The 144,179-nt window shown below is 44.2% G+C and overlaps 1 protein-coding gene across 1 annotated transcript; it reads right to left on the reverse strand.

Annotated features, from left to right (window-relative positions):
- Window positions 1-59,858: 59,858 nt before the first annotated feature.
- Window positions 59,859-119,429, reverse strand: LOC122926832 (nicotinamide N-methyltransferase-like). Its single transcript, XM_044278336.1, has 3 exons — window positions 119,232-119,429; window positions 91,425-91,632; window positions 59,859-60,302 (listed from the first exon to the last, which is right to left on the reverse strand). The coding sequence occupies exons 1-3, from the start codon at window positions 119,380-119,382 to the stop codon at window positions 59,879-59,881; spliced, it is 783 nt and encodes a 260-aa protein (XP_044134271.1). The 5' UTR covers window positions 119,383-119,429; the 3' UTR covers window positions 59,859-59,878.
- Window positions 119,430-144,179: the final 24,750 nt, after the last annotated feature.

Consider the following 144,179-nt stretch of genomic DNA (forward strand, 5'->3'; position numbering starts at 1 on the left):
TGTACACGGTGGCTCTGGATGTTTCTACTCCAGACTCAGTCCACTGCTTCCGCAGGTCCCCCAAGGTCTGGAATCGGTCCTTCTCCACAATCTTCCTCAGGGTCCGGTCACCTCTTCTCGTTGTGCAGCGTTTCTGCCACACTTTTTCCTTCCCACAGACTTCCCACTGGGGTGCCTTGATACAGCACTCTGGGAACAGCCTATTCGTTCTGAAATTTCTTTCTGTGTCTTACCCTCTTGCTTGAGGGTGTCAATGATGGCCTTCTGGACAGCAGTCAGGTCGGCAGTCTTACCCATGATTGCAGTTTTCAGTAATGAACCATGCTGGGAGTTTTTAAAAGCCTCAGGAATCTTTTGCAGGTGTTTAGAGTTAATTAGTTGATTCAGATGATTAGGTTAATAGCTCGTTTAGAGAACCTTTTCATGATATGCTAATTTTTTGAGATAGGAATTTTGGGTTTTCATGAGCTGTATGCCAAAATCATCAATATTAAAACAATAAAAGGCTTGAACTACTTCAGTTGGAGTGTAAAGAATCTAAAATATATGAAAGTCTAATGTTTATCAGTACATTACGGAAAAAAATGAACTTTATCACAATATGCTAATTTTTTTAGAAGGACCTGTATTCGTAATATTCTAAAAGACGAAGTTCGAGCAATATTACGAATTTTCGTAAAATACAAATATAGATTGTAATTTAGCTAATATAGTGCTATACTATAATCCTTTTTTTTTCTAAATTTTTTTTGTCTCTTATGAACTTAAGTTTTGTAAAATATGTACACTATTAAAAAAATTACTATATTAGTATATTAGCTAAATTACAATCTATATGTGTATTTTACAAATATTCTCAATGTTGCTCTAACTTCGTCTTTTAGAATATTCGTTTTATTGCTCTAACTTCGACTTTTAGAATATTACGAATATTCGAAAAGACGAAGTTACAGCATTAAGAATATACGTAAAAAGTTGAAATCGCAATTCGATTATTATAACTTGAATTAATCGAATTGCGATTTCAACTTAGCATAAAAGACTAAGTTAAGGTTAGAGCAATATTAAGAATATACGTAAAAAGTTGAAATTGCAATTTGCTTATTATAACGTGAATTAATCGAATTGCGATTTCAACTTATACAGTCTACCATGTTTGGTTTGTTATCGCGATAATACGTCATTTAAATAATCGTGTTTGTGCGTCCGTGCGTGCGTGCCTGTCTTTGTCTTTGGATCGCAAGGGGAGTGGAGAAAAACAGAGAACTTTAGACAGAGAACTTTATTCGAAAATGGTCAAGAGCAATTTTAATCAAGAAGAGCTGGAAGCTTTGATCACTGTAAGTAATTCTACTGAAAAAAGTATGTCACTCTTAAAGGGGCGGCCACAGTTCTAGTCACTGTTAAAGGGGCGTCCACAGTTCTAGTCACTGTTAAAGGGGCGGCCACAGTTTTAGTCACTGTTAAAGGGGCGTCCACAGTTCTAGTCACTGTTAAAGGGGCGTCCACAGTTCTAGTCACTGTTAAAGGGGCGGCCACAGTTCTAGTCACTGTTAAAGGGGCGGCCACAGTTCTAGTCACTGTTAAAGGGGCGGCCACAGTTCTAGTCACTGTTAAAGGGGCGGCCACAGTTCTAGTCACTGTTAAAGTGGCGGCCACAGTTCTAGTCACTGTTAAAGGGGCGGCCACAGTTCTAGTCACTGTTAAAGGGGCGGCCACAGTTTTAGTCACTGTTAAAGGGGCGTCCACAGTTCTAGTCACTGTTAAAGGGGCGGTTTCTATTCAAGTCACTGTTAAAGGGGCGGTCACTATTCAAGTCACTCTTAAAGGGGCGGTCACTATTCAAGTCACTCTTAAAGGGGCGGCCACAGTTCTAGTCACTTTTAAAGGGGCGGCCACAATTCTAGTCACTGTTAAAGGGGTGGTCACAGTTCTAGTCACTGTTAAAGAGGCGGCCACAGTTCTAGTCACTGTTAAAGTGGCGTCCACAGTTCTAGTCACTGTTAAAGGAGCGGCCACAGTTCCAGTCACTGTTAAAGGGGCGGCCACAGTTCTAGTCACTGTTAAAGGGGCAGCCACAGTTCTAGTCACTTTTAAAGGGGCGTCCACAGTTCTAGTCACTTTTAAAGGGGCGGTCACTATTCAACTCACTCTTAAAGGGGCGGCCACAGTTCTAGTCACTTTTAAAGGGGTGGCCACAGTTCTAGTCACTGTTAAAGGGGCGGTCACAGTTCTAGTCACTGTTTAAGGGGCGGCCACAGTTCTAGTCACTGTTAAAGGGGCGGCCACAGTTCTAGTCACTTTTAAAGGGGCGATCACTATTCAACTCTTTCTTAAAGGGGCGGCCACAGTTCTAGTAATTTTTAAAGGGGCGGCCACAGTACTAGTCACTGTTAAAGGGACGGCCACAGTTCTAGTCACTGTTAAAGGGGCGGCCACAGTTCTAGTCACTGTTAAAGGGGCGTCCACAGTTCTAGTCACTGTTAAAGGAGCGGCCACAGTTTCAGTCACTGTTAAAAGGGCGGCCACAGTTCTAGTCACTGTTAAAGGGGCGGCCACAGTTCTAGTCACTGTTAAAGGGGCGGCCACAGTTCTAGTCACTTTTAAATGGGCGGCCACAGTTCTAGTCACTTTTAAAGGGGCGGCCACAGTTCTAGTCACTGTTAAAGGGGCGGTCACAGTTCTAGTCACTGTTAAAGGGGCGGCCACAGTTCTAGTCACTGTTAAATGGGCGTCCACAGTTCTAGTCACTGTTAAATGGGCGGTTACTATTCAAGTCACTCTTAAAGGGGAGGTCACTATTCAAGTCACTCTTAAAGGGGCGGCCACAGTTCTAGTCACTTTTAAACGGGCGGCCACAATTCTAGTCACTGGTAAAGGGACGGTCACAGTTCTAGTCACTGTTAAAGGAGTGGTCACTATTTAAGTCACTGGTAAACGGGCGGTCACTATTCAAGTCACTCTTAAAGGGGCGGCCACTGTGGAGTTTATTTCTTATATTTGCCATGAATATAATTTTTTATTTTTTTTTAACTTTCATATAGTTCCATAGGGAACTATATAAATATCTACTCTTTTACCGTTTTGATATAACATTATATTTTTGATGGTTGACATGACTATAATTACTAATAATTGTATGTTACAACTTTGGGATTACATCCTTTCATTGTTATCTTGCAGACGATGTTGTCGAAGGGATATGACGACATAAAATGCCGTCTTGAAAAGCAGGCCATAGTGCGGCGAGAGGCACGCCGGCTGTGGCACATGCATGGAAGCATCCATTCAAAAAGTTCCATGCTCAAGAAATGGTCTGACCTAAAGCGCCACAGGATAGATCTCATCAAAGAGGTCCGAGACAAGAACTGTCCAGCTACGATGCTTACATTATTTTTCTATCACCCACCTATTGTTATTTATGTGTTCAGTTATGCAAATAAGTATTTATATCCCTTTACAACTGATAACTTAGTTCAGTGGTGTCGAACCGATGGGACGGGTGCTAGAGGCGGCACTCAGAGCCCTCTCTGTGGGCCGCATACCCTTGAAAAGGTCTAAGGCGTACTAATCGGCTTTAGACATTTCCTACCATACAGCTTGGCAGGTACACTATTAACAGCACAGTCAGCATATTGAATATAGGCAGGCTGTTACAGCAAAATGATAATTGTGTGGAAGACAGACTATACTGGTATTCAGGTACAATGGTAACGTTGGAAATTTGCAATAAATAATTTAGTTGGGTTTCTCTTCTGCCTAAAAGTTCTCCAGCACGGATTTGATAAATGTTGGGACACGTAGCTGATTATCCCTTTACAATATATACATACACTCACAGCGATATACAGATATATGATGTAAACCCTTATCCAATGTCAAAACAGTTGACTTGGTCCACCTCATTTCAATAACCCTGCAACAGTACCTTGCGAACCAATACCCCCTGGTACCTCATCCTAGTATTAACGTACTCAACTATAAACCATTTGAAAGACTTCATGACTTCATTCATAGTTTCATGGAACACCAAATCATGTGAAATCAAACATAGGGGTAATCATTATCCCATACAGTTCCCACCATAGATTAATTTGTGTACCATTAGCTTTTTTTTTTTTTTTGCTTTGCTTGTTTATCTTGTTATTTTAAAAAAATGTGTTCATTACAGGGGTACCTCTCCCGAAAGTGCGCCCTAAGCGCTCCAACAAGAAGAAGGTGGTGGTGGTGGTGGAAGAGGAGATGATGGAGGATGAGGAGGATGAGGAGCAGGCACAGGAGCAGGCAGGACCATCAGGGCATCAGGCCCAGAGCCCACCTGAGGCAGATAATGTCCAGGAGGATGAGGAGGAGGACGACGAGGTAGTGGCCACCCCCCGCCAGGAGGGTAAATATATTCTGTTGATGTTTTAATGTCCCCACACACATACAGGTGTCAGTTTAGTCTTCACCACAGGCAGATTTTATTCAAGAAAACAATTATAAACAAGTTCAAGTTCAACCTCTAATTGTTATTCAGACTTCAGATATTGCATAACCTAAAGTCCCACACTTTGCGTTCACTCCAAGCAGTGTAACAAAAATATTAGTATATCACCACTCTTTAGGGTCTGTCAGAGACCATGCTCATTTCTCTGCAGGTTCAGTTTTCACATCTCCTGTCCACACTTGAAAAGAACAGCATTTTTAATCAAAACTTTATTAAAAAGGCTTGATGGAGTACAGGAGTGACCTGTGCCACTATATCTGTCTGGGCACTCAGTCCAAAAACACGGACCCTAATTAATTCCACGTAAAGTTTTTTTTTACAGCTAGCTGATGTTACTGGTGTACTGATTTCCGTAAAGTATCTGAATGAGGCATACTGTTTAATATTGGATGTAACGAGCATCCAAAATATAAAAAATTTCTTAGACTAAAAAATAAAGTGCACAAAACCATATTAATATTTATCTAAAAAATGGTGTAAAAACTATGAAACTGTCAACAAAGAAGGTACAACACACAACAGTAATATAAAACATGAACACTATAAAGCAATTAATCTACATCTAAAGAATCAAATTAACTACTAAGTCCATAACCCTAAAGTCTAAAGAACTATTATTAATCCTAACTAAACCAATATATAATGGATTAACATAGTAACATAGTACATAAGGCCGAAAAAAGACATCTGTCCATCCAGTTCGGCCTGTCATCCTGCAAGTTGATCCAGAGGAAGGCAAAAAAAAAACCTGTGAGGTAGAAGCCAATTTTCCTCACTTTAGGGGAATAAAAAATTCCTTCCCGACTCCAATCAGGCAATCAGAATAACTCCCTGGATCAACGACCCCTCTCTAGTAGCTATAGCCTGTAATATTATTACGCTCCAGAAATACATCCAGGCCCCTCTTGAATTCCTTTATTGTACTCACCATCACCACCTCCTCAGGCAGAGAGTTCCATAGTCTCACTGCTCTTACCGTAAAGAATCCTCTTCTATGTTTGTGTACAAACCTTCTTTCCTCCAGACGCAGAGGATGTCCCCTCGTCACAGTCCTGGGGATAAATAGATGATGGGAGAGATCTCTGTACTGACCCCTGATATATTTATACATAGTAATTAGATCTCCCCTCAGTCGTCTTTTTTCTAAAGTGAATAACCCTAATTTTGATAATCTTTCAGGGTACTGTAGTTGCCCCATTCCAGTTATTACTTTAGTTGCCCTCCTCTGTACCCTCTCCAGCTCTGCTATGTCTGCCTTGTTCACAGGAGCCCAGAACTGTACACAGTACTCCATGTGTGGTCTGACTAGTGATTTGTAAAGTGGTAGGACTATGTTCTCATCACGGGCATCTATGCCCCTTTTGATGCAACCCATTATCTTATTGGCCTTGGCAGCAGCTGCCTGACACTGGTTTTTGCAGCTTAGTTTGCTGTTTACCAAAATTCCTAGATCCTTTTCCATGTCAGTGTTACCGAGTGTTTTACCATTTAATAAGTACGGGTGACTTGCATTATTCCTTCCCATGTGCATAACCTTACATTTGTCAGTGTTAAACCTCACCTGCCACTTATCTGCCCAAGCCTCCAATCTATCCAGATTGCTCTGTAGTAGTATACTGTCCTCTGTAGTATATATATAGTATACTGTCATCTGTAGTGTATATATATATATATATACAGTATACGGTCCTCTGTAGTATATATACAGCATACTGTCCTCTATAGTGTGTGTATATATATATATATATATATATAATATATATATAGTATACTGTCCTCTGTAGTATATATACAGTATACTGTCCTCTGTAGTATATATACAGTATGCTGTCCTCTGTAGTGTATATATATATATATATATATATATAGTATACTGTACTCTGTATATATATATATAGTATACTGTCCCTCTGTAGTGTATATATACAGTTTACTTTCCTCTTCAGTGTTAATTACTTTACACAGTTTAGTGTCATCTGCGAAAATTGATACTTTACTGTGCAAGCCTTCTACAAGATCATTAATAAATATATTGAAGAGAATAGGGCCCAGTACTGACTCCTGAGGGACCCACTAGTGACAGTGACCCAATCTGAGTGTGTACCGTTAATAACCACCCTCTGTTTTCTATCATTGAGCCAGTACTTACCCACATACAGAAATTTTTTTCCCAGTCTGAGCATTCTCATTTTATATCCTAACCTTTTATGTGGTACAGTGTCAAATGCTTTGGAGAAGTCCAGATATACGACATCCATTGATTCGCCTGCTGTCAAGTCTAGAACTTACCTCCTCATAGAAACTGATTAAATTAGTTTGACATGACCGATCCCTCACGAAGCCATGCTGATATGGCGTTATTTGCTTATTTCCGTTAAGATGCTCTAACATAGCATCCTCTCAGAAAACCTTCAAACAGTTTACCCACAACAGATGTTAAACTTACCGGCCTATAGTTTCCAGGGCTCTGTTTTTGGACCCTTTTTGAATATTGGCACCACATTTGCCATGCGCCAATCCTGTGGGACATTCCCTGTCAGTATAGAGTCTGCAAATATCAGAAATAAGGGTCTGGCTATGACATTACTTAATTCCCTTAGGATACGGGGGTGTATGCCATCCAGTCCTGGCGATTTGTCTATTTTAATCTTTTTAAGTCGCTGATGTACTTCTTCCTGGGTCAGACAGGGCTTTATCTGCTTTATACACCAAACAATGATTGTCTTTTAAAGTAGATTTAAAATGTATATTTCCTTTACTTTTACAGCAATAAACAACTTATTGACAGAAGTAAAAAAAGTGCAGCAGGAGCAGTGCGACCGAATGAAAAAATTGAGGGCGCAGCTGCTGAAAAGGGTGAGGGACGAGCTGACCCTAGAAGAGGAGGCCAACAAAAAGGCCATGGATGGACTGCTGCAAAAAATCAAAGAAATAAAAAAATTGCCTTAATATTTTTTTTTTTATTTTTTTTTTGGGGCTGTTTTTTTATTTAAAGATTGTTTTATAAAACTTTATTGTTCTATAAAATTTGTTGTGTTTTGTTTTATTGTAACCAATGGGGTTACAGTACGGGCAATTTAGTCTGGGCCAAAGTAATAATTCATTATCATTACATACAGCAGCCGTAGTTACATGGAAACAGGGTAATAGACATGGCGCCGCTTATGGTCGGAGCCCTGAATGCTAGTGTGAAAGTAGCCTTACCAGGTACCTAATGCTGTCTGTTCTGCTGTCTGTCCTCCTGACCCTGGAATAAAGGGGCCTTACAACAAATGTCTAAAATTACACCGTAACATTACATAAAAATAAAAAACAACACACGTTATCAAACTGTAAAAAATGTATTTATTAAAACAAAAATAATAAAGAGAGCCTCTATGGCAACTTTTTCAGCTCCGAAACTATTTTGTCCAGTTTTCGGAGCTGGTGGAGGTTTATTTCCTCCATTTGCCGCAACTTCCGATTAAAGCGTTGCTGAATTTTTTTTAGCTCCGCTATATTTTTTCGGAATTCTTGTTTGGTGGCCTCCAGCTCTTGTATGGCCATGTTCACAACTGGAAAAAAAAAAATATTATAATTAAAATTAGGGTTACTTATAAGACAAATAGTGCATTTTTTTTATTTTAATATAACACTAGTTTCTGTTGTCCCCTCATTGTTACCACTTTTAACCACTTCACGACCGGCCATTAAGCGTAGGCCTCAGCGAAACGTGACTTGATGCAGAGGGACAATCTATTACGGACCAACAAACACCCTGCCCCCAGGCATAATCGTTTGTAAAGCGGGGTGCAAATGCAACTCGGCTAAACAGGCAGCCATGTTAACTATGGCTACTTTCACACCTGCGTTTTTTTTCTTTTTGTTCATGATAGTGCAAACGGATCCGTCCAGACTTTGCATTGAAAGTCAATGGGGGACAGATCCGTTTGAAAATTGAGCCATATTGTGTCAACTTCAAACGGATCCGTCCCCATTGACTTACATTGTAAGTCTGGACGGATCAGTTTGCCTCCGCACGGCCAGGCGGACACCCGATCGCTACAAGCAGCGTTCAGGTGTCCACCTGCTGAGCGGAGCGGAGGCCAAACGCTGCCAGACTGATGTATTCTGAGCGGATCCGTTTCCCCTCAGAATGCATTAGGGCTGGACGGAAGCGTTCGGGGCCGCTTGCGAGAGCCTTCAAACGGAACTCACAAGCGGAGCCCCGAACGCTAGTGTGAAAGTAGCCTTAAGGGCTGCTATTAGTCAGATTCATTACACATGTGCATTACAGCTCCGGAGATGCAGGGTGTTGTGCGGATCGTGGGATGCTTGTGAATATGTTATGTATATCAAATTATAGTAATGTGTGCACATATTTACCCTCCCCGGGGGGATGGAGACCACCTCTTCCTCCTCTTCTGGAGCTGGGGGGGCCGAATCAGGTGGCTGGGAAGGTCTGGCCTCCTCCTCAGTGGCCTCTGTCTCACATACATCTTGGGGGGAAGTGGCCTCTACATTTTCCCCCTCCTCCTCTATGGCCGCCTCGACATTTGCCCTCTCCTCCTCCATGGGCGCCTCCACATTTTCTCCCTGCTTCTTGTTAACTTTTTTTTTTTGTGGTGGCGGATCGAGGGAAGGGGTTGACCTGTAATAATGACACAATGTTAAGAATTTACACAAACAACTCATAAACCATAACCAAGGTAAAGATCAAGAAATTCCTATATGGTGGAATCTGCATGGGATTATGAATTATACCAATAGTGGATTTACCTTTTTTTTTAAAAAAAAAAAAACAGTCTAAGTTACAAGGTAGGATGAGGTAACATGGGATTTGCTAGGAAGGTGCCCTATAGGGTATTGTGACTGGGTATTGGATGCTTAGGTAAAGCAAACAACAGTTCGGAATTAGATGAGGGGTTATTGGATGGTGTTATGTTGGGTATATAATTTTTTGTGGCTGCCAGCGTTATACTGTCTGCTAAGCCGCATTTTGAAGATCTGTTGATTTAGTTGTCACGGTAACTTTATAATTAGAAGGAGGCTTAAAGTCTCCCCTTTAAGTGTCACTTTGACGGTGACCGCCCTTTAACAGTGACTTTGATGGTGACCGGCCCTAATACACAGTGACTTTCACGGTGAACGCCCCTTTAACTGTGAACTCCACAGCTCCCGTCAATTGGCAGTTAGGATTTTACGCTGGGTTCACACCTGAGCGTTTTACAGTGCGTTCAAACGCGCTGTAAAATGCTCAACACATGAAAACCAATGCTTCCCTATGGCCCTGGTTCACACTTGAGCGTTTTACAGCACGTTTGAACGCGCTGAAAAACGCCCTACGCTCAAAAAAGTTCTTGAGCTTCTTTGGGGCGTTTTGTCGTGCATTCCCGTACATAGACTTTCAGGAACGCGCGACAATGGGCGTTCGCTTGTCTCTGTATGCGCGATTGTAAACGCCGGTACAATCGCGCATACAGAGTGCTCCTTTCAGAACGCTCAGGTGTGAACCCAGGGTAAGTGAAAGTCTGGCACGCTTGTATTGGATAATACAGGTCATTTTTGAGGAATCTCGTGTACGTTGTAGAGAGCCGAGACCCTGCAAGATTTATTTCCAGGTAGCAAGAGATGTGTATACTTTTTAAATCAATGGTTGCGTTTTATAGTTTTTGCGGAACACATATATATATATATATATATATATATATATAATCTATAATCCCATGCAAATTAAGTGGGGGATGTATCTAATGGTCGGGGACGTTGACCGGAATGCTGAATGATGTTTGCAGTTTATGTAGATATAAACGTGTGAAACGTATGAAATCATCCGGTGACATCATACATCGGTACCGCGCTGTGTGTATAGCAATATATATACAATCTCAGCGAGGTAGAGATGTATGATGTAACCGGAAGATTTTGTACATGTCACAACAGGTATTAAGTAATCATTTGAAAAGGGATGAAACACGGATGTAGCAGAGGTAACACACAGGCTTTATGAGACGCGTTATGTAAACTTCATGCAATTAAATGTGTTAAGATATTTTAAAAATACCTTGTGTTTCAAGATTTCGTGATAAGTTAAGAGGTTGTGTGTTAACCCTACTACATCTGTACGGATTAGCAGCATAACTGAATATATACATTACTGAGTGTTGTAGAGAGATACAAAATCATGTAAGCATTGTACCTGGGCAGTAATCGCCGACTGTACTCATCGACCTTTTCTTTGTGAAGCCGCTTCAGGTCACAAAACTTTTTTTGTATGGCCTTGGGGTCGCGCCATAAGCCGGTTTTTAATTTTAATTGGACCCGGACAGACTGCACGATGGCCTCTTTTTCGACCCTCTTGCTGGTCCATGGGTATCCCCGCTCCAGAAAGCGCTGAAGGATAAAGATGAAAGCATATCATCACAATTTTTTTATTATACAAATATTCAAAGAAATATCCACAAAAAAATAATCAAAAAGTAGTTACGCCTTTAACCCCTTCACACATTATCATGTAAAGGTATGTCATTGCGTGACAGGGGATGTATGGAGCGGGCCTCTGCAGTGAGCCGGCTATATGATACAGCCGACATCCGGCTGCACTAACAGGAAGCGGCGATCGCGCCGCCCCTGCCATTCAACCCCTCAGGTACCGCAATCAAGGCTCAGTGCGACACCTGTGACGTGATGCGCCTCCATCTTCCTTCCAATCGGAGCCCCGCAGTGAAATCGCGGGGCTCCGATCGGTTGCCATGGCAGCATGGACGCTGCTGAAGCTATTCAGGCCGGCCATGGCTTTCTCCATACTGAGCTATGCACGAGGCACAGCGCAGAATGGAGTGTGTAAGAATCCTATTCACCGTAATAGATCTCTATTATCGTGAATAGGAGACGGGATCAAAAGATCCCATGTACGAGACCCCTATGGGGGCTAATTGCTGTAAAAAAAAAAGTTAATAAAGTTTAATAAACACCACTATATTAAAAGTTTGAATCACCACCCTTTCCCAATTTTACATATAAACAATTTTTTTCTAATGCAAAACATGGTAAATTAAATGGTGGCATTAAAAAATGCATCTTGTCCCGCAAAAAAAAAGGCCTCATATAGCTATGTGAACGGAAAAAATTAAAATAAAATATTTGCATACACTCAATCTACAATGGGGATGGATCCATTTGACGTTGACACAATATGGTGCAATTTCAAACGGATCCGTCCCCCATTGACTTTCAATGTAAAATACAAATTGGACTTAGACTTTTTTTCTTAAATATAATGCAGACGGATCCGTTCTGAACGGATCCCATCGTCTGCATTATAGGAGCGGATCCGTCTGTGCAGACACCAGACGGATCCGCTCCGAACGCAAGTGTGAAAGTAGTAATAAGCTGTAGGTCAAGTGTTGCTAATGCTAAATATTGTTCTGACATGCATGCAATATGAAATAAAATACAGTGCTGTAATACAATATTACTTACAGTGAGAATAATTTCTTCTTCATCCTTTTGAAATCGAATTTTGCCCATTTTCGCCGATTTTAAGACAGAAAACTCCACAGGAAGCAATGCAAAACCAAAACCAAAACCAGGGCACATGTCACGTGACACGATTACGTCACTCATAAGAAGTTGAAATCGCAATTCGATTATTATAACTTGAATTAATCGAATTGCGATTTCAACTTAGCACTGCTATATTCCATATTAGGCTAGAATTAACGAATATGGAATATAGCAGTGTAAAGTTGAAATCTCAATTCGATTATTATAACTTTTTACGTATATTCTTAATATTGCTCTAACTTCGTCTTTTAGAATATTACGAATATTCAAAAAGACGAAGTTAGAGCAATATTACGAAATTTCGTAAAATACACATATAGAATATTTTACGAAATTTTGTAATATTGCTCTAACTTCGTCTTTTAGAATATTACGAATATTCTAAAAGACGAAGTTAGAGCAATATTAAGAATATACGTAAAAGTTGAAATCGCAATTTGATTATTTCAAGTTATAATAATCGAATTGCGATTTCAACTTAACACTGCTATATTCCATATTCGTTAATTCTAGCCTAATATGGAATATAGCAGTGTTAGGTTGAAATCGCAATTCGATTATTAAAACTTGAATTAATCGGATTGCGATTACAACTTATCACTGCTATATTACATATTAGGCTAGAATGAACGAATATGGAATATAGCAGTGTTAAGTTGAAATCGCAATTCGATTATTATAACTTGAATTAATCGAATTGCGATTTCAACGTAATTCTCAAATCCGACAGTACATTCTAGTATATGGAGACGTTCCCATGGTGATGGGGACGCTCCATGAGCACCGAAGTCGGCAGAATATTCTATTTCGTGAATATATAGAACGATATTCTAAATATTCGCGAAATCTCGAAATTGCGATATTCGAGAAAAAATTCGCAATTCGAATATTCGCGCTTAACACTACTAAATATATGACAATGGACTGTTCCAGTGTTGGGTGACGTGAAGCATGATTCTCTGCTATGACATGAAGACTGATTCTCTGCTGACATGAAGCCTGATTCTCTGTTATGGGACCTCTCTCCTCTGTCTGGGTGCCAGGGCCTAAATATATGACAAGGGACTGTTCCAGTGTTGGGTGACGTGAAGCCTGATTCTCTGCTATGATATGAAGACTGATTCTCTGCTGACATGAAGCCTGAATCTCTGTTATGGGACCTCTCTCCTCTGTCTGGGTGCCGGGGGCTAAAAATCTGACAATGGACTGTTCCAGTGTTGGGTGACGTAAAGCCTGATTGTCACGGCTGAGGATGGGGGAAATCCTCAGCCGTGCGGTGAAGGAAGATGTCCAGTCGCTACTCGCCAGGAACACAGAATTAGGGAGCAGGTCACCTCCTGTTGCGTCCCTAATAGAGTTGAACGGACACCTGGATGTTCGGGTTCGGAACTTCGTCCCGAACCCCATTGAAGTCAATGGGGACCCGAAATTTTCGGCACTAAAAAGGCTGTAAAGCAGCCCAGGAAAGAGCTAGAAGGCTGCAAAAGGCAGCAACGTGTAGGTAAATCCCCTGCAAACAAATGTGGATAGGGAAATGAATACAAATAAAAATAAAATAAATAAAAATTAACCAATATCAATTGGAGAGAGGTCCCATAGCAGAGAATCTGGCTTCACGTCACCCACCACTGTAACAGTCCATTGTCATATATTTAGGCCCAGGCACCCAGCCAGAGGAGAGAGGTCCCATAACAGAGAATCTGGCTTCATGTCAGCAGAGAATCAGTCTGCATGTCATAGCAGAGAATCAGGCTTCACGTCAGCCACCACTGCAACAGTCCATTGTCATATATTTAGGCCCAGGCACCCAGCCAGAGGAGAGAGGTCCCTTAACAGAGAATCTGGCTTCATGTCAGCAGAGAATCAGTCTGCATGTCATAGCAGAGAATCAGGCTTCATGTCACCCACCACTGTAACAGTCCATTGTCATATATTTAGGCCCAGGCACCCAGCCAGAGGAGAGAGGTCCCTTAACAGAGAATCTGGCTTCATGTCAGCAGAGAATCAGTCTGCATGTCATAGAAGAGGATCAGGCTTCACGTCAGCCACCACTGCAACAGTCCATTGTCATATATTTAGGCCCAGGCACCCAGGCAGAGGAGAGAGGTCCCATAACAGAGAATCTGGCTTCATGTCAGCAGAGAATCAGTCTGCATGTCATAGCAGAGAATCAGGCTTCACGTCACCCACCACTGTAACAGTCCATTGTCATATATTTAGGCCCAGGCACCAAGGCAGAGGAGAGAGGTCCCGTAACAGAGAATCTGGCTTCATGTCAGCAGAGAATCAGTCTGCATGTCATAGCAGAGAATCAGGCTTCACGTCACCCAACATTGGAACAGTCCATTGGCATATATTTAGACCCAGGCAGAGGAGAGAGGTCCCGTAACAGAGAATCTGGCTTCATGTCAGCAGAGAATCAGTCTGCATGTCATAGCAGAGAATCAGACTTCACGTCACCCAACATTGGAACAGTCCATTGGCATATATTTAGACCCAGGCAGAGGAGAAAGGTCCCGTAACAGAGAATCTGGCTTCATGTCAGCAGAGAATCAGTCTGCATGTCATAGCAGAGAATCAGGCTTCACGTCAATCACCACTGTAACAGTCCATTGTCATATATTTAGGCCCAGGCACCCAGGCAGAAGAGAGAGGTCCAGTAACAGAGAATCTGGCTTCATGTCAGCAGAGAATCAGTCTGCATGGCATAGCAGAGAATCAGGCTTCACACGTCACCCACCACTGTAACAGTCCATTGGCATATAATTAGGCCCAGGCACCCAGCCAGAGGAGAGAGGTCCTGTAACAGAGAATCTGGATTCATGTCAGCAGAGAATCAGTCTTTATGTCATAGCAGAGAATCATGCTTAACGTCACCCAACACTGGAACAGTCCATTGTCAGATATTTAGGCCCAGGTACCCAGGCAGAGGAGAGAGGTCCCGTAACAGAGAATCTGGCTTTATGTCAGCAGAGAATCAGTCTTCATGTCATAGCAGAGAATCATGCTTTACGTCACCCAACACTGGAACAGTCCATTGTCAGATATTTAGGCCCAGGCACCCAGGCAGAGGAGAGAGGTCCCGTAACAGAGAATCTGGCTTCATGTCAGCAGAGAATCAGTCTTCATGTCATAGCAGAGAATCATGCTTCACGTCACCCAACACTGGAACAGTCCATTGTCAGATATTTAGACCCAGGCAGAGGAGACAGGTCCCGTAACAGAGAATCTCGCTGCATGTCAGCAGAGAATCAGTCTTCATGTCATAGCAGAGAATCATGCTTTACGTCACCCAACACTGGAACAGTCCATTGTCAGATTTTTTTTTTTAACAAGTCTCTTTTTATTGAAAAGGTATGTCAGTTGACAATGAATATATGACAGTATATTGAAAGCATTATGTTATCCAACAAACCCATTATCAAAACAATGAGATCGTATGCTGAGATGTAATGAAAATCACATAGGGGGGGTAGGAAAAAGGGGGGGGGGATAAGGAGGGGGGAAATAGGAGGGGGGGGGACAAGGAGAATAATACACATTGTCATTACAATATACAATCGTAAAAGTCAAGTACGGAAATAATGCACATCAGCTGAGGTTATTGCTTATATAAATAAAGAAGTTATGGAGAATTCAGGTACTAACCAAAATGATATCAGGATAAAGGCATAAGAAGCTTACTACTGTCTCTCTACACGTTGTGTATGGTGGTCACAGGTTCAATGTCAAAACCTTGACCAAAGTTTTGGGGTTGGTGGGTCAAATGTCAGAGATCTCTTAGTTGCCCGGGGAATCTCGGAACAATTTTCATGGATTCCATAATTTATGAAACTTAGCATGCGATCTGGATGCCCAACTAGCCAGTTCCTCCATCAGGAAAATTTGGTCAATCTTTTCGTACCAGCTTTTTAGTGAAGGAGGAGAGGTATTAAGCCAATTCACTGGTATTAGTAACCGTGCTGCTTGGACTAAAAGGGTAGGTAATTCATACATCGAAGGCTTCCATGTTTTGGAAGGTAACCACAGAAGAACTGAGTGGGGTGATAATTCTATTGTAGTGCCACAAATTACATTTATTTTTTGCTCAACCTGTTCCCAAAACGAACGAATCAAGGGGCACGACCACATAATATGGCCTAGCGTACCTTTCTGGGACCTACACCTCCAGCATGTATCATTTTCCATTCAGCCCATTCTGAAGAGCTTATGGGGGTCATTGTACCACCTGGTCAGTGTTTTAAAAGAGTATTCCTGCACTTTTATACATCTGGAGAAACCATGGGATCTCAAGAAAATCTGAGGAGAAAAAGGCCGGTCAAGATCACTTTCCCAAGCTCTTATGAAGGCTGGAATACTGCTTCCTTTATTGGGTATTAAGCGCTTGTACAGAAGCGAAACACTGTGTCTTGGGAGGTTATTGTGAGAAGAGAGCTGTTCAAACCAGGTTGGGACAGGTGTGCTAATGTATTTGGTGCAGAGAGTTTGACATACATTATTAAATTCTAGCTTTGCCAGGGAATCTCCTCCTTTAGTGTATTTAGAACTTAGGGTAAGGATTTCCTCCTTTTGTTTCACTGCTGGTAGCAAATCAGTTAACGCCACTTTCTTTAGATTATTCCAGAATTGTGGAATGTCGGGAACTTCTGGTCTAATTAGGTAAGGAATAAATGTTGCTGGTAAGCCAACAGGGGGATCTGAGAGAAGGTGGACTTCAGACTGAAGATTTCGCATGATCAGGTATATACCCTTAGATAAGCCAGTGGGAGCATTACTGGGTGTAGTAATTCCCCATAACCCCACTTGTTGTTTACTGGACATAAGGTCTAGTTCTATGTCCACCCCAAGTGTTTGGTATTTGGGGACACATACTTGTAACCAACGTTTCAAGTGGATCGCTTTATAATAATACTGTATGTCCGGCAAACCCATACCTCCATTCATACGAGTTCTGATTAGTTTATCATGTGCTACCCTAGGTTTTTTATCTTTCCACAGGAATGAAGCTAATGCCTGTCTGACTTTCTTAAAGTACGAGTTAAGGATGTAAATGGGAACCATTTGAAGGAGGTACATTAATTTTGGAACAATATATATTTGGAGAAGGTTTTTGCGTCCAATCCAGGAAACCCAAGGTAATGTTAATGACTGGAGTTGAGTTTGTATCTTTTTCAGTAGGGGCAGGTAATTTATTCTGAATAGGTTAGAGGGGTCTTTTGTGAGCTAAATTCCTAGGTAGGTGAGGGAGTTTTCATTCCATTTGAACGGAAAGGACGTTTTAAGTTAGTGTACTGTCTGGGAAGTCAAAGCAACGCCCATTGCCACCGATTTTGAGTAATTTATTTTAAAATTAGATAGGGTGCCAAAAGTGGAGAATGTTTGCATGTTTGGGGTTCGTTATTAGCAGCATCAAGTCATCAGCAAAAGCTGCGCATTTATGTACAGTTTTATGTAGTGTCACCATTATGAACAGGGAAGGTGACAGGGGGCAGCCCTGCCTGGTGCCATTGGTAATGGAAAAGGATTTGGACAGGGTGCCGTTAACTCTGACTTTGGCACTAGGGTTCCGATATAGAGACATTATAGCTTTTATGAATAGATCAGGAATCCCGAATCTGTGCAAAGTGCGCTGAGTATATAGCCAACTAACCCGATCAAACGCCTTTTCCGTGTCTGTACTTAATAATACCATGGGCTTAGAGTTTTTCCTGGCCCGGAAAATAGCATTTATAAGTCGACAAGATTGGGAATTACCCTCTCTCCCTTTCACGAAGCCTGCTTGTTCTATGTTGATAATACGGGGTATTATGGAACTAAGCCTAGACGCGAGAATTTTGGCCCAGATTTTGACATCTATGTTGAGCAAAGATATGGGTCTATAACTACCACAATCCCGGGTATCTTTGCCTTCTTTCGGGATAATTGTGATTATGGCTTCTAATTAGGGATGAGCGAACCCGAACTGTATAGTTCGGGTTCGTACCGAATTTTGGGGTGTCCGTGACACGGACCCGAACCCGGACATTTTCGTAAAAGTCCGGGTTCGGGTTCGGTGTTCGTCGCTTTCTTGTCGCTTTTTGAAAGGCTGCAAAGCAGCCAATCAACAAGCGTCATAATACTTGCCCCAAGAGGCCATCACAGCCATGCCTACTATTGGCATGGCTGTGATTGGCCAGAGCACCATGTGACCCAGCCTCTATTTAAGCTGGAGTCACATAGCGCCGCCCGTCACTCTGCTCTGATCAGCATAGGGAGAGGTTGCGGCTGCGACAGTAGGGCGAGATTAGGCAGATTAACTCCTCCAAAGGACTTGATTAATTGATCGATCTGCAGCTGTGGATCATTGAGCTGCTGATACTCAATTGCTCACTGTTTTTAGACTGCCCAGACTGTTTGTCAGTCACTTTTTTCTGGGGTGATCGGCGGCCATTTTGTGTCTTGTGGTGCGCCAGCACAAGCTGCGCCTGTCACCAAGTGCATTTAACCCTCAATGGTGTGGTTGTTTTTTGGCTAAAGCCTACATCAGGGTGAAGCTGTCACACCAAGTGCATTTAACCAGCAATAGTCTGTTTATTTTTTGGCCATATACTACATCAGAGGCAAGCTGCGCCTGTCACCAAGTGCATTTAACCCTCAATGGTGTGGTTGTTTTTTGGCTAAAGCCTACATCAGGGTTAAGCTGTCACACCAAGTGCATTTAACCAGCAATAGTCTGTTTATTTTTTGGCCATATACTACATCAGGGGCAAGCTGCGCCTGTCACCAAGTGCATTTAACCCTCAATGGTGTGGTTGTTTTTTGGCTAAAGCCTACATCAGGGTGAAGCTGTCACACCAAGTGCATTTAACCAGCAATAGTCTGTTTATTTTTTGGCCATATACTACATCAGGGGCAAGCTGCGCCTGTCACCAAGTGCATTTAACCCTCAATGGTGTGGTTGTTTTTTGGCTAAAGCCTACATCAGGGTGACGCTGTCACACCAAGTGCATTTAACCAGCAATAGTCTGTTTATTTTTTGGCCATAAACTACATCAGGGGCAAGCTGCGCCTGTCACCAAGTGCATTTAACCAGCAATAGTGTGGTTATTTTTTGGCCATATCCCAGTCTAATTCTTTCAGTAAACGTATACCTGTCACCCAGCGCCTAAATACTAGGCCTCAAGTTTATATCCAGCTAAATCTGTAGTTACTGGAGCGGCTGGTCAAGTTATTTAGTGTCCGTCAAAGCACATTTTTTGTTCTGGGTTGATATACAATTCCCAATTTAGCAATTTCATAATTTAGTGGTTTCTGCTGTATCAGAGCTATTTGAAATCTATCCCTAAAAGGGTATATCATATTCAAGGTGCACATAGGGTCATTCAGAATAACTTCACACACCCGCTACTGTGCATTTCCAAGTCTAATTCTGTCAGTAAACCTATACCTATCACCCAGCGCCTAAATACTAGGCCTCAAATTTATATCTAGCTAAATCTGTCGTTACTGCTGTACTGTTGTGGCTGGGCAAGTTATTTAGTGTCCGTCAAAGCACATTTTTTGTTCTGGGTTGAAATACAATTCCCAATTTAGCAATTTCCTAATTTAGTGGTTTCTGCTGTTTCAGGCCTACTTTAAATTTATCCCTAAAAAGATATATCAGATTCAAGGTGCACATAGGGTCATTCTGAATAACTTCACACACACGCTACTGTGCATTTCCAAGTCTAATTCTGTCAGTAAACCTATACCTGTCACCCAGCGCCTAAATACTAGGCCTCAAATTTATATCTAGCTAAATCTGTCGTTACTGCTGTACTGTTGTGGCTGGGCAAGTTATTTAGTGTCCGTCAAAGCACATTTTTTGTTCTGGGTTGAAATACAATTCCCAATTTAGCAATTTACTAATTTAGTGGTTTCTGCTGTATCAGGCCTACTTTAAATTTATCCCTAAAATGGTATATCAGATTCAAGGTGCACATAGGGTCATTCTGAATAACTTCACACACACGCTACTGTGCATTTCCAAGTCTAATTCTGTCAGTTAACGTATACCTGTCACCCAGCGCCTAAATACTAGGCCTCAAATTTATATCCTGCTAAATCTGTCGTTACTGCTGTACTGTTGTGGCTGGGCAAGTTATTTAGTGTCCGTCAAAGCACATTTTTTGTTCTGGGTTGAAATACAATTCCCAATTTAGCAATTTCCTAATTTATTGGTTTCTGCTGTATCAGAGCTATTTGAAATCTATCCCTAAAAGGGTATATCAGATTCAAGGTGCACATAGGGTCATTCTGAATAACTTCACACACACGCTACTGTGCATTTCCAAGTCTAATTCTGTCAGTAAACTGTCAGAACTTTTGGGTATGAATAAGGTCCATAAGTATAAGGCCTATATAAGAGTATGGACATGAGCCTAAGGGGCAACCATTTTGTCTTATTTTAAGGCAGAGTGAATTCAGGATTTTGTTTTACTCTGAAATTGCTAACCTAAGGTTTACGATATATACCAAAGTGTTTACCTAGGTCTGTTTTGTGAGAAGGAGATGTCCCAAGGTCTAATGAAATGTAACTGCCTAGATAAGACAATGTCTTTGAGGTCTGATGATTTTAGTGAATAGAAAGACTCTAATCTTTCTTTGTGGTTTTTATATTAATCAATATAGGAATAGATTGATTTTATATTACCAATTTTAATAGGTGTGCTGAATATATAGTATATATATAAGAGTATAGTCCTCATAGATATATTCAGTTTTAAGATTAGAAACGAGGTATAAACTCCTCTGTCATGTTTAGAATCTGTCTCAGTGTAACACACAAATTAATTATTTATTTCCTTGAATGGAGAAATGTGGACACAGGTGATCATGAACAAACCCTGTCTCCTCCAAGAACAATGAATTGAGATAGCCCTATTTATCTTGATTTAATTAAGTCTGGTCAAAAACTTAAGGATACACAAGGTAGTTGACCAAGTATAAAAGTCATTGTCTCTTCAAGATCTTCTCAAGGTTTTGTCTTAAACCTTAGATAACATTTATTGCTATTATATAAATAAGAGAAATAAGTGAGTGCTTTGATTTTTGTATGGAATACTAGTGGCATCTAGTGTTAGGGTAACAAAGATCTAGGGTATATTTTTCCCTAGAGGGAGGTTCTATTAATTATAAAGTGAGGTCACTAGTTAATGATAAAACTTGGCCAAGCCCTTGCTAAGAGAGGATAAAAAGATGGTATGGGTTGACAGAAGGGGGCTCTCTCTCTCTCTCTCTGAACATCATCAAAAGACCAGATCCAACCCTGACCACCTTGCCAGTCATTGGAGGCAGCCATCTTAGAACCATTGAAACTGATTTCTGCTAGCTGACATTTTGGTATAGTATAACCTTACCTATATTTTATAGGATAATTATTAATATAATACATATCTATATATATATTCAATTAACCATACTTTGTGTATAGTATCTGTTTTGGAATAAGATTGGGGTGTACCTGCAGCATCATCCTGAAAATTAATCCAATACAGGGAGATTAAAAATATACTAGTGAAAACACGGTATTATCTCCAAGGAACTGAATTCAGTTCTAGACCAGTATGGTTGATAATATATATATATTTATATAGATAAAAGATAAACCAGGTTTGGGTTTAATCGGACATTTGTCGGCTGAGAGAAATCAAGTATTAAATTGACTTTTAAAATAAGTGAGGGGTATTATTATAAGAAGGCATAATTGTGTATATATATAAATATATATATAGGTTCTCAATTATTTTTGTCTTTACCACTATTTTGCATATCATTGAGTGAATTTTATTACCGCCAATTTTATTATATCTATTATTTTGCACTATAAAATGAATTAATAAATTACATATATATTTTGTCTGTAACTGGGTTTTGTCTTCAATTCAACGCAGATCACGAGCTTGTTTTAGCTTGATATTTATGATAATAAGTTAGAATCTCCTTTATTACCGATTTTAATTTATTCACATAAATCATATAGACTGTCAATCGGAGACAGCATAAATATTCCGACAAAACGTATACCTGTCACCCAGCGCCTAAATACTAGGCCTCAAATTTATATCCTGCTAAATCTGTCGTTACTGCTGTACTGTTGTGGCTGGGCAAGTTATTTAGTGTCCGTCAAAGCACATTTTTTGTTCTGGGTTGAAATACAATTCCCAATTTAGCAAATTCCTAATTTAGTGGTTTCTGCTGTATCAGGCTTACTTTAAATACATCCCTAAATGGGTATATCAGATTCAAGGTGCACATAGGGTCATTCTGAATAACTTCACACACACGCTACTGTGCATTTCCAAGTCTAATTCTGTCAGTAAACCTATACCTGTCACCCAGCGCCTAAATACTAGGCCTCAAATGTATATATTTAGCTGAATTTGAATACAATACATTGGGCCAAATAATATTTTTGTTGTGGTGAACGATAACAATGAGGAAAACATCTAGTAAGGGACGCGGATGTGGACATGGTCGTGGTGGTGTTAGTGGACCCTCTGGTGCTGGGAGAGGACGTGGCTGTTCTGCCACATCCACTTGTCCTAGTGTACCAACTACCTCAGGTCCCAGTAGCCGCCAGAATTTACAGCGATATATGGTGGGGCCCAATGCCGTTCTAAGGATGGTAAGGCCTGAGCAGGTACAGGCATTAGTCAATTGGGTGGCCGACAGTGGATCCAGCATGTTTACATTATCTCCCACCCAGTCTTCTGCAGAAAGCGCACAGATGGCGCCTGAAAGCCAACCCCATCAGTCTGTCACATCACCCCCATGCATATCAGGGAAACTGTCTGAGCCTCAAGTTATGCAGCAGTCTCTTATGCTGTTTGAAAACTCTGCTGGCAGGGTTTCCCAAGGGCATCCACCTAGCCCTTCCCCAGCGGTGGAAGACATAGAATGCACTGACGCACAACCACTTATGTTTCCTGATGATGAGGACATGGGAATACCACCTCAGCAAGTCTCTGATGATGACGAAACACAGGTGCCAACTGCTGCGTCTTTCTGCACTGTGCAGACTGAACAGGAGGTCAGGGATCAAGACGGGGTGGAAGACGATGCAGGGGACGATGAGGTCCTAGACCCCACATGGAATGAAGGTCATGCCACTGACTTTCACAGTTCGGAGGAAGAGGCAGTGGTGAGACCGAGCCAACAGCGTAGCAAAAGAGGGAGTAGTGGGCAAAAGCAGAACAACCGCCGCCAAGAGACTCCGCCTGCTACTGACCGCCGCCATCTGGGACCGAGCACCCCAAAGGCAGCTTCAATGAGTTCCCTGGCATGGCACTTCTTCAAACAATGTGCTGACGACAAGACCTGAGTGGTTTGCACGCTGTGCCATCAGAGCCTGAAGCGAGGCATTAACATTCTGAACCTTAGCACAACCTGCATGACCAGGCACCTGCATGCAAAGCATGAACTGCAGTGGAATAAACACCTTAAAAACAAGGAAGTCACTCAGGCTCCCCCTGCTACCTCTTCTGCTGCTGCCGCCTCGGCCTCTTCTGCTACTGCCGCCTCGGCCTCTTCTGTTTCTGTTGCCTCGGCCTCTTTTGCTGCTGCCGCCTCGGCCTCTTCCTCCGCCTCTGGAGGAACGTTGGCACCTGCCGCCCAGCAAACAAGGGATGTACCACCAACACCACCACCACCTCTGTCACCAAGCATCTCAACCATGTCACATGGCAGCGTTCAGCTCTCCATCTCACAAACATTTGAAAGAAAGCATAAATTCCCACCTAGCCACCCTCGATCCCTGGCCCTGAATGCCAGCATTTCTAAACTACTGGCCTATGAAATGCTGTCATTTAGGCTGGTGGACACAGACAGCTTCAAACAGCCCATGTCGCTTGCTGTCCCACAGTATGTTGTTCCCAGCCGCCACTACTTCTCCAAGAGAGCCGTGCCTTCCCTGCACAACCAAGTATCTGATAAAATCAAGTGTGCACTGCGCAACGCCATCTGTAGCAAGGTCCACCTAACCACAGATACGTGGACCAGTAAGCACGGCCAGGGACGCTATATCTCCCTAACTGCACACTGGGTAAATGTAGTGGCAGCTGGGCCCCAGGCGGAGAGCTGTTTGGTGCACGTCCTTCCGCCGCCAAGGATCGCAGGGCAACATTCTTTGCCTCCTGTTGCCACCTGCTCCTTCTCCGCTTCCTCCTCCTCTTCTTCCACCTGCTCATCCAGTCAGCCACACACCTTCACCACCAACTTCAGCACAGCCCGGGGTAAACGTCAGCAGGCCATTCGGAAACTCATATGTTTGGGGGACAGGCCCCACACCGCACAGGAGTTGTGGCGTGGTATAGAACAACAGACCGACGAGTGGTTGCTGCCGGTGAGCCTCAAGCCCGGCCTGGTGGTGTGCGATAATAGGCGAAATCTCGTTGCAGCTCTGGGACTAGCCGGTTTGACGCACATCCCTTGCCTGGCGCATGAGCTGAATTTGGTGGTGCAGAAGTTCATTAACAACTACCCCGACATGTCAGAGCTGCTGCATAAAGTGCGGGCCGTCTGTTCGCGCTTCCGGCGTTCACATCCTGCCGCTGCTCGCCTGTCTGCGCTACAGCGTAACTTCGGCCTTCCCGCTCACCGCCTCATATGCGACGTGCCCACCAGGTGGAACTCCACCTTGCACATGCTGGACAGACTGTGCGAGCAGCAGCAGGCCATAGTGGAGTTTCAGCTGCAGCACGCACGGGTCAGTCGCACTGCGGAACAGCACCACTTCACCACCAATGACTGGGCCTCCATGCGAGACCAGTGTGCCCTGTTGCGCTGTTTCGAGTACTCCACCAACATGGCCAGTGGCGATGACGCCGTTATCAGCGTTACAATACCACTTCTATGTCTCCTTGAGAAAACACTTAGGGCAATGATGGAAGAGGAGGTGGCCCAGGAGGAGGAGGAGGAGGAGAAAGAGGGGTCATTTTTAGCACTTTCAGGCCAGTCTCTTCGAAGTGACTCAGAGGGAGGTTTTTTGCAACAGCAGAGGCCAGGTACAAATGTGGCCAGCCAGGGCCCACTACTGAAGGACGAGGAGGACGAGGATGAGGAGGAGGTGGAGGAGGATGAGGATGAAGCATGGTCACAGCGGGGTGGAACCCAACGCAGCTCGGGCCCATTACTGGTGCGTGGCTGGGGGGAAAGGCAGAACGATGACGATACGCCTCCCACAGAGGACAGCTTGTCCTTACCCCTGGGCAGCCTGGCACACATGAGCGACTACATGCTGCAGTGCCTGCGCAACGACAGCAGAGTTGCCCACATTTTAACGTGTGCGGACCACTGGGTTGCCACCCTGCTGGATCCATGCTACAAAGACAATGTGCCCACCTTACTTCCTGCACTGGAGCGTGATAGGAAGATGCGCGAGTACAAGCGCACGTTGGTAGACGCGCTACTGAGAGAATTCCCAAATGTCACAGGGGAACAAGTGGAAGCCCAAGGCCAAGGCAGAGGAGGAGCAAGAGGTCGCCAAGGCAGCTGTGTCACGGCCAGCTCCTCTGAGGGCAGGGTTAGCATGGCAGAGATGTGGAAAAGTTTTGTCAACACGCCACAGCTAACTGCACCACCACCTGATACGCAACGTGTTAGCAGGAGGCAACATTTCACTAAGGCCCCATGCACACGGCCGTTGTTCACGGCCGTGTGCGGGCCGTGGAACCGCGGCCTGGATCCCTTCCTGTGAGCTGGAGCGCACGGCGTCACTGGTTGCTATGACGCCGTGCGCTCCCTGCTGCCGCCGCAATACAGTACTACACTGGTATGATCTATACCAGTGTATTACTGTACTGTGCCGGCAGCAGGGGGCGCACGGCGTCATAGCAACCAGTGACGCCGTGCGCTCCAGCTCACAGGAAGGGATCCAGGCCGCGGTTCCACGGCCCGCACACGGCCCGCACACGGCCGTGAACAACGGCCGTGTTCATGTGGCCTAACATGGTGGAACAGTACGTGTGCACACCCCTCCACGTACTGACTGATGGTTCGGCCCCATTCAACTTCTGGGTCTCTAAATTGTCCACCTGGCCAGAGCTAGCCTTTTATGCCTTGGAGGTGCTGGCCTGCCCGGCGGCCAGCGTTTTGTCTGAACGTGTATTCAGCACGGCTGGTGGCGTCATTACAGACAAACGCAGCCGCCTGTCTACAGCCAATGTGGACAAGCTGACGTTCATAAAAATGAACCAGGCATGGATCCCACAGGACCTGTCCGTCCCTTGTCCAGATTAGACATTAACTACCTCCCCTTAACCATATATTATTGTACTCCAGGGCACTTCATCATTCAATCCTATTTTTATTTTCATTTTACCATTATATTGCGAGGCTACCCAAAGTTGAATGAACCTCTCCTCTGTCCGGGTGCCGGGGCCTAAATATATGCCAATGGACTGTTGCAGTGGTGGCTGACGTGAAGCCTGATTCTCTGCTATGACATGCAGACTGATTCTCTGCTGACATGAAGCCAGATTCTCTGTTACGGGACCTCTCTCCTCTGCCTGGGTGCTGGGCCTAAATATCTGACAATGGACTGTTGCAGTGGTGGCTGACGTGAAGCTTGATTCTCTGCTATGACATGCAGACTGATTCTCTGCTGACATGAAGCCAGATCCTCTGTTACAGGACCTCTCTCCTCTGCCTGGGTGCTGGGCCTAAATATATGACAATGGACTGTTGCACTGGTGGCTGACATGAAGCCTGATTCTCTGCTATGACATGCAGACTGATTCTCTGCTGACATGAAGCCAGATTCTCTGTTACGGGACCTCTCTCCTCTGCCTGGGTGCTGGGCCTAAATATATGACAATGGACTGTTGCACTGGTGGCTGACATGAAGCCTGATTCTCTGCTATGACATGCAGACTGATTCTCTGCTGACATGAAGCCAGATTCTCTGTTACGGGACCTCTCACCTCTGCCTGGGTGCTGGTCCTAAATATATGCCAATGGACTGTTGCAGTGGTGGCTGACGTGAAGCCTGATTCTCTGCTATGACATGCAGACTGATTCTCTGCTGACATGAAGCCAGATTCTCTGTTACGGGACCTCTCTCCTCTGCCTGGGTGCAGGGCCTAAATATCTGACAATGGACTGTTGCAGTGGTGGCTGACGTGAAGCCTGATTCTCTGCTATGACATGCAGACTAATTCTCTGCTGACATGAAGACAGATTCTCTGTTACGGGACCTCTCTCCTCTGCCTGTGTGCTGGGCCTAAATATATGCCAATGGACTGTTGCAGTGGTGGCTGACGTGAAGCCTGATTCTCTGCTATGACATGCAGTCTGATTCTCTGCTGACATGAAGACAGATTCTCTGTTACGGGACCTCTCTCCTCTGCCTGGGTGCTGGGCCTAAATATCTGACAATGGACTGTTGCAGTGGTGGCTGACGTAAAGCCTGATTCTCTGCTATGGGACCTCTTTCCAATTGATATTGGTTAATTTTTTATTTATTTTATTTTTATTTTATTCATTTCCCTATCCACATTTGTTTGCAGGGGATTTACCTACATGTTGCTGCCATTTGCAGCCCTCTAGCCCTTTCCTGGGCTGTTTTCCCGAACCCGAACATTTCCGAGAAGTTTGGCCGAACTTCTCGAACCCGAACATCCAGGTGTCCGCTCAACTCTACTTCTAATGATTGCCTCGGGAGGGTTTCACCTACTGATAATGCTTGGCACCGTTGAACTAGTTGCGGGGATAATATATTTAAAAGTTTTTTATAATAACCTATGGGTAGGCGATCTGGTCCTGGGGCTTTACCCAAGGGCATACCTCTAATAATTTTCTGTACTTCCATTTCTGTAATTGGTTGTAGCAATGAGGAGCTATCCTCCGGGTTAATTTTAGGAAGATTTAAAGAATCCAGAAAGCTGTCTATCTGTTTCACTCACCGAATCAGATAGTGCATGTGCTGTTTCCAGATTATATAAGGCCCCATAGAAAGAACTATCCAGATTATATAAGGCCCCAAAGAAAGAACAAAACTCTTCCGCTATAGCTTCCGTCGACAAAACCAATTTTCCATTCTTGGTTTTGATTGAGGAGACAAACTGAGCAGCTTTTCTCTGTTTGACTTGATGTGACATAAACTTGTTTTCCTTATCACCATGAATGTATTGTTTACATTTTGTATATTGATAAGCCTTTGCACATTTAATATTGAGTAGCTCCTTCAATTGTCTCCTCAAGAATGCAAGTTCTTCTAGTGCAGCAGACCTCTTGGATTGTTTCTGAATAGATTCAAATCGCAGAGATTTGGTGGATAAGGGAATCAAGTTTTTTCTGTCTCTTCTTTTTAATCTTGGATCCTAATGCTATAAATTCTCCCTGGATAAAGGCTTTGTGGGCCTCCCAGATAATGGATTGAGATGTGTCTTGTAGTTTATTCTCTTGAAAGTAGTAGGATAGTTTAAGGGTAATGTCCTCAATATGTTTATCAGAGTCTAATAACGTTTCATTTAAACGCCAAACCCATTCTCTTGCTGGGAGATTGGAGAAATTTATGGAGGAAGTAACCGGGGCATGGTCGGAAATTGTGATGGGACCTATGGATGACTTTTTCAGCATGGTTAGGTGAGAATTAGATAAGGAAATTTAGTCAAGTCTTTGGTAAGACTGGTGAACTGCCGAGTAAAAGGAATAATCTTTCCCTGTGGTGTTAAGTGTCCTCCAAGTGTCTGTTAGATGCATATCATTTAACAGCTTATGGATTCCTCCCAGTGTTTTCTGAGATTTGGTGGAGCTACCTAGTGACGAGTCTAATTGGGGATTCAAGGAAACATTCAAATCACCACCAATTATTTTAATCCCCTCAGCAAAGTCATTGAGTCTGGAAAGGGTTTTCTTAAGCCAGCCGTGTTGCCTAACATTAGGGGTGTAAAGACATACAAGGGTTACTACCAAGTGACCAATCTTCCCTTTGACAAATAGGAATCTGCCTTCAGGGTCCTGCTGAGCAACTGTTAATACAAATGGGACATTCTTACTAATTGCTATGCTCCCCTGGAGGCAGATCCATACGTGCTGTGAAACCACTGTGAATATCTCAGCTTGGGTACGTGGGGTATTTTATTAGTTTTAAAATGAGTCTCCTGGAGAAAGCATATGTCACTCCCATTTTTCTTTAAAAGAGTGAGAATTTGAGATCGCTTCTGGGGTGTATTGCAACCTCTGACATTGAATGTAGTTATGTTTAAATCTGTCATGGAAAGTATAGAAGAAAATGCAGATAAGCTAGTTGTGTAGACGTGCAGAGGGGTGAGACTACTGTTGAGACAAATAAGCCGAATCCATAATGGTTAGAAGGGTTGAAAATATGACTGCGAATTGAGATAGATGCGTAACTTGTAAATAAGCTGAGTGCGATTATAAAGGGACTTAAAAAGCTAAGTACCAATGAGGGTAGTGAACTGGGTGTATGAGAAAATGGGCAAAGGGATAGACGGCTAGTGGAGAGGCGCCACTGATGTGAGCCGCAGCAGGACATATAGGGACCGAGATGTATCCTAACCCGGATCATCATAACCCACATTACTTATAACAGGAAAATTACAACATTAAAGCATAAGAATACTTGAATTATTAAAGCTATCGATCGAGGTAGCTAAAAGAATGCACATCTGTAGAGAGGCTTAACAAGCCCTATCACATAAGACATCTTAAGGTAAGATCCGATTAACTGCGAACATATAACAGGTTTTTCTAAACCTATGAACATGACAGTAGTAACCTGTGGCGCTGTTAGGAGAATGCATCTTCTGCCGGCAGAGCTGTGACAGGTCCTCCAAAGTTCCAAGACACAGAGTCTCTGGATACAGCATAACTTGGATTCAATTAAGGTCAGTTAAGATCTCTTCTCCCCAGCAACTTTCTGCTATTGGGTGATTTTGGTTTGGACTGTGTGAACCAGGCCTCTTGAATTAGTAGTTGTGGAAGTTTGGGGACCGAAATGTCCACTGCAAGCCAATTGTCCATCCTAATAGGAGGGATATCCAGGATCTTCCAGGCCTGGGGTAAGTCCTGTGGAGTACGTATAACGCAGCGGCGACCACTCCTGGCAAATGTGACTCCGAACGGGTATAGCCATTTATACAAAAGCGTGTTGCTCCTTAAGTTATCAGTCAAGGGTTTTAGAATCCTGCGTTTTGCTAAGGTGGATGAAGCGATGTCCTGAAACAGCAGGATAGGTGAATCCCCAATTTTGAGGTCTGTGCTCTTGCGGGCTGCTTGTAAAATGGCTGCTGTGTCCCTGTAGCTTAAAAGACCGCAAATCACATCCCAGGGGGCTTCACCCTCTTTAGGTGTAGGGCGCAGGGAGCGATGTATTCTTTCAATGATAATCTTTGTAGCCCTGTTATCTCCCAGCAGCTCGGCAAACAAAGATTTAGCAGCTGCTTCCAAATTATCTGGGGTGACAGATTCATCCAGCCCCTTCATTCTGATTTTTTTGCATCGGCTCCTGTTCTCTTGGTCCTCAATCATGAGGAAAGCATTATTGAGAGAGGAGACTTGCGCTTCTATTGCCGTTATTATACCAGCACTGTGTGACACTATGTGTTCCTGTCTGGTCTCTAGTTGTTCGACCCGATTCCCCAGGGCACGCATATCGTGTCTCAGGTCACGTACCTCCTGAAGCAGAGGAGCCAAAGCTTGGGATAATGTTTCCTTGAACTAGGCTTTGGTGAGCGTATCGCTATCTTTCTGTGTTGTTTCTTCCTCCGGAGTGTCCATATAATCAGCGTCTCCATCCTCCTGTTCTGACTCCCGCTCTGCCTCTATTTTAATGCGGCGGGCCGCCTTCTTAGCTGCACGGGCAGGGGATAGTGCCGACTTCTTATTAAAGAACCTGTCCATATCTCCCTGACTTTTCTTAGATCTTGGGGTATCAGGGGCATCTCTGGATCTATCTCTGATTTTGCCCATGTCGGATCAATTTAAAGTGTGCAAAAGCTGTGTAATGTGGGTTTGATGGGAGAGAGCTCCTGCTCAAGCCTCCGTCTTGTTTAGTGGTTAGGCTCCGCCCCCATTGTCAGATATTTAGGCCCAGGCAGCAGAGAATCAGTCTTCATGTCATAGCAGAGAATCATGCTTCACGTCACCCAACATTGGAACAGTCCATTGGCATATATTTAGGCCCCAGCACCCAGACAGAGGAGAGGTTCATTCAACTTTGGGTTGCCCCGCAATATAATGGTAAAATGAAAATAAAAGTAGGATTGAATGAGGAAGTGCCCTGGAGGATAATAATATATGGTTAAGGAGAGGTAGTTAATGTCTAATCTGCACAAGGGATGGACAGGTCCTGTGGGATCCATGCCTGGTTCATTTTTATGAACGTCAGCTTGTCCACATTGGCTGCAGACAGGCGGCTGCGTTTGTCTGCAATGACGCCCCCTGCCGTGCTGAATACACGTTCAGACAAAACGCTGGCCGCCGGGCAGGCCAGCACCTCCAAGGCATAAAAGGCTAGCTCTGGCCACGTGGACAATTTAGAGACCCAGAAGTTGAATGGGGCCGAACCATCAGTCAGTATGTGGAGGGGTGTGCACACGTACTGTTCCACCATGTTAGTGAAATGTTGCCTCCTGCTAACACGTTGCGTATCAGGTGGTGGTGCAGTTAGCTGTGGCGTGTTGACAAAACTTTTCCACATCTCTGCCATGCTAACCCTGTCCTCAGAGGAGCTGGCCGTGACACAGCTGCCTTGGCGACCTCTTGCTCCTCCTCTGCCTTGGCCTTGGGCTTCCACTTGTTCCCCTGCGACATTTGGGAATGCTCTCAGTAGCGCGTCTACCAACGTGCGCTTGTACTCGCGCATCTTCCTATCACGCTCCAGTGCAGGAAGTAAGGTGGGCACATTAGCTTTGTACCGTGGATCCAGCAGGGTGGCAACCTAGTAGTCCGCACGCGTTAAAATGAGGGCAACTCTGCTGTCGTTGCGCAGGCACTGCAGCATGTAGTCGCTCATTTGCCAGGCTGCCCAGAGGTAAGGACAAGCTGTCCTCTGTGGGAGGCGTATCGTCATCGTCCTGCTTTTCCCCCCAGCCACGCACCAGTGATGGGCCAGAGCTGCGTTAGGTGCCACCCCGCTATGACCATGTTTCATCCTCATCCTCCTCCACCTCCTCCTCATCCTCGTCCTCCTCGTCCTCCAGTAGTGGGCCCTGGCTGGCCACATTTGTACCTGGCCTCTGCTGTTGCAAAAAACTTCCCTCTGAGTCACTTCTAAGAGACTGGCCTGAAAGTGCTAAAAATGACCCCTCTTCCTCCTCCTCCTCCTGGGCCACCTCCTCTTCCATCATCGCCCTAAGTGTTTTCTCAAGGAGACATAGAAGTGGTATTGTAACGCTGATAACGGCATCATCGCCACTGGCCATATTGCTGCAGTACTCGAAACTGCGCAACAGGGCACACAGGTCTCGCATGGAGGCTCAGTCATTGGTAGTGAAGTTGTGCTGTTCTGCAGTGTGACTGACCCGTGCGTGCTGCAGCTGGAACACCACTATAGCCTGCTGCTGCTCGCACAGTCTGTCCAGCATGTGCAAGGTGGAGTTCCACCTGGTGGGCACGTCGCATATGAGGCGGTGAGCGGGAAGGCCGAAGTTACGCTGTAGCACAGACAGGCGAGCAGCGGCAGGATGTGAACGCCGGAAGCGCAAACAGACGGCCCGCACTTTATGCAGCAGCTCTGACATGTCGGGGTAGTTGTGAATGAACTTCTGCACCACCAAATTCAGCACATGCTCCAGGCAAGGGATGTGCGTCAAACCGGCTATTCCCAGAGCTGCAACGAGATTTCGCACATAATCGCACACCACCAGGCCGGGCTTGAGGCTCACCGGCAGCAACCACTCGTCGGTCTGTTGTTCTATACCCCGCCACAACTCCTGTGCGGTGTGGGGCCTGTCCCCCTAACATATGAGTTTCAGAATGGCCTGCTGACGTTTACCCCGGGCTCTGCTGAAGTTGGTGGTGAAGGTGTGTGGCTGACTGGATGAGCAGGTGGAAGAAGAGGAGGAGGAAGCTGAGTAGGAGGAGGTGGCAACAGGAGGCAAAGAATGTTGCCCTGCGATCCTTGGCGGCGGAAGGACGTGCGCCAAACAGCTCTCCGCCTGGGGCCCAGCCGCTACTACATTTACCCAGTGTGCAGTTAGGGAGATATAGCGTCCCTGGCCGTGCTTACTGGTCCACGTATCTGTGGTTAGGTGGACCTTGCCACAGATGGCGTTGCGCAGTGCACACTTGATTTTATCGGATACTTGGTTGTGCAGGGAAGGCACGGCTCTCTTGGAGAAGTAGTGCCGGCTGGGAACAACATACTGTGGGACAGCAAGCGACATGAGCTGTTTGAAGCTGTCTGTGTCCACCAGCCTAAATGACAGCATTTCATAGGCCAGTAGTTTAGAAATGCTGGCATTCAGGGCCAGGGATCGAGGGTGGCTAGGTGGGAATTTACGCTTTCTCTCAAATGTTTGTGAGATGGAGAGCTGAACGCTGGCGTGTGACATGGTTGAGATGCTTGGTGACGCAGGTGGTGGTGTTGGTGGTACATCCCATGTTTGCTGGGCGGTAGGTGCCAACGTTCCTCCAGAGGCGGAGGAAGAGGCCGAGGCGGTGGCAGCATCAGAAGAGGCCGAGGCAGCAGCAGCAGAAGAGGTAGCAGGGGGAGCCTGAGTGACTTCCTTGTTTTTAAGGTGTTTACTCCACTGCAGTTCATGTCTTGCATGCAGATGCCTGGTCATGCAGGTTGTGCTAAGGTTCAGAAAGAACGTTAATGCCTCGCTTCAGGCTCTGATGGCACAGCGTGCAAACCACTCGGGTCTTGTCGTCAGCACATTGTTTGAAGAAGTGCCATGCCAGGGAACTCCTTGAAGCTGCCTTTGGGGTGCTCGGTCCCAGATGGCGGCGGTCAGTAACAGGTGGAGTCTCTTGGCGGCAGGTGTTCTGCTTTTGCCCACTGCTCCCTCTTTTGCTACGCTGTTGGCTCGGTCTCACCACTGCCTCTTCCTCGAAACTATGAAAGTCAGTGGCAAAACCTTCATTCCATGTGGGGTCTAGGACCTCATCGTCCCCTGCATCGTCTTCCACCCAGTCTTGATCCCTGACCTCCTGTTCAGTCTGCACACTGCAGAAAGACGCAGCAGTTGGCACCTGTGTTTCGTCCTCATATTATTTGCCCCAATGTATTGAATTCAAATTCAGGCCTTTTTTTTTTTACAGACACCTAACACTATCTGACTATCTATTTAGGTACCGTATTACACTAATAAAGGCACAGCAGTAACGACAGATTTAGATGAGTATAAATTTGAGGCCTAATATTTAGGCGCTGGGTGACACGTATACATTTACACACAGAATTAGACTTGGAATTGCACAGTAGCGTGTGTGTGAAGTTATTGAGAATGACCCTATCTGCACCTTCAATCTAATATACCCTTTTAGGGATAGATTTAAAGTAGGCCTGATACAGCAGAAACCACTAATTTAGAGAATTGCAAAATTGGGAATTGTATTTCAACCCAGAACAAAAACTGTGCTTTGACGGACACTAAATAACTTGACCAGCCACAGCAATAATGACAGATTTAGATGAATATAAATTTGAGGCCTATTATTTAGGCGCTGGGTGACAGGTATACATTTACACACACACAATTATACTTGGAATTGCACAGTAGCGTGTGTGTGAAGTTATTGAGAATGACCCTATCTGCACCTTGAATCTTATATACCCTTTTAGGGATAGATTTAAAGTAGGCCTGATTGTATTTCAACCCTGAACAAAAATATATCCTTTGCCAGACAGCAGACAGTATTACAATTGGTTGGCCACAGCTTAAACACCAGATTTAGGGTACTGCTATTTTGGCAATTGTATTTCACCCCTCAATAAAATAGCAAGCACAGCCAAGCCCCTGATGTAGGATATAGCCAAAAAATAACCACACTATTGATGGTTAAATGCACTTGGTGACAGCTTGCCCCTGATGTGGGATATAGCCAAAAAAATAACCACACTATTGATGGTTAAATGCACTTGGTGACAGCTTGCCCAATATGTATGATATAGCCAAAAAGTAACCACACTATTGATGGTTAAATGCACTTGGTGACAGCTTGACCCTGATGTAGGATATAGCCAAAAAATAACCACACTATTGATGGTTAAATGCACTTGGTGACAGCTTGACCCTGATGTAGGATATAGCCAAAGAATAACCACACTATTGACGGTTAAATGCACTTGGTGACAGCTTGCCCCATATGTAGGATATAGCCAAAAAATAACCACACTACTGAGGGTTAAATGCACTTGGTGACAGCTTGACCCTGATGTACGATATAGCCTAAAAATAACCACACTATTAAGGGTTAAATGCACTTGGTGACAGCTTGACCCTGATGTAGGATAAAGCCAAAATATAAACACACTATTGATGGTTAAATGCACTTGGTGACAGCCTGCCCCATATGTAGGATATAGCCAAAAAATAACCACACTATTGATGGTTAAATGCACTTGGTGACAGCTTGCCCCATATGTAGGATATAGCCAAAAAATAACCACACTATTTGGGGTTAAATGCACTTGGTGACAGCTTGCCCCATATGTAGGATATAGCCAAAAAATAACCACACTATTGATGGTTAAATGCACTTGGTGACAGGTTGACCCTGATGTAGGATATAGCCCAAAAATAACCACACTATTGATGGTTAAATGCACTTGGTGACAGCTTGCCCCATATGTAGGATATAGCCAAAAAACAACCACACTATTGAGGGTTAAATGCACTTGGTGACAGCTTGCCCCTTATGTAGGATATAGCTAAAAAATAACCACTAACCACACTATTGATGGTTAAATGCACTTGGTGACAGCTTGACCCTGATGTAGGATATAGCCAAAAAATAACCACACTATTGATGGTTAAATGTACTTAGTGGCAGCTTGTGCTGGCGCACCACAGTGCACAAATTGGCCGCCGATCACCCCAGAAAAAAAGTGAATGAAAAACGCTCTGGGCAGCCTAAAAACGGTGAGGAATTGAATAGCAGCAGTTCAATGATCTACAGCTGTAGATCGATCACTGAATTAAGTCTTTTGGAGGAGTTAATCACTGCCTAATCTCGCCCTAACGTCGCAGCTGCAACCTCTCCCTACACTGATCAGAGCAGAGTGACGTGCGGCGCTATGTGACTCCAGCTTAAATAGAGGCTGGGTCACATGCTGCACTGGCCAATCACAGCCATGCCAATAGTAGGCATGGCTGTGGCGGCCTCTTGGGGCAAGTAGTATGACGCTTGTTGATTGGCTGCTTTGCAGCCTTTCAAAAAGCGCCAAGAAAGCGACGAACACCGAACCCGAACCCGGACTTTTACTAAAATGTTCGGGTTCGGGTCTGTGTCACGGACACCCCAAAATTCGGTACGAACCCGAACTATACAGTTCTGGTTCGCTCATCCCTACTCTTAACATCTCAATTAGGGTTTGGTTCATTTTTTCACAAAGCCCATTCCCTTAGGGATGGTATGCTGTGGTCCTGATTTTCTGACAGTTGTGAAAGGTACACAGTTCTTTAAAGAGTTGTGACTCCAAGGCAGATCCCTGATCTGTAAGGATTCTCTCTGGGCATCCATATGGTAACAAGAAATGTTTCCAGAAAGCATCTGCAGTTGTTTTTGCGGTCAAGTCTTTGACAGGTACGGCTACAACAAATTTAGTGAACTGATCAATGATGGTCAAAGCATATGTGTAACCTGTGCGACTTGGTTTCAACTTCACATAGTCAATTGCAACTATTTCTAACGGTGTTCGGCTTACAATGGAATGTAAGGGGGCTTTTTGGTCATGTTTCTCATTTCTTCCAACAGCACAGGTGGAACATTCCGAACACCATTTTTTAATGTCTCCTCGCATCCCAATCCAATACAATCTTCTACGGATGGTGGAATCTGTTTTCTGTACGCCAAAGTGTCCTAATTGATCATGGTACATCTCAATAACTATTCTTGCATCTCGGCGTGGTATTAGGATTTGATATAGACGATCCCAGGTAATTGGATCTAAGGTCCTTCTTAATTGTAGGCCCTTCTGTAGAAAGAGGTGTTTTCTGTGTCTCCATAATTTTGACAATTCTGGATCAGCATTCCTCATGCAGATTCTTTCTGGTGTTCTTCCACTGATGAAGAAATCTTGCAGTTCTCCTAACACTCTGCTTTCATTTTGCAGCTTGATCCATCTTTCTTTGTCCACTTGGAATTTTGGATCCACTTGTTGTTGAAGGTTAAGAACCTTTTTCCCTTGAACGGTGATGATGTCTTGGTGGGCAAAGTTTTTGTAGAAGGATGGCATTTCTACCTTTTCCCAAACATCTTCTTGTGAAATGGGGTCTTCTTTGGTCGGCAGACGGGATAATGCATCCGCATTTTAATTTGTTTTACCTGTTCTGTACTTCATGGTGAAATTGTAGTTAGCAAGGCGTGAGGCCCATCTTTGTTCTAACGCTCCCAACTTGGCGGTGTTAAGATGTTCTAGCGGGTTATCTGTGAAGGCCACGAAGGGTGTTGCAGCAAGATAATCTTTACATTTTTCTGTAACAGCCCACACGAGTGCGAGGAATTCCAATTTTAAGGAACTATAGTTTTGGTAGTTTCTTTCAGTACCTCTAAGAGATCTACTAGCGTAGGAAATGACTCTTTCTTTACCTTCTTGTATTTGTGACAAAACAGCTCCCAGACTTTTCTTACTGGCATCTGTGTAAAGATGAAATGGCTGTTGGTAATCCAGATAGCCTAAGATTGGTGGTCCGGTTAACTTCTTCTTCAGGAGCTGGAAGGCAATTTCTCTTTCTGTGTTACATTCGACTGGTATTGGAGATTTCTGATACCTTTTAGGATGTCCCCTCATAAGTTCTAATATTGGTTCTGCAATTTGGGCAAAGTGAGGAATAAAACGTCTGTAATATCCTGCGAAACTTGGAAAACTTCTTTCACCGCAGTAGGAGTAGGCCAATTTCGGACTGCGGCTACCTTTTCTGGATCTGGTTTAACACCTTCAGAGCTGACGATATGCCCTAAGTATTTGACTTCTTGGATGGTTTGACTTTGAGTCCATGAATGAGAACTTGAAAAACTTCGACCAGATGTTTCAAGTCATCTTCATAAGAGTTGGAATAGATGATGACATTGTCTAAGTATAACAGGACAGTTTCAGAATTTTTGTGGCCCAGACAACGCTCCATTAATCTCTGAAAAGTTCCAGGCGCATTGCAAAGTCCAAAAGGCATGCAGTTGAACTCAAATAGGTCCACAGGGATGGTAAATGCAGTCTTCTCACGATCTTCAGGTGCCATTGGTACTTGCCAGTATCCACTGGTTAAATGAAGAAGAGTAGAGAAATAGGCTGAAGATCCTAAAGCTGTCAAGAATTCCTCTATGTGTGGTAAAGGGTAAGCATATTTGTGAGTGATTTGATTGAATTTTCTGTAGTCCACACAGAATCTGATGTTGTCGTCTTTTTTACGGACAAGGACTAGTGGTGCAGCCCATGGGCTATGGCTGTCTTTGATGATATGGGAGTCTTTAATCTCCTGGATAATTTGCTTTACGCATTGGTACATAGTTGGTAGTATAGGCCGATACCTTTCCTTAATCGGTGGGTGTGAACCTGTAGGGCTGGAGTTTTTAATAATATCTACTTCTCCAAAATCTGTAGAATGCTTACTGAAGACACGGTGATGCTCCTTCACGATTTTCAGTACTCCTTCTTTTTTTTTTTTTTGTAATTTTTCATGCAAAATTATATTAAAATAACATTTATTGCTGGCACAACTCTTTTTTTTTTTTTTTTAATTTGTTTATTTGATTTTCATAGCATCAAAAGACGTCAGTGAGTTACAGGGAATAATGTAACATGGAAGAGGTACATGATATTCAGTAGCAATGAGTACAAGCATACATAGAGGAAATAAGCAAATTCGTGACCAACCGGTGACAACCAGAATAGTGTTAATGAGACTAAGATAATTCCAAACAGTTAAGGTACAGCACGTTCTCCAGACCCGTTCGAAGGCCTATATCTGTAAGTGTGCCTATCCAAGCCTAAAGAGTCCTAGTGTACTTTGATCCAGTGTCAAGGCAGTCATGTAATCGCGGGCAAAGGGGAACCTAGAGAGCTGGGGCTTCCAGTAATTTGTAGTTACGGAGCACTAGGAGCATAAAGTAGAAAGGCCTATGGGAAGGACTGTGGCTACTTGCTACTAGAGCTGGTCCACCTTGAGTTTCCATTGTTCAATTGTTGGCAGGGTATTTTGGAGCCAATGTTTGGGGACAAGTAGGCGAGCAGCACACAGAAGCTGTTTAAAGAGGTGGCTAGGGGTGGGTTGGATTGTGTCTGTAAAATAAGACAGGAGTGCTCCCAGTGGGGACACCTTTACAGATTCCCGGCTTATCTGGTTGCTTAGGCGAAAAATATCAGACCACCATTTGTTAATTACGGAACAATTCCACCAAATATGGAGGAAGGTCCCAGTCTCCTTGGAACACCTCCAGCAACTGTCAGAAGAGAAATCAGCAAAATGGGCAGATCTAGATGGAGTTATATACCATTGAGTCAATATTTTGTATCCATTTTCCTGAATACGTACACATCGGGAAGCCTTATGGGGAGTGTTGAGTAAATCAGGCAGATCATTGAAGGGTATGGTTACCCCGGTGTCTCTTTCCCAGTGATGAATGAAGGATGGTTTCGCAATGAATGGCGAGGTCTTCAGTTTGTTGTGAATTTGCGAAATTAGCTTTCTCGGGGGTTTGGGATTGATAAGAAGGGCTTCAAACCAACCTATTGGCCGAAGAAGTTCTCCCTCTGTATTGTTCTGTAGCAGGAAGGATCTAATGTGCGGGATTAAAGTAAGGTCCCGTGGGTGGGGATCGAGTAATTTGTGAATGGCATCAGTCTCAAGGGGCTTACCGATAGAGTCTAGGAGATTTCTTATGGGCAAAGAGGAAGATTTAACTCGTTTGGATAAGGATCGCAATAGTGTTGGGGAGGACGTGCCTAAGATATCCGCCACATTCAATATAGGTGATGGGAAAGGAACTGAGCAATGAGAAGAGTTCAGCCATCTCCAGGCCTCAATCGTAGCTTTCAGTATTGGGAAGTTTAATAGAGGTATGTGGGGTGGAGATTGATGACCCAATAAGACTGTCCGGAATGGAGTATCAAGTATACTTTGTTCAAGGCTCACCCAAGGTTTGTCAGTAGAGTTACGGAGCCATTCGACCGCTCTGGCTAATCTTATTGCTAACCCATAAAGTTCTGGGTCTGGGAGGCCGATACCACCTAGATGGCGTGGGAGAGCTAAGAGCTTGTAAGAGAGTCTGGCTTTCTTGCCATTCCATATGAAAGATCTAAACTTTTGTTTCAAAGCTGTGTAGAAGGATTTGGGCAGGGGGATAGGGAGAACCTGTTGGAGGTATGTGAGGCGCGGTAAGATCAATGAGGTGAGAAGGTTCTTACGTCCAAACCACGAAAGCATGGGTGCCCTGGCTTGTAGATGGTCTATGGCTGTAAATAATGAGTTTTTGAGGGGGATGTAGTTTAGGGAAAAGAGGTCTGAGATTCGAGGGCCTATTTTAACTCCCAAGTAGGTGATGGTCGGGGAAGACCAATTAAAAGGGGAATTCTCCATCAATATAGACTTAGTATGAGAGGATATTCCTAACGTAAGGATCAGTGATTTGATAGTATTTATTTTAAAGTTAGAGACGGAGCTATATTGTTGTAAATGTGTCTGTATGCGGGGTAGAGAAGTAGTGGGATTTGTTGTCATAATCATAACATCGTCGGCGAAAGCCGCAATTTTGTGGTCTCTTCCCCCCAAGGTAGTTCCTTTAATGTTATGATCATTCCTAATTGTGGTTAAAAGGGGTTCCATTGCCAGGATAAAGAGGAGGGGAGACAAAGGGCAACCTTGATGGGTACCATTGTGAATGCAAAAGGGTAAGGAGAGACTACCGTTAACCATTACTAGGGCTGTGGCTTGTGCATACATAGCAAAGATCGCTTGAACAAAGGGACCAGGCAGACCAAAGCACAGAAGTACTTGTCTCAGATAAGTCCAATTAATTCTATCAAACGCTTTTTCTGCGTCGGTACTAAGCAATAAGAGAGGAGAGGAAGTGTGTTTGGAATAGCACATTGCATTGATAACCCTCGTAGTGTTATCTTTGCCCTCCCTATTACGGACAAAGCCCACCTGGTCCCCATGTATCAAGGAAGGAAGGAGGTTTGCAAGCCGATTGGCTAACAGTTTAGCTAATATCTTGAGATCAATATTTAAGAGGGAAATGGGTCTGTAGTTAGCGCAGAGTTTGGGATCTTTCCCTTCCTTGGGGATCAATGCTATGTGTGCAGTTGTCATATCTCTAGAAAGGGCCTTACCTTGAAGCGCAGAGTTGCATACCTCAAGAAGATATGGAAGAAGTTGGGTCTTAAAGGTTTTGTAATATGATGACGGGAGTCCGTCAGGGCCTGGACTTTTTCCAAAGGGCATTTGAGAGAGAGCAACTGAAAGTTCCTTGGTTGAAAAGGGAGTTGCTAGGAGAGTTTTCTGAGTATCAGTGAGTGTGGGGAGGGTATTTGCCTCAAGAAAGGAGGAGATTAGGGACAAATGAGTATCAGGGGATGAAGTGGCTGGGATATTGTAGAGCTGTTCATAGAATGCCCTGAATTGATCAGCTATTTGGTCTGTGGAAAAGGTGGTTTCACCTGTTGGGGAACTAAGTTGGTGTATGTAGTTTGCGTCCCTTCTTGCCTTAATTTTGTTCATCAAGAACTTTGTGGTCTTATCGCCATGGGCATAAAATTTATGCTGCGAGTTCAGATAGTATTTAGCAGATTTAGCATCTAATAAGGCTTTCAGTTCTGCTCTAAGACTAGAGAGGTCTTGACGTTGAGAATCGGCTAGTGTACTTTTGTGTAAAGTCTCAAGATTTTTAATTTTAGTGAGTAGAGAGGTAATCTTTTGTTCCCTAAGCTTTTTAACGTAGGATCCAATACTAATAAAGTGTCCCCTTATGAAAGGCTTATGTGCATCCCACAGGGTTTGAGGGGAAATGGATGGATCAGTGTTTAGTTTAAAGAATTCCTCAAGTAGGGAAGAATTTTTTTTTAATAACTTGGGGGTCTCCTATAATGGATTCGTTTAAACGCCAATTGAAGTGTGAGGTATTGCGCGTAGGGGACGTGACTGTAAGAAATACAGGGGCATGGTTGGATATATGAATAGAGCCTATGTTAGCTGCCGAACAATACTGGAGGTGTTCCTTGGACACAAACAAGTAGTCGATGCGGTGGTATGTATTGTGGACATGCGAGAAAAAGGTATAGTCTATCTCGCTAGGATGCAGGGTGCGCCATGAGTCCACCAAATGTAATTTCCAAAATACATCCCTCAACCGTCTAAGTGAGGTCAGTGAGTGAGCGGATTTATGAGAGGATAAGTCAAGTTGCGGGTCAAATGCTATATTAAGATCCCCTCCCAAAACCACAATACCTTCTTTGAAGGACTCAATGGTCGTATACATTTTGGAAAGCCATGAGGTTTGTTTGGTGTTAGGGGCATACAAGTTTATAAACGTGTATGTATAAGGGCCTATAGATCCCTTCACTAAAAGGTATCTCCCATCTGGGTCTTGATGATGTTGGGAGTACTTAAATGGGATTTTTCTTCTAAAACCAATACTAACACCTCCTGATGCTGATGAATTACCACCACAGTGGAACCACACAGGATAGTGTGAGAATTCCAGGTTGGGATAGTGATTAAACCTGAAGTGTGTCTCCTGGAGAAGCAACACATCCGATCCCTCTTTGCGTAACCAGAACTTGGCTTCTCTTAGAAGGAGAATTAAATCCTCTCACATTATATGAGGCGATTCGTAGATCAGCCATGAGCAATAAGTGAGTGGGGAGCGAGGTGTATCAATGTGTCAGTCCCCCAGGGGAGAGCACTTACCGGTAAGGTGTCAGTCGGGTGGTCAGAAGAAATGGATAGGTTCCATAAGATGCTGTGAGATCCTCTACTGTGATGTAGACCTTGTGTCATGTACCTTATAACAAACCGGGGAAAAAAGAAAAACGTTAAAACAGAGAAAAAAGAACAGTTGAAGCATAGGGTCACCCCTAAGCTAAACATCTTGGGGGAAATAAGGTCAACTGACCGAGTTATGTGCCGTCCAGCACAATAATATGCAGCCTGCATGGGACATTGAGGCCTCATGTTAATACAGAGGGTTTTGAACATACTTGGAGTGGGCCTATGAACTAGTGATAGGAGCTAGGCAAAATTGTCATAGGAAAGTATGTAAAGGCATTAATGGTTAGACATAAAGGTGAGAGTTGTGTGACAGAAGCGAGCAAAGAAGATCGCAGTAAGGTATGAGAGAGTGGAGAGAAAAAGCAAGACGAGTAGACAGCAAGATATAATAGGTGGGTAAGACTTCTCCAGAATTTGCTGAATCAAGTCCATTCCGTAGGGCATCCGTCGGTGTCCGTTCTGATATAGTAAAGAAAAAGTTCGGGAGGCAAGTTGTGGTAATGAGTTCACCGGCTTGATCCTCAGAAGTTCAGTACTCCTTCTAATTGGTGTTCTGGTAAGGAAGCATCTCCCACATGAAGTTCTTTCCACCAGGGGGTGCTTAAATTTTGGCTCTGTGGGTGTTGTTTCTTGATAAGTTGCTCTTTGGTATCTGTAGCCACGCTGACGACATCTTGAAATGTAACTTGGATCAGCTGTGCAATGGGACGGTACTTTGTTAATGTTACACTGTGATCACTCAAGTTTAGGAGACGAATAGGCACTTTACCTTCAGAGACGGTTACTAGGCTTCTTGCAGCTCTAACTAGAGTATAGTCTTCCAAAACAACTATCTCTACCAAGGCTTGGTAGTCTTGACCTTGAATTCCGACTACAGCTCGGCACCACAAGAGGGTTTCGGTGTTGGGCTTCAGAGTCACAGGTTGGTTATCTCGGATGCGGACACAGCAGATTTCTCCTTTTTCATTGGCGAATATCTGTTGCGCATTTAGTACACAGATGGTTTGTTGGATTACCTTCTTAGAAGCAGAAGAGGCAGTAGGCACTGACTGGTGCAATGCTTCCAGCATTTCAACATAACAGTTCCTGAGGACATTCATGCCTAGTACTATTGGAGGGTTATTGTTATTTTCTTTGACTTGTACCACAATAATGCCTAGTGCGGTCAGGTGGACGTCCACCCGAATTTCAGGAATAAGTCTCTTTATAGTCAGGAGAGAAGAGCCTTCTGGACACAGGTTTCTCATCCTCTAGCAATAATGGTTTTTCCCATTGTTCCAATTTTTGGTGGACTTTTTCTAGACTTTTAGTCAGGAATTGGACTGGGGCTTGGGTTGCCTGACTGACGACAGGTAAAGGTTTTACAGGGGTAACCAGCTGGGTTGCAGGCACTGCAGTGGATCTAACAGGTTCGGTTGGTGGACTTTTTCCCAGTATACTGATAGCTAATTCTTTAAAGTCTAAGAAAGCAGCACTTGGATGCTAGGCAGCCAACATTCTTAACTGACTCTTTAAATTGTCTGTATTGAAACCTTCAATAAATTGCTCTTGCAGGGTTTTGTCCTGATTCTCTGCCTCACGGGGGTCTACTTAGACAACAGCTCTAAGGGCTTCCTGCAAAGATAATGCAAAGTCTCTGAGTGACTCATTGCTGTTTTTTGATGAAGAACCTCATCTTGACCTCTGACACGGTTCTGTGTTCAAAGGTGGTGTAGAGACGTTCAAATATCTGCTCCAGTGTCCTCTTCTCCAAGCTTGGCCAGGATTTCACTTCGCTGAGAGCAGCTCCTTCCAATTGCGCAAGGAGAATCTCCATCTGCTGTTTTGAGGATACAGGGTACAATCTAAACACAGCAATAATTTTCTCTTTAAAGTTCCTTAACCCCATAACCCCTTTTTCACCTTAAGGACTTGGCCATTTTTTGCAAATCTGACCAGTGTCCCTTTAAGTGCTCATAACTTTAAAACGCTTTGACTTACCCAGGCCGTTCTGAGATTGTTTTTTCGTCACATATTGTACTTCATGACACTGCTAAAATTGGGTCAAAAAAGTTAATTTTATTGCACAAAAAATATAATTTTTACCAAAAGTTTTGAAAAATTAGCAAATTTCAAAGTTTCAGTTTCTCTACTTCTGTAATACATAGTAATACCCCAAAAAATTGTGATGGCTTTACATTCCCCATATGTCTACTTCATGTTTGTAGCATTTTGGGAATGATATTTTATTTTTTGGGGATGTTACAAGGCTTAGAAGTTTAGCAAATTTTGAAATTTTTCAGAAATCTTCAAAATCCCACTTTTTATGGACCAGTTCAGGTTTGAAGTCATATTGTGAGGCTTAGATAATAGAAACCTCCCAAAAATGACCCCATTCTAGAAACTAAACCCCTCAAGGTATTCAAAACCGTTTTTCAAACTTTATTAACCCTTTAGGTCTTCCACAAGAGTTAATGGCAGATGGAGAAACAATTTAGAAATTTCTATGTTTTGGAAAATTTTCCATTTTAACCCTTCCTTTATTACTGGAAACAATGGGTTAACAGCCAAACAAAACTCAAAATGGGTTGCCCTGATTCTGTAGTTTGCAGAAACACCCCATATGTGGTCGTAAACTACTATTTGGCTAAACGGCAGGACATAGAAGGAGGGGAACGTCATATGGTTTTTGGAAGGCAGATTTTGCTGGACTGGTTTATTTACACCATGTACCCTTTCAAGCCCCCTGATGCACCCCTAGAGTAGAAACTCCATAAAAGTGACCCCATCTAGGAAACTACGGGATAAGGTGGTTGTTGTTTTGGGACTATTTTAGGGGTAAATATGATTTTTGGTTGCTCTATATTACTCTTTTTTGAGGCAATGTAACAAAAAAATTAAATTCTAAAATTGTTTCTACATTCGCTATTTAGTTTTGTGGAACACCTAAAGGGTTAACATAGTTTGTAAAGTAACTTTTGAATACCTTGAGGGGTGTAGTTTCTTACATGGGGTCACTTTTTTGGAGTTTCTAGTCTAAGCTACATCAGGGGGGGCTTCTAATGGGACATGGTGTAAAAAAAAACCTGTCCATCAAAATCTGCCTTCCAGAAACCGTATGGAGTTTCCTTCGTTCTATGCCCTGCCGTGCGGCTATATAGCCATTTACGACCACATATGGGGTGTTTCTGCAAACTACAGAATCAGGGCCATAAATATTGAGTTTTGTTTGGCTGTTAACCCTTGCTTTATTACCGGCAAAAAGGATTAAAATTGAAATTTTGCCCAAAAATTGGTGTTTTGGCACCGTTTTTGTTTTATATTTTTAACACCGTTCATCCGAGGCGTTTGGTCAAAAGTTATTTTTATAGCGACGACTTTTACGCACGCGACGATGCCCAATATGTATGGCTCTCAGACTTTGGAGACACTAAGCAGGCATCCTAAAAACTGCGGCCCTCCAGATGTTGTAAAACTACAATTCCCACCATGCCCTGCTGATGGCTGTAGGTTGTCTGGGCATGCTGGGAGTTAGAGTTTTACAACATCTGGAGGGCCGCAGTTTGAGGATGCCTGCTCTAAAACTAATATTTTTTGGGGGAAAAAAAATTTGTTTCTGTGTCTCCAAAGTCTAAGAGCCATAGTGTTTTATGTTCTCTACTGGACTACTCCATGGAAGTGTGATACTCCCTGAAGCAATCGATAACGCAGAGGCCCGGATGATCGGGGCACGTGTCACATTGAGTAGTGGTTTCCTTCCGTATCCCCCTCTTGTGACACACACTGCATCTTTTTGGGGTTCGTCCCTTCTTTCCAGTATTGGGGACCACACCTGGAAAGTGTTGGCCAGGGACGATCCGGGCGCCTCCAGTTACCCGAGGTACTCCGGCCTGCTCTTTCCCGGTCCGAAAAGATCAGGTCTTTGAGGACTGCCTCATAGAACTGGAGGAATGTCCCTGTGCTGCCAGCGCTTCGGGATAGTACAAAAAAGTTGTACATGGAAACCTGTACCAAGTAGACCGCAACTTTTTTGTACCATGCCCGGGTTTTGCGCATGGCATTATATGATATATCAGAGAGATCAACTCCTCCCATATACCGATTGTAGTCGACGATACAATCGGGCTTGAGGACCATTGCCGTGGTACCTCGCACAGAGACTGGGGTGGTGCTGTTACCGTGGATTGTGGACAGCATAAGGACATCCCTCTTGTCCTTATACCTGACCAGCAACAGGTTTCCACTGGTAAGTGCACGGGTCTCACCCCTGGGGATAGGTACCTGGAGGGGGTGGGCAGGGAGGCCGCGTTGATTTTTCCGCACGGTCCCACAAGCGAACGTGGATCTGGCAGCAAGGGACCTGAACAAGGGAATGCTGGTATAAAAGTTATCCACGTACAAGTGGTAACCGTTATCCAGCAGTGGGTACATAAGGTCCCACACGAGTTTCCCGCTAACACCCAGAGTGGGGGGACATTCTGGGGGTTGAATACGGGAATCTCGCCCCTCGTACACACGAAATTTGTAAGTGTACCCTGAGGTACTCTCACAAATTTTGTATAGCTTCACGCCATACCTCGCCCGCTTTGTGGGAATATATTGGTGGAAACTGAGTCTCCCCTTAAACGCAACGAGAGACTCATCAACCGCAACCTCGCTTCCAGGTACGTAGGCCTGTTCAAATTTGGCCCCAAAGTGATCGATGACCGGCCGTATCTTATACAGCCGGTCATAGGCAGGATCACCTCGGGGTGGACATGCTGCATTATCGAAATAATGCAGAAATTTCCGGATGGCCTCAAACCGGGGACGTGTCATAGCCATACTGTACAGTGGGGTCTGGTATAGGACGTCCCCACTCCAGTATTGCCTGACACTGGGTTTTTGGACTAGACCCATATGCAGCACGAGGCCCCAAAATGTCCTCATCTCGGCTGCACTGACCGGCGTCCAGCCACTGGGTCTAGCCAAAAATGAGCCTGGGTTTTGAGCGACGAACTGTTGGGCGTACAGATTCGTCTGCTCCACCATCAGATTCACCAGTGGGTTACTGAAAAAAAAACTAAAATAGTCAATTTCAGTAAACCCCACTGTGGGAATCTGGATTCCAGGATTGCCAGCAAAATCCGGAATCTCAGGCTCAAAGTCCACTGGGGGACACCAGCTAAGTTCATCGGCAGGGGGCTCAGGTGAACTTATTTGGTGGGCCGGGAAACTAGTATGAACCCCAGGGCTGGTGGTGGTGGTGGGGGGCTGGAAGGGGGGGGGAAGTGGCAGGGGTGGGTCTGGGGTCTGATAGATGGATCAAAGAAAGTTTTGTGTAAAAGTTCTTTTTTTTATTTTTTTTTCCTAACTAACTTTTCCCTTCTTTCCCTTCCTAATGGTGCCTCTCCCTCACTGACCCTAACCTACCTGGGTGGCCATGGGTGCAGGAGGGTGATGGATGCCGATTAGGGGGACGCAGGAGCTGGTGCTGAACGATGCTGCACAGTCAGGGTGCTGGACAGGAAGAGGAGGGGAGAGAGGAGCGCAGGAAGTTTGAATCTCGCGCCTCTCTCCCCTGCACCAATCTGCACCCTGGACAGCAGTGTTCAGCACCAGGGCCAGATCCGCCACTGCAAATCTTCACACTGCGATTGGTGGTGTGTAATCACGCCACCGATCGCAGTGTTTTTCCGGTTCATCGGGTCACAGGACACCCGAATGGACCGGAAATGCAGAAAACTGCAGGTCTCAATTGACCTGCGGTTTTCTGCGATCGTCGATACGGGGGGGTCAAATGACCCCCCCCCTGCGTTGTTACGGGATGCCGGCTGAATGATTTCAGCCAGGATCCCGTTCCGATTAACCCCCGCGGCGCCGAAATCGTGAATTAAAGCCATGACGTACCGGTACGTCATGGGTCCTTAAGGATTCGGGATCCATGCCATACCGGTATGTCATGGGTCCCTAAGGGGTTAAAGTGTGAACTTCTCCAGAATACCGTGGGAACCAGGGGCCCCCAAAATAATAAGGCATAGTTAAAGGGATTCTGTCACCTCCCCTAACCCAAAAAACGATTTTAAAGCAGCCATGAAGCACAGCTTACCTTGATTAGGCTGTGCTCTTTTATCTTGTAATCCGTCCAGCAGTTTCTGCAAAAAACAACTTTTATTGATATGCAAATGAGTCCTGAATGTGCCCAGAGGGGCGTTTTGTTCCTCTTAGAGAGCCCAGTACCGCCCCTCTTACAGTGCCCAGCCCGCCTTCCTTGCACTGTCTAACCGCCCCCAGCCTGCCACAGCCTCTCCTCCCTCTCCTCCCCCTCCCTCACGCCGAACGAACTCTCGCACAGGCGCAGTAGCCACTGAGGGCTGCGCCTGTGCGATCAGCAGGAGACTGAGGGCAGGAGCTTCATCCTCGTCACTGGGCATGCGCCAAGCCCAGTGACGTCCGATGCTCGCTCTTCCCTGCTGACTGAGGGAAGAGCGAGCATCGGACGTCACTGGGCTCGGCGCATGCCCAGTGACGAGGATGAAGCTCCTGCCCTCAGTCTCCTGCAGATCGCACAGGCGCAGCCCTCAGTGGGTACTGCGCCTGTGCGAAAGTTCGTTCGGCGTGAGGGAGGGGGAGGAGAGGCTGTGGCAGGCTGGGGGCGGTTAGACAGTGCAAGGAAGGCGGGCTGGGCACTGTAAGAGGGGCGGTACTGGGCTCTCTAAGAGGAACAAAACGCCCCTCTGGGCACATTCAGGACTCATTTGCATATCAATAAATATTTTTTGCAGAAACTGCTGGACGGATTACAAGATCAAAGAGCACAGCCTAATCAAGGTAAGCTGTGCTACATGGCTGCTTTTAAATAGTTTTTTGGGTTAGGGGAGGTGACAGAATCCCTTTAAAGGCATTAAGCTTGGTGCTGCAGCAATTGGTATTGCGCTAGGACCGGCTGTGGCTGCCACAGGGGGTCCGCGGAGGTCAGGTTACACGTTGTCTTCCTGCACAGACATGGTAACAGCAGGTGAATTATGGTTAGGTAGGGTAAATGTGGCTGCATACACTTTTTTTTCTTGCTCGGCATTGCTATGGGCAACCGCTATCTTGCGGGTATATTGCCCTTTAAGAAAACTTTGTGCCGGCTGAATACAGTGTTTAGACAGCGCTAGTTTAAGTCTCTTGCAGCGCTCCTGGCTATTGATGCTCCCTTAGGCTAAGTATGGACAAATCTGAGTATTCACGGACTGTGATTCCTACTTGGGGGGCGGCAGGCAATGCGATCCTCTCCGCTAGCTCACAGGTGAGAGATCTTGCGATGCTTAGAATACACGCACGTCACACTGTCCTCCCATGCGCGGCGTCTCACTTTGATGTGGCTACAGGCAGAGGTGACGGCGCTGCATTTGCATACAGGGTTCAGCCTCTCAGACTCAACACAGTAAAGGTAGGATGGGCTTGACCAGACAATTTTGCATAAATGGGCGGCACAATACTTTCCCGCTCTTCAGGGGGTGTCGCTAACTTGTCCAGTGATGGCGCAGTATTTTTTTTTCAAACAAGAACTCCGGCGGCCATCTTTAATGCATACAAACAGTCTATTCAATGAGAGCAAGCCATTTTAGTGACACGCAAATGTCTGTTTTTCTCACTTTTAAAGGGAACCTGTCACCAGTTTTATGGTGTCCTAACTAAGGGCAACATAAATAAGTGACTGATTCGCTTAGCAAAATGCTGGCTCACTTTCATTAATTGACCCAGTCAATCTGCCAACATCTTGTATTGAAAAGCTCCAGCTGATAATGATGAGTCATGAATATTCATGAGCTCCTGACTCTCCCCGCCCACCTGCTGCTGAATGACAGTTTGTTTCCATATGAACCAGCAGCAGGTGGGCAGGGGAGTGACTATAGCTCTGAATTAAATATGGACTCCAATCAGCTCATTAGCATGTGGCATGCGGCATCTTTGTGTGTATATTATGAGGTAACCATCTGTCACACCAGTAAGTGAATACATCTAAGGCACTTTTTAGTAGTTAATGATTGTATATAATTAGTTAGATTATAATCAAATATTCACATGACAGGTTCCCTTTAACACTGTGATTTTTATGCTGCGGACAAGTATAGCACTTCCATGCAATTTTCAATCAGTTCAAACCGTTCTGTAGCCCAAAACAGCGCACAAAAGGCAAAAGTCTCTCAATAAAGCAAAGGGGCTTATTTATTCACATGCGACAGTCTCTCAAATATGGCGCAAGGGTTAATATCCTGTTTGTGACGCCAATAAAAGATATGCAGCCAGCCAATACCACAGGTGCAACACGTGAGGTGCACGGTGGACCAATGAGGTGTACAGTGTTGAGGTGGACAGCACGGAATCCTCCGGGGCATGCTCTGTGGGAGGAAGCATCAGCCAAGATTGTGGTTGAGGTGCCCTTGATGTTAGGGGTGCTTAGGGTGCTTGTTGCAGCTGAGTCCCTTGATGGTATTTGTCGTGACGCCAGTACCGTTAATGGTGGTACAACCAATAGTAGTAATAATGAGGTAGACAGTGGTAAGATACAACTCACAACTTTTACTGATGTTGGTTCCAGTTGCAGTAGGTACATCAAACAAGGTGCAGTCTTTTGTCAGTAGTAGGGTAAATCTGTGAATTCACTGTTCATAGGCTTTCTTGTGCTGGATTTAGCGTAGCCTGAAGATTCTGGATCAGTGTAATTTGGTGAGTTTGCCGGTGGCTATAGTAGTCTTCACCTGAATATCCAAAGGTCTTAAATGCTGGGTTTGTGGCTTTTATCCTTTGGCTGTTAATCCTTTCTTTCTTTTGTCCCTTTTTTGGACTAAACTTTCATCTGAGCAGAAGTGCTAGATCTGCACTCTCTTAAACTCAGCAGAATAACTTCTGATCACTGATCTGTTCTGTCTACCATCTAATCTCAACTGACTAACTAGGCCTGACTTAGGTATATATATGACCTAAGTACTGTCCCCATCTAGTGGTGAGATGTATAAATTACACCAGACCAGCCTATGAACAGGGATACAACAGGTGTTGTAGTACAAAATAACATACAGTATGATAATACAGTTTTAAGCTATTTTGCAGTTCCCATGTGTCCTGAGTGGGAAGCTGCATATCTAACACGTGTATTTCACACTGACAGATGCAGCAAAGGCTGTAAAATTTTGAATTTTGTCCAAAAAGGGTGTTTTTAAAACCCAGAAAGTTATTGCAGTATTTCAAGCTTAAATTTCACACTGACAAATGCTGCATAGACCCCAGATGTAGAGTATTGCCAAAAATGGGTGCTTTTTTAAACCCAGAAAATTATTGAAGTATTGCAAGCTTGTTTTTTACACTGACAAATGCTATAAAGCACCAGATGTAGGATATTGCCAAAAAATTGTGTTTTTTTTCAAACCCAGATTATTATTGCAGTATTTCAAGCTTGTATTTGAATGTCACAAATGCACATATGCTGTGCTGGTGCACTGAACTTTCATAAAATGCCCGCTGCCGCCCACCTGACTAACAGATGGATAAAAGTTATTTTTCTGTGTCACTGGGCTCAGGGCAGGGTAAAAGATTGTGCATTGCACCCACAAAATGTAATCTTTGTAGATCACTGAGTTAACAAGCACTTCAGATTAAAGATTCTTTCCGATTCTCTCACTCACAGCAGCAGCATCCTATCCCTACACTAATCAGAGCAGAGTGACGTGCAGAGTGACGTGCAGCGCTACGTGACTCCAGCTTATATAGAGGTTGGGTCACATGCTGCACTGGCCAATCACATTAGTAGGCATGGCTGTGATGGCTTTTAAGGGCACAGAAGTAAAACACTTGTTGATTGGCTGCTCTGCAGCCTTTCAAAAAGCGCCATTAAATCGCCGAACACCAAACTCGAACCCAAACTTTTACTGAAAAGTTTGGATTCGGTGTCCAAAAATCCTAAAGTTTGGTAGATTTAGAAGAAGCTGAAAGAAGGCTGCAGCACTAGTGCGAGCACCAATGTCTTTTCAAACAGCTGATTGGTAGGGGTCCCGGGTGTTGGACCCACACTAAACAGATAATGATTACCTATCCAGATGATAGGGTTGTTTAATATAACATATATATATATATATATATATATATATATACACTCACCTAAAGAATTATTAGGAACACCTGTTCTATTTCTCATTAATGCGGTTATCTAGTCAACCAATCACATGGCAGTTGCTTCAATGCATGTAGGGTTGTGGTCCTGGTCAAGACAATCTCCTGAACTCCAAACTGAATGTCAGAATGGGAAAGAAAGGTGGGCTACAACAGCAGAAGACCCCACCGGGTACCACTCATCTCCACTACAAATCGAAAAACGAGGCTACAATTTGCACGAGCTCACCAAAATTGGACTGTTGAAGACTGAAAAAATGTTGCCTGGTCTGATGAGTCTCGATTTATGTTGAGACATTCAAATGGTAGGGTCCCAATTTGGCGTAAATAGAATGAGAACATGTATCCATCATGCCTTGTTACACTGTGGAGGCTGGTGGTGGTGGTTTAATAGTGTGGGGGATGTTTTCGGGGCACACTTTAGGCCCCTTAGTGCCAATTGGCCATCGTTTAATGACCACGGGCTACCTGAGCATTGTTTCTGACCATGTCCATCCCTCATGACCACCATGTATCCATCCTCTGATGGCTACTTCCAGCAGGATAATGCACCATGTCACAAAGCTCGAATCATTTCAAATTGGTTTCTTGAACATGACAATGAGTTCACTGTAGTAAAATGTCCCCCACAGTCACCAGATTTCAACCCAATAGAGCATCTTTGGGATGTGGTGGAACGGGAGCTTCGTGCCCTGGATGTGCGTCCATCAAATCTCCATCAACTGCAAGATGCTATCCTATCAATATGGGCCAACATTTCTAAAGAATGCTATCAGCACCTTGTTGAATCAATGCCACGTAGAATGAAGGCAGTTCTGAAGGCAAAAGGGGGTCCAACACCGTATTAGTATGGTGTTCCTAATAATTCTTTAGGTGAGTGTATATATACAGTACAGACCAAAAGTTTGGACACACCTTCTCATTCAAAGAGTTTTCTTTATTTTCATGACTATGAAAATTGTAGATTCACACTGAAGGCATCAAAATTATGAATTAACACATGTGGAATTATATACATAACAAAAAAGTGTGAAACAACTGAAAATATGTCATATTCTAGGCTCTTCAAAGTAGTCACCTTTTGCTTTGATTACTGCTTTGCACGCTCTTGGCATTCTCTTGATGAGCTTCAAGAGGTAGTCACCTGAAATGGTCTTCCAACAGTCTTGAAGGAGTTCCCAGAGATGCTTAGCACTTGTTGGCCCTTTTGCCTTCACTCTGCAGTCCAGCTCACCCCGAACCATCTCGATTGGGTTCAGGTCCGGTAACTGTGGAGGCCAGGTCATCTGGCGCAGTACCCCATCACTCTCCTTCATGGTCAAATAGCCCTTACACAGCCTGGAGGTGTGTTTGGGGTCATTGTCCTGTTGAAAAATAAATGATGGTCCAACTAAACGCAAACCGGATGGAATAGCATGCCGCTGCAAGATGCTGTGGTAGCCATGCTGGTTCAGTATGCCTTCAATTTTGAATAAATCCTCAACAGTGTCACCAGCAAAGCACCCCCACACCATCATACCTTCTCCTCCATGCTTCACGGTGGGAACCAGGCATGTAGAGTCCATCCGTTCACCTTTTCTGTGTCGCACAAAGACACGGTGGTTGGAACCAAAGATCTCAAATTTGGACTCATCAGACCAAAGCACAGATTTCCACTGGTCTACTGTCCATTCCTTGTGTTCTTTAGCCCAAACAAGTATCTTCTGCTTGTTGCCTGTCCTTAGCAGTGGTTTCCTAGCAGATATTCTACCATGAAGGCCTGATTCACACAGTCTCCTCTTAACAGTTGTTCTAGACATGTGTCTGCTGCTAGAACTCTATGTGGCATTGACCTGGTCTCTAATCTGAGCTGCTGTTAACCTGCGATTTCTGAGGCTGGTGACTCGGATGAACTTATCCTCCGCAGCAGAGGTGACTCTTGGTCTTCCTTTCCTGTGGCGGTCCGCATGTGAGCCAGTTTCTTTGTAGCGCTTGATGGTTTTTGTGACTGCACTTGGGGATACTTTCAAAGTTTTCCCAATTTTTCAGACGGACTGACCATCATTTCTTAAAGTAATGATGGCAACTAGTTTTTCTTTGCTTAGCTGTTTTTTTCTTGCCATAATACAAATTCTATATATATTTATATATACTGTATTTACACACAGATATGCAGGTTCTCCGTTCTCCTCTGATGTCTCTTGAGGCTAAAGTACCCTTGGAATGCAGAAATAGCAGGCTAAAGGCCCTACGATCATGTGACATGATGACATTATCAAAAGTCCTTTAGCCTACCATTAGGCCCCTTTTACACGAGTGTGACGGATTAGGTCCAGGTGCGTTCAGGGTGCGTTCAGTGAAACTCGCACCATTTTGCAAGTAATTTCAGTCAGTTTTGTCTGCAATTGCGTTCAGTTGTTCAGTTTTTTCTGTGCGAGTGCAATGCGTTTTGATGCGTTTTTCATGCGCGTTATAAAAAACTGAAGGTTTACAAACAACATCTCCTAGCAACCATCAGTGAAAAACGCACTACATCCACACTTGTTTCCGGATGCAATGCGTTTTTCACTTAAGCCCCATTCACTTCTATGGGGCGAGGGTTGCGTGAAAAACACAGAATATAGAACATGCTGCGTTTTTCACGCAACGCAGAACTGATGCATGAAAAAAATGCTCATGTACACAGACCCATTCAGAATTCATTGCTGGTGCTATGCGTTCACGTCACGCATTGCACCCGCTCGGATAACTCGCTTGTGTTCAAGGGGCCTTACTGAATTCTAAAGGTCCTGCATACTGGTGTGTATACCTTTTCTAGTACATTTCAGGCCAGGCTGGTCCCCTTCAGATACAGTCACACTGGGGACCTGTCTGCCCTAAATATTACTAGAAAAGACACTGCTCCCAGCCCCCTTGTCCACTCGGGCCCCGAAGCAGCTTCTTTCCCTGCTACACCTGTAGTTACGCCTGTTAAAATGCAAATGACGCATACTATTTCATATATAAACCTAGAATGTTGCATAGGCTCATGAAATTTCATGCTTAGGGCTCATGCACACAGCCATAGCCGTTTTTGTGGTGCGCAAATTGCAGAGCTGCAAAACATAATTACCGCCCATGTTCATTCTGCACTTTGCAGAACAGAACATCCAACCCTCTATAGAACTTTCTTATCCTTGTCCGTATTACAACATTGAAGTGAATGCTTAAGAGTCCGATCGGCAAAAAAAAAAAAAACTACGGTTGTGTGCATGAGCCCTAAAAAGTAAGAAAGGAACAAGAAAAGCACACCGTTTAATGCTACATAATTCCCTTTATTGCAATATTTATATAATGCAAGTGGCCTTATAATATCCCATAATGCACCATGTGATCAAACCAGGTCCTGAAACTATTAACAGTAAAAGCAATTAATCTAATTAATCTTAACCAATTCATTTAATATGTCATAGTAAACATATATGCTTCAGTAACCAAAAGTCATTCTGTGCACATTAAGAACTGTAAGGAGCAGGACATTTCCAATCTTGTACCATTCTGTTTTCTATATTTTCATCAGGTCCATAATGCTTTACTGATTCAATTTTTAGCCATGAATTTTAGTGGGAAAATTCTGGAGAAACTTGTGTGCAACTATCATAGAATTCAATAACATAATCTGAGCTCCTAAGCTCCCTCTAGTGGTGGCTGCAGAGGGTTGAAGCTCTGAATAAGAAAATTAAGAATCCACTTTTCTTATAAATGTAATCATGAAACTATTAGGCCTCTTTCACACGGGCGTTGCGGATTGGGGCCAGATGCGTTCAAGGAAAATGGTGCGATTTTGACACTAAAACAAGTCAGTTTTCACTGCGATTGCGTTCAATTTTTGTGTTTTTCTTCCGCACAGGTGCAAAACATTGTAATGCGTTTTGCACGCACGTGAGAAAAATCGGCATGTTTGGTACCCAGACCCGAACCCGGACTTCTTCACAGAAGTTCGGGTTTGGGTTTGGAGTTGTGTAGATTGTATTATTTTCCCTTATAACATGGTTATAATGGAAAATTATAGCATTCTTAATGCAGAATGCATAGTACAATAGGGCTGGAGGGGTTAAAAAAAGTACTTATTTTTTTAACTCATCTTAATCCACTTGATCGCGCAGCCCGGCTTCTCTTCTTCTTTGAGGAATAGGACCTTTGATGACGTCACTGCGCTCATCACATGATCTTTTACCATGGTGATGGATCATGTGACGGACCATGTGATTAGCGCAGCGACGTCATCAAAGGTCCTTTTCCTGTGCACAGCAAAGAAGAAGACAGAAGAGAAGCCGGGCTGTGCGATCAGGTGGATTAAGGTGAGTTATATTATTTTTATTTTTTTTAACCCCTCCAGCGCTATTGTACTATGCATTCTGTATTAAGAATGCTATTATTTTCCCTTATAACCATGTTATAAGGGAAAATAATAATGATTGGGTCCCCATCCCGATCGTCTCCTAGTAACCGTGCGTGAAAATCGTACTGCCTCCGCACTTGCTTGCGGATGCTTGCGATTATCACACAGCCCCATTCACTTCTATGGGACCTGCGTTGCGTGAAAAACGCAGATTATAGAACATGCTGCGATTTTCACACAACGCGCAAGTGATGCGTGAAAATCACTGCTTGTGTGCACAGCCCCATAGAAATGAATGGGTCCGGATTCAGTGTGTGTGCAATGCGTTCACGTCACGCATTGCACCCGCGCAGAAAACTTTCTCGTGTGAAAGGGGCCTCAGGGTGCCTTCACACGCGGCAGAAAACTCTACAACTGAAAATCAGTCCCATTCCCCTAAATGGGGCTTGCAGAAATCCATGCGATTGCTGCCCCATTCAAATGAATGGAACTAATTTTCAGTGGCAGAATTTTTTGCCACAAAATCTGCAGAGCACCTTTATGACTTAGGGCTCATGCACATCACCGTGTGCCGGCCAGGCCCATATTGTGGCCAGCATACAGCAGGTCAGCAATATACGGGCCCCGGCCGTTTTTTAAATTGCATCATGGATGCAAACCCATTCACCTGAATGGGTCCGCAATTTGGAAGGTCCGGTGCGGAACGGAAGCACGGAACCCCACAGAAGCACTATGGAGCGCTATCGAGTGGTTTCTCTCACAAAAAAGTAGCGCTACTTTTTTGCGGTACAAATGGACCACAGAGCCATTCAAGTTGAATGGGTCTGGATCCGCCTGCAGATGTTGGCTGTGCATTGGGGACAGCAAATTGCGATCCCCAATGCATGGAATGGCTGAGCAACGGCCTTGTGCATGAGGCCTTATTCACACAGTGTTCAGTTAGTGATTTGCATTAGTGATTTTTTTTACCCAAAACCAAGTGCGGCTCTGAACACAGAACAGGTGCCGATCTTTCCCTTATACCTTATGTCTGTGGAGGCTCCAATCCTGGTTTTAGGTCACATCTTTTGTAAATCACTGACCAAAACACTGACGTGTGAATGAGGCCTTACTCGTAGCTGCTGTTGAGGAAATCAAAGTCAACTGAATTTACTTTGAATCAAATTTCAGGACAAATTCAATTTGCTGCAAAGCTGAATTTCCTCGCACTTCACGGTAAAGAATCTATTTTTCCAGAAATGGTGGGTGGTAAAAAAAAACATTCTCACCTCACCTCATCCAATCCATTTGTTTGCATAGAGGCTGCGGCAATATTGATTGAGGATATAGCTCAAATCTCGCACGAGGTGACATTACCATACTAGCGTGCTGGCCCGGTGCGGCGGCGTCATCGCGGTGTCTCCAATCAAGATGTCTGCGACGGCCTCTCTGCAAGCAAATGGATGAGGTCTCAATTGTGGCATCAGATGCCACAATCAATGATGAATGCGACATCTAAGGGGTTCACTGACAGAGGGGTGGGGTGATTGCCGTTCCTCATTATTGTGCCCGTAGTGGAATATGCTTAGTGGCAAATCAAATCTCTTTGTGAAATTCAGCAAAGCAGCCGAATAAATTTCTCATCACTAATCATAACTCCCAGTAGCACCATCTGAGGATTTTAAAGGCAAAGTTCCAATGAAATACAACTTCTGAGATCTATAGTAACTAGACTGTGAGTGCAACAATGTTAAAAGTGCATCATATTATATGTTGTTTCAGTAATAACTTTCTTTTAGAATTAAATTTATCTGTCATCTGACTCTGCAGACTATCTAGTCATGATTCTGGGAAGCATGCCAGCTCTGGACCTGCAGCCAAAGAGTGAACAAGAAGACAACATGGTTTAGGATGAGGGGAGTACAAGGGATCGCCCCCCTTCTTTACCAATCAGTGTAAATGTCAAATGTTATGATTATGGTTTATGAAGGTTGGCATGTATCTGCCAACGTTATCTGTAAGTACTATGTAATTTTACACCCTGCTTCATTAAAGTGGAATCATCTTGTTAGACACATACTGATTATGCCTCAAGTGATTCTCCGAGCTCGTAACTCTACTAATTTGGATTTCACATAATAATTAAGATCCGATAACATAGACTCTGCTCAAGCAAAAGGTTTCTCTATAAATTATTTTGGTAAATATGATTATATTATTATTTCGGTTCCTTAAATCGTAAGTTTCTACTCAGCTCTACAGCCCCTTGTGAGCTACAATGAATATTATGCCCTTATAGTTAGTAAGGTCACTAACAGCTATTCTTTCCTTAACCTGACAACAATCAATAACAAAGCCTGCCCCCTCTACAGCCTCCCTGGCAAACCTCTCATCATAGTTGAATATATGGAACCTGTCTTTCTTATTTGTGAAAAATGTTGCATCTACAACCCCAATTAATATGAGGTGTCCTCCAGGTTTTAGTAAACCACATAACTTTGAGAGATATCTGATGTAATCTTCTTTCTCTTTGCAGACAGCATCCAGGAGCCAAGCGCTGATGACACAATCTGCTGGTGGTAAGACTATCAGACCTGTGATATTTGGCTTCTCAAGGTCACATTTTACTATTTGATGAATTGCTGATTTCAATTTTTCATTCTTCTCCTGTAATTCATCACTGCAAAAAATGTGAGAAATAAGACATTTAATAGCCCAGAGCCTAAATTAATAGGACATAATTTAAGTAGTTAAATGGTTATTCCCATCTGTACGTTTAGGGCATATGCACATGATATGCCATAAATGTCCAATATGTGCGGGTTCTTCCTTTTGAAACCACACTTATCACTAGAAAAGGACCTCATGTACATTGCCCCAAATGGAGTCATAGCCTCTCTTGTATGTTTCTTTCTAACTGCTATGGCACTTCTGAAAATAGCTGGGTATGCTTAGGCTACTTTCACACTCGTGTTTGGTGCGGATCCGTCATAGATCTGCACAAACGCATCCGTTCAGATAATACAACCGCATGCATCCGTTCAGAACGGATTTGTTTGTATTATCTTTAACATAGCCAACATGGATCTGTCTTGGCAATGTTAAAGATAATACAACCGGAACCGTTCATAACGGATGCAGATGGTTGCATTATCAGTAGGGTTGAGCGAACCAGAACTGTAAAGTTCGGGTTTGTACCGAACTTTAGGATTTTTGGACTCCGGACCCGAACCCAAACTTTTCAGTAAAAGTTCAGGTTCGATGTTCGGCGAGTTAATAGCGCTTTTTGAAAGGGTGCAGAGCAGCCAATCAACAAGTGTTTAACTCGTTTGCCCTTAGAAGCCATCACAGCCATGCCTACTAATGGCATAGCTGTGATTGGCCAGTGCAGCATATGACCCAGCCTCTACATAAGCTGGAGTCATGTAGCGCTGCACGTCACTCTGCTCTGATTAGTGTAGGGACAGGATGCTGCTGCTGTGAGGGAAAGAATAGGACAGAATCTTTAAATCAGAAGTGCTTGTTAACTCAGCGATCTAACTAGATTTTGTTTTGTGGGTGCAGTGCACAATCTTCTTACCCTGCCCTGAGCCCAGTGACCCAGAAAAATAACTTTTATCTGTCTGTTAGTTAGGTGGGCGGCGGTGGCGGCCATTTTATGCAAGTTCTGTGCACCATATGCATATGTGCATTTGTGACAGTCAAATAGAAGCTTGAAATATTGCTATTATATTCTGGGTTTAATTAACGCTACAGCATATAGCAAGGGCAGTTTTGACTGCAGATACTGTGGGTGCAGCACGCCAGACCTGCAGGGTATTGCGATAGTGAGGTCACGGTTATGGGCAATCGAGGGTTACTTTGTAGGAGAACCCTGGGCAGGCATGCGGCAGTGAAGGAGAGGTAGACACAAGTTCCTCTGGGGCACACTCTGGATGTAGGGACCAGACCTGATGGTGTATCAGGTGCCCTGGATGTTGCAGGTATTTTGAGTGCCTGAGGCAAGGTCCCTTTAAGGATCGTGATGCCAGTGCCTGTAACGGTGGCACACCGATTTATAGGAGTAGTAATTGAGTACACAGATGGTATGGTAAACCAAACGTTGCTTTACTTGGAAAACAGTCCAACTTTGTACATACAGTAGATAATGATGATGCAGTCCCTTGTAACAATATTCCACAAGCAGGCTTACTTCTTAATATGGCAGGTATAAATCTTGCAAGATACTTGGTGGGTAGACAGTTAATGCTTCGCAGAACTATGCTGCACTATCCCCTCAGCTATTCTAGCTGGCTGGATCCCAAGGCCCGGATGCCTAAATGCTGGCTTGAATACTTGGTAATAAATCTTCCTCCAGTATTGACCCTTGCTTCTATTTTATAGTACCTCTGCCTATCAGCTTACTTATCTGAGCTGGTAGTATTGTTCCTGTTGTGAGGGAAGCTGCAGGTTTCTCCCAGGAGGTTCATCCCTACTACTGGGGTTCCTTCTTCTGTACTTGTTGGGTTACTGGTCTCCAGGCAGGCTGTACTCCTTCACTAGCCTCCTAGTGGCAACTAGAAACCAGGACCGTCTAGCTGCATGTCAGGAGGAGGCCCTCAGCATATCTCTAGCTGGTGCCTTCTCACTTCTGTCTCCACAGACTCCTGACTATGACCTAACCCCTCCCTGTCTGGGCCTGGACATTTATACTAGGGGCTCCCTATCTCCCTCTAGTGTCTAGGATGTCTAACTACACCCAGATAGGCCTGCTGAGCATATAACAGGGGAAACAACACATGTAAAAACACATTAAAGGCATATAGGAATATAACATCACTGTCCCTTGTGAGCAGAACTAACACGTGACCCAATTGACCCTTGTGTAGTGCCCACTCCTACCTAGTAGGACACTACATGGGCAGCTCATGGGTTAAATCCCTCATGTCTTCTGCCGGCATTGTAGTTTCTCCTAAAGGGGGGAGGGGTTATTACTTTAGCACTGTGTAGTTTTCTCCTTTAATCCCCCCACCCTTTTCCCCTGGTTCAGATTTATGGTCTCTCCTGTCCCTTCCCCTAGAGTTAATAAATAGGAGGGCTTATCACAGCTCGGTCTCTTTTCACCGGCACCTTCAACAGGAATTTTTTCCTGCAGGTATGGCCGACGAGAGGGCAGTTTTGGCAGCCATTGCTGCCAAGCTACAGTTTGAGGGACCGGATTTCTTGTCCCGATTATTGGCTGGCTTTAAGGAGCCCCCTCCTGCTCCACCAGCATCCTCCTCTGTTGGGAGATAGCAAACTACAAGGCGTACTCGACCTCCTTGTCGTCTAAGTCCCAGCCATTTCCCCCACCCTCCCTCCCTCAATGGATTTACCCGTGGGTGCAACCGGAAGGCGGCAGCGCAACTACTGGGACATCTGCTGTCCTGTATGCAGCTCGTTCTGTGGCCTAGCCCCCACTCCTGTACCTTGCACTCCCGTTGCGGTGCACACTGTAGTCAGTGTCATGGCCAGTATCTATTCCCCTGCTACTACAAGCAGCCTCACTCACCCCTCCTCCTCCATCCATAAATTGCCCATTGCTGACAAGCAGGGGCGCGCCTGCTGGAAACTCTGCTTCACTTCCGGCACCGTGTTCTGTGGCCCCGCGCCCCTCTCCTGCATTGTGTGCTCTCGCTCTGGCGCGCTCCGCAAGCAATACTCCTGCAATAAATCCTACGGTTTTCCCTTCAAATATAATGGAAAACACTCCCACAGCCCCCTCCTCTGCCGAGGAGCTCTCAGTTAACCCTTCCCATGGCTTGCTGAATGCTGGTCAGCTATCACTGCCCACCAATGTACTTGTTACAACTCCTCCGTTAGCCCCCAACTCAGCCCCCATACCAGAACCTGTGTTACAGCAGCCTGAGACCCCTGCTGTCCTCATTCTCACTGAGCAGCCAGCTCAGCATGTTAACCCACAAAGGAGCTCTCCCTCCACCTCTCCTGGATGTTGCTCCGACCACCACTCTAGGCGCAGGTCGGAATCCAATTGGCATAGCTGTTCCCGTCACCGCTCACGATCCTCGCGGCGGATCCGCAGAAATGTCCGCTCCAGGTGTTCTCATTGACGGTCACCTTTATTATCGGAGGTCAGCTCCTGCAGGGCTAGTTCTGGCAGGTCACATTCACGCCGGAGGCGGGGAGCCACTCACTCGGCCAGAAGGTCAGCCCGCTGGGCCAGTCGGGTCAGCGCGGTCCATGAGGCGGATCCTCCAGTTGTTCCTGTAGAGCCTCCTTCTATTTCTACTGGCGGTAATTTTTATTTTACAGGGGCCTGGGGTTCGGCATATATGGGTCAGCAGTTAGTGCCGGTCCTTAAGGCATTGCTGTCGCAACTGGATCCGGTGGGTTCTAATGCGCCCCCCAAGCCTACTGCCCCTGGTGGTCCTCCGCCTTTTGCCAGCGATCACAAAGAATGCTTATTTTGCGGCCTATCCCCTCTGGGAGCGCATTTAGACATTGATACTAAAAATAAAATTTGGAACAACCAGTATGTCGATATATGGTCCTTGATCACAGTCAATCAGCACACGGTTGATAAGGAGTGTAGGCCCAACTCCGATAGATTTATTGATCGCAGGCCTAAGGTGGCTCACACCATGGGTAATTGGTTACAAGTTTTTACGGTCTTAGGCTATGTTATGGGACCGCAGCACCCAGAACGCTGTTCGGAGTTATTTGTTTACATGGATTCTATATATAGTGCTTACAAGTCTCATGGTGGGTCCGCTTGGTGGCAGTATGATGAAACATTTCGTAGATGATTGGCACTCCAACCAGAACTTGGTTGGAGAGTCAAAGCCACGGATCCTTGGTTATGTCTGATGATGTCTCAGAGTCCCCCCCTTTTCGGCTGCAGCCCCTGTCTCCCCTTCCGGTGGCCAGGGGCCCGTCGCCATTCGCAGACCGGGAACCTGTTGGCTTTATAACGAAGGACACTGCAAATTCTTCTCACTCTGTAAGTACAAACACCAATGCTCAGTTTTTGGTGGGTTCCATTCGGCCATCCGTTGTTCACGATTTGCTCCCCCCAGAGCCGCAACCCCCTCTAGTGGGAAAGACTCCAGTGAGCGTGGTCGCAATGTCCCCGTGGCTCGACCAATACCCCAATAAAAGCGCAGCAGCCCAGCTGCGATTTGGCTTTTCCTTTGGTTTTTTCATCCCTTTCTATTTTTCCAGCGTCCCCATTCATTCCGATAATTTACCTTCTGCTAGGCGCTACCCAGATGTTTTGCGAGTTAACATTTGCAAGGAGGTAGAATTGGGAAGAATAGTTGGCCCATTTACTTTGCCCCCTTTTGCCAACATCCGAGTTATCCCTTTGGGACTTGTTCCCAAGCGGGAGCCTGGGTGCTTTTGCCTGATTCACCACCTCTCTTTTCCCAAGCATGCCTCGGTTAATGACGGTATCTCAAAAGACTACGCCTCTGTTTCCTACGTTTCTTTTGATAGGCCGGTAACTTTAGTTCAGGAAGCTGGCAGGGGGGCATTCATGGCAAAATCTGACATCGAAGCGGCTTTTCGTCTGCTTCCTGTGCACCCTGATTGTTATCACCTGCTGCGTTGCATGATAGATGGGCATTACTATTACGACACCTGTCTCCCTATGGGTTGCTCCATTTCCTGCAATTTCTTTGAATTATTTAGCTCTTTCCTGGAATGGGTCACCCGCTATGAAACTGATTACTGCTCCATCATTCATTACCTGGATGATTTTATTTTTGTTTCCCCAGGAGATTCCTCCCAGTGTCAATTTCTTTTGAACTCATTTTGTTTTTTAATGTCCAGGTTTGGTGTCCCTCTTTCTGCCGATAAGACCCTGGGCCCAGCCACTTCTATTATCTTTTTAGGTATTGAAATTGACTCATCTGCAATGGTTTTTCGACTTCCCCAGGATAAGTTGTCTAAACTCCTTGCCCTTATTGAAGGTTTTTGCGCGGTAAAATCTGTCATCCTCAAACAGCTTCAGTCCCTTCTTGGGCTCCTAGTTTATGCTTGTCGGGTTCGGCCCATGGGTAGGGTCTTCTCACAACGTTTATCCCTTGGGACACAAGGTGTCTCTAATACCCATCACCACGTCCTTTTAACCCTGCAATTAAAACGTGACCTATATGTGTGTTATAACAGCCACATGTGCTGGCAGCTTCCTGAAATTGCCAGCCCTGATCTGTCCCTCTTTACTGATGCTGCGGGATCCTCCGGTTTCAATGCCATTTTGGGAACGGACTGGTTTGCCGCCTCCTGGCCATCTCAATGGCACACTGCCAATCTTTGCTCTAACATTACTTTATTAGAACTATTTCACATTATAGTAGCTATTGAATTATGGAGTTTCAAATTGCAAAATAGGCATGTTTGTTTTTTTGGACTGATAATATGGCGGTTGTACATTGCATTAACAAATTGTCCTCTTCTTCTCTTCCAGTTTTTTCGTTGTTATGTCACCTTGTACTTAGATGCTTGCAATTAAACATTTATTTCCGGGCCTCACATGTTCCGGGTGTTGTCAATGTTGCTGCTGATGCTCTCTCACGTTTTCGTTGCAGGAATTCCGGAAGCTTGTGCCGGACGCGGCGCCGGAGGGTTTTCGGTGCCCTACTCACCTGTGGCACATACCGATGAACGGCTGATGCCCCTTATTCGAGCTTCTGGTCTGGTTATATTAAGGCTTGGGCAGACTGGGCAGCGTTGGCTGCTGACCTGCCAGTTCACACGTCTGTTGCTGACAGGCTGCGAGTTACTATTGATTTTATGTTGCAATTGCGGGCCGCGGGGGCTTCAGCGGTGGTTGCCCAGCGCAGGTTGTCGGGTATTAGTTTCCACTTTAGTCCGGGGCTGGTCAGACATCACAACATTTTTCATAGTTCGCCAAGCCCTTAAGGGGTGATGGAGAGAATATGTTCGTAAGGCACCCCGTTTCTTATCAGTTTCTCACCCAGTTAGTCGAGTCATTAGACAAGGTCTGCTCCTCTCCTGCTGAGGCTTCACTTTTTCGTGCGGCTTTGTGCCTCAGTCCAGGTTCTGCCCAGGAGGGTTTGCTCCTTCTGATGTCTCTTTTTCTGACTTGTCTGTGCGAGTTTGTAGCCATCATTCTAAAACCGATGTTTTTGCTCTGCTCGTGGTGCCGGGGTTTCTTTGTAACGCATTTCACGCCCGGTTTGCCCTGTCCGTGCTGTTGAGCACTTCAATGCCTCCCGGGTAAATGGCACTTAGCTTTTATGCCATGCCTCTGGCCGCCTGCTTACTCGTTTTCAGTTTTGCTCCGTTTTCCACCGTTGCCTCGCACCATTGGGTATGCCTGTCACGGAATATGGATCTCATTTGATTCGCATCGGTGCAGCCACGGAGGCCGCCAGGGCGGGATTACTGGATTCGGAGGTACAACGGATTGGTAGGTGGAAGTCAGCATGCTTTGTCTCTTATGTTCGCCCTGCTACTGCCCACCTCAGAAAGCACACCAATGCCAGCACCAAGGAGTTCCCTGGCGTGGCAGTTCTTCAGACAATGTGCTGACGATATGACACGAGTGGTTTGCATGCTGTGCAATCAGAGCCTGATTTGAGGCATAAACGTTCTCAACTAAGCACAACCTGCATGACCAGGAATCTAAGTGCAAAGCATGGGCTGCAGTAGATTAGACACCTCAAAAACCAAGAAAGGTCTCTGGCTCCTCCTGCTTCCTCTTCAGGTGCAGTATCGGCCTCTTCATCCACCTCTGGAGTGACAGTACCACCTGCCACCCCGCAAACAGAGGATCTGCCAGCAACACCACCAACTGGGTCACCAAGCATCTCCACAATGTCCCACGGAAGTGTTCAGCTCTCCATCTCCCAAACACTAGAGTGGAAGAGGAAGTTCCCTCCCACCCACCCGCGATACATTTCTAAACTGCTGGCCTTTGAAATGCTGTCATTCTGTCTGGTGGAGACAGAGAGTTTTAAAATCATTATGGCGGTGGCTGTCCACAGTTTGTTGTGCCCAGCCGCCACTACTTTTCCAGGCGTGCCATCCCTTCCTTGCACAACCGAGTGGGGGACAAAATCAGGTGTGCATTGTGCAACGCCATCTGTGGCAAGGTCCACCTAACTATGGATACGTGGACCAGTAAGCACGGTCAGGGCCGTTATATCTTCCTTACAACACACTGGGTAAATGCAGTGGCGGCTGGGCCTGAGGTGGATAGCAGTTTGGCGCATGTCCTTCCACCACCGAGGAATGCAGGGGCGCTTTTCTTTGCCTGCTGTTTCTTCCACCTCCTACTTCGCTTCCTCATCCTCTACCGGCTCATCATCCCGTCAGCATAACACCTTCACCACCAACTTCAGCGCAGCCAGGGGTAAACGACAGCAGGCAGTTTTAAAACGTATCTGTTTTGTGGACAAACCCCACACCGTGCAGGAGCTGTGGATGGGCCTTAAAAAAAACAGACCAATGCGTGGTTGGTGCCAGTGAGCCTCAAGCCCGGCCTGGTGGTGTGCGATAATGGGCAAAATCTCGTAGCAGCTCTGAGACTAGCCGGTTTAACGCACATCCCTTGCCTGGAGCATGTGCTGAATTCGCTGGTGCAGAGGTTCCTTATAAATTACCCTGATATGTATAAGCTGCTGCAGAAAGTGCGGGTCGTCTGTGCGCACTTTCGGCATTCTCAACCTGCTGCTGCTCGCCTGTCAGCGCTGCAGCGTAACTTTGGCCTTCCCGCTCACTGCCTCATATGCAACATGCCCACAAGGTGGAACTCCACTTTGCACATGCTGGCCAAACTGAGCGAGCAGCAGCAGGTGATAGTGGAGTTTCAGCTGCAGCACGCACGGGTGAGTCGCTCTGTGGAACAGCACCACTTCACCACCAATGTAAGTCCTGTGTTCCTTGTTGCACTGTTTTGAGTACTCCACCAACATGGCCAGTGTCGATAACGCAGTTCTCAGCGTTACTATCCCACTTCTATACCTCCTTGAAAAAATGCTGCTGGCGATGATGGAAGAGGATGTGGCACAGGAGGAGGAGGAGGAGGAAGAGGGATTATTTCGTAGGGTTTCTGGCCAGTCATTCACAAGTGGCTCTGAGGGTGGGTCTCTGCACCCACAAACGCCAGGTACACAGTTGTCCAGCCATGACACTGTTCTGGAGGATGACGAGGTGGAGGAGGAGCAATTGTGTTCACAGCAGGGTGGTACCCAAACCAGCTCATGGCCATCACTAATGCGTGACTGGGGGGATACCGAGGACACAGATGATACACCTCCCACAGAGGACAGCTTTTCATTGCCTCTGGGCAGCCTGGCACACATGAGCAATTGCATGCTGCAGTGTCTCCGCAAAGACCGCCGAGTTGCCCACATTCTAACTTGTGCTGATTACTGGGCGGCCATGCTGATGGATCCCCGTTACAAGGACAACATACCATCCTTAATTACGTCACTGGAGCGTGATCGTAAGATGCGTGAGTACAAGTGCTCGCTGGTAGACGCGCTGCTGGTGGCATTCCCACCTGACAGCGGGGGCACAGTGGAAGCACAATGCGAAGGCAGAGGACGAGGAAGAGATCACCAACGCAGCTGGGGCACAGCCAGCACCTCAGAAGGCAGGGTTAGCATGGCCGACATGTGGAAAAGCTTTGTCAGCACATCACAACAACCAGCACCACCAGCTGATATGGAACGTCTTAGCAGGAGACAGCATTTCACCAACATGGTGAAGCAGTATGTGTGCACACTCCTACACGTACTGAATGACGGGTCTGCCCCCTTCAACCTCTGGGTCTCCAAATTGGGCATATGGCCTGAGCTAGCCCTTTACGCCTTGGAGGTGCTGGCCTGCCCGGCAGCCAGTGTATTATCTGAACGTGTGTTTAGCACGGCAGTTGGTGTTATCACAGACAAGCGCAGCCGCCTGTCCACAGCCAATGTGGACAAGTTCACGTTCATTAAATTGAACCAGGCATGGATCCCACAGGATTTGTCCGTACCTTGGGCAGAATAGACATGTATACCGCTTCCACCTTAACCGCCACGTCTACCGCCTCCTCAAACTCCTACTCCGTATGGACCTCCACCTCATAAATCAAGTTTTTTTTTTTGTTTTTTTTTTGTACGTATTTTATTTTATGTCATTTCACTTATTTGTTTGTTACATTTTTGAGTGAAATTCACCAATTTTTGGGTGTGATATACCACTGCTATACCTAGTAGACCGGTAACATTTCACTAATTTGTCTGTTACATATTTGGGTGAAATTCACCCATTTTTGGGTGTGATATACCCCGGTACCTAGTAGACAGGTAAAAACATTTCACTAATTTGTATGTTAAAGGCAAGAGGGGGTGCGGTTAACATGACTTGAAGCAAGGAGCCCATGTGCACATCCCTTCCGGTTGACTAGCTCCCAGCCCATGTGAAACGCCGTTCCACCCGCCGCCCTGTTGCCCTGCTGCCTTTCTGACCTGCCGACCCCGCTGCTCAGTCGCTCTGTTCTGTTGTGTGTGATACGCTGCCCTGCTGGTTTCTGGACTCAGAGGGAGAGAGGGAGCTGAGCACAGACACAGACAGAGGATCGTATATGAGAGAGGAGATGCGGACATAAGAGGAGGAGGGCTGCTGTGTATGGCGAGATTGCCTGAGCTTCACCCCCTCCCCCCCTTCTGGATGACAACCGCAACTGAGTTGAGACATACAGGCCCCGCTGCTGGACTGGAACTATGGCTACCAGACAGGCTGATATATTGAGGTGAGACAAGCTGTTTTAAGTGGGTGGCAGCTGGGGGGAAATCGGGGTGGCCAAATCGGTCCAAAGTTCACCTCCTGGGATTCGGTTGGCGTCCTCCCCCCCCCGATAGCCTATACCCTGAAGACAAGCCTGGATTTTGATACCGGAGGGGGGCAGGTTGTGAATGGAATTACTGCACGGCAGATCTGACTCTATAAAGTTGGAGAGAGAGAGGCATTGATCCCGAACCTGGAAACAGGGGTAGGGGGCTACCTACCCCAAAGTCAGCTACGTAAAGCCAATACGGAGAGGCTAGCTGAAAAACCCGATCCGGGGTGCGCATAAAACAGTTATTAATGCTGCGAACGGATGATAGCGTCTCTTTAGAATTTATGTAATATGAATACAAAAACATGTGGAGGCTCCCTTCCCCCGAGGGCAAAATTGCCTGATTTTTATTTTTATTTTAAGAATACCGCAAGACTGTAAGATTCCGGACCTTTCCCTTTTTACTCCCCTTTATATGCAAAGTGGTAATACTCCCTGTCCTCCCTACTAACATTACCAATAACGCTTGGGACTAACTTGAACCTTTATTTTGCACTGCTTATTGGGTGGCACTGTGGGCCTACGGCCTGGTCAACACTCATGTTGAGGGGGTGATGAGGAGTTGTACTTGAATGAAGTACTGCATGAATTACTAATAACTAATAATGTCTGGGTTCAATTTGAATTTTCATAACTGCAGTGTTTGACCAGTCTGTGTTGTAGGCCAGCGGTTTCGTGGGTTGAGGAACTGCATTTACCAGAATTACTGTATCAAGCACTAATAACTAAGTAATAACGTGTTTTGAATGAACTACTGTATGAATTAACAATTCACATATGAGATCTGAACTGTATATACTATTCTATCAAAGTGCTGATTGTAAACAGTAGATGAAATATTGATGGGTATATAAGCGGTAGGGAAAAAAAAAGAAAAGGGAAACGAACAAAAGAAAAGGGGAAAACAAAAAGATAAAAAAAAAGGGGGGGAGAAAAAAAAAGAAAAAAGGAAAGAAGGGAGAAAGAGGAGGGGAAGGGAAGGGAAAGGAAGGAAGGGGGAGGAGAGAGGGAGGGAAGGAGAAGGAAGAGAGGGAAAAAAAATAAAGAAAATAAGAAAGGAAGAGAGGAAAAAAAAATATAAGAAAAGGGGTTCTGAAATGTCCAGACAGGGGGCAGGAAAAAAGGGTAAAACCCAACCAGAATGAAATACCTCAATTTCCCCGATGTTGAAGCGGGCAGAAAGATTGAAACAACAAGTGCTGACCAATATAAGTGGACAGACTAGCACTCCTAGGAGGAAGAAGGAAGATATATCCCAAATAGAGTTGAGCGAACACCTGGATGTTTGGGTTCGAGAAGTTCGGCCGAACTTCCCGGAAATGTTCGGGTTCGGGATCCGAACTCGACTCGAACTTCGCCCCGAACCCCATTGAAGTCAATGGGGACCCGAACTTTTCGGCACTAAAAAGTCTGTAAAATAGCCCAGGAAAGGGCTAGAGGGCTGCAAAAGGCAGCAAAATGTAGGTAAATCCCCTGCAAACAAATGTGGATAGGGAAATGAATAAAAATAAAAATAAAATAAATAAAAATTAACCAATATCAATTGGAGAGAGGTCCCATAGCAGAGAATCAGGCTTCATGTCACCCACCACTGGAACAGGCCACTGTCAGATATTTAGGCCCCGGCAGCCAGACAGAGGAGAGAGGTCCCATTGCAGAGATTCAGGCTTCATGTCATAGCAGAGAATCATGCTTCATGTCACCCAAAACTGGAACAGGCCACAGTCAGATATTTTTAGGCCCCGGCACCCAGACAGATGAGAGAGGTCCCATAGCAGAGATCCAGGCTTCATGTCATAGCAGAGAATCAGGCTTCACGACACCCAACACTGGAACAGGCCACTGTCAGATATTTTTAGGCCCCGGCACCCAGACAGAGGAGAGAGGTCCCATAGCAGAGATTCAGGCTTCATGTCATAGCAGAGAATCAGGCTTCACGTCACCCAACACTGGAACAGGCCACTGTCAGATATTTTTAGGCCCCGGCACCCAGACAGAGGAGAGGTTCATTCAACTTTGGGTTGCCCCGCAATATAATGGTAAAATGAAAATAAAAAGAGGATTGAATGAGGAAGTGCTCTGGAGTACAATAATATATGGTTAAGGGGAGGTAGTTATAAATGTCTAATCTGCACAACGGATGGACAGGTCCTGTGGGATCCATGCCTGGTTCATTTTTATGAACGTCAGCTTGTCCACATTGGCTGTAGACAGGCGGCTGCGTTTGTCTGTAATGACACCCCCTGCCGTGCTGAATACACGTTCAGACAAAACACTGGCCGCCGGGTAGGCGAGCACCTCCAAGGCATAAAAGGCTAGCTCTGGCCACGTGGACAATTTGGATACCCAGAAGTTGAATGGGGCCGAACCATCAGTTAGTACGTGGAGGGGTGTGCACATGTACTGTTCCACCATGTTAGTGAAATGTTGCCTCCTGCTAACACGTTTCATATCAGGTGGTGGTGCAGTTAGCTGTGGCGTGTTGACAAAACTTTTCCACATCTCTGCCATGCTAACCCTGCCCTCAGAGGAGTTGGCCGTGACATAGCTGCGTTGGCGACCTCTTGCTTCTCTGCCTTCGCCTTGGGTATCCACTTGATTCCCTGTGACATTTGCGAAACGTGCGCTTCTACTCGTGCATCTTCCCATCACGCTCCAGTGCAGGAAGTAAGGTGGGCACTTGTCTTTGTATCGGAGATTCAGCAGGGTGGCAACCCAGTAGTCCGCACACGTTAAAATGTGTGCAACTCTGCTGTCGTTGCGCCGGCACTGCAGCATGTAGTCGCTCATGTGTGCCAGGCTGCCCAGAGGTAAGGACAAGCTGTCCTCTGTGGGAGGCGTATCGTCATCATCCTCCGCCACGCACCAGTGATGGGCCCGAGTTGCGTTGGGTGCCACCCTGCTGTGAACATGCTTCATCCTCATCCTCCTCCACCTCCTCCTCATCCTCATCCTCCTCGTCCTCCAGTAGTGGGCCCTGTCTGGCCACATTTGTACCTGGCCTCTGCTGTTGCAAAAAACCTCCCTCTGAGTCACTTCGAAGAGACTGGCCTGAAAGTGCTAAAAATGACCCCTCTTCCTCCTCCTCCTGCTGGGCCACCTCCTCTTCCATCATCGCTCTAAGTGTTTTCTCAAGGAGACATAGAAGTGGTATTGTAACGCTGATAACGGCGTCATCTCCACTGGCCATGTTGGTGGAGTACTCGAAACAGCGCAACAGGGCACACAGGTCTCGCATGGAGGCCCAGTCATTGGTGGTGAAGTGGTGCTGTTCCGCAGTGCGACTGACCCGTGCGTGCTGCAGCTGAAACTCCACTAAGGCCTGCTGTTGCTCGCACAGTCTGTCCAACATGTGCAAGGTGGAGTTCCACCTGGTGGGCACGTCGCATATGAGGCGGTGAGCGGGAAGGCCGAAGTTACACTGTAGCGCAGACAGGCGAGCAGCAGCAGGATGTGAACGCCGGAAGCGCGCACAGACGGCCCACACTTTATGCAGCAGCTCTGACTTGTCGGGGTAGTTGTGAATGAACTTCTGCACCACCAAATTCAGCACATGTGCCAGGCAAGGGATGTGCATCAAACCGGCTAGTCCCAGAGCTGCGACAAGATTTCGCCCATTATCGCACACCACCAGGCTGGGCTTAAGGCTCACCGGCAGCAACCACTCGTCGGTCAGTTGTTCAATACCCCGCCACAACTCCTGTGCGGTGTGGGGCCTGTCCCCCAAACATAAGAGTTTCATAATGGCCTGCTGACGTTTACCCCGGGCTGTGCTGAAGTTGGTGGTGAAGGTGTGTGGCTGACTGGATGAGCAGGTGGAAGAAGAGGCGGAGGAAGCTGAGTAGAAGGAGGAGACTACAGGAGGCAAAAATGTTGCCCTGCGATCTTTGGCGGCGGAAGGACGTGCGCCAAACAGCTTTCCGCCTGGGGCCCAGCCGCCACTACATTTACCCAGTGTGCAGTTAGGGAGATATAGCGTCCCTGGCCGTGCTTACTGGTCCACTTATCTGTGGTTAGGTGGACCTTGCCACAGATGGCGTTGCGCAGTGCACACTTGATTTTATCGGAAACTTGGTTGTGCAGGGAAGGCACGGCTCTCTTGGAGAAGTAGTGGCGGCTGGGAACATCATACTGTGGGACAGCAAGCTACATGAGCTGTTTGAAGCTGTCTGTGTCCACCAGCCTGAATTACAGCATTTCATAGGCCAGTAGTTGTTTTAGGTTATATTTTTTGGGAGAGAGACCTGATAGTGTCTGAAAAAATGTCCAGTAAGTATCATTTTCGAGGGATTATTTTCAATGATTCAAAATCAATTGTTTATTTATTTTTAATTGTTTCAATAGGCTATTCAAGTGAGTCCGGGAACTCTCCTCCAAGCCAACTAGTTTGCTTGGATACGGTATGTCATGTTTTAAAGCTTTATATTATTATCCCATGTCCAAAATATTAATGTTTTTTTTCTTTCACAGCAATCGTCAACGGAGGAGAGGTTTTCTGGCCCTGCTCCGACAGCGGGAGAGGAGGAAGTCGGGGGTGGACACCATGAAGCGGTACATTTTTTAAATTTTATTTTTGCGTTTTTACTTATTTTTTTTAATTTTTGGTTATTAAGTTTGATATTCTTTTATTTTAGTCTAATCCTACTGTTGCCTCAAGAGGTCGTCAGCAACCACCCACAAGGCGCCGGGGAGCACGTGGCGGTCGGTGACGTGTGAGTATATCTCAGTATTGAATCTTGTTATATCATATGTGTAAATTATAAAAAAAAAAAGTAATTATTCAATTATTTTCTCATTTATTTAGGGTTCAAGGGCCTCTGCCAGAACGGATGAGGAGGAATTTTCCGGATTCTATATTGACAATGAACTCCTCATCCATCTGGTGGAGGAACGCGTCCCACTCTGGGACCATACCGACCGCCGCCATGCAGACTATCACCTGACCCGGAGTCTGTGGATGGAGATTTGTGTCAAAATACTTACGGATTGGGACAACCTCAGTGAAGGCCAACAGGAAGATTGCAGTAAGTAGCCTTACATTTTTTAAATTGATTAGTTATCAGTCATGTCCAAACTGCGGCCCTCCAACTGTTGCAAAACTACAACTCCCAGCATGCCCTATCCAGGCATGTCAGGAGTAGTAGTTTTGCAACAGCTGTAGGGCTGCAGTTTGGTAATGCCTGTAATTTGAGAGTAATGTTTATTTTTATATTTTTCATAGACGTCAGTCATGGTGCGATGGCGCTCAATAAGGGACCGCTATAAGAAAGATTATAACGAGGAGGTCAATCGCCCGAGTGGGTCTGGCAGATCCCGCCGGCAGCTGTACCGCTATGCGGCTGCCCTAGGGTTCCTACGTAGAACCCTAGAGCTGCGAAGGTAAGTAAAAAAATCCATATAAAAATGGTAAAATGTAGAAGTAGATTTTAAAAACATGCTCGCTTTTTTTTTTTTTTACAGAGCAACTAGCAGTACTCGGGCGCCAGAACCTCCTCGTGAAAGTGATCAAGAGGCGGTCCCTGCTGAGCTGCCACCCGCGGATCCCTCTCCACCTCGTCCAGCACCTGGTCAGGATCCAAATCGTCCTCTACTGGTGCCCTCTGGTGACGCAACAATGGCGGTTATGGCGCCACTTTTTGAGGCGTTGATGCGTCGCCAGAGGGCCGGTAGAAGCCGCCAAGCTGATTATGAAGACCTCACAAGGCTCTTGTATGAGACCTTGTGTGGTTACAGCAATAGGATTGTAGCCATGGAGGCCGTGCTGAGAAGTCTGCAGGAGTGTGTGGCGCAGTTTTCTCAGCCGGGCCCGCTACAAACCTATTGGCCATCAGTTAATCAGCTGGTGGCGGACTTTACCCCCGACCAGGTGTTGGAGTTCAGACGTAGGGTGGAGGATGCGGTGTGGGATTTGAGACACCGCACAACTTCCGTCCCCCAACCACCGACCTATCCCACGTCCCATTCCTATCCCCCACCACAACATCCTCACCACTTCTAACCTCCTCAAACTCCAACCCGTCCACCTCAACCACCTCCCCATTCTCCAACCCCGAGCCTTTTCACCACTGTTCTCTCTCTCCTCCTAACTATTTTCAACCATCAACTTTCACCACTCCTTCGCTGGCTCGGGCAACTCCTTCACCCAATCCCCCATCCCGGTTGCATACTCCCGCTGTCTCTCCTCCCACATGACACATTTCAGTGTCCACCAGAACATACGAAGGTGGAGAGGGATCAAGCCATGCACTGCCTTCCACCCCCCAAAAAAAAAATGAATATTCGATTTCGCGAATATATAGAACTATATTCAAAATATTCGCGAAATCTCGAAATTGCGATATTCGAGAAAAAAATTTGCAATTCGAATATTCGCGCTCAACACTATTGCTAACCCCACAGCACAAAATTACAAAGAATGGACAGATAAAGCGACCGAACTGGAAAGTGATTTGCTCTTATTGGCTGAACAACAAAAAGAGAACTATGTAAGGCATAATTATATTTTTGCACATATACCTGGTAAAAAGTTGGCTGCCCTGGTGGCAACTCAGAATGAAAATAATAAATATATTTACTGCTTGACAGATAAATTTGGCCATAAAACTGTTGATCAAATGGCAAAATTAGAGCTTCTTAGGGAATACTTTGAAGATATATACAGTAGTAATGTAAACAAGAGTGCGGTGGAACTACAACAATTCCTAAGGAAAATTACTATCACCAAATTAACTACTGATCAGAGAGAAAGCCTAGAAGCCCCCTTAGATTTGGCTGAAGTAGAGATAATACTGTCCAAGATAACCATGAATAAGACCCCAGGAACAGATGGTACCCCATTTGAAATTTATGCTCAATATAAATAAGTACTAATTTCGAAATTGCTCACAATGTGGACAGTCTCGAGGGAATTAGGAAAACTCCCAGATTCTGTCAGAGAAGCTTTAATTACCTTAATATTAAAACCAGGGAAAGACCCGGAGATTCCGAACTCATTAATTAACACCGATAATAAAATATTAGCAAGGATCCTTGGAAACAGACTTGGGAGAGTGGCGCCTGGAATCATTCATGAGGATCAGTCGGGCTTTATGCCAGGTAGAACTACAAGTGATAACATAATCAGATACTTCATGGGTACCCAGTTGGAACCCACAAACTGTGGAGAATGTATGATTGTAACTATAGATGCCTCAAAAGCCTTGCTACATTGAAGAGAATGGGATTTGGAGACTACTTTGTGTCTTGGGTTAAGTTATTATATACTGAAGTCTCCGCTAGGCTAATACTGAATGGCGAGTATTCAGAGAAAATACATATCGCTAGGGGGGTTAGGCAGGGTTGCCCTCTATCCCCCTATTATGCGCCATAGCCATGGAACCCCTAGCGGATATGATTAGACAAGACAAAGAAATTGTAGGATTTAGGTTTGAGGCATATGAGGAAAAAATGTCATTGTATGCAGACGATATTATGCTGTTTGTGGGATCTCACGGTTCACTTATGAAGATCTTCCAGGTATTTGAAGAATATAGTAAATATACTGGACTGAATATAAACTGGTCCAAATCGGCCTGTATCCCGATTGATCCTCTGAACAGGTTTGTACTGGGGCTACTTGAAATTAAAGGGAGGCAAGAACCGGTTAAATATTTGGGTATTCAGATAACATCCAACTCCAGGGACTATTTACAGCTGAATGTGGTCTCTAAAATACAAGAGATGCGGAAGAAAATAGAGGTCTGGAAAAAAAATCTTATTTCGATGGTAGGTCGTATCTCACTTTTGAAAATGTGCATTTTACCTTCCTTAAACTATATGCTATGGAATGCACCAATAATAATTCCTAAAAGAGTCTTTAAAACAATAGCTACCCTAATAACAGATCTGATATGGCGAGGCAAAAAAACGAGAATAAGAGCACAGATACTGCATATTCATGAGAAAGAGGGTGGTTTATCAGTTCCGGATCTAGAGTTGTATTTAATTTCTGGACAGATCAGAAACGTGATAATATGGAGCCACTCCTATAGATACAAGATTCTGGTATCCGGGGTTAAGAAAGGTCTGGAAAACTGTAATATTTTTCAACTAATATAAGCAAACATTCTGTCTCAAAAGCAAGTTAAGAAAATACCCCTATTGGACATGTGTACTAAATCTTGGAATAAGGTAAAAGAACTTTGGTCACATAAGGGAATACACTCAGACACCTTGGGATAACACCCATCTAATGGAACAAAAATTCTGGTGGAAATATGGAATTTTCAAATTGGGCCAGATATGGAGAGAGGGAGACATAATTACCTATCAAGAACTTAAAAATTGATACGTAAAAGGTAATAAATATCTGAGGTTTTTTTTATTTACAATTTAAACAAGCCCTGCCAGCGGAGATAGGGAAAGGAATGCAAATTGTCCCTTTTCCACCAATCTTAGCTAATATTGCGAATTTAGCAGTAGGGAGGTGCAACGGATCTCCTAGCACCCTGACCGGGTACCTCCGTCGATGGATGCTCCTAGTGCTTCCCGAGGACTCCAAGCACTCCACTTGACACCGTAAGTGCTGCAGACCCCACAAACCGCCGAAGCTTGGTTGAGGTCTCACCGTTTCCTACCCACCCTGGACCTACGACAAGGCTCCAGGCTCCAGTGGGTGAACCTCTCCTAAATCAAGAGAGCAGGAACTGCTCTTACAAGAGCTAGAAGTAATAGCCAGGGGAGTATACACGTAAAGCAATCACCACACACATGAGACGAGGCTCTAGGTTGAATGTAAAACAGCAACTACTTTAATGGTTATTTTTCTGCCTTTTATGCAGGTCTCCTAGCAAGGGACACTCCCCCTGGCTAAAATATAAATTGTCACAATCACATGCATTTACAGTATTGACACCTTCCCAGAAATTTTACACAAAACGCCCTTCCCTCTGTCTGTAACGCAATCAACAACATACAATGAGTATTGTCTCTGACGCAATTAACTAACAAACTGGCATCGTCTGAGACACAATCCACAAAATACAATTACCAAACGTAATGGGATAACTTAATCACTCACAGACAGAAAACACACATTTTTCCCAACACACAGAAAACACCTCAAAACCCCACACATCCCCATAATGTCTACATCCATGGATAGCCCTGATCTGGGTGAACAACATATCCAAAAATCACACAGATCAGGGCAGGGGTTCCCGAATTCCATGGAAGTCACATTTGTCTGGCCGCAAGCATGGCTTTCCTGCCCAAAACAGTTCCACAGATTTAAGCTGTGCGGCCAGTCTGTCTTCTCCTTCAAAGTTAGTATGGGCCATAATCCTGGGGCAAGAGGCTGGTAGCTAGGGCCCTCCAAAGCCCAGTGGCGTGGTTGGTTTCACCACAGGAGGAAATTGATCTCCAAAATATTCGGATGTTTGTTACATCATAAGACAAAAAATAAAGCTACCACTACTCTAAACCATAGATGGCAACATGTCTTAAATACTCAACGGGAAGAATTTTGGGAAAAGGTCATACAGTCAAAAAATAGGGTGTCTAACAGCTTCTCCCATAGAATTACCCAATTCATAATATTATATCGCTTGTATTATTCCCCTAAGATCTTAAAGAAATGCTACAAATCTAAACAATTTAGTTGCAAAAAATGTAGGGAAGAAGGGCTATTCATATCAGTTTAATCCCTGTTACGTTCACTAGTATTATTATTATTATTATTAATATTATTATTATTATTATAAGGAGTGTTAAGTAGTATTATTCCTATCAGTTTAATCCCTGTTACGTCCCCTATCAGGGGACGTGTATGGAATAGGTTTTAGACAACTGCAAAGAGTTGTCAACATAAATTTTATTCCTCTATGCGTCAATCTTGGTGTAGTGATGACTGTGCTCGTGCGCACGTTTGGGAGATTGTAGGCAATGTTTTTTTTTCAAAGCCTATGTTGTGCTGAGGTACTTCAGTGACAGTTAAGTGACCCAGAAAACAATGATTCTGCAGTGTGGGCCCATTGTTGGCCTAGTAGGCTTCAATGATCACCTTAGATGATCACAAAGAAAATTTATGTTTTTTCTATGCAAAATTATCCAGCGGATCGCTTTTGGTCTGTTCACAATGAAGCAACGACCTTATCATCTGGGGTGTGCCAACATTGCTATTGCCAACACACTCATAGAGGTGGTCGCTTCATTGTGATACGCAAGCCCCTTCACGACAACAAGGTAACGATCACGAAGGGGAATTGACACATGTATGTGCCTTTTTTTTGTTTGGTTTTTACAGCCACAGTGCAGCACCAGAGGCCCGAAAAATTAGGCATGTACACATGCCTGAAAAATTAGGTATTGTTGAAGCCGCTGTAGCAGCGGCCAGAAAGATTGATGTTTCCCAGGCAGAAAGTGCCCTAAAACATTGCGGCTTGAACCCTAGTTGGTGGCTGATAAGTCACGCAAGTCATCCGGCATTCAGAGATAAAATACAGCAGCGTATGGACCATTTTTAGCCCAAAGCACCTCATCTCAGTCATCAGGCCTTTTTTAGTCAAATGTATTGCCCACTGTCAGTCCCTTCGGGATCCATCCCTCATTCATCTTAATAAAGGTGAGGTAATCTAGACTTTTTTGACCTAGCCAACTTCTCTTCTCAGTGACAATACCTCCTACTGCACTGAAGGTCCTTTCTGACAGGACACTTGAAGCGGGGCAGGCCAGAAGTTCTATCACAAATTGAGATAGCTCAGGCCACAGGTCAAGCCTGCACACCCAGTAGTCAAGGGGGTCATCGCTCCTCAGAGTGTCGATATCTGCAGTTAAGGCTAGGTAGACTGCTACCTGTCGGTCGGGTCGTTCTCTGAGGGTGGACCCTGAAGGGCTGTGGCAATGCGTAGGACTTAAAAAGCTCTGCATGTCCTCCATCAACAACATGTCTGTAAAGCGTCCTGTCCTTGCTGGTGTGGTCGTGGTAGGAGGAGGATTACTTTCACCTCTTCCCCTGTTAGATTCCTATTGTGCTGTGACATTACCCTTATACGCTGTGTAAAGCATACTTTTTAATTTATTTTGGAACTGCTGCATCCTTTCCGACTTCTGGTAATTCGGTAACATTTCAGGCACTTTCTGCTTACACTAGGGGTCTAGTAGTGTGGCCACCCAGTACAGGTCGTTCTTCTTCAGCCTTTTTATATGAGGGTCCCTCAACAGGCATGACAGCATGAAAGACTCCATTTGCACAAGGTTGGATGTCAAGCTCTTCATGTCCCGTTCCTCGTCCTCACTGATCACACTGAAGGTCTGTTCTTCCCCCCAGCCACGTACAACACCATGGGTACCAGATAGGTGACAACGAGCACCCTGGGATGCCTGCTGTGGTTGGTCTTCCTCCTCCTCAAAGCCACATTCCTCCTCTGACTCCTCTTCCTCAGACTCCTCTTCCAGCATTGCCGCAGGTCCAGCAAGCGATGCCGATAAGGCCGTTTCTGGTGGTGATGATGGTGACCACAATTCTTCCACTTTACGCTCATCTACGGCCTGATCCAGCACTCTTTGAAGGGCACGCTCCAGGAAGAAAACAAATGGGATAATGTCGCTGATGGTGCCTTCAGTGCGACTGACTAGGTTTGTCACCTACTCAAAAGGACGCATGAGCCTACAGGCATTGCACATGAGTGTCCAGTAACGTGGCAAAAAAATTCCCAGCTCCGCAGAGGTTGTCCTAGAACCCCGATCATACAAATACTCGTTGACGGCTTTTTCTTGCTGGAGCAGGCGGTTGAACATTAGGAGTGTTGAATTCCAACGTGCCGGGCTGTCGCAAACCAAGCACCTCACTGGCATGTTGTTTCACCGCTGAATGTCTGAAAAGTGCGCCATGGCTGTGTAGAAACGCCTGAAATGGCCACACACCTTCCTGGCCTGCTTGAGGACGTCCTGTAAGCCTGGGTACTTATGCACAAAGCGTTGTACGATCAGATCCCCAGGACGGTGACTGTGACGAGGGGACATCCTCTGCGTCTGGAGGAAAGAAGGTTTGTACACAAACATAGAAAAGGATTCTTTACGGTAAGAGCAGTGAGAATATGGAACTCTCTGCCTGAGGAGGTGGTGATGGTGAGTACAATAAAGGAATTCAAGAGGGGCCTGGATGTATTTCTGGAGCTTAATAATATTACAGGCTATAGCTACTAGAGAGGGGTCGTTGATCAAGGGAGTTATTCTGATTGCCTGATTGGAGTCGGGAAGGAAGTTTATAGTCCCCTAAAGTGGAGAAAATTGGCTTCTACCTCACAGGGTTTTTTTTTTTTTTTTTGCCTTCCTCTGGATCAACTTGCGGGATAACAGGCCGAACTGGATGGACAAATGTCTTTTTTTGGCCTTATGTACTATGTTACTATGTTACATGTGCCATGCACGGCACATGTGTCAACTTGCCCAAATTCAATGCCGCCAACAAATTGCTTCCATTGTCACACACCACTTTGCCGATCTCCAGTTGGTGCGGAGTCAGCCACTGATCCACCTGTGCGTTCAGGGCGGACAGGAGTGCTGTTCTGGTGTGACTCTCTGCTTTCAGGCAAGTCAACCCCAAGTCAGTGTGACACTGTCGCATCCGGAATGTGGAATAGCCCCTGGGGAGCTAGGGGGGGGGGGTGCCGTTGATGTGGAGCAAGACGCAGCAGCAGAAGAGGACTCAACCAAGGAGGTTATGGAAGAGGATGGAGTAGGAGGAGTAGAGGAGGTGGCAGCAGGCCTGCCTGCAAGTCGTGGCGGTGTCACCAACTCCACTGCAAAGCCACGCATTCCATGCTTGGCAGCCGTGAGCAGGTTTACCCAATGCACAGTGTAGGTGATATACCTGCCCTGACGTGCTTTGCAGACCAGGTATCAGTGGTCAGATGGACCCTTGCCCCAACACTGTGTGCCAGACATGCCATGACTTCCTTGAGCACAATCGAGTACAGGTTGGGGATTGCCTTGCCTTTTGTGCAAAGAAATTTCAGCCGGGTACCTTCCACCGCAGTGTCCCAATAGCTACAAATTTTTTGAAGGCCTCAGACTCCACCAGCTTGTATGGTAAAAGCTGGCGGGCTAAGAGTTTAGACAAGCCAGCTGTCAGATGCCGGGAAAGGGGGTGACTTTGTGACATTGGCTTCTTACGCTCAAACATGTCCTTGACAGACACCTGACTGTGGCAGATGAGCAGGAACTGCTCAAGGCGAGAGACGGAGTGGCGGATGGTTGAGAGGGGGCAAGGAGGACAGCAGTGGTTGATGTGGCTAATGATGCTGGACCCGGAGGAGGATGGCAGCTTTGAGTTTGTGTGCTGCTTGTACTCATGTGTTGATCCCATAGGCGTTTGTGATGTGCGATAATGTACCTTCGCAAAGCAGTTGTACCTAGGTGGGTGTTGGACTTCCCATGACTCAGTTTCTTTTGGCACAGGTTGCAAATGGCATCGCTGTTGTCAGAGGCAGACACACATGCCACACTGCTGAGCTCTGCAATGACGGCATTCTGGTGGTGGCAACAGCATGCGTTGATTGGCGTACTGTCTGGCTGACCCCAGGTGCCGATGCATGCTGTCTGTGCCACTAGCGCCTTGCGACAACCTACCCCTGCTTCCAACTTGTCTCCTCCTCCTCTCTGTCTCCCCATCAGAACTTTCCACCTGTTCTTCTTCTCTTCGAGCGGGCACCCACGTGACATCCACGGACACATCGTCATCATCAACCGCTTCACTTATATCTGACAACTCAGCAAAGGAAGCAGCAGCGGGTACAACATCATCATCATCACACCGTATGTCCATGTGTGTAATGCTGCCTGACTGAGACATATCCCTGTTATCTACATCCTCTGGCAATAATGGTTGCGCATCACTCATTTCTTCCAACTGATGTGTAAATAACTCCTCTGACAGATCAAGTGAAGCGGCTGTGGTGCTAGTGTTGTGGTGGCGTCAGGAAGGCGAGTGGTAACTTGAGAGGTGCCTGAAGCTGAGCTGGAGGAGGATGGTGCGTCAAGGTTCCGAGCGGAAGCTGCAGAAGATTGGGTGTCCTGCGTTAGCCAGTCAAATATGTCCTCAGAACTCAGGATACGTGGCCTCCTAACACTGTGCATTATTCTAGGGCCAAAGGGAATCACAGCAGCACGACCACGACGGCCCCTGCAGGGTGGCCTGACTTTGCCTGTCATTTTTTTAAGATTAGTTAAGTTGTACTATGCGTGCAAGCTGTTCTGTCCCCACATGAAGGCGAATGAAGGTGTAAGCTGGTGGCATCGCCTGAGGAGGACTTAAGTCCTGATATGAGGGAGGAAACTCGTTCCCATAGCTCTTCCAGGTTGTCACATAGCTCATCTTTCCTGGTGTGATATTTTTCTGTGATCTTTATAGTTGGTTTGAGAGAGCGCCTTGGCGGCGTGACTTGGTCTGCTGGAAGTGTGGGTTCTACCTCCAGCTCTTCATAATGATCAGTATCAGGTTGCATTTGCTTTGTTTCATTACTGGGAAACTGTACGAGGTCCTTTTTGGCCATTTTGATTTAAGGTGCGCTGTCTCTTTAACCCCTTAAGGACATAGGACGTACCGGTACGCCCTATTTCCCGAGTCCTTAAGGACCAAGGACGTACCGGTACGTCCTGACTTTAAAATCGGCATTCCGGCGCCGCAGGGGTTAATTTGAACAGAATGCCGGCTGAAATCATTCAGCCGGCATCCTGTTAAAACGCCAGGGGGGGTCATGTGACCCCCCCGTGTCGGCGATCGCAGCAAACCGCAGGTCAATTCAGACCTGCGGTTTGCTGCGCTTTTTGCAGTTTCTGATCCCCGCGGTCCCTGACCGCGGGGATCAGAAACTTTAGAGTGCCTAAAATCAATATAGTACACCCCCCCCTGCACCCCTGCATGAGTTGATGGCGGCGGGTGGTGCAGGGGGGGTGTCGCAGGCGGTGGGGGGCGTTGCGGGAGGCGGGCGGTGCGGCAGGCGGGATCGCGATCCCCCGCCCGCCTCCTATTGCGTAATCGTTGGTGTACAGTGGGTATACCAGGGTGCCAGCACATTGCTGGCACCCTGGTATAAACGGCTGACATCGTTGATGCGATGTCAGCCGTTTAACCCTTTCCATACAGCGGTCCGTACGGACCGCTGTATGGAAAAGGTTAACAGTAAGAGGGAGCTCCCTCCCTCTCCCATCGGGGGGCTGCTGTGCCTTTGCAGCCCCCCGATGGAGAGGGAGAGAGCCCCCAGAGAGCCCCCCGAAGCCCCGTCCTCACCCTTCCCCGTCTGCGAAGTTCTGACCATAACTGAGCAGACGGGGAAGGTTCCCATGGCAACAGGACGCCTGCTCAGGCGTCCTGCTGTCCATGGTGCTGAACAGATCTGTGCTGAAAGCATAGATCTGTTCAGTGTAAGTAAAATACAGTGCAGTACCCTATATAGAGTACAGTACTGTATTTTACAGACATCAGACCCACTGGATCTTCAAGAACCAAGTGGGTCTGGGTCAAAAAATAAAAAGAATAAGTGAAAAAAGTTAAGATAAAAAAAAAAACATTTATCACTGAATAAAAATTAAAAAAATAAAATAAACTACACATATTAGGTATCTCCGCGTCCGTAACGACCTGATCTATAAAACGGCCATGTTACTTTCCCCGCACAGTGAACGCCATAAAAATAAAAAAATAAAAACTATGAGAAAATTGAAATTTTGCCCACCTTACTTCCCAAAAAAGGTAATAAAAGTGATCAAAAAAGTCGCATGTACGCCAAAATAGTACCAATCAAACCGTCATCTCATCCCGCAAAAAATGAGACCCTACTCAAGATAATCGCCCAAAAACTGAAAAAACTATGGCTCTTAGACTATGGAAACACTAAAACATCATTTTTTTTGTTTCAAAAATAAAATCATTGTGTAAAACCTACATAAATAAAAATAAAGTATACATATTAGGTATTGCCGCGTCCGTATCGACCGGCTCTATATAAATATCACATGACCTAACCCCTCAGATGACCACCGTAAAACAAAAAAAAAAACGGTGTTAAAAAAGCTATTTTTTGCCATCTTACGTCACAAAAAGTGTAATAGCAAGCGATCAAAAAGTCATATGCACCCCAAAATAGTGCCAATCAAACTGTCATCTCATCCCGCAAAAAATTAGACCCTACTCAAGATAATCGCCCAAAAACTGAAAAAACTATGGCTCTCAGACTATGGAGACACTAAACAATTTTTTGGTTTTAAAAATGAAGTTATTGTATAAAACTTACATAAATAAAAAAAAATTGTATACATATTCGGTATCGCCGCGTCCGTGACAACCTGCTCTATAAAATTACCACGTGATCTAACCTGTCAGATGAATGTTGTAAATAACAAAAAAAAAAAAGTGCCAAAAAAGCTATTTCTTGTTACCTTGCCGCACAAAAAGTGTAATATAGAGCAACCAAAAATCATATCTACCCTGAACTAGTACCAACAATACTGCCATCCTATCCCGTACTTTCTAAAATGGGGTCACTTTTTTGGAGTTTCTACTCTAGGGGTGCATCAGGGGGGCTTCAAATGGGACATGGTGTCAAAAAAACCAGTCCAGCAAAACCTGCCTTCCAAAAACCATGTGGCATTCCTTTCCTTCTGCGCCCTGCCGTTTGCCCGTACAGCGGTCTACAACCACATATGAGGTGTTTCTGTAAACTACAGAATCAGGGCCATAAATAATGAGTTTTGTTTGGCTGTTAACCCTTGCTTTGTAACTGGAAAAAAAATATAAAAATGGAAAATCTGCCAAAAAAGTGAAATTTTGAAATTGTATCTCTATTTTCCATTAAATCTTGTGCAACACCTAAAGGGTTAACAAAGTTTGTAAAATCAGTTTTGAATACCTTGAGGGGTGTAGTTTCTTAGATGGGGTCACTTTTATGGAGTTTCTACTCTAGGGGTGCATCAGGGGGGCTTCAAATGGGACATGGTGTCAAAAAACCAGTCCAGCAAAACCTGCCTTCCAAAAACCATGTGGCATTCCTTTCCTTCTGCGCCCTGCCGTTTGCCCGTACAGCGGTCTACAACCACATATGAGGTGTTTCTGTAAACTACAGAATCAGGGCCATAAATAATGAGTTTTGTTTGGCTGTTAACCCTTGCTTTGTAACTGGAAAAAAAATATAAAAATGGAAAATCTGCCAAAAAAGTGAAATTTTGAAATTGTATCTCTATTTTCCATTAAATCTTGTGCAACACCTAAAGGGTTAACAAAGTTTGTAAAATCAGTTTTGAATACCTTGAGGGGTGTAGTTTCTTAGATGGGGTCACTTTTATGGAGTTTCTACTCTAGGGGTGCATCAGGGGGGCTTCAAATGGGACATGGTGTCAAAAAACCAGTCCAGCAAAACCTGCCTTCCAAAAACCATGTGGCATTCCTTTCCTTCTGCGCCCTGCCGTTTGCCCGTACAGCGGTCTACAACCACATATGAGGTGTTTCTGTAAACTACAGAATCAGGGCCATAAATAATGAGTTTTGTTTGGCTGTTAACCCTTGCTTTGTAACTGGAAAAAATATATAAAAATGGAAAATCTGCCAAAAAAGTGAAATTTTGAAATTGTATCTCTATTTTCCATTAAATCTTGTGCAACACCTAAAGGGTTAACAAAGTTTGTAAAATCAGTTTTGAATACCTTGAGGGGTGTAGTTTCTTAGATGGGGTCACTTTTATGGAGTTTCTACTCTAGGGGTGCATCAGGGGGCTTCAAATGGGACATGGTGTCAAAAAAACTGTCCAGCAAAATCTGGCTTCCAAAAACCAAACGGCGCACCTTTCCCTCTACGCCCCGCTGTGTGGCCGTACAGTAGTTTACGGCCACATATGGGGTGTTTCTGTAAACGGCAGAATCAGGGCAATAAAGATACAGTCTTGTTTGGCTGTTAACCCTTGCTTTGTTAGTGGAAAAAATGGGTTAAAATTGAAAATTAGGCAAAAAAATGAAATTCTCAAATTTCATCCCCATTTGCCAATAACTCTTGTGCAACACCTAAAGGGTTAACGAAGTTTGTAAAATCAGTTTTGAATACCTTGAGGGGTGTAGTTTCTTAGATGGGGTCACTTTTATGGAGTTTCTACTCTAGGGGTGCATCAGGGGGCTTCAAATGGGACATGGTGTCAAAAAAACTGTCCAGCAAAATCTGGCTTCCAAAAACCAAACGGCGCACCTTTCCCTCTACGCCCCGCTGTGTGGCCGTACAGTAGTTTACGGCCACATATGGGGTGTTTCTGTAAACGGCAGAGTCAGGGCAATAAAGATACAGTCTTGTTTGGCTGTTAACCCTTGCTTTGTTAGTGGAAAAAATGGGTTAAAATGGAAAATTAGGCAAAAAAATGAAATTCTCAAATTTCATCCCCATTTGCCAATAACTCTTGTGCAACACCTAAAGGGTTAACGGAGTTTGTAAAATCAGTTTTGAATACCTTGAGGGGTGTAGTTTATAGAATGGGGTCATTTTTGGGCGGTTTCTATTATGTAAGCCTCGCAAAGTGACTTCAGAGCTGTGGTGGTCCCTAAAAATTGGGTTTTTGTAAATTTCTGAAAAATTTCAAGATTTGCTTCTAAACTTCTAAGCCTTGTAACATCCCCAAAAAATAAAATATCATTCCCAAAATAATTCAAACATGAAGTAGACATATGGGGAATGTTAAGTCATCACAATTTTTGGGGGTATTACTATGTATTACAGAAGTAGAGAAACTGAAACTTTGAAATTTGCAAATTTTTCCAAATTTTTGGTAAATTAGGTATTTTATTATGCAAAAAAATTAATTTTTTTGACTTTATTTTACCAGTGTCATGAAGTACAATATGTGACGAAAAAACAATCTCAGAATGGCCTGTATAAGTAAAAGCGTTTTAAAGTTATCAGCACTTAAAGTGACACTGGTCAGATTTGCAAAAAATGGCCTGGTCCTTAAGGTGAAAATGAGCCTGGTCCTTAAGGGGTTAAGAAAATGAACTATTGAATTGGGGGCTGAAAATTGCGGTGTGGCTCGGATGAGGCACCCCGATGAGGTTCCTAAAGTGTTTTGAGTGAATTGCGGGGTTTTGGTTTGAGGGCGGCCCCACGTTCGTGAACAGTTCTTATATCACGCGACCAAGGGTTAACATAGGATGTAGAAAATGAGCAGCGACATACGGTGATGCAATACAGGAATGCAGTAACAGAGTAGATGCTGTCATGTGGATGTCTTTCCTGAGGCTAACTGCTGAGGCAACTGCTGGTCAAAAACTGATGCCTTCACAAGCCAAGGTGTGAGTCTCCAGTCACAAGGAGTGCAGCACTGAAAATGGCTACAGGAAGTGACAAGGACCAAGGCTGCTAAAACCACGCCCAGTGGAGAAAAACTTTATAGACAAGAACAAGGCGTGCAGCATACGAATTCTGGCCAGCAGATGGCAGCAGAGAACAATACATAGAAACAACATAGTAAAAGAAAAGATAATAATACAGTGCAGGAATTAAATTTGAAAGAAACAGCACACAAGCTACTGTAACACCAGATATGAGTTGCGCTGAAGTTACACTATGCACTTGCAGCTGGGCCTTAAACACACAAACACGTGCAGGCAACTGACTGCTATTTATTCACAGTCAAAATTGTTGTTTTTCTTTAAATATAATCGAATGTGACACCAGATATGAATGGCGCTGAAGTGACACTATGGACTTGCAGCTGGGCCTTAAACACACAAACACTGGGTTTGTGTGTTTCAAGAGCTTGGAAGATACAGAAATTATAGCACTAAGCATACCCGAAAAGAGTACTACTGAACCACAGCCTGAGTCAGGACATAGCCAAAATCTATTAACAGTGGATCAACAGAATTCCTCTATATACTCAGAGACTGTATTCTGTCTGGATGTTTATGCTGCAACTAAAACCAGCTACAGTAAAAGTTTTGAGTTGGTTCCTACCACTGTCTACCTAATTCTTCAATACTACCACTACAACTGGTTGTACTGGCATCACGACAAATACCACCAAGGGACCCAGCCGCCACAAGCACCCTAAACACCGCCGTCATCAAGGGCACCTCAACCTTCATCTTGGCTGGTGCTCCCCTATCACAGAGTGTGCCCTGGAAGGTTTCGTGCGGTCTTCCTCATCACTGTGCTGCCGGCCCAGGGAGGCTTTCTGCTAATCGTGAGTAAACCGATGAACTGTATTACTACTCCCCCTCATCAGCCCACCGTGCACCTCACGTGTCGTCCCTGCGGTTCTGGCATGTCGCACTGCCACGGTCTGTCAAGGTCATCTGTGTCGTTTTTGGTCATCACCCTCCAGCTCCTCCTGCTCCTCCTGCTCCACTCCTGATGTTTGGGCAGATAAACCAGCTAGTTGTGTGTAAAATTCCTACATTGAGGCAGGACCGTCGGGCCAACAGTAGCATCCTGGCCGCAGCCACCATTTTAAAAAAAATATATTTATTACCACGAAGCAAGAGGAAATTTGGATTCATGAAGAATCAAATTTTTCCTAAACTTCAGATTGAATTCCACTTTGGATGCTTTGATTCGCTCAACACTAGTTATATTGCTTCCCTTCAGCAGAACCCATTGTTATGCTGGTACCTATGGGTGAGAATACTGGGGGAGATTTATCAAAGTGGTGTAAAGCAGAACTTGCTAAGTTGCCAATAGCAACTAATCAGATTCCACCTTTCATTTTCCAAAGGAGCTGTGAAAAATGTAAGGAAGAATCCGATTGGTTGCTATGGGCAACAAAGCCAAGTCTACTTTACACCACTTAGATAAATCTTCCCCACTGACTAAATTTGAACTGAAACAGAGTAGCAGTGCAAGAATAAAGTAGATAAAGATATACTGCGTAAATTTTTTCTAAATCTGCTTCATATATTTTGTACACTAGAAATTACGAGAATGACAGTAGGTTTCCCCCAATATGTGGACAAATCCTTTACCTGTTTCCTTCTGTATCTACATGAAGTTTTGCTGCATGGCTCCAATCAAATGCTCCTGTATGTGCGTTCACCCATCTTTTCAGCTCCATGATGCATCGGTCACTGGCCTTGAGCACTATGATGTCTTTGAAAAACTCACAGGAGGAATACAGATGATGAGGTATAGAACCAATGCTGAGGTCAATCAAGATCTCTCCTTTAATATGACCTGCAACAACAAAAAAATGTCAAAATATTGAAATGTATAACATATCTGTAAAAACCTGAAACATATTGTGGATTAAGAATGACTTACTGTCTATGTGTCTACATTACATCTATATTCCAGAAAATATACAAACATGAATTTCCAAATGTCCCAAAATAAGGACAGCAGCAAAATCTTTAAATGTTCTTGTAGATTTGGTGGTATTATTATTATTGTTATTATTATTACTACTAGCAATGTTTTTCCACATTTGGCCTCCTTGAAAAATGCACAGATCACAAAGTTACCTTTTGCGGGGACACTTAACTATCATCTATAATCTCTTTGGAACTTGAAAGGCACATCCACACTTTAAGGTTTCCTAAAGCAGTTTAGGAAGCCATATTAAAGAGTGGACTAGTGGACCATGACAGAAGAGAAAGATACTAAGCTGTATAATACACCTAGCAAGCGATGCTGTACTGCTTGCTCTTAAGCCTGTACTGTATCATCCCTGCACCGTACTGTTACGGCGCTGAGTTTTAACCCTTTCCGGACCTCTGCTGTAGATATATGGCAGAAGTCCTGTCTTTAAAGGCATTGATTGACTATTTATTTGTCCTTCACCTCACAAAAAAACTGAACAAAAAGTGATCAAAAAGTCATACACACTCCAAAATTTTAAGAAAAACTACCGATCATTCTGCAATAAATAAGCCCTCACGCAACTCCGCAGACTTAAAACATAAAGTCGCAGGGTCCTGAATGGGGTTAACTACCTACACTCTAAAGTCGCTTCCTTCATAACTTCGAAATAATACTGTGTCGGAACTGAAGCCAAGCTCAGTTTCAAGTTTTAAAGTGGTTTTCCACTTTAAAATCAATTACCGAAGTTATAATAAATGAAATGTGAAAGGGGCACTCGCTAGATGGGAATAGGTGATAAAACACTTGCATAAAATAATCACATAAAATAGTTATTTAATACTCTATATATAGTAGTACATAAAGCTAAAATGACATAAAACCAGCAATATTAAAATATCTGACATGTAGTGGTGCAACTAAGGCTACTTTCACACTAGCGTTCCGAGCGGATCCGTTCTGAATGGATCCGCTCATATAATGCAGACGGTGGCTCCGTTCAGAACGGATCCGTCTGGATTATATTGTCAAAAAATGTCTAAGTGTGAAATTAGCCTGAGCGGATCAGTCCAGACTTTTACATTGAAAGTCAATGGGGGACGGATCCGTTTGAAGATTGAGCCATATTGCGTCATCTTCAAACGGATCCGTCCCCATTGACTTACATTGTAAGTCTGGACGGATCCGCTTGCCTCCGCGCGGCCAGGCGGACACCCGAACGCTGCAAGCAGCGTTCAGGTGTCCGCCTGCTGAGCGGAGCGGAGGCTGAACGCTGCCAGACTGATGCATTCTGAGCGGACCCGCGTCCACTCAGAATGCATTAGGGCTGGACGGAAGCGTTCGGGGCCGCTTGTGAGCCCCTTCAAACGGAACTCACAAGCAGACAGCCGAACGCTAGTGTGAAAGTAGCCTTATTGGAATAACAATCTTGATTGTAGGATATTACCATAAATATTGCACAAGCCCGCTATTTCCCATAGGTAGTATGGTAGACAGAATCCGGATGAATGACAACAGGTTAATAGCAGCAGGATCGTAATCCTGAATGGTGTGTTTGATGGAGGGTATACTTCTTCAATTCAGGTACACGGTATCTAATAAGCAGTACTATGAGGGTACATTACCGCTCCTGAGCTCTCAGGTTATCGGTTATGGAAGTTCCTTAGTTTGGCTTACCCAGCGCGGCGTCCCGCGTGGTTTCTGAGTAGAACGTAGCGTCCTACGTGACTCTGCAGCCGCTTCCTGAAGTAGGTCTTCAGTTTCCTGGGTCCTAAATTCCCTCTGCCTACCCTACCATTGACTTGGAAGTAAAGATATAAACGGGAATGTAGAATCAAATGTCTATAAATAAATTCATGAGCAAAAAGTCTAATGTCCAGCACCAAACGCGTTTCAGGGTCTACACCCCTTCATCAGTGGCTATAACATTAGACTACATGTATGGGCTTTATATGCCCCAAGGTCTTTGGGATAATAGCGGTTGTCATAAATCCTGGAACCGGATTCGGTATTATGTGAATAAATCAAGTTCATTTGCAGCCCCTAATAAACATATGTATAGAAACTCCTATGCATATATAATACATTTGCACAAATATTCATATCTTAATGACCAAATACATAAAAAATTTAAAATTTAAAAACCGCATATAAAACGCATAAAAAACACATATAAGACCAATGAGTGAATATATATACATTAATACATTATATCTTAATCCATGTTTGATTTCATATTCATATTCCAATGTTGTGTGGATTGAGGGGAGAGTCCTGTAGGGAGGTGAGGTCAAAGTGCTGGAAAAACAGCCTGACTTTGACCCCACATCACCGCAGGACACGCCCCTATATTTATAGGAAGACGAATAATTCAATTTCGGCATTGAGGCCCTTGGGCCCTTGAGTCAAACTCAAAAATTCTCCTTGATTCTTGTCTGGACATGTGCATGATATGATTGCCCCCTCTCCATGGGCGTTTAACTTTTTCCAATGCACAGAATCTGAGGAAAGATGGATCATAATCGCTTAAAATGACTAGAGAGGGAGTGTAGTTCATAACCCTTTTTAATATTCGAGATGTGTTCTGAAACTCTTTTCTTTAACATTCTCTTTGTCCTCCCAATATATTGTTTATTACATGTACACTCAAGAAGGTAGATCACATCTCTAGAGTTACATGTTAAAGTGTCCCTAATTGGTAGTTTAAAAGAATTCTGTGTGGAACTAACCTCCATGGTTTTCTTAGGAAAAGAAGTGGTTTTACAATTGTTGCACTGACCCCATCCGAAAAAACCCTTGGTTGTCAACCAATTAGATCCACTTGATGTTGTCAGTGTCTTTTTTTACCGTGGGGGCTACTGTGGATGCAAGGTTATTTGCCTTAGTATATGCAATTTTTTGCTCGGGACTCAGGATGGGACCTACTGTTTTGTCTTCCAATAGGATATGCCAATAGTTTTTAATAATCCTTTCCATTTGATAATATTGAAAGCGGAAAGGTAGTATTAATCTTAATGTGTCATCCATTTGTGGAAGAACCTTATCTTCAAAAAAGATCTTTTCAGGTCCGCCTGGCCGTGCGGAGCCAAACGGATCCGTCCAGACTTACAATGTAAGTCAATGGGGACAGATCCGTTTGACGTTGACACAATATGGTGCAATTTGAAACGGATCCGTCCCCCATTGACTTTCAATGTAAAGTCTGGACGGATCCGTCTGACTAACAATGAGACTTAGACTTTTTTCTGAAATATAATGCAGCTGGATCCGTTCTGAACGGATACCATCGTTTGCATTATAGGAGCGGATCCGTCTGTGCAGATACCAAACGCAAGTGGCCTGTCGGTATATTTATGAGCCATCGTGGTTGATGACAGCTTGTAAAACGTATGTAGCTATTTCTTGCCACCGGTTTGAAGTATGTATTGCAGCAGATTTTTGTTCCTTTTCTGACAATATTCAGATCTAAGAATTCCACCTGCTCCTTGCTCATCTTTGGTGTAAATATCAGGCCCCTATTATTTACATTAATTTCTGACAAGACTATATCCAGGGATTCCTCACTATCCTGCCAAACAAATAAAATGTAATCTACAAACCGTCGCCAGAGCACCAGACTCGTCCCCAGTTTGGGTGAGATATGATCCTCTTCTCAATTATTCCAAACGTACGCAGAGCGAACAAACGCCCGGTATAGTCGCTGTTCTAAAGCAATGACGTATTATAAACCAAAACTAGACTCAGAACAGCTTAGTCTGAACAAGTACGAAAATTTTTATTAAACTCACAATAATAAAAGTTACATATATCCATACATATAGATGAGCAGCACAATGCCACACAGGATAACGTTAAATGATCTGTAGTAAAACAAATGACAATAAATCATCCCAGATCATGCAGAATGTATTCTTACATGACTAACAGTCAATACAATATAAAGTGCATAGTGCAAATTGTAAACAATGACTGGGGGGAAAATTACAAAAATCAATACAGACCAAGTCCTCCTGGATCCCTACACGTGTTTCGCGTTTTGCTTCCTCAGGGGATACTGATGGTGTGTGTTGCCTGTTCATATATAGTCTGCATACTGATTAGAACATAAATCACCTGAACCTATCATGCAGGCCGAAAACCGGAAGTACGGTGCGTTCCACGCTGGAACGCACACCCACTTCCGGCTCCGTCCGTGTCCGGACACTTTATATAGCCCTAAATAACCCTTCTGCATCGAAGGGAACTTATCCCAACAAGGACCGCAATAGAACCAACCATTTTAATGCCCAGTATTCAGGAGTGTGGAAAAGAGGCATCAGACAACGATGTGAAAAGGGCCGCTCTACAAACCGGAACCGGAAGTCCGGCATGCGGTCCACGGTGGAACGCATCGGCCGTATCAAGCCGAGGTTACCGCCACCCATAGCTCCGCCTTGGATGATGACATCATACGTATAGATCGCCGGCCTGCTATGCGTTTCACCGTGGAGCGCAGGCGGAGCACACACTTCCTGAACATGGAGGTGTCAACAAAATGGCCAGTTAGTCTGATCATGGAACTCCAACCGATGTATATGTGTACATGGGCGTTCCGACCAAGATGGCCACATATACCTCAAGGGGGCACCTTAGAAATATTGGGGGGGGAATATAAAATATATTACAGGAGTATAAAGATCAATATAAATATTGTACGTTAACCAATTTGAAGGATCTAATACTAAATAATTAGTAATATATAATAAAAAAGTGAAAAAAGAAAAATAAAGTGACACATACTAACATAAAAAGTTGAAGTGCTGAGTGAAAAAAAGGGGTGCAGAAGGGTGATGGTGAAAGAAGAGGGAGATTTATTATTATAAATATATCATACACATACAAATAGAATAGAGGTATCTCCAATTCTTGATATATAGCATAAGTGAAAACACCATTATTAAAATTCAAAACCTCTCTTTAGGTATCTCTAATCATGAGTTAATCTATTTATTCTAAGTGAATGTCCAAGTCGTTCCTGTGTTCAGCATGAAGAGTGTTCTTATTAAAATTTCCTATTAGACCATTCTTCGATGAACTACATTGTCCACGCCTCCCCAGAAATTGATGTCGGCCATACATATGCGCGCATATAATAGGCAGCCTCACGGAATGGTGACCAGAAAAAAACAGGTATATAATCCTATCAAAGCAGAAAAGAACAGAATTAAAAAACATAAAACCAAAAATTTAAAAGGGTCACAGGTATACACATCACCTAGACCTACAGAGGAGATCACGAGAAAAAATATATAAATATACATTATTGATCTAGCCCAAAAATGGCGAAAAACTCAAGGCCTCATTGAGGCCCAACGGAATAACAGTGTTCAATTCAAAAATCCATTTGACCTCCTTTTGGGCGAGGATCTTCTTCCAGTTACCCCCCCTCCCACTTATCAAAACCCTATCAATTCCTCTTACCTTCAAAAGAGAGGCATCACAGTTATGATGAGTCTTGAAGTGTCGGGGGACCGTTTTCAAACTCTGGACGTCATCCTCATCTTTTGCTCCCAAAATTCCGAGCACATGCTCTCGTGTCCTACGTCTCAGCTGTCTAGATGTCATTCCTACGTAGGATAAGTTACAGGGACACGTGGCTACATAGATGACTCCTGCTGTTAAACATGAGATCGTGTGTGTGATCTCATAATTTTTACGTCCAGAAGAATCTGTAAAAGAATTTGTGCACAGAACATTGGGACAAGCCACACATTTGCCGCACGGACGGCATCCCCATTTGGGGCCCTTAGAGCCAAAAAGATAACCTGCGGTCTTACCCTCGTAATGACTGTGGACTAAAATGTCCTTTAAGTTCTTTTCTCGTCGGAAAGTTAGAGAGGGATGCTGAGGTACATAACTTCGCAAGGTGTGGTCCATTCTAAGTATGTTCCAATGCTTCCGTAAAACTGAGGTAAGTTCTGAATGACCAGAGTTGTATGATGTAATGAACCTGACAACTTTACTCCCCTTTTCTTGTTTTGTTCGATCTTCCAATAATTTTGATCTTTTGCTATGCTTCGCTCGCAAATACGCCTTCCTCACTGAACGGTCGCTGTATCCACGGTCTTTAAATCTTTTGGCTAGGTCCGTTGACCAGTTTTCAAAGTCCTCATCCTTGGAGCAGATTCTTTTCAACCTCAAAAACTGTCCCACCGGTATGCCATCGAGTAATTTATTTGGATGGTAGGAGTCGGCACGGAGGAGACTGTTCACAGCGGTCGGTTTCCGATAAAGATCTGTGTGAATAGAACCATCATTGTCAACATTCAGGGTAACATCCAGGAAGTCCATTTTCGATCTCCCCATCTTATAAGTAAGATGGATGTTTATATCATTTGTATTTAGGAGTGTCATGAATTCCTGAAGATCTTCCGTGTTGCCCTGCCAGATCATCAGGACGTCATCTATATAACGGCTCCACATATGGACCTTCTCAATATGTTTCACCGGATCGGTCAAGAAGATATTTCTCTCCCACAGCCCCAGGAAAAGATTCGCATACGAGGGCGCACAAGACGCCCCCATCGCGGTTCCCTGGAGCTGTAGGTAGAAACACCCCTTGAACATGAAAAAATTGTGACGTAATGTGAAATCCAATAGTTCCAGAATAAATTCTGCATACTCACTTTGCGTATTGGAGGACATCAGATAGTGTGTTACAGCTCGAATCCCATCATCGTGGCGAATAGATGTATATAATGACTCGACGTCACATGTCACTAAGATCATGTCTTCATCCAGTAGCAGACCGTCGACCTTCCGTAATAAATCCCCGGTGTCCTTGAGATACGAAGGTAGACTATCAACGAACGGTCGTAAGACATGATCGATCAGTTTGCCCACGGCCTCACACATACTGTTGTTACCTGAGACTATCGGCCGTCCTTGTGGGACTTTCGCATTTTTATGGATCTTTGGCAGCATGTAAAAAGTTGCAATGGTCGGGTCAATGGTGAGTAGACAAGTTTGTTCTTTACCGGTAATTATTCCTGTATCTACTGCTTTCTGTAAAATCTTTCCCAAGTCCTCCTGAAAAGCAGACAGTGGATTAAATGTCAATTTTCGATAACAGCTTGGGTTCTTGAGTTGTCTAAAGGCCTCCCGTTCGTACATATCTGTGGGCCATAATACCACATTGCCTCCTTTGTCTGAGCTTTTTATAACAAGGTGCTCAATCTTGTTGAGTTGTTTTAAGGCAACACGCTGTCTTCTATTAAGGTTGTCTCCTGATGTAAATTTCTTAATAGATCTCAATTCTTCTGTGACAACCTTAACAAAGATGTCTATGTTCGGAAATAGTGACATTGGGGGAAATTTCTTAGATTTAGGTATCAGGACTGCAGGTAGTCTACTCACCGGTGCCACATCTGTTTGTTCATTCTGTAGTTCCTCCAAAACGTAAATTGCTTCCAGTTCCACCGCTGTGAACATAGTGTCCTCCGTGCCGCCCCTGTGATACAACTTCTTAAAAGTGAGATTGCGTGCAAATAACTGTAAATCCTTCACCGCTGTAAAGAGATCGAATCCTGTTTTAGGGATAAAGTTTAAACCCATACCTAACACCTCTGATTGCTCGTTGCTCAGGATATGATCAGATAAATTAATTACCTGCAAACGCTGGTTCTTGGGGTCTCCTGTACCTTGAAATTTCCTTGTTACTGGGCGCCCTCTTGCTGTTTCATTGCGTCTTCTCCCATAACGCGTGGGATACATTCTAGTGTTTGAGTCCGAATTACTCCCTTCGTTTTCAGTTGAAACATACGAGGACACAGACATGCTCCTACCTCGTGGCTCAGACCTCATCTGCTTCCACTTATAGATCTTATTCTGCTCCAAATCCTGTAGGTCTCTCTGAAATTTGGCTGTCTTTCTTTCTTTAATTTGTTTCTCCCATATCTTATAGGCATCCTCCAAATCACTTTTAAACTGCCCTCGTTCATTCTCGTTCAATGCTTGATCAATCTGATCCTCCAAAGATTTAAGCTCATTATCGACTTCTACCAACATGATGTCATTTGTGGCAATGAGTGTTTGCATAAATGTCAGGGAGCATAAGTTACATGCTTCCTCCCATTTCGTGTTAAGCTGCTCTGTGCCCAGATTATGAGATGGAAATACTTGTACCCTAAGACCACGTGGGATCAGGTTCCTCTTGATATACTGCTCCAGTGATGTTCTATTCCACCAAATTTTTAGACGTTTATGTGAAAGATTTTTAAATTTCACCTTTAATTCTCGTGTATTCCTCTGTTCGGTATCCTGTGCTGGGCTACTCGCACTATTAAAAATACTTTCTGCCTGGGACTTCCACGAGGCCTCCCGGGCTGAAAAATCCATTGTAATGGATATACAAATCTGTGAAGAGAAAAGGTTCACTAAACAGATAATATGATTCCAAATATACGCAGAGCGAGAAAACGCCCGGTACATGCGCTGTTCTCGAGCAATTACGTGTTTTAAACCAAAACTGGACTCAGAACAGCTTAGTTTGAACAAGTACAAAAAACTTTTATTTAACTTACAATGATAAAATTGTTACATATCCATACATATAGATGAGCAGCACAATGCCACACAGGATAACGTTATGTTGGTCTGTTGTAAAACAAATAACAGAAGACAATCCCAAACCGTGCAGAGTATATTCTTACACGGCTAACAGTCAATACAATGTAAAGTGCATAGTGCAAATTGTAAACACTGACTACGGGAAATACAAAATCAATACAGACCAAGTCCTCCTGGATCCCTACACGTGTTTCGCGTTTTGCTTCCTCAGGGGATACTGATGGTGTGTGTTGCCTGTTCATATATAGTCTGCATGTTGATTAGAACCTAGATCACCTGAATTCCTCGTATATGCCGAAAACCGGAAGTGCGGTGCGTTCCACGCTGGAACGCACACCCACTTCCGGCTCCGTCCGTGTCCGGACACTTTATATAGCCCTAAATAACCCTTCTGCATCGAAGGGAACTTATCCCAACAAGGACCGCAATAGAACCAACCATTTTAATGCCCAGTATTCAGGAGTGTGGAAAAGAGGCATCAGACAACGATGTGAAAAGGGCCGCTCTACAAACCGGAACCGGAAGTCCGGCATGCGGTCCACGGTGGAACGCATCGGCCGTATCAAGCCGAGGTTACCGCCACCCATAGCTCCGCCTTGGATGATGACATCATACGTATAGATCGCCGGCCTGCTATGCGTTTCACCGTGGAGCGCAGGCGGAGCACACACTTCCTGAACATGGAGGTGTCAACAAAATGGCCAGTTAGTCTGATCATGGAACTCCAACCGATGTACATGTGTACATGGGCGTTCCGACCAAGATGGCCACATATACCTCAAGGGGGCACCTTAGAAATATTGGGGGGGGGAATATAAAATATATTACAGGAGTATAAAGATCAATATAAATATTGTACGTTAACCAATTTGAAGGATCTAATACTAAATAATTAGTAATATATAATAAAAAAGTGAAAAAAGAAAAATAAAGAGTGACACATACTAACATAAAAAGTAATGAAGTGCTGAGTGAAAAAAAGGGGTGCAGAAGGGTGATGGTGAAAGAAGAGGGGAGATTTATTATTATAAATATATCATACACATACAAATAGAATAGAGGTATCTCCAATTCTTGATATATAGCATAAGTGAAAACACCATATTTTTTCTCGTGATCTCCTCTGTAGGTCTAGGTGATGTGTATACCTGTGACCCTTTTAAATTTTTGGTTTTATGTTTTTTAATTCTGTTCTTTTCTGCTTTGATAGGATTATATACCTGTTTTTTTCTGGTCACCATTCCGTGAGGCTGCCTATTATATGCGCGCATATGTATGGCCGACATCAATTTCTGGGGAGGCGTGGACAATGTAGTTCATCGAAGAATGGTCTAATAGGAAATTTTAATAAGAACACTCTTCATGCTGAACACAGGAACGACTTGGACATTCACTTAGAATAAATAGATTAACTCATGATTAGAGATACCTAAAGAGAGGTTTTGAATTTTAATAATGGTGTTTTCACTTATGCTATATATCAAGAATTGGAGATACCTCTATTCTATTTGTATGTGTATGATATATTTATAATAATAAATCTCCCCTCTTCTTTCACCATCACCCTTCTGCACCCCTTTTTTTCACTCAGCACTTCATTACTTTTTATGTTAGTATGTGTCACTCTTTATTTTTCTTTTTTCACTTTTTTATTATATATTACTAATTATTTAGTATTAGATCCTTCAAATTGGTTAACGTACAATATTTATATTGATCTTTATACTCCTGTAATATATTTTATATTCCCCCCCCCAATATTTCTAAGGTGCCCCCTTGAGGTATATGTGGCCATCTTGGTCGGAACGCCCATGTACACATATACATCGGTTGGAGTTCCATGATCAGACTAACTGGCCATTTGTTGACACCTCCATGTTCAGGAAGTGTGTGCTCCGCCTGCGCTCCACGGTGAAACGCATAGCAGGCCGGCGATCTATACGTATGATGTCATCATCCAAGGCGGAGCTATGGGTGGCGGTAACCTCGGCTTGATACGGCCGATGCGTTCCACCGTGGACCGCATGCCGGACTTCCGGTTCCGGTTTGTAGAGCGGCCCTTTTCACATCGTTGTCTGATGCCTCTTTTCCACACTCCTGAATACTGGGCATTAAAATGGTTGGTTCTATTGCGGTCCTTGTTGGGATAAGTTCCCTTCGATGCAGAAGGGTTATTTAGGGCTATATAAAGTGTCCGGACACGGACGGAGCCGGAAGTGGTGTGCGTTCCAGCGTGGAACGCACCGTACTTCCGGTTTTCGGCCTGCATGATAGGTTCAGGTGATTTATGTTCTAATCAGTATGCAGACTATATATGAACAGGCAACACACACCATCAGTATCCCCTGAGGAAGCAAAACGCGAAACACGTGTAGGGATCCAGGAGGACTTGGTCTGTATTGATTTTTGTATTTCCCGTAGTCAGTGTTTACAATTTGCACTATGCACTTTACATTGTATTGACTGTTAGCCGTGTAAGAATATACTCTGCACGGTTTGGGATTGTCTTCTGTTATTTGTTTTACAACAGACCAACATAACGTTATCCTGTGTGGCATTGTGCTGCTCATCTATATGTATGGATATGTAACAATTTTTATCATTGTAAGTTAAATAAAAGTTTTTTGTACTTGTTCAAACTAAGCTGTTCTGAGTCCAGTTTTGGTTTAAAACACGTAATTGCTCGAGAACAGCGCATGTACCGGGCGTTTTCTCGCTCTGCGTATATTTGGAATTATATTATCTGTTTAGTGAATTTATTCTCTTCACAGATTTGTGCATCCATTACAATGGATTTTTCAGCCCGGGAGGCCTCGTGGAAGTCCCAGGCAGAAAGTATTTTTAATAGTGGGAGTAGCCTCGCACAGGATACCGAACAGAGGAATTCACGAGAATTAAAGGTGAAATTTAAGAATCTTTCACATAAACGTCTAAAAATCTGGTGGAACAGAACATCATTGGAACAGTACATTAAGAGGAACCTGATTCCACGCGGTCTTAGGGTACAAGTATTTCCATCTCATAATCTTGGCACAGAACAACTCAACACAAAATGGGAGGAAGCATGTAATCTATGCTCCCTGACATTTATGCAAACACTCATTGCTACAAATGACATAATGCTGGCAGAAGTTGATAGTGAACTTAAAACCTTGGAGGATCAGATTGACCAAGCACTCAATGAGAATGAACGGGGGCTGTTCAAAAGTGAACTGGATGACGCCTATAAGATATGGGAGAAACAAATTAAAGAAAGGAAGACAGCTAAATTCCAGAGAGACCTGCAGGATCTGGAGCAGAACAAGATCTATAAATGGAAGCAGATGAGGTCTGAACCACGAGGTAGGAGCATGTCTGTGTCCTCGTATGTTTCAACTGAAAACGAAGGGAGTAATTCGGACTCAAACACTAGAATGTATCCCACGCGTTATGGGAGAAGACGCAATGAAACAGCAAGAGGGCGCCCAGTAACAAGGAAATTTCAAGGTACAGGAGACCCCAAGAACCAGCGTTTGCATGTAATTAATTTATCTGATCATATCCTGAGCAACGAGCAATCAGAGGTGTTAGGTATGGGTTTAAACTTTATCCCTAAAACAGGATTCGATCTCTTTACAGCGGTGAAGGATTTACAGTTATTTGCACGCAATCTCACTTTTAAGAAGTTGTATCACAGGGGCGGCACGGAGGACACTATGTTCACAGCGGTGGAACTGGAAGCAATTAGCGTTTTGGAGGAACTACAGAATGAACAAACAGATGTGGCACCGGTGAGTAGACTACCTGCAGTCCTGATACCTAAATCTAAGAAATTTCCCCCAATGTCACTATTTCCGAACATAGACATCTTTGTTAAGGTGGTCACGGAGGAATTGAGATCTATTAAAAAATTTACATCAGGTGACAATTTGAATAGAGGACAGCGCCTTGCCCTAAAACAACTCAACAAGATAGAGAACCTTGTTATAAAAAGCTCAGACAAAGGAGGCAATGTGGTATTATGGCCCACAGATATGTATGAACGAGAGGCCTTTAGACAACTCAGGAATCCTTGTTGCTATCGTAAATTGACATTTAATCCACTGTCTGCTTTCCAGGAAGATTTGGGAAAGATTTTACAAAAAGCAGTTGATACAGGAATAATTACTGGCAAAGAACAAAATTGTCTACTCACCATCGACCCGACCATTGCAACTTTCTACATGTTGCCAAAGATCCACAAAAATGCGAAGGTCCCACAAGGACGGCCGATAGTCTCAGGTAACAACAGTATGTGTGAGGCCGTGGGCAAACTGATCGATCATGTCTTACGACCGTTCGTTGATAGTCTACCTTCGTATCTCAAGGACACCGGGGATTATTACGGAAGGTCGACGGTCTGCTACTGGATGAAGGACATGATCTTAGTGACATGTGACGTCGAGTCATTATATACATCTATTCGCCACGATGATGGGATTCGAGCTGTAACACACTATCTGATGTACCTCCAATACGCAAAGTGAGTACGCAGAATTTATTCTGGAACTATTGGATTTCACACTGACGTCACAATTTTTTCATATTCAAGGGATGCTTTCTACCTACAGCTCCAGGGAACCGCGATGGGGGCGTCTTGTGCGCCCTCGTATGCGAATCTTTTCCTGGGGCTGTGGGAGAGAAATCATCTTCTTGACCGATCCGGTGAAACATATTGAGAAGGTCCATATGTGGAGCCGTTATATAGATGACGTGCCTGATGATCTGGCAGGGCAACATGGATGATCTTACAGGAATTCATGACACTCCTCAATATAAACTGATATAACATCCATCTTGACTTATAAGATGGGGAGATCGAAAATGGACTTCCTGGATGTTACCCTGAATGTTGACAATGATGGTTCTATTCACACAGATCTTTATCGGAAACCGACCGCTGTGAACAGTCTCCTCCGTGCCGACTCCTACCATCCAAATAAATTACTCGATGGCATACCGGTGGGACAGTTTTTGAGGTTGAAAAGAATCTGCTCCAAGGATGAGGACTTTGAAAACTGGTCAACGGACCTAGCCAAAAGATTTAAAGACCGTGGATACAGCGACCGTTCAGTGAGGAAGGCGTATTTGCGAGCGAAGCATAGCAAAAGATCAAAATTATTGGAAGATCGAACAAAACAAGAAAAGGGGAGTAAAGTTGTCAGGTTCATTACATCATACAACTCTGGTCATTCAGAACTTACCTCAGTTTTACGGAAGCATTGGAACATACTGAGACTGGACCATACTCTACGGAGTTATGTACCACAACACCCCTCCGTAACCTTCCGACGTGAAAAGAATTTAAAGGATATTTTAGTCCACAGTCACTACGAGGGTAAGACCGCAGGTTATCTTTTTGGCTCTAAGGGCCCCAAATGGGGATGCCGTCCGTGCGGCAAATGTGTGGCTTGTCCCAATGTTCTGTGCACAAATTCTTTTACAGATTCTTCTGGACGTAAAAATTATGAGATCACACACACGATCTCATGTTTAACAGCAGGAGTCATCTATGTAGCCACGTGTCCCTGTAACTTATCCTACGTAGGAATGACATCTAGACAGCTGAGACGTAGGACACGAGAGCATGTGCTCGGAATTTTGGGAGCAAAAGATGAGGATGACGTCCAGAGTTTGAAAACGGTCCCCCGACACTTCAAGACTCATCATAACTGTGATGCCTCTCTTTTGAAGGTAAGAGGAATTGATAGGGTTTTGATAAGTGGGAGGGGGGGTAACTGGAAGAAGATCCTCGCCCAAAAGGAGGTCAAATGGATTTTTGAATTGAACACTGTTATTCCGTTGGGCCTCAATGAGGCCTTGAGTTTTTCGCCATTTTTGGGCTAAGTTAATAAAATGTATTAATACCCATCTTCGTGAGTTCCTCTGTAAGTCTAGGTGATGTGTATACCTGTGACCTTTTTAATTTTTGGTTTTATGTTTTTTAATACGTTTTTTTTCTGCTTTGATAGGACTACATATTTATTCTTGCTAGTCATTATTCCGTGAGGCTGCTTACTATATATTCACATGGGTATGGTTGACATGAACATCTGGGGAGGCGTTGACCACGCGGATCTTCGAGAGATGGTCCAATGGGAAATATCAACAAGAGTACTCTTTATGTGGAGCATAACGACTTGGACATTCACGTAATCTATCCACGGTCTTGATCTACGGCTATGTAAATTAAAATCGACTAACGATTCCAGGATACTTAATGAGAGGTCCTGATGGATCACATTGTAATAATAGTGTTTTCATCTGTGCTACATATTATAAATGGAAGCTATCCCAATTTTATATGTATGTTATAATACATTTATATTTATAAAAATAAATTTCTTTCTCTTTCACCACTTTGTTTCTGCACAACTTTTTTTCACTCAGCACTTCATTACTTTTTATGTTAGTATGTGTCACTCTTTATTTTTCTTTTTTCACTTTTTTATTATATATTACTAATTATTTAGTATTAGATCCTTCAAATTGGTTAACGTACAATATTTATATTGATCTTTATACTCCTGTAATATATTTTATATTCCCCCCCCCAATATTTCTAAGGTGCCCCCTTGAGGTATATGTGGCCATCTTGGTCGGAACGCCCATGTACACATGTACATCGGTTGGAGTTCCATGATCAGACTAACTGGCCATTTTGTTGACACCTCCATGTTCAGGAAGTGTGTGCTCCGCCTGCGCTCCACGGTGAAACGCATAGCAGGCCGGCGATCTATACGTATGATGTCATCATCCAAGGCGGAGCTATGGGTGGCGGTAACCTCGGCTTGATACGGCCGATGCGTTCCACCGTGGACCGCATGCCGGACTTCCGGTTCCGGTTTGTAGAGCGGCCCTTTTCACATCGTTGTCTGATGCCTCTTTTCCACACTCCTGAATACTGGGCATTAAAATGGTTGGTTCTATTGCGGTCCTTGTTGGGATAAGTTCCCTTCGATGCAGAAGGGTTATTTAGGGCTATATAAAGTGTCCGGACACGGACGGAGCCGGAAGTGGGTGTGCGTTCCAGCGTGGAACGCACCGTACTTCCGGTTTTCGGCCTGCATGATAGGTTCAGGTGATTTATGTTCTAATCAGTATGCAGACTATATATGAACAGGCAACACACACCATCAGTATCCCCTGAGGAAGCAAAACGCGAAACACGTGTAGGGATCCAGGAGGACTTGGTCTGTATTGATTTTTGTAATTTTCCCCCCAGTCATTGTTTACAATTTGCACTATGCACTTTATATTGTATTGACTGTTAGTCATGTAAGAATACATTCTGCATGATCTGGGATGATTTATTGTCATTTGTTTTACTACAGATCATTTAACGTTATCCTGTGTGGCATTGTGCTGCTCATCTATATGTATGGATATATGTAACTTTTATTATTGTGAGTTTAATAAAAATTTCCTCTTCTCAATTAGCCAAAAATAGATTGGCATAACTGGGGGCGAATCTGGTGCCCATAGAGGTGCCGGTCAACTGTACGTAAAAATCTTCCTCAAGAACACAATAGTTATGCCGCAGAATGTACTCCTTCCATCAGGAATTGAAGCTGATTACTTGGTATTTTCGCATCTCTTCCTAGTTGTTTTGCTAATGCTTCCATACCCTGTTCATGATTAATAATTGTATACAAGGAACTTACATCTAGAGTGCCGAGGATCCAGCCATCCTTCCACTCCAATTTCTCTAAAGTCTTAATGATATCTGTTGAATCTTTGATATACGATGGTATTTCCTTGACAAATGGTTGTAACCATCGATCAATGAATTGAGACAAATTGGAAGAGATAGACTGGACTCCCGACACAATAGGTCTACCTGGAGGGGAGATAAGATTCTTATGAATTTTCGGGATACAGTAGAAGGCCGGAAGCCTCTTCTCTGTACCCAAAATAAATTGTGCCTCCTGATTAAGTAGAAAACCTGACTCTACTCCCCTGGTACACAGGGGCACTAATTTTGCATAATATTCATCTGTGGGATCCTTTTTTAATTTACTGTATGTGGAGGTCTTCCCAATTGTCTCCAACATTCTTGTTTATACATCTCGGTATCCAATATAACCGCAGCCCCTCCCTTGTCAGCTGGGCGTATGGTAATATTCTGGGTTTTCTGTAGTTCCTAGATCGCTTCTTTCTCTTTTCTAGTCAAATTTTTTTTTTTTCTACAGTTATTTAGACTTCTTAATTCCTTTTCTACATTCACTTTAAATGTGGTCATATATTCACTCATCTCCTGTTTGGGATATTTTCTTGATTTTTCTTTTAATAATGTGTGGGGATATTTTGATGATAAACCATCATCTTTATCCCGATAGTTAGCCGGATTTTTCAATAAAAATTTTTTATGGCAGAGTCTCCTCATAAACTTTTCCACCCCAATATAAGTCGAAAATTTGTCTAATGTTTTAGCGGGGGCAAATTTTAGCCCTTTATTCAATAACGAGGTTTGTGCTTCTGTGAGTTGTGAACTACTTAAATTTACAACATTTGACATTACCTGTGATCGTGAGTTTGATATGTGTTAGGCAATGTTCTCACATTGAGGTGCTCCGGTCGGTGGTTGCTCAAATGGTTGGGTTTGTGTTCATGCCGTTGTGTGTAACCCTTCCTCAAATTGTAATCGTGTTGGTTGTGTTTCTTCTGTGGACGTGTAGGAGTTGGTGTTCGGGTGTTTCTCGTTCTGGGTTTGTGGTGGGGGGGGCATCTAAAAAATTAGGGGAAGCTAACATTTCATATCTATTTCATATCTATTGGAAGTAGAAACACCAATGGAGTCTAAAGGATTTATAATGGGGTGGGCCCTGCCTATATTCTGTGTGTTATCTTGTATATTTCTATCAGCATTTTTTATTTATTTTTTATATATTATGTCCTTTTCTAATGTGTCTAGATTATGGCATATTCTTTCCTGCCATTTCCGCACATCCTCTGCGTCGGGGAACGGTTCTACCTCCTTCCTTAACTTATCTATTTTAACTGACAGTTCCTCTGTGATCTGTAGTCTCCTATTAATGACCATCTGAATTAAATTCCTTGCTTGAGTTGCCAGAAAAGAGTCCCACTCCTTTTGGAATTTGTCATCAAGTAAGTCCGACGCCGGATTCTTAATCAAAGACAAGCCTTTGGGAATGAGGCCCTTTTCAATATACTGCGTTAGGGACATTAGTTCCCATTTATTACGTAGATGTTTTTGTAAAAGTTTTTCCAGCTCTCTAAATATAACATCTCTTCCCCTAATTGTTTTTTCAGAGGCACCTACATCGAGATCCAATGTAAATGTATCTATTTTCTTAAATTTAGTTTCCATATGTTCCCAAATATTCATTGTATACAAATGGGAGCTCAACCGTGTTGGGCGATATAAGAAGACGGAAAAAAGTGGATTTGGTGGCTCACCAAATGGGCACAATGACTCTCCCCTCAATCCACACAACATTGGAATAAGAATATGAAATCAAACATGGATTAAGATATTATGTATTAATGTATATATATTCACTCATTGGTCTTATATGCAGTTTTTATGCGTTTTATACATTTTATGCATTTGGTAATTAATATATGTTTATTTGTGCAAATGTATTATATATGCATAGGAGTTTCTATACATATGTTTATTAGGGGCTGAAAATGAACTTGATTTATTCACATAATACCGAATACGGTTCCAGGATTTATGACAACCCCTATTATCCCAAAGACCTTGGGGTATATAAAGCCCATACATGTAGTCTAATGTTATAGCCACTGATGAAGGGGTGTAGACCCTGAAACGCGTTTGGTGCTGGACATTAGACTTATTGCTCATTAATTTAATTATGGACATTTGATGCAACATTCCCGTTGATATCTTTACCTCCAAGTCAATGGTAGTGGAGACGGAGGGAATTTAGGACCCAGGAAACTCAAGACCTATATCAAGAAGCGGCTGCAGCGTCACGTGGGACGCTACATTCGACTTCGAAGCCAAACTAAGGAACTTCCACAACTGATAACCTGAGAGCTCAGGAGCGGTAATGTACCATCATAGTACTGCTTATTAGATACCGTGTAGCTGAAATAAAGAGGAGTATACCCTCCATCAAATACACAATTCAGGATTACGATCCTTCCGCTATTAACCTGATGTCATTTATCTGGATTCTGTCTACCATACTACCTATGGGACATAGCGGGCTTGTGCAATATTTATGGTAATATCCTACCATCAAGCAGCATTTTTTGTGGTGATTGCAGACTTGTGAGACATACGGGGGTCTGCAAGATTGTTATTCCAATTAGTTGCACCACTACATGTCAGATATTTTAATATTGCTGGTTTTATGTCATTTTAACTTTACGTACTACTATATATAGAGTATTAAATAACTATTTTATGCGATTATTTTATGCAAGTATTTTATCACCTATTCCCATCTAGCGAGTGCCCCTCCACATTTCATTTATTATTGCTTTCTTTGGGACGGGCAAGTCCAGTGAGGTGTGCACCCATTTTCATTGTGCCCATTTGGTAAGCCACCGAATCCACTTTTTTCCATCTTTTTTATTACCGAAGTTATTCAACAAAGTCAAGCGCAACTTCACGAATAACTAACATCGGCTCATCGGAGTCCAAATATTCTAATACGGTACAGAGATGGATCTATGTGCAGTATTAATCCGAAGTTATGAACTAAGTGACTTCTGATGTAACAGCCGCTCATCACTAGTGTAAACTTTTAAAGTGCATCTGTCAGCAGATTTGTACCTATGAAACTGGCTGACATGTTACATGTGCGCTTGGCAGCTGAAGGCATCTGTGTTGGCCCCATGTTCATATGTGTCCACATTGTTGAAAAAAAGTTATGTTTTAATTAGAGTTGAGCGAACCCGAACTGTTAAGTTCGGATTCGTACCGAACATTAGGGTTTTCAGCACCCGGACCCGAAACCGAACATTTACGTATAAATTTGGGTTCAGCGATTTTTATGGCGCTTTTAGAAAGGCTACACAGCAGCCAATCGACAAGCGTCATACTACTTGCCCCAAAAGGCCATCACAGCCATGCCTGCTATTGGCATGGCTGTGATTGGCCAGTGCAGCTTGTGACCCAGCCTCTATTTAAGCTGGAGTCACGTAGCGCCGCCCGTCACTCTGCTCGGATTAGTGTAGAGAGAGGCTGCAGTTGCTGTGAGGTAGAGATCAGAGAGAAATCTTATCAAGAACAGTTTTTTTGTACTCAGCGACCTACAGCAAAAGTGTTTTGTGGGTGCAGTGACCAATTTTTTTAAGCCTGCCCTGAGCCAACTACTGCTGAAAACAAACTTTTTTTTCTTCAGTTAGTCAAAATCAATACATGATCGGCAGCCATTTTATGCAACGATAGTGCACCACCACAGGCTATCTGCAAGTCCAGAAATACAGCTGTCAAACTGGGGTGAAAAAACCCTCTAATACACTGCACATCTGGGATTAGACAAGCATAAGTGACTGTCACATTTAGGACAGAAATACAGCTTTTTGGTTAGGGTGAAAAAACCCTCTAATATACTGCACATCTGGGATTAGACAGCATTAAGTGACCGTCACATTTAGGACAGAAATACGGCTTTTTGGTTAGGGTGAAAAAACCCTCTAATATACTGCACATCTGGGATTAGACAAGCATAAGTGACTGTCACATTTAGGAGAGAAATACGGCTTTTTGGTTACTGGGGTGAAAAAGCTTCTAATATATTGCACATCTGGGGATTACACATGCATAAGTGACTGTCACATTTAGGACAGAAATGACTGCTTTTTGGTTAGGGTGAAAAAACCCTATAATGTACTGCACATCTGGGATTAGACAAGCATAAGTGACTGTCACATTTTGGACAGAAATGCCGCCTTTTTGTTAGGGTGAAAAAACCCTCTAATATACTGCACATCTGGGATTAGACAAGCATAAGCGACTGTCACATTTAGGCCAGAAATACGTTTTTTTGGTTACTGGGGTGAAAAAACCCTCTAAAATATTGTACATCTGGGATTATACATGCATAAGTGACTGTCACATTTAGGCCATAGATACGGCTTTGGCATACTGGGGTGAAAAAAGCCTCTCATATACTGCACATCTGGGATTACACAAGCATAAGTGACTGTCACATTTTGGACAGAAATACAGCTTTTTGGTTTGGGTGAAAAAACCCTCTAATATACTGCACATCTGGGATTAGACAAGCATACGTAACTTTTCAAAGAAAAGGACCGGCACTTCGCTGATGTAGATCACAATGTAGATTTATTCAGTCACATATTCAAATGGCATAGTGACGCGTTTCAGCACAGATGTGCTTTCATCAGACTGCATAAAACATCTTACACTCCAGCTATTTATACATAAGTGAAACACAAAGGAACTGACATCATCAAAGGAGCTCCGCCTCCCTCATTAAATAAAAATTTGCATATCGAATAATCGCAATGAAAAATTCGCATTGAAAAATTCGCAATTGAAAATTCGCAATTGAAAATTCGCAATTGAAAATTCGCAATTGAAAAATTTGCAACTGAAAATTCGCAACTGAAAATTCGCAATTGAAAGTTCGCAAAAAACATATCCACTCCATACTGGCGAAGATTTTCAGTCACATAGTCCATTCTTGCAGTGATTAATCACGCTGAAGAAAAAAAGAAATATATTTATCAGATTGCATAAGGCCGAATGCCTTATAGGAAGCAGGACACATTGTACTCTGAAGACGATGGATCCAGTAAGCCTCTCTTTTCAATAACAATTTATTTCTGTCACCCCCTCGACGGGGTAATGATACACCTTCAATAATCTGATACCTCAACTGCGAGATGTTGTGTTTTTTATCATGAAAATGAAGGGGTATTGGGAGTAATAAATTCTGTTTACGGATAGTAGATTTGTGTTTACTTAGTCTGTCCTTCATTCTCATTGAGGTTTCCCCCACATATAGTAATCCACATGGACATTTAAGAATGTAAACCACAAATCTACTATCACAGGTGAACGTGCCCCTTATTGGAATATTTTCACCTGAGTGAGGGTGGGAAAAACATGAACCCTTTATAACGCTGGAACAATTGACACAATTTAAACAAGGAAAAGTGCCCCGTCTAGGTGTAGATAAAATACTCTGTCCTCTTTCTATTTTATTACTTCCCACATCTGCCCGGACTATTTTATCCCTAATATTTTCTGCCCGTTTATAGCATATCATGGGTGGCCTCTGGAACTCTCCTATCCGGGGATAGGACTTGGATAATATGTGCCAATGTTGATTAACAATAGCCCTAAGGCGCTGGGACCAGGGATGGTATTTAATCACTAAGGGGATCCTTGTTTCTTTCTTAGTTCTATCTGGTGGTGTAATCTCAGCTTTATTACGCTGTATTTTCAATAATTCAGGGGGGTAGCCTCGCTCTCTAAATTTATTGGTCATATCGTCTAATCTTGCCTGACACATATCCCTATCACTAACGATCCGTCTAACCCTCTGGTATTGGGAATATGGAATAGATTCCTTGATGGTTGCTGGGTGACTACTTGAAAAGGACAGCAAACTGTTCCTATCCGTTGGTTTCACGAATAAATCCGTCTGTATTTTACCTTCTTTGTCCCTAGTCACCCAGGTATCCAAAAAGGACATTTTATCAGAACTATGGTGTACAGTGAATTTAAGTTCATCCTAGATGGAATTTAAATACGTGGTATTTATGGCAGGGGGAGGAGTTAGCTTTAAGGGAATTCTTGGTATATATTAATGACAACATGTGGAACATTGTTTTCACAGAAAACATCAGTAAAGAAAAAGCACAGTTTTTAGATCTGGAAATTTCCCTCCATCAAGGTGAGATACAAACTATCACCTATTTAAAAGCAACTGACAGAAACAGCTATATTGATAGTAGCAGCTGTTACTACAACCCATGGATCAAAAAATCTCAAAAGGCCAATTCCAACGTATGAAACGGAAATGCACAAAAGGACTATGACGCACAAAGTGAAGTTATCCTGGAAAGGTTTAAAGAAAAGGGATATACAGCAGATTTATTAGAAAGACAGAGAGAGGAAGTTAGGGAAAATATAGATACTAGAGAAAACAAAGTAGCAACCAAAAATACTAATAATCAGGAAGATAATCGATACAAATATGCATTCTTAACAACATATTCCTCAGCCTGTCCAGAGATCAAAAAAATAATAGGAAAAAATTGTAATATCCTGAAAAGTGACCCTGTCATTGGTGACTTAGTCCCCAAAAAACCTCCATTTATTTTTAAAAGGGCACCCGTTTAAGAAATAAAATCGTCCACAGCTGCATAAATAAACAGACAAAGACCACCAGAGAGACTGACCGTTTTACGTGGTGTGGCTTCTGTATGGGATGCAAGAATAGGAATAAGGAAAACAAAAGAATTCTGAATGAAAATAAACTTGTGTCTGCAGTGAATAAAAAGGAGTTAAAAATTAAGGGCAATATGTCTTGTGAAACCGCAGGTGTGATCTATGTTCTAGAGTGCCCCTGCGGTTTACAATATGTAGGAAGAACCTTATGTAAATTAAAAATCAGAGTAAGTGAACATATTGGTAACATCAAGAGAGGTTTGGAGACACATAGTGTCTCGGCACATTTTAAAAATTTCCATAAAAAAAAAACTTTTGGTCTGAAATTCAGGGCTGTGGAACGGGTTGTAAAACATTTATCAAACAGATAAACAAAAAGGAAGCGCAGTGGATTTATGACATGGGCACCCTCCAACCAAATGGGTTGAATATCGATTGGGACATCAGAGCAGCTATGTAGGATTTTATATAGGTAGTTCTTAATTATCGCCCTAATAGGTAAAATATAGCTATAGAAGTAGGGAATGGTAATTGCTTGGAAACTGTGAATATTTTAGTGTTTTTCTATTTATTATTTTTAGATAATATGTTTTATAGAAGATTTTTATGAAATTTCGGTGGATTTTACAACATTAATTTGTATGTATATTTACTGTGTATGTTTTAATGCTATATAATGGAGGTATAGCCACCTAATTGTCAAAAAAAAAAAAAGATTGACCTCATCATAGGAGGTTTGACACGGAAGTGTTTAATGGAGAACTTTATTAGGTGACGGTGTTATGCTATGTAGAGCCCCTGACGAAGCCATTGGGCGAATCCCGGGTCAGGCGGACAGCGGACTGACTAATATTTTATGCTGATATCAAGTGCTTGTTTGTGAGTACAATAAATAGGTTTTCATTTAAAAGTACCGTGGATGCTGCATTATGTTGGTGTTTCTTTGAAGGTGCTGGAGTGTATGAGATTTCGCTGGGCAGCGTGGGGCGAGGAACAGGGCGTCTGCCTGTGTAAATGACATTAATGTTTATGCAGCACCCCATGGGTGAGATGAGTCGGCCAGAGGGTCTCTTTAAGATGTTCATATATTTCAATAGACTTCAAGTCATCGGGGCAGGTACATTTGTGATACATTTAGTGAGAATAATAAATATAGACAAAAAAAAAAAATAGACTAAAAAAAGATGTTATAAGGGTTAAAAGTTTGTTGTGACGCCAGTTGCATTTCAGCAACGAGGGTCTAGGTCCCACTAAGTAGATGGTACTGTTGGTACCCAGGTGTAGGAATGCCAGAATGCTGTAAGGGTTGCCTAAAATGTCCCTTTAGGTGTTCTGGCCTGCACTTGTCACGGTGCTCTAGCTCTGCCAAGATTGCCTCCATCTGCTGGTAAGCCAGGCACATTACACTTATACAGTCATTTACAAGGAAAATACAAGCATACATTGTCCAGGACATGGAAGTAAATACACATGATGACACGGGATCAACCATTAAAGATAGTGAAGGGGCGCAAAAGGTGGTAATGCCCCCTAGTGGGGTGTTACACTTATGAAAATTTCTAGAAATCGGAGTCTCGCTTCCTTCTGGGATTCGCATCCCCACCTATCCCTTGCTTGAACATTATTTACTTATGTCTTTTTTTTCAATCGCATTAACTATGTAACTATGTAACAAAGCGGCAAACCACCAATTGCTAGATAATAGAAAATTTCAAAGTAACATGCCCTAAAATTGAAAGGCCTAGTTTAATCCTTCATTTTCCTATACAAATTTTCCAAATTTCTGAAGATTAGAGAGTAGGAAAAATAACTCTAGTAAAAGATATTCTTCATCACATACTAGGACCAAGGTTTTGACTTGTTCCCTTTAGTTGATATGGCTGAACTGTGGTATTTCCCCCCCCACTTATATTCCATTCTCCTAAAAAAGTTTGTACAGTTTGCGTTTAGTTTACCTATTTAAAAAAAAAAAATCAATTCATTTATATGGTCACTACTCACTGACCTTTCACATAATTATGCAAAATCAATAGAACCACAGCACAGACTGTATCAGAAACCGTTTAACATAAATCATCAGTTAAAAAAATGCTTCTTTCACCGATTAACAGGCTCCCCCACCCACTTTTTAAATTAGCATTTCTGAATTATTTGCTAAATCCATCACAGACGCATAAAAAATAAAAAAATAAAAATAAATATGGACAGTAGAGGTGGATGAGTAATGCATATCTATTATGAGGAACACAGTCATACTTCAGCAGCTATTGATTTTCTCCACTGCTTAAGAATTATTGTTTTCCATGTGCCTCTGCTTCTTTACATAATAAAGATAGTAAAAGTGAAGCAGAATTTCCTCTATCTTCTGTGAGCTGTAAATGGGAGACATTATGGCAGCTAGTCTCCACAAATTATCTCAGGAAGAACTAAGAATTAGGAAAGGGTGGAGTGCAAGAAAAGGGTGAAAACTGCTACACGTGCAGGATATAAGTAATATATTTAGAGATAAGCAAATTTTTCAATAATTCGATTTGGCCGGTTTGAAGAATTTTTTGAAAAAACGTCTATTTCCTGGCTGCAGAGAACCTTTATAGTGGTGTAGAACACTGTGCCTTGCAGTAACACACATAGGGAGTCTGCTGTGGTAGTGAAATTATACTGTGAGTCAGTATGACAGGAGTCACTCTTAGAATCACTGCACACTTCACTTATTTGGACAGTCACGGGGCCAAAACTGACCAAGTATGAACTCATGCTTACTGGTCGATGTTGGCATGAAGAAGCGCACTCCCTTTACACCGTCGTCAGCTGATTCCACAAAGATGCCTACAGAACCTGTTCTATTAAAGGCTTATACAAGTAGAGCCCCCGACAGAGTGGAGAAGGTGTCCGCAGTAAGTTTGTGTTGACGTTTATTTTGCCCTTCCTCTGATCCGTCACAACAATAACCCACAAAAAAACAGAGATGACTGAGTAAACCATTCAAGAACCTCTGGTCAAGACACAACCGCTAAATGACACCGAGAGATCAGGCCTCTCGCTGCGACTCCTGCAGCCAAGCCCCCCTACTCTTCTGTGACCTATGTTTGCACCAGAAATATTTAGGCCTCTGCCACTCCCCTGTGCAGGACCTGGAACTTCTCTGTCTTACATACTGTTAGATCAAATAAATTAATAAAAAGGAAGTTAAAACACCGCAAAAAAGTCTGTCATTTTCTCACTTTACCACTAATAAGCCCTTTTTTTCCAAACTAATACAGACAAAAAAGGGCTTTAGAACATATAACTGCACCGCTGACTGGCAAATATATATTTTTTCTTTTACCACTAATACACGACAAAAAGGCATTTAGAACATATAACTGCACCGCTGACTGGCAAACATATTTTTTCTTTTTCCGCTAATACACGAGAATAAGGGCTTTAGAACATATAACTGCACTGCTCACCGGCAAATATATATATATTTTTTCCACTATTATACGCCACTAAAGGCTTCTGAACCACTGAACGGCAAATATATTTTACTTTTACCACTAATACACGACTGTAATTTTAGCACTTCACCACCCAATGGCTAATAAGCCCTTTTTTCCCACTATTACAAGCCAGAAAATGCTTTAGAGCATATAACTGCACTACACAAGGGCAAATAAGATGTAGAAATATTTCCTGGTAATAAACTCTGTTAATTCCTGTATTAAAAAGCTCTTGCACCCTAATAAGAACAGTTTGCTGGAATTACAGAGCTGTATAACGGCAATTTGGGTGCTCAGTCAGTGCAGAAAGGTGTTATAGGATTGTTCCTATTACCCAGGCTGTAACCTCCCCTACCGAACCCTGTTGAACAGAAATGCTGTGGAATAATTCCTCCCTATCCTTTCCCTACACCTTGAATAATCTTTCTCTGCACTTGTAAATCGTTGTTTTAGCACAATAAAGTTTTTTCTAACACTGTCCCTAGCGCCTGCTGACGTCTCTCCCTGCACTAAGTACACTGGTAAATGTCAGAATCAAAGATGGCTGAGGCTATATATAGGGCTGTGACATCACAGGGCTGGCTGGCTGGCTGCTGATTGGCTGCATGCATGGCATTATGGGTGATCCCGCCTTCCTAGAGTTCCTTGTTTCATGTCCTCACACATGCGACAGCCACTTTAGGAACAAACTTGATTCGTTACTACGAAGCGTGAGGAAATTCTGCTTTGGTGCGAATCAAATTTTTCCTTAAATTCGGAGAGAATTGCACTTTGTCGACTTCGATTAGCTCATCTCTAAATATAATGGTCAAAATACTATATAATAGTATAATCATATACACATATATCATATTCTTAAAAATCCTCTGAAGCTGTAGGTACATGTGTCTTCATGGACAGTAGGGTGCTGGGTTGATATTAATAATGAGATACTGTGTTGTAGGGGTGAACACTGTTTTATAGAAAAAGTATAGCAACAAATCCAATTAAACACAAAAAATGCATACCCAATGCAAAAGTTTTTCTAAGCTGTTCTGTGGGAAATAACAACAAATCCTCCCCAAAGACCATGTCATCTTTATCTGAGAAGTAAGCATCCAGATGTTCTCTGGAATCAAAGCAGTCTTTGTGATAGAGCTTGTAGGTACTGGAATCCATTGTCAACTCTTGTGTCGCAGATAGTGACCCTCTCCACAGTGGTGTTTATAAAGTCTTTATATAATAGAAATACTTCTCAGATCATGAGTTGTTTTCTCCTTGAGGCAGTCTTGTGACTGTGTAACCATAAATTTACATGAATTGCTAATGAGCGATTTAGCGCAGGCCAAAGGAGAGCATCAGAGCATGAACTGCTCCGATGTTTAAGACAGGGGGGCTATTGGGTGAAAATTGAGGTATGTCCTGGTTCAGCTCTGAACCTGGACATCCCCTTTAACCCCTTCTATCCAAGCACAGTTTTCACCTTCCTGACTAGGCCTATTTTTGCAAATCTGACGTGTCTCACTTTATAGAGTAATAACTCTACTTATCTAAACGGTACTCAGATTGTTTTCTGGTGACACATTGAATTTAATGTTAGTGGTAATTTGGGGTCAATATTTTATTATTATTATTTGAATTTCTCTACTTTTAAGACAGTAATAGCTCATAAAATAGTTATCAATTAACATTCCCCATATGTCTACTTTATGTTGGCATTATTGTGTATATCTAATTTATTTTTTATTGTTAGGATGTGTTTTTTAAGCACAAATTTAGTTATAAAATGATTTTGAGGGGTTTACGTAATATAAACCAGACATAAATTACGCATTTTAGAAACTACACTTCTCAGATTATTCAAAACTGATGTTACAAACTTTGTTAACCTTTGACGTCTCCCACAGGAGTCAGTGGCATACCTCCAATAGAGGCAGACCACGCCATTGCTATGGGGCCCATGGGGAAAAGGGGCCCACAGTGAACCAAAGGTCCCACCCCCTAATTACGCTCATTACTGTCCACCACCAATAGAATATCCCTATCATCAATTGAGAAAGCTAAAGGACCTATGAAGATGTCATCACAGGTTCTCTACATCTAGTAAAGGAACTGCACTAAGAATAGTGTAGTGTCACAGATGTTCCCATGACAGGTGCCAGGAGATCAGTGAGACTGGCCACAAGTGGTTTGATCTGACAGGTTCCTTGTGGATCAATTTGTGTCTATGTTGTTTATGGTAATGGCCATACCCCTTGCCTCTGGTGCTGCTTAGGTGGTCATTTAACCTTCCCTATTTTTTGTGGCTTCTCCCACCATGCTGTACAGTTTATAGCTTCAGTCTTGTTGTGGATTGCTGGTGTTGGATCTCGGCGGAGTTCCTATGCTTCCATAGCCTTTTGAAGTTAAGTGTCTTCTTCCCCTTTTGTTTATTGTTTGGGTTTTCTTGTGTTGCTCTTTTCCCCGTCATTTGTGTTTAGTAGAGGTAAATGAGAAAAAAATCACAGAGTGGCGCCTAACTGCTACCAAAATGTATTTATATGAGATATGCACCATATATAAAATAAAGTGTGTGGAAAATACAAAAAAAGAAACAAATATAAAAAATATATAGAAAAATAAAAAAAAATAAGGTAGGGGACTGAGGTACACTTAAAAGATAAGAACTAAAAGTAAGTGATTGCCCCTCACCATAAAAAGGGGGGGGGGTTAATATTCAGTAGTCATATAATAAAACCATCTGACACCTGGTGGATGGTAGTAAATGAGACAACAATACAAAAATGTAAAAGGTGATTTACATCAAACTCACTTCACCAGGGAGGGGTGTAATGGGATAAAACTCAAGACACCCAAAACAACCAACTCCCTTGGCTGGCTCTCTTGTAAAATAGCAGGAAAATAAGGCAGTCCAAAACTTGGTACTTTTGGTATATTCCTTTAATAAATCAGTCAGGTGAGCTCAACGCGTTTCGGGGAATAACAAACCCCTTCCTGTACAGCGCACTCACAATCCCGCCGTTCCAAGCGAACTCCCCGAGCTCCCAGGCCTAGCTTCTGTCTATCCCTGGTCTCTCACAAATCCTCCTGTTCTACCCGAGCCTCCTGTTCTACCCGAGGCTCACAGGAGGATTTGTGAGAGACCAGGGATAGACAGAAGCTAGGCCTGGGAGCTCGGGGAGTTCGCTGGAACCGGCGGATTGCGATATGTTTGGTCAGAGCACCCGAGCAGTTTGGTGCTCGATCAACACTATTACTGACCAAATGCTGACTGAGTGAAAGCGGATGTTCCACAGACAGGATCCGTTATTTGGGAGTTATTGTTGTGACAGATCAGAAGACGGTCAAAATAATCAGTGATGTCGACACAAACTTACTGCTGATACCCTCTCCACTCTGTTGGGGGGCTCTACTTGTAGAAGCCTTTAATAGAATAGGTTCTGTAGGCATCTACGTGGAATCAGCTGATGATGACATTGTAAAAGGAGTGTGCTTCTTCTTGGAGCTAACATCAACCTGTAAGACTGAGTTCATATTTGAGATTTTGGTTAGTTTTGGCCCCCGTGACTGCCCAGATAAATGAAGTGTGCAGTGATTCTAAAAGCGACGTCTGTCATTTGCATGTCATACTGACTCACAGTATTATTTCACTACCACAGCAGACTCCCTATGAGTGTTACTGCAAGGAAATAGCAGTTTTTAACGAGATTTGCCACAAATAAATAAACCGGCCGAATTAAAAATTTTAAAACGTAGCTCATATCTAGTGGTTTTTATATGAGGTACATGGGGCAGTTGTGGTTGTAACTGTCTGCAGTACTACATATATGAGTGAGATATGAGTAAAAATAGGGAATGAGATGCAAATGAAGAGAAAGGAGAAATACCTCCTCTTACCACTCCATTCTAGCCCCAGTGGGGAGCTCATACTGCAGTTCTTCTCATGCTGTTGTTGTAGGACCTGTATTCATGTGCTGTGCAGTTCCTTTACTAGATATACAGGACCTGTGATCATGATGTCATCATAGGTCCTGCCTGGTAGATGCTCTTATCTAATCTGGGAACTTCACCATGCTCTCGGCACTTCATTTACTAGATGTACAGGACCTATGATGCTGAAGAATATGTTATCATTTGCAGATGCTCCAATCTAGCCTGGGAACTACACTATGACAAGACTATTAGTTTAGCCTTTTGCAAGGAAAAATTCCGATAAAAATTTGCGATTAGAATATTTGTGATCTACATGATCTGTCATGAACAGCACTATCTATTGGTTTCATAGTCTTATGACAAGACTATAAATCCAATAGATGACGCTGTTCATGAGTAGTGTAGATCGCAAATATTCTAATCGCGAATTATTATCACAAATTTTCCATGCAAAAGGCTACACTAATAGTCTTGTCATAAGACTATGAAACCAATAGATGGTGGTGTTCATGAGTAGTGTAGACTTCAAATTTTCCATGCAAATGGTTTTTCAGCTGAAGAACAAGGCGGATTCTGCTCATTTGCATGTCTTTCCCATATGCCCATGTTTATGCAAATACGTTTTTACATGACAAAACTGTATAGAAAGGTTATTGAATATTATGTTAGGACAATCTGAAAACTTTTTGTCACCCTAAAGATATTGATCTAGGTGTGCAGGTCCACCCAAGCCATGCAACAGATCTGAAGTATCTTTGAGGCTTACTCGCTCTCAGTCAGATGAGAGCTGGTTTGGAATGTCTCATAGTGCACAAGGCTGCCATTGTAAGGTAAGCTGACTAAGCCTGTTATGTGTCTCATGGATAGATTGACGGCTTGCACATACCTGGCTTTTGGTATATAGCCTTTGTGTGGTTGTCTATTGTATGTCATAGATAATAGGAGTCCAAGACGCCTCCAGCTATCCTCTTAATGCTGTTTCCAAACCATTTTGATGGGGTTTCCATCAATTTCTAACCTTTTTTGGGGAACCAGACACCCTCTCTTCTTTAGAGCAGGGGGTGCCTGCTTTGATGCTCGGACCTCCTATTGACTTCCATTGTATTAAATTGTACTCCAGCAACCCGATGTGCCGAGCATAGCGATGGTCGAGCCGAACTGCAGTTCAGCCGAGCATGCTCGCTCAACACTAGTCAGTAATTCATCATTATTGCTAATGCCAAAAAAAACAGGAGTGGATCCAAAACAGAGATGGCACGTGAATGGAATATTTGCATGTCTTCTGTGTTTTGTACCCACTCCTGATTTTGGCTACCAAATCACAAGCCAATTTTTATAGGACCATATAGGCCTTACAGCTGCTATACAGACAGGATCCATTGTGCGTCTCATTTTTGCTTACTTCTGAAAGATCAGAAGAAGGGTCAAATAAATTATGTCAGCCAGGCCAAAAGGCAAAATAGTGGCTCAGTCATGAAGTGGTGAGGGTGGAAATAGCATGAGAAGTCCACAGAGTGGCCCTATGACATAGTGGTGAGGTGGAAGAAGCAAGAGGAGACCACAGAGTGGCCCAATGACAGCGTCTGGAGGTGGAAGCAGCATCAGGAGGAGGCAACAGAGTGGCACAGTGACAGTGTGAAAGTAGAAGCAGCATCCGGAGGCCACAGAGTGGCAAGGTAACATGGTGTGGAGGTGACAGCAGCATCAGAAAATCACAGAGTGGCAAGGTGACATAGTGTGGAGGTGGCAGCAGCATCAGGAGACCACAGATTGGCAAGGTGGCATAATATGGCTGTGGCAGCAGCATGATGAGGCCACAGAGTGGCAAGGTGACATAGTGTGGAGGTGGCAGCAGCATCAGGAGGCAACAGAGTGGCAAGGTGACACAGTGTTGAGATGTAAGCAGCATGAGGAGACCACAGAGTGGCAAGGTGACATAGTGTGGAGGTGGCAGCAGCATCAGGAGGCAACAGAGTGGCAAGATGACAGCGTGGAGATGGCGGCAGCAGCATAAGGAGACCACAGAGTGGCAAGGTGACATAGTGTGGAGGTGTCAGGAGCATGAGGAGGCCACAGAGTGGCAAGGTAACATAGTGTGGAGGTGACAGCAGCATCAGAAAATCACAGAGTGGCAAGGTGACATAGTGTGGAGGTGGCAGCAGCATCAGGAGACCACAGATTGGCAAGGTGGCATAATATGGCGGTGGCAGCAGCATGAGGAGACCACAGAGTGGCAAGGTGACATAGTGTGGAGGTGGCAGCAGCATCAGGAGGCAACAGAGTGGCAAGATGACAGCGTGGAGATGGCGGCAGCAGCATAAGGAGACCACAGAGTGGCAAGGTGACATAGTGTGGAGGTGTCAGGAGCATGAGGAGGCCACAGAGTGGCAAGGTAACAGTGTAGAGGTGACAGCAGCATGAGGAGGACACAGAGTGGCAAGGTGACATAGTGTGGAGGTGGGTGGCAATAGCAGTACCAGCTGAAGATGGTGGGTGAAAGTAGAAGCACTTTGCATCAGATCTGTGGCATCAGGCGGGTGGCAGCATCTATATAGTAGCTGAGGCAGGTAGCCAGAAGAAACCGGTCTCTTGTCAAGTTTTGGGTGAGGCAGCATGGATGATCTTATCTGATGCATCAGGCATTGGTGGGTGGAAATCCTTGCTGATCCATGCCTGATTCATTTTGACAAAGGTCCGTCTCTCCACATTTTGGGTGGACAGGGGAGTTCTTCTTGGGATAGCTATGGCACCCGCCACACTAAACACCAGCTCTGATGCCACACTACTGGCCGGGCAGGACAGCTTTTCCAGGGCAAACTCGGCCAGTTTCGGCCACAAATCCAGTTTGGCTGCCCAGTAGTCCAAAAGATCTTCAATGTGGGGTGGCAGGGTTCTGTCCAAGTATGCCACCACCTGCTGGTTCAGATTCTCATCCAGGTCTAGCTGCTTCTCCTGGTGAGTAGTTTCTTCAATAGGCGGGCTAAGAAAGCTTCTCATTATCGACTCTAGACTCAAGCTACTGATGATGGAGCTGGTACTGCTTTTACCCCCCACCCCGCAACAGAAACCATGGCAGTGGAACGAGAGTGCAAAATGCCCCCCCCCCCCCAGTCAGACCTGCGAGAGGATGGACAATGGCGTAGATAGACAGCGGCCAACTGATGACACAGGATGTCTCTATAGTAGTTCAGTTTGTCCTCCCTCTTAGCGGGTGTAAAAAAGCCCCCATTTTGAACCGATAGCAAGGGTCCAATAAGGTGGAGAGCCAGGAGTCATCCCTCTGCCCGAATGTTGAGAATTCGGCTGTCACTATGCAAGCAAGTGAGCATGCATCGGGCCATTTGTGAAAGTGACTCGGAGGTACTCACTGCCTCCATCTCCACTGCATACTGCCATGGTGTCCAATGTCCTTTCTTCTCCTCCAGTTCAGCCCCCACAGGGCTCATATGGCCGTGAAATATAGGCGCCATGTCTCCAGTCCCCTGACCAGCCAGATTTGCCAGCATCTGTTCCAGGACATGAAGCAGTGGAATGACATTGTTCATCCTGTAGTCCTGGCGACTGACAAATAACATGGCCTCCTCAAAGGGCCTGAGCAAATAGCAGGTGTCACGCATGAGCTGCCACTGGCTGACATCGAAGTTACACAGGGGAGTACTCATGTCCGCTTGAATCAAGAATTTATTTATGGCTTTTCTTTGTTTGTATAGTCAGTCCAACGTATGGAGGGTGGAATTCCAATGGGTGGAAACGTCGCATATCAACCTATGTTAGGGATGCCGTTCTGCCGCTGCAAGTCAGGGAGAGTGTGTTTTGCTGTGAACGAGTGGCTGAAGTGCAGGCAAAGTTTCCTGGACATTTTTAAGATGTCTTGCAGATGGGTGGTAGACTTCATGATCCGCTTGACAACCATATTGAACACATGTGCCATGCAGGGCACATGGCTCAGCCTTCTTTGACGCAGCACCGACACCATGTTCTTCCTGTTGTCGATCACCATGGTTCCGATTTTAAATTGTTTCAGAGAAAGCCAGGATTCGATTGTTGATGAAGGACACGGAGCAGTTCCTCCCCTGTGTGACTCCATTTGCCCAGGCAAATGAGGTTCAGAACAGCAAGACACCGCCGTGCCCTGCACATGTGGTATGCTGGAGGGGCACTGTAAATTGTCCCTGCAGTGGACGCTGAAGACACGGTGGAGGATGAGGCGGCAGAGGCGAACATTGTCGCAGGACCAACGGCGTGAGAACTTGGAGGCGGAAGCGGCATCATCTGGCCAAGTTGCTGGTGTAGCTGTGCAGGAACCACATTCACCCAGTGGGCCGTAAAGGAAATGTACTGTCCCTGACTGTAGTTACAGCTCCACACTTCGGCCCTGCCGTGCACTTTGGCAGACACCAACAGGCTCAAGGACTGGCCCACCTTCTGTTCTTATTTTTTATAATTAACAATTTTTATTGTTTTATCTGAGAAAGCAGATTGTATATATTGTCATATCACAAAGTATACATCATAGGCATATATTCAGTAGTCATATAAGCAAGTTGTAGATACATTTCTTAAGCGATGACATTCATATCTTGTGATTCAAAACATTGGTGAGATAAACAGTATAACCGTATCAACATTTGGATGTGGAATGTCTATGAAAAATATAATATCTTGTATATTACATGTGGCAAAACACAATTCATGTCTAGTAGTGGGAGAAAGACAGTATTTCAGGATAGATCAGGGGAAGCTCCTATAGCACTTCCAGGGTGACCATATCTGAAGGAAGGTGGACCTTGTTCTTGTCTCCCAGTGTGATATTTCCTCAAACCTATAAATTTGGTCAACTTTATTGATCCAGTGATCTCTCTTTGGGATCTCGTTAGAGATCCAGAGCGTAGGTATGAGTAATCTGGAAGCAGCCAGTAGGAAAGAGAAGAGAGACGCCTTGTGATCTTTTGTGCCAGCTACTCCAAGGGAAAGAAGAGCCAACTCTGGGGTACATGGGTATGTCGTATTACAAATTTGATTGCTGAGCTTAATTATTTCAATCCACCATGATTTGATGGGGCCGCAAGACTACCAAATGTGGAGGTACGTCCCTTTGTCATTGAGACATCTCCAACAAGTATCCGGAGACCCCGGTTTATAGCGGCAAGTTTTGTCAGGGGTATTATACCAGCGGAGGAGAATTTTATAACTATTCTGAATGCGGACGCATCTTGACAGTTTGTGAGGCGCCAACAGAATCTTTGGAATTTTGGGGGATGAGAAGGTCGTCTCCAAGTCTTTTTCCCAAAGGCCAAGAGCCGCTAATTTGGGGCAGGGGGGAGATGTTTTCAAAAACTTGTAAATGTTCGAGATTGTTTTAAGAGGAGCTAGTTGTTGACTAGCCAGTTTCTCAAACCAACTAACCTGACTTGTTGGGGGTAACTTTTTTTTGTCAGGGGAGGTATCTTTGTTTTAAGAAAACGAATAAGCATATAATGTTGGCCAGAGAGTCCTAGTTTCTTTAGGAGGTCAAATTCAGTGGGGAAACAGCCCTCTGAGTCAAGTAAGGTAGATAAAGTGAGCTTTGAATGCCTTAAGACAGAGGGGCAGCTTTGTCTCAGTTCCTTAGGACCGAGGGCTACAATATCCTCAACCAGTAACAAAGGGGAGGGAAGCGTCAAGACCCCCCTGTCAGCCGAGACCAACTTCCAGACCTTCAGAGTGTTAAGGATCATGGAGTTAGGGATAAAGCTAGGAGCTGGGTTTATAGGTTTATCTGTGAAGTTTAAGTTTGTGAGATGTTCAGTTTATGTTTTCCTTTATTATTCTGTGCAGCTATGGATCTGGGTTCCTGGGTGTGGATGTGTGTGTGCTGAGTTCTATTTGTATTTCTGTCCTGGCCGAGCAGCAGTTAACATCTTCTGGCATCGCACGGCTGAGGGTTTTCCCCATCCTCAGCCGTGACAGTATGACCACAAGGGTGGCCCCCACTGGCAGATGATATACACAGGAGGCTGCTCCAGCTAAGCATGGCTTAAGCAACCTGGTGGCTTTTCGCCTGGAGCTACCTCAGACTTTTAAAATCCATATCTCAAGAAATATGTTCCACCTCTAGAACCGTCACCGCACCACCTCCTGTTGTTGTGGATGGTAATCTAGAGTTTCAGATATCCAAAATTGTTAATTCTCGTCGGGTCCGCCGCTCTCTTCAATATCTGGTGCATTGGAGAGGTTATGGTCCCGAGGAAAGAATGTGGATTCCTGCATCTGAGGTAAACGCCGACAGGATAGTTCGAGCTTTTCATGCCTCTCATCCTGAGAGACCTGGTCCTGAGTATCCGGAGGCCCCTCGTAGAGTGGGGGGTACTGTCATGAGGGTGTCAAGACCCATGCCTGACTCCGTTATACCCGGGGTCAGGAAGTCGCAGTGTGTCTTGTATTCGAATGCCAAATCTTTATAGAAGCCAATACTAACCCCCTTGAAGCTGCGCCGCCAGCCCCACAGTGGTGCCAAGTGGGGAATTTTGAATAGGAGAGGTTCGGATAACTGCCACTTTAAAATGAGTCTCCTGCAAGAAGACTATCAAGCATTTTTCCCTATTAAGTTGTGAGAGAATTTGACATCTCTTTGATGGAGATCTCAACCCCTTGACATTATACGATGCTATTCTAATTTCGCCCATGTTTGAGGATAAGAAGCAGGATAGCAAGCATAAAAGTCAAAAAGATTGTGATGGTAAATACCGCTAGTAAGAGGGGGAGGAGGGCGCCGCCACGAGGGGAGGAAGTTTCCAACACAGCCACATAATAGCTATACCACATTCTGTTTCTAGACCATACAAATCTGAGGAACAAAGCAGAAACATACAAAAAAATTACAAATACCATAACAGGTAGAGTAACATGGTGATCATATAAGGAGGAGCAACGCAGCTCCGGTTGGGAGATGAGCATTGTGTACAACAATGCCATAATGTAAATTGAGAGCAAGAGAAGTGTAAAGTAGGGGGGAGGGTAAAGTATGAAAAAGAGAGAGTTGAGTAAAGTAAGCAAGAGTATAGGAAATTAAGAATATCAGGGAGTCAGAGGGGATATGTGGTACAACCCTGTTTATCACCCTAATTTTGAGGTAGATGTCCAGGGCAGGACCAGCAGATGAGCATCAGAAAGGTAGGCAAGGAGGGGGATAAGCCGAGAAATGGTAAGAAGAGGGATGCTACAGAATTAAGCATAGAGTTTCCCTAGTTAAGGAAAAACAGCAGAGAGGGGCTAAACTCAGTCCCCCAGCGTGAGCCTTCTGGGAGTTGTTCTGGAGGTTCCTCTTCTACCCCTTTGGGGCTTAGGGGTTTGTTGCTTTTTCCAAAGCTCTAGAGGTGGGAGAGCAGGTAGTTTATCCAAGTCCTGGACTTGTCCAAAGGGTCAATCCCAAGGTGTTCAAAGGCATGATCCAGGTCCTGGAATGAAGAAATATTGATTCTGCGACCCTCGTACATAAAGGAGAGACCAAAAGGAAAGGACCATCTGTATAAGATTTTTTTGATCTGAGCCAATCCGTCAGTGGCTTTAGGGCTCTTCTCTTTCGCAGAGTTGACTGGGCCAGATCTTGGAAGATGAGAACTTCATGGCCATCCCAGCTTGCAGACTTGGCTTCTTTATCTTTTAAGAGAACAGCCTCCTTCACGGGGAAATGCAGAAATTTGCAGATTATGTCCCTAGGAGGGGCCGTGGAGGCTGGTTTGGGTTTGAGGGCCCTGTGGGCTCTTTCCAGGAGCACCTCATGTGCTGATTCTGGGCCTAGAAGGGAGAGGCAGATTTGCACTATTGTATTAGGTATGTACTCTGGGGTGACTGATTCAGGGATGCCCCTGAAGCGCAGGTTGTTGCGCCTCCCTCTATTTTCTTGATCCTCCAGCGCGCTATATAAGAAGTTCATATTGGACTGAATAGCATGGAGGTTATGCTGTACAGCGGACTGATGCTGTATGACCGAGGTCTGCGATTCTTCTAGTGCTTCTACCCTGCGCCCTATATGTCGGACGTCTTGTTTGATAGCAAGCAAATCGGAACTCAGAGGTTCCAAGGCAGACGCCAGGGAGGAGGTGAGGGCTTCTTTGAGGTACGTGCGGGATATGGGTAGCGCATCTGCATCAGTCTCACCTCCGTGTGCAGCGTCGGGTACCTCTGGCAGTTTGTGGCTTGTGGAGCGCGACGAGGTTGGCACCATCTTGGATTCTCTGGCTGCATAAGCAGAGGCCGCTTTCTTTATAAATTTGTCCATCTCTCCTTTGGCGTTCACAGGTCTGTGCTGGCCAGACGTGTCCCCAGCTTTAGATCCGCCGATCTTGAACATTTTGGACTGAACAAGCTATAAAACCAGGCTTTATGGGCGATATTACTGACGGAGCTACAGCAGCATGCGTCCGGTCAGTTCAGGCGCTAGCTCTGCCCCCTGGCCCACCTTCTGTTCTACATATTTGTGCAGGGCTGGTACTGCCTTTTTGGCAACAAAATGACGGCTTGGGACTCTCCACCTCGGCTTGGCACTAGTGATGGGATGCATAGGCAATATTCGTCTTCGCGATATTTCGCAAATTTTTGGCCTAATATTTGCTATAAATTAGCAACTGGAATTTGTGATCTCCAGACATTATTTTCTTGATTGCGAAAAATGGCAATGTAATTTGGGCATATTGAGCATGCCATACAGGAATGGCTCACTTTTGCTACATTTTTCAAGCTGCTAGACCCTAATCCCTATCATAGCACAGTAATTCCTATCACACTAACACCCTGCACTGGAACAGCTGGATCAGCTGGATCAGCTACACTATATAACTATCTAAATTACACTGACTATCTCCCACTAACTGATAGGCAAATATATTTTTTCTTTTTCCACTAATATACACCACAAAAGGCTTTTCAACATATAACTGCACCGCTGATCGGCAAATATATTTTACTTTTGCCACTAATACACGACAAAAAGGGCTGTAATTTTAGCACTTCACCACACAATGGCTAATAAGTAGAGTTGAGCGAACACCTGGATGTTCGGGTTCGAGAAGTTCGGCCGAACATCCCGGAAATGTTCGGGTTCGGGATCCGAACCCGATCCGAACTTCGTCCCGAACCCGAACCCCATTGAAGTCAATGGGGACCCGAACTTTTCGGCACTAAAAAGGCTGTAAAACAGCCCAGGAAAGAGCTAGAGGGCTGCAAAAGGCAGCAACATGTAGGTAAATCCCCTGCAAACAAATGTGGATAGGGAAATGAATTAAAATAAAAATTAAATAAATAAAAATTAACCAAAATCAATTGGAGAGAGGTTCCATAGCAGAGAATCTGGCTTCCCGTCACCCACCACTGGAACAGTCCATTCTCAGATATTTAGGCCCCGGCACCCAGGCAGAGGAGAGAGGTCCCGTAACAGAGAATCTGTCTTCATGTCAGCAGAGAATTAGTCTGCATGTCATAGCAGAGAATGAGGCTTCACGTCAGCCACCACTGCAACAGTCCATTGGCATATATTTAGGCCCAGCACACACACAGGCAGAGGAGAGAGGTCCCGTAACAGAGAATCTGGCTTCATGTCAGCAGAGAATCAGTCTGCATGTCATAGCAGAGAATCAGGCTTCACGTCAGCCACCACTGCAACAGTCCATTGTCATAAATTTAGGCCCAGCACCCAGGCAGAGGAGAGAGGTCCCGTAACAGAGAATCTGGCTTCATGTCAGCAGAGAATCAGTCTTCATATCATAGCAGAGAATCAGGCTTCACGTCACCCACCACTGTAAGAGTCAATTTTCATAAATTTAGGCCCAGAACCCAGGCAGAGGAGAAAGGTCCCGTAACAGACAATCTGGCTTCATGTCAGCAGAGAATCAGTCTTCATATCATAGCAGAGATTCAGGCTTCACGTCACCCACCACTGTAAGAGTCAATTTTCATAAATTTAGGCCCAGAACCCAGGCAGAGGAGAAAGGTCCCGTAACAGACAATCTGGCTTCATGTCAGCAGAGAATCAGTCTTCATATCATAGCAGAGAATCAGGCTTCACGTCACCCACCACTGTAAGAGTCAATTTTCATAAATTTAGGCCCAGAACCCAGGCAGAGGAGAAAGGTCCCGTAACAGACAATCTGGCTTCATGTCAGCAGAGAATCAGTCTTCATATCATAGCAGAGAATCAGGCTTCACGTCACCCACCACTGTAAGAGTCAATTTTCATAAATTTAGGCCCAGAACCCAGGCAGAGGAGAAAGGTCCCGTAACAGACAATCTGGCTTCATGTCAGCAGAGAATCAGTCTTCATATCATAGCAGAGAATCAGGCTTCACGTCACCCACCACTGTAAGAGTCAATTTTCATAAATTTAGGCCCAGAACCCAGGCAGAGGAGAAAGGTCCCGTAACAGACAATCTGGCTTCATGTCAGCAGAGAATCAGTCTTCATATCATAGCAGAGAATCAGGCTTCACGTCACCCACCACTGTAAGAGTCAATTTTCATAAATTTAGGCCCAGAACCCAGGTAGAGGAGAAAGGTCCCGTAACAGACAATCTGGCTTCATGACAGCAGAGAATCAGTCTGCATGTCATAGCAGAGAATCAGGCTTCACGTCAGCCACCACTGCAACAGTCCATTGTCATAAATTTAGGCCCAGCACCCAGGCAGAGGAGAGAGGTCCCGTAACAGAGGATCTGGCTTCATGTCAGCAGAGAATCAGTCTGCATGTCATAGCAGAGAATGAGGCTTCACGTCAGCCACCACTGCAACAGTCCATTGGCATATATTTAGGCCCAGCACACACACAGGCAGAGGAGAGAGGTCCCGTAACAGACAATCTGGCTTCATGTCAGCAGAGAATTAGTCTGCATGTCATAGCAGAGAATGAGGCTTCACGTCACCCACCACTGCAACAGTCCATTGGCATATATTCAGGCCCAGCACCCAGGCAGAGGAGAGAGGTCCCGTAACAGAGGATCTGGCTTCATGTCAGCAGAGAATCAGTCTGCATGTCATAGCAGAGAATGAGGCTTCACGTCAGCCACCACTGCAACAGTCCATTGTCATAAATTTAGGCCCAGCACCCAGGCAGAGGAGAGAGGTCCCGTAAAAGAGGATCTGGCTTCATGTCAGCAGAGAATCAGTCTGCATGTCATAGCAGAGAATCAGGCTTCACGTCAGCCACCACTGCAACAGTCCATTGTCATAAATTTAGGCCCAGCACCCAGGCAGAGGAGAGAGGTCCCGTAAAAGAGGATCTGGCTTCATGTCAGCAGAGAATCAGTCTGCATGTCATAGCAGAGAATCAGGCTTCACGTCAGCCACCACTGCAACAGTCCATTGTCATAAATTTAGGCCCAGCACCCAGGCAGAGGAGAGAGGTCCCGTAACAGAGGATCTGGCTTCATGTCAGCAGAGAATCAGTCTGCATGTCATAGCAGAGAATCAGGCTTCACGTCAGCCACCACTGCAACAGTCCATTGTCATAAATTTAGGCCCAGCACCCAGGCAGAGGAGAGAGGTCCCGTAACAGACAATCTGGCTTCATGTCAGCAGAGAATTAGTCTGCATGTCATAGCAGAGAATCAGGCTTCATGTCAGCCACCACTGCAACAGTCCATTGGCATATATTTAGGCCTAGCACACAGGCAGAGGAGAGGTTCATTCAACTTTGGGTAGCATCGCAATATAATGGTAAAATGAAAATAAAAATAGGATTGAATGAGGAAGTGCCCTGGAGTCCAATAATATATGGTTATGGGGAGGTAGTTAATGTCTAATCTGGACAAGGGACGGACAGGTCCTGTGGGATCCATGCCTGGTTCATTTTTATGAACGTCAGCTTGTCCACATTGGCTGTAGACAGGCGGCTGCGTTTGTCTGTAATGACGCCCCCTGCCGTGCTGAATACACGTTCAGACAAAACGCTGGCTGCCGGGCAGGCCAGCACCTCCAAGGCATAAAAGGCTAGCTCTGGCCACGTGGACAATTTAGAGACCCAGAAGTTGAATGGGGCCGAACCATCAGTCAGTACGTGGAGGGGTGTGCACACGTACTGTTCCACCATGTTAGTGAAATGTTGCCTCCTGCTAACACGTTGCGTATCAGGTGGTGGTGCAGTTAGCTGTGGCGTGTTGACAAAAGTTTTCCACATCTCTGCCATGCTAACCCTGCCCTCAGAGGAGCTGGCCGTGACACAGCTGCCTTGGCGACCTCTTGCTCCTCCTCTGCCTTGGCCTTGGGCTTCCACTTGTTCCCCTGTGACATTTGGGAATGCTCTCAGTAGCGCGTCTACCAACGTGCGCTTGTACTCGCGCATCTTCCTATCACGCTCCAGTGCAGGAAGTAAGGTGGGCACATTGTCTTTGTAGCGTGGATCCAGCAGGGTGGCAACCCAGTAGTCCGCACAGGTTAAAATGTGGGCAACTCTGCTGTCGTTGCGCAGGCACTGCAGCATGTAGTCGCTCATGTGTGCCAGGCTGCCCAGGGGTAAGGACAAGCTGTCCTCTGTGGGAGGCGTATCGTCATCGTCCTGCCTTTCCCCCCAGCCACGCACCAGTGATAGACCCGAGCTGCGTTGGGTGCCACCCCGCTGTGACCATGCTTCATCCTCATCCTCCTCCACCTCCTCCTCATCCTCGTCCTCCTCGTCCTCCAGTAGTGGGCCCTGGCTGGCCACATTTGTACCTGGCCTCTGCTGTTGCAAAAAACCTCCCTCTGAGTCACTTCGAAGAGACTGGCCTGAAAGTGCTAAAAATGACCCCTCTTCCTCATCCTCCTCCTCCTCCTCCTGGGCCACCTCCTGTTCCATCATCGCCCTAAGTGTTTTCTCAAGGAGACATAGAAGTGGTATTGTAACGCTGATAACGGTGTCATCGCCACTGGCCATGTTGGTGGAGTACTCGAAACAGCGCAACAGGGCACACAGGTCTCGCATGGAGGCCCAGTCATTGGTGGTGAAGTGGTGCTGTTCTGTAGTGCGACTGACCCGTGCGTGCTGCAGCTGAAACTCCACTATGGCCTGCTGCTGCTCGCACAGTCTGTCCAGCATGTGCAAGGTGGAGTTCCACCTGGTGGGCACGTCGCATATGAGGCGGTGAGCGGGAAGGCCGAAGTTACGCTGTAGCGCAGACAGGCGAGCAGCGGCAGGATGTGAACGCCGGAAGCGCGAACAGACGGCCCGCACTTTATGCAGCAGCTCTGACATGTCGGGGTAGTTGTGAATGAACTTCTGCACCACCAAATTCAGCACATGCGCCAAGCAAGGGATGTGCGTCAAATTGGCTAGTCCCAGAGCTGCAACGAGATTTCGCCCATTATCACACACCACCAGGCCGGGCTTGAGGCTCACCGGCAGCAACCACTCGTCGGTCTGTTGTTCAATACCCCGCCACAACTCCTGTGCGGTGTGGGGCCTGTCCCCCAAACATATGAGTTTCAGAATGGCCTGCTGACGTTTACCCCGGGCTGTGCTGAAGTTGGTGGTGAAGGTGTGTGGCTGACTGGATGAGCAGGTGGAAGAAGAGGAGGAGGAAGCCGAGAAGGAGGAGGTGGCAACAGGAGGCAAAGAATGTTGCCCTGCGATCCTTGGCGGCGGCAGGACGTGCGCCAAACAGCTCTCCGCCTGGGGCCCAGCTGCCACTACATTTACCCAGTGTGCAGTTAGGGAGATATAGCGTCCCTGGCCGTGCTTACTGGTCCACGTATCTGTGGTTAGGTGGACCTTGCTACAGATGGCGTTGCGCAGTGCACACTTGATTTTATCGGATACTTGGTTGTGCAGGGAAGGCACGGCTCTCTTGGAGAAGTAGTGCCGGCTGGGAACAACATACTGTGGGACAGCAAGCGACATGAGCTGTTTGAAGCTGTCTGTGTCCACCAGCCTAAATGACAGCATTTCATAGGCCAGTAGTTTAGAAATGCTGGCATTCAGGGCCAGGGATCGAGGGTGGCTAGGTGGGAATTTACGCTTTCTATCAAATGTTTGTGAGATGGAGAGCTGAACGCTGGCGTGTGACATGGTTGAGACGCTTGGTGACGGAGGTGGTGGTGGTGGTGTTGGTGGTACATCCCCTGTTTGCTGGGCGGCAGGTGCCAACGTTCCTCCAGAGGCGGAGGAAGAGGCCGAGGCGGCAGCAGCAGAATAGGCCGAGGCGGCAGCAGCAGAAGAGGTAGCAGGGGGAGCCTGAGTGACTTCCTTGGTTTTAAGGTGTTTACTCCACTGCAGTTCATGCTTTGCATGCAGGTGCCTGGTCATGCAGGTTGTGCTCAGGTTCAGAACGTTAATGCCTCGCTTCAGGCTCTGATGGCACAGCGTGCAAACCACTCGGGTCTTGTCGTCAGCACATTGTTTGAAGAAGTGCCATGCCAGGGAACTCCTTGAAGCTGCCTTTGGGGTGCTCGGTCCCAGATGGCGGCGGTCAGTAGCAGGCGGAGTCTCTTGGCGGCGGGTGTTCTGCTTTTGCCCACTGCTCCCTCTTTTGCTACGCTGTTGGCTCGGTCTCACCACTGCCTCTTCCTCCGAACTGTGAAAGTCAGTGGCACGACCTTCATTCCATGTGGGGTCTAGGACCTCATCGTCCCCTGCATCGTCTTCCACCCAGTCTTGATCCCTGACCTCCTGTTCAGTCTGCACACTGCAGAAAGACGCAGCAGTTGGCACCTGTGTTTCGTCATCATCAGAGACATACTGAGGTGGTATTCCCATGTCCTCATCATCAGGAAACATAAGTGGTTGTGCGTCAGTGCATTCTATGTCTTTCACCGCTGGGGAAGGGCTAGGTGGATGCCCTTGGGAAACCCTGCCAGCGGAGTCTTCAAACAGCATAAGAGACTGCTGCATAACTTGAGGCTGAGACAGTTTCCCTGGTATGCATGGGGGTGATGTGACAGACTGATGGGGTTGGTTTTCAGGCGCCATCTGTGCGCTTTCTGCAGAAGACTGGGTGGGAGATAATGTGAACGTGCTGGATCCACTGTCGGCCACCCAATTGACTAATGCCTGTACCTGCTCAGGCCTTACCATCCTTAGAACGGCATTGGGCCCCACCATATATCGCTGTAAATTCTGGCGGCTACTGGGACCTGAGGTAGTTGGTACACTAGGACGTGTGGATGTGGCAGAACGGCCACGTCCTCTCCCAGCACCAGAGGGTCCACTAACACCACCACGACCATGTCCACGTCCCTTACTAGATGTTTTTCTCATTGTTATGGTTCACCACAACAACAAATATATTATTTGGCCCAATGTATTGTATTCAAATTCAGCGGGATATAAATTTGAGGCCTAGTATTTAGGCGCTGGGTGACCGGTATGGATTTAGTGACAGAATTAGACTTGGAAATGCACAGAAGCGTGTGTGTGAAGTTATTCTGAATGACCCAATGTGCACCTTGAATATTATATACCCTTTTTGGGATAGATTTCAAATAGCTCTGATATAGCAGGAACCACTAAATTATGAAATTGCTAAATTGGGAATTGTACTTCAACCCAGAACAAAAAATGTGCTTTGACGGACACTAAATATCTTGCCCAGCAACAACAGTACAGCGGTAACGAGAGATTTAGCGGGATATAAATTTGAGGCCTAGTATTTAGGCGCTGGGTCACCGGTATGGATTTAGTGACAGAATTAGACTTGGAAATGCACAGAAGCGTGTGTGTGAAGTTATTCTGAATGACCCTATGTGCACCTTGAATATTATATACCCTTTTAGGGATAGATTTCAAATAGCTCTGATATAGCAGAAACCACTAAATTATGAAATTGCTAAATTGGGAATTGTACTTCAACCCAGAACAAAAAATGTGCTTTGACGGACACTAAATATCTTGCCCAGCAACAACAGTACAGCGGTGGGTAACGAGAGATTTAGAGGGATTTAAATTTGAGGCCTAGTATTTAGGCGCTGGGTCACCGGTATGGATTTAGTGACAGAATTAGACTTGGAAATGCACAGAAGCGTGTGTGTGAAGTTATTCTGAATGACCCTATGTGCACCTTCAATATTATATACCCTTTTAGGGATAGATTTCAAATAGCTCTGATATAGCAGAAACCACTAAATTATGAAATTGCTAAATTGGGAATTGTACTTCAACCCAGAACAAAAAATGTGCTTTGACGGACACTAAATATCTTGCCCAGCAACAACAGTACAGCGGTGGGTAACGAGAGATTTAGAGGGATTTAAATTTGAGGCCTAGTATTTAGGCGCTGGGTCACCGGTATGGATTTAGTGACAGAATTAGACTTGGAAATGCACAGAAGCGTGTGTGTGAAGTTATTCTGAATGACCCTATGTGCACCTTCAATATTATATACCCTTTTAGGGATAGATTTCAAATAGCTCTGATATAGCAGAAACCACTAAATTATGAAATTGCTAAATTGGGAATTGTACTTCAACCCAGAACAAAAAATGTGCTTTGACGGACACTAAATATCTTGCCCAGCAACAACAGTACAGCGGTGGTAACGAGAGATTTAGAGGGATTTAAATTTGAGGCCTAGTATTTAGGCGCTGGGTCACCGGTATGGATTTAGTGACAGAATTAGACTTGGAAATGCACAGAAGCGTGTGTGTGAAGTTATTCTGAATGACCCAATGTGCACCTTCAATATTATATACCCTTTTAGGGATAGATTTCAAATAGCTCTGATATAGCAGAAACCACTAAATTATGAAATTGCTAAATTGGGAATTGTACTTCAACCCAGAACAAAAAATGTGCTTTGACGGACACTAAATATCTTGCCCAGCAACAACAGTACAGCGGTAACGAGAGATTTAGAGGGATTTAAATTTGAGGCCTAGTATTTAGGCGCTGGGTGACAGGTATGGGTTTAGTGACAGAATTAGACTTGGAAATACACAGTAGCGGGTGTGTGTGAAGTTATTCTGAATGACCCTATGTGCACCTTCAATATTATATACCCTTTTAGGGATAGATTTCAAATAGCTCTGATATAGCAGAAACCACTAAATTATGAAATTGCTAAATTGGGAATTGTACTTCAACCCAGAACAAAAAATGTGCTTTGACGGACACTAAATATCTTGCCCAGCAACAACAGTACAGCGGTGGGTAACGAGAGATTTAGAGGGATTTAAATTTGAGGCCTAGTATTTAGGCGCTGGGTCACCGGTATGGATTTAGTGACAGAATTAGACTTGGAAATGCACAGAAGCGTGTGTGTGAAGTTATTCTGAATGACCCAATGTGCACCTTCAATATTATATACCCTTTTAGGGATAGATTTCAAATAGCTCTGATATAGCAGAAACCACTAAATTATGAAATTGCTAAATTGGGAATTGTACTTCAACCCAGAACAAAAAATGTGCTTTGACGGACACTAAATATCTTGCCCAGCAACAACAGTACAGCGGTGGGTAACGAGAGTTTTAGAGGGATTTAAATTTGAGGCCTAGTATTTAGGCGCTGGGTCACCGGTATGGATTTAGTGACAGAATTAGACTTGGAAATGCACAGAAGCGTGTGTGTGAAGTTATTCTGAATGACCCTATGTGCACCTTCAATATTATATACCCTTTTAGGGATAGATTTCAAATAGCTCTGATATAGCAGAAACCACTAAATTATGAAATTGCTAAATTGGGAATTGTATTTCAACCCAGAACAAGAAATGTGCTTGAACGGACACTAAATAACTCGCCCAGCTACAGCACTAGGGACAGATTTAGCTGGATATAAATTTGAGGCCTAGTATTTAGGCGCTGGGTGACCGGTATGGATTTAGTGACAGAATTAGACTGGGATATGGCCAAAAAATAAACAGACTATTGCTGGTTAAATGCACTTGGTGTGACAGCTTCACCCTGATGTAGGCTTTAGCCAAAAAACAACCACACCATTGAGGGTTAAATGCACTTGGTGACAGGCGCAGCTTGCCCCTGATTTTGTATATGGCCAAAAAATGAACAGACTATTGCTGGTTAAATGCACTTGGTGTGACAGCTTCACCCTGATGTAGGCTTTAGCCAAAAAACAACCACACCATTGAGGGTTAAATGCACTTGGTGACAGGCGCAGCTTGCCCCTGATTTTGTATATGGCCAAAAAATGAACAGACTATTGCTGGTTAAATGCACTTGGTGTCACAGCTTCACCCTGATGTAGGCTTTAGCCAAAAAACAACCACACCATTGAGGGTTAAATGCACTTGGTGACAGGCGCAGCTTGCCCCTGATTTTGTATATGGCCAAAAAATGAACAGACTATTGCTGGTTAAATGCACTTGGTGTGACAGCTTCACCCTGATGTAGGCTTTAGCCAAAAAACAACCACACCATTGAGGGTTAAATGCACTTGGTCGCAGCTTGTGCTGGCGCACCACAAGACACAAAATGGCCGCCGATCACCCCAGAAAAATGAGACTGACAAACGGTCTGTGCAGCCTAAAAACAGTGAGCAATTGAGGATCAGCAGCTCAATGATCCACAGCTGCAGATCGATCAGTTAATCAAGTCCTTTGGAGGAGTTAATCTGCCTAATCTCGCCCTACTGTCGCAGCCGCAACCTCTCCCTACGCTAATCAGAGCAGAGTGACGGGCGGCGCTATGTGACTCCAGCTTAAATAGAGGCTGGGTCACATGGTGCTCTGGCCAATCACAGCCATGCCAATAGTAGGCATGGCTGTGATGGCCTCTTGGGGCAAGTAGTATGACGCTTGTTGATTGGCTGCTTTGCAGCCTTTCAAAAAGCGCCAAGAAAGCGTCACAAAAGCGCCAAGAAAGCGACGAACACCGAACCCGAACCCGGACTTTTACGAAAATGTCCGGGTTCGGGTCCGTGTCACGGACACCCCAAAATTCGGTACGAACCCGAACTATACAGTTCGAGTTCGCTCATCCCTACTAATAAGCCCTTTTTTCTCACTAATACAAGCCAAAAAATGCTTTAGAACAAATAACTGCACCGCACAAGGGCAAATAAAATATAGAAAAATTTCCTTGTAATAAACCCTGTTAATGCCTGTTTCAAGCACCACTTGCACCCTAATAAGAACGGTTTTCTAGTATTACAGAGCTGTATAATGGGATTTTGGATCCCCAGTCAGTGCAGCAAGGTGTTATAGGATTGTTCCTATTACCCAGGCTCTATCCTCCCCTACAGAAATGCTGTGGAATGATTCCTCCCTATCCTTCCCCTACACCTTGAATAATCTTTCTCTGCACTTGTAAATCATTGTTTTAGCACAACAATATTTTTTCTAACACTGTCCCTAGCGCCTGCTGACGTTTCTCCCTGCATTGAGTACACTGGTAAATAGCAGAATCCAAGATGGCTGAGGCTATTTATATAGCTGTGACATCACAGAACTGGCTGCTGATTGGCTGCATGCATGGCATTATGGGTGATCCCGCCTTCTCAGAGTTCCTTGCTCCATGTCCTCACACATGCAGCAGCCATTTTAGGAAAAAATTTGATTTGTTACTACGAAGCATTAGGAAATTCAGCTTTGGTGCAAATCTCATTTTTCCTGAAATTCAGATCGAATTGCACTACATCAGCTTCGATCAGCTTCGATTCGCTCATCTTTAATAACCACAATACATAGCTGACCACATAAATCTGTTTATCCTGAATCTATTATATCTTGTACTTCTCACATCAGTACAATATATATATGTGTATATATATATATATATATATATATATAGTGTGTATATATATATATATATATATATATATAGACGAAAACGGACAGCAACTCCAAATAGTACAAAAAAGATCATTTATTGGGCCACTGTGGCCCAATAAATTATCTTTTTTGTACTATTTGGAGTTGCTGTCCGTTTTCGTCTACATACAAGGGTAAGCAGTGAATTCCCTGGACCTAGCACCCTCTCTCTCTTTTTGGTGTAAATTGGTGCTGCCATACATTTTTTCTTTTTTTCTTTTTTCTTTTATATATATATATATATATATATATATATATAAATATATATATATATATATATATATATATATATATATACAGTACAGACCAAAAGTTTGGACACACCTTCTCATTCAAAGAGTTTTCTTTATTTTCATGACTATGAAAATTGTAGATTCACACTGACAGCATCAAAACTATGAATTAACACATGTGGAATTATATACATAACAAAAAAGTGTGAAACGACTGAAAATATGTCATATTCTAGGTTCTTCAAAGTAGCCACCTTTTGCTTTGATTACTGCTTTGCACACTCTTGGCATTCTCTTGATGAGGTTCAAGAGGTAGTCACCAGAAATGGTCTTCCAACAGTCTTGAAGGAGTTCCCAGAGATGCTTAGCACTTGTTGGCCCTTTTGCCTTCACTCTCTGGTCCAGCTCACCCCAAACCATCTCGATTGGGTTCATGTCCAGGGACTGTGAAGGCCAGGTCATCTGGCGCAGCACCCCATCACTCTCCTTCATGGTCAAATAGCCCTTACACAGCCTGGAGGTGTTTGGGGTCATTGTCCTGTTGAAAAATAAATGATGGTCCAACTAAACGCAAACCGGATGGAATAGCATGCTGCTGCAAGATGCTGTAGTAGCCATGCTGGTTCAGTATGCCTTCAATTTTGAATACATCCCCAACATTGTCACCAGCAAACCAGCACGGTGGTTGGAACCAAAGATCTCAAATTTGGACTCATCAGACCAAAGCACAGATTTCCACTGGTCTAATGTCCATTCCTTGTGTTCTTTAGACCAAACAAGTCTCTTCTGCTTGTTGCCTGTCCTTAGCAGTGGTTTCCTAGCATATATTCTACCATGAAGGCCTGATTCACACAGTCTCCTCTTAACAGCTGTTCTAGAGATGTGTCTTCTGCTAGAACTCTGTGTGGAATTGACCTGGTCTCTAATCTGAGCTGCTGTTAACCTGCGATTTCTGAGGCTGGTGACTCGGATGAAATTATCCTCCGCAGCAGAGGTGACTCTTGGTCTTCCTGTCCTGGGGCGGTCTGCATGTGAGCCAGTTTCTTTGTAGGGCTTGATGGTTTTTGTGACTGCACTTGGGGACACTTTCAAAGTTTTCCCAATTTTTCGGACTTACTGACCTTCATTTCTTAAAGTAATGATGGCCACTCGTTTTTCTTTACTTAGCTGCTTTTTTCTTGCCATAATACAAACTCTAACAGTCTATTCAGTAGGACTATCAGCTGTGTATCCACCTGACTCCTCCACAACGCAACTGATGGTCCCAACCCCATTTATAAGGCAAGAAATCCCACTTATTAAACCTGTGAAGTGAAAACCATTTCAGGGGACTACCTCTTGAAGCTCATCAAGAGAATGCCAAGAGTGTGCAAAGCAGTAATCAAAGCAAAAGGTGGCTACTTTGAAGAACCTAGAATATGACATATTTTCAGTTGTTTAACACTTTTTTGTTATGTATATAATTTCACATGTGTTAATTCATAGTTTTGATGTCTTCAGTGTGAATCTACAATTTTCATAGTCATGAAAATAAAGAAAACTCTTTGAATGAGAAGGTGTGTCCGAACTTTTGGTCTGTACTGTATATATATATATATATATATATATATATATATATATTTGTGGTCGTGGCTACAGATAGTGAACGAAGACGTGAGGTTAACTACTTGCAAAAATTAAGCAACCTGGTAGATCTGGCCTGAATTGTGCCCGAAGCCATGTTTGTGGGTAGGCATATAAGGGTAGCCTACCCATAGGGGAACTAAAGAAGAAAGGGAGGGGAAAGGGTGGGGCACAGCAAGTGCCCGCAATGGATGGGGGAGGCTTGTGAGAATTTAAAAGCCTCCGCCCCTCCCACAATTGCAGGCTGTGAACAGCCTTAATATTTGTGGTCCTGGCTACAGATAGTGAACAAGGACGTGAGGGTAAGTACTTGCAACAATTAAGCAACCTGGTACAACTGGTGGAAAAAAGAATGTACCAAGGCTTGGCATCAAATTAAATCCCATTCAATTGGTGGAGGCTCCTTAAGAGACCTGTTAATAAGCATTATATGGAACAGGAAGGTCCCTGATCTTACTCTTATGACCACAAAACATACAGGG

This window comes from Bufo gargarizans, chromosome 2, assembly GCF_014858855.1.
Source record: "Bufo gargarizans isolate SCDJY-AF-19 chromosome 2, ASM1485885v1, whole genome shotgun sequence".
In the NCBI taxonomy this organism is placed as follows: Eukaryota; Metazoa; Chordata; class Amphibia; order Anura; family Bufonidae; genus Bufo; species Bufo gargarizans.

What these genes read in the sequence shown, in the direction of transcription:
- LOC122926832 (XM_044278336.1), bottom strand. Translation starts at nt 119,382, where the DNA reads ATGGATTCCAGTACCTACAAGCTCTATCACAAAGACTGCTTTGATTCC. An exon ending in TAGAAAAACTTTTGCATTGG is followed by an intron (nt 91,633 to 119,231) that starts GTATGCATTTTT and finishes TTGTTGTTGCAG; the next exon opens with GTCATATTAAAGGAGAGATC. An exon ending in GTAGATACAGAAGGAAACAG is followed by an intron (nt 60,303 to 91,424) that starts GTAAAGGATTTG and finishes CATTTTTTGCAG; the next exon opens with TGATGAATTACAGGAGAAGA.